The 121267-nt window shown below is 37.0% G+C and overlaps 1 protein-coding gene and 1 pseudogene across 1 annotated transcript; one reads left to right on the plus strand and one right to left on the minus strand.

Moving 5' to 3' along the window:
• Positions 1-53746: 53746 nt before the first annotated feature.
• On the minus strand, positions 53747-109036 carry Ido2 (indoleamine 2,3-dioxygenase 2). Its single transcript, XM_047551688.1, has 10 exons — positions 108851-109036; positions 94870-94965; positions 83164-83283; positions 79698-79816; positions 77868-77882; positions 76222-76321; positions 74542-74659; positions 64144-64195; positions 56500-56648; positions 53747-55290 (listed from the first exon to the last, which is right to left on the minus strand). The coding sequence occupies exons 1-10, from the start codon at positions 109004-109006 to the stop codon at positions 54935-54937; spliced, it is 1281 nt and encodes a 426-aa protein (XP_047407644.1). The 5' UTR covers positions 109007-109036; the 3' UTR covers positions 53747-54934.
• Positions 81000-81203, plus strand: LOC124982136 (60S ribosomal protein L39-like; annotated as a pseudogene).
• Positions 109037-121267: the final 12231 nt, after the last annotated feature.

Below are 121267 nucleotides of genomic sequence, written 5' to 3' on the forward strand. Positions count from 1 at the left end.
TCATGCTTCTTTTTCTAAGGTTATACCCTGGAAATCAATTTTGTACCAAATGAACACCTACAAAATGTTTTTTGAATTAATATGGTTTAATTTGGTTTATTATGGTTTAATACCCAATTGTAAATAGCTCAATCAACAAGTGTTTACTGAAGAACTTCTATGCAAAAAGCAATGGATGCTCCAGAGTTCTATATGAATGTCTGAGAATGGCTATCATAGGTCATTTTTATCATGTTTGGTGTTTATTTGAAAGGAGAAAAAAGTGGGAAAGAGAAACTTATAAGTTACAGTTTAGTTCTCAAGTGAAGTGGTGGAGTTTCATTAAAACATACTCAAACCTGAGTCTTAAAGTTTTCTGTACGCATATACTTTACTTCTTTTCCTCCAACTTATTCTTTAAGAAAATATACTTTGCATTCTTTTTTTTTCAAATGCAAATATTTAGGAAATGTTAATACACAGAAAAAGGAAAGAGACATGCAAATATCCATCCTTCAGATTTAACAAATTTTTATTCATATTTGTCACAGATCATTAAAAAAACAAAAACAAGATGCAAAGACTTAAAACCTCCATCCTGTGTTCCATCCCTCCTCCTTCCAATATATGACAATTGTTTTCAGGTTGTTAGATCACATACCACATCTTTATTGGTAAATTCACTAAGTATGCATGTAGACTTCCTTTCCTAACCTAGCATTGTATGTCCTAAAATCGCTTTTTGAAGTTTGAAGATTTGATTATTTTACTTGTAGGACTCCTGTACTTCATTTTCTTTTTTCTGGGAGGGGTTGGGAAGGGGGGTACCAGAGATTGAACTCAGGAGCACTCAACCACCGACCCATATCCCCAGTCCTATTTTGTATTTTATTTAGAGACAGGGTCTCAATTAGTTGCTTAGCACCTCACTCTAACTGAAGCTCTCTTTGAACACATGATCCCCCTCTCTCAGTCTCCCCAGCCTCTGGGTTATAGACGGGTGTCACGATGCTGGGCTTTGCACTTCATTTTCATTGCTAGGATGCATACTGTGTGGTTTTGCAAAGCCAGAGCTCAACAGCCACACTGTCACTGTACAAAGCAGAGCTCTTCCAGTTATTTGTTGTGTGACCCTGGGTTAAGTTCTGCAGCTTTCTGAACTTTGGTTTATTCATATTGCAAAATATTTCATTGACATAGAGAAAGGATTAACTGAGTCCACACAGGAAGCATTCATTGAACCAGCCCTGGCATGTAATGAGCACTCAATGAATGTTATTTATTTTATTTTTATTGATGTTATTGCTTATTTATTATCGCATGAAGTAGAAAAAAAAAGTCTATAGGTTATTTTTTGCTGTTTTCTTAATATGTCTGCACATGAGACTATCTTCATTTGAGAACTAATATTTATGCTACTTTTCTCTCCCCAGTTTGCTATAGCATAAGTGATTTCCATTTCTCAATGAACATTTTTTTTTCTACTTATTTTTCAGGAAAAAATAGGGTCTGCATCTTTGCTTGAAGTGAGTGAATGGATATACTTTGGTTTTCCTTTCACTCAGGAAGCTACCTTTCCAAGCTCTGTGACTGTCCAAGAGGTCAGCTGCCATGATTGGCTGAGGTTAGCTGTTTGGGTACAAGGATATGCTCTTGGGTTAGTTTTCAAACTGCTTACACATCCAACTAGGTTTCATTTCACCATAAAGAGACTGCTTTGGGTCAAATATCATCACACTTATTTGAAAACTAACTAAAGCTGAACTTACTAGTTTACCAAAGGTCATGCAAAAATATGTTATGGTGGATTTGTTTCAAGGGGTCATAGTTTGCTTACTCTTAAGCAAATGGAATTGCACACATGTACAGTTATTTATATTGTTATATAGAGGTCTACATTTATTCATCCTAATGTTAATGTACACATGAGTTTTATTTTTTTCATGTTTATTGCTAATACTAATATTCTGTTAGAATGAAGCTTACATATTTCCTGGTCTATGTATCAAAAAATAAAATTGCTTAATGTGCATATATTGACTTTTGAAAACATTCTCAAAAATATCTCATACTGCTTGTACAAATTTATACACGTCCTCATGCTATAGGTTTGCCAGCTTAGTAGTAACAGTATTAGATTTTATTCTCAGTGATACATAATATTTTCTCAAAGTGGTTTTTAACCAATATTTTCATGATTGTTAACAAGGTTGAACACATTCTCAAATGTTTACTGGATATTTTGATTGCTTTTTCTGAAGTGCCTGCTCACATTTTTAGACCATATTTTAAATTTGACTATCTACATTTTTCTTGCAACTTTTTATAAAAGTTCTTAATATATCTCAGATAGTGATTCCTAAGCAATTAACTATATATATGTCACCCATGTTTTTTATGTCTGTGACTGATTTTTCTGTAAATCCAATCTTCTAGTTAAAAGAACTTCTTAACTTATAAGAAGTTTAATTGTCAATAACTTATTTTCATTTAATAAATATACCTCTATTGATATGTAATTAATTATGCCCTTTTATAGTAAGAATATGCTTGTACTTTGAATTTTTTATTTAGGGTATTAACCAACCTGGAACTGAAGTTTTGAGTATGCCGTGTAGCAAGATTCAAATTTCTTTTGTACACATGGAAACCCAATTGTTCTAAAGCCACATATGAAAAAAGTTGTAATTCTATCATATAGTAAATAAGCACATATTCAAGACTCAGTACCATGAGTAGGGTACCATTTTTCTGTGCAGTTTCTTTGTACTATTTCTGTACAATTATAAAGCAGTTTTTATTATTGCGGTTTTATGATAAGATTAGAAGTCTGGTAGAGTAAGTTCTCATGGAAAGATTCCTCTGTAAAAGTGACTTTGCTTTACTTTTTTTTTTTTTTTTTTTACATATATCAGATTCTTTATTACAAAAGTATTAATACTATGTGTTACTTTTTTTTTTGTTTTATTTTAATTTTCCCCTCCCTCCCCACCCCTCCCACCCCTCTTTTCCCTCTACACCGTCCTTCTTTCCTTCATTCTTACCGGTCTCCTTAGCCTAACTCTAAACCTAACCCTAAACCTAATGCTAGCCCCTCCCACCCCCCATTATATGTCCTCATCCGCTTATCAGTGAGATCATTCGTCCTTTAGTTTTTTGAGATTGGCTTATCTCACTTAGCATGATATTCTCCAAGGCTTAGAGAAACAAACCAAAGGAATGAACAATCTATTCAATGAAATAATAACAGAAAATTTCCCAAATCTGAAGAATGAAATGGAAAACCAAGTACAAGAGGCTTATAGAACTCCAAACATACAAAATTACAACAGACCCACACCAAGGCACATTATTATGAAAATACCTAACATACAAAATAAAGACAGAATTTTAAAGGCCGCGAGAGAAAAGAATCAAATTACATTCAGAGGGAAACCAATAAGAATATCAGCAGATTTTTCAATCCAGACCCTAAAAGCTAGAAGGGCCTGGAACAACATATACCAAGCCCTGAAAGAAAACGGATGCCAACCAAGAATCTTATACCCAGCAAAACTTACCTTCAAATTTGATGATGAAATAAGATCCTTCCATGATAAACAAAGCTAAAGGAATTTACAAAAAGAAAGCCAGCATTACAGAACATTCTCAGCAAAATATTCCATGAGGAAGAGATGAAAAACAACGATGCAAATCAGCAACAGGAGGCACTAGCCTAAAGGAATAGCCAAATAAAGGAGAAACCAAATCATGTCAAAAACAATATGAGTCAATTGACTGGAATACAAATCATATCACAATAATAACCCTGAATGTAATAGCCTGAATTCATCAATCAAAGACACAGACTGGCAGATTGGATTAATAAGAAAAATCCAACAATATGCTGCCTGCAAGAGACTCATCTCATAGAAAGAGACACCCATAGACTAAAGGTGAAAGGATGGGGAAAAACATACCATGCACACGGACACAGCAAAAAAGCTGGAGTATCCATCCTCATCTCAGATAATGTGGACTTCAAACCAAAACCAGTCAGAAGGGATAAAGAAGGACATTACATGCTGCTTAAGGGAAGCATAAATCAGCAAGACATAACAATCATAAATATCTATGCCCCGAACATTGACTTTGCTTTACTTGATGATTCCATTTTCAGATTACTTTTGCAGTAAACTCAAAATATTCCAAAAGAAAACAACAACAATTGCTGGTTGTTGGTTGCTTTTGCAACTTATTCTTTTATTTGGGGCTTCTTTTGATGTCTTTCAGAAACATTAAATAGCTCATAATTTCTACATGGAAGACTTGCATGAGTTTTCCAGATTTCTCTTAGTTCTTCGTATTATTTCATGTGAAATGAGTAGTATTTAAATATATCATATTTTCTAAATTTTATAATGCCTAATTCCTAAGTATTCATTTGTTGCCATAATAAATGATTTGCTTTTTAAATCCCTTCAATGTTTGACTACCTGTTTAAACCCCTCTTATTAACTCTAATAATTTATCTATCAATGTTTTAGATATTCAATGAATGAAATAATTATTTCTGTGTAACTGCTCTCCACTTTCTTTCAGCATAATCCTTATATTTTCTTCTTTGTCCTGCTTTCTTTTCTCAATGTGATGCTGACTACAAATGGTGATGGCATACATATCTCTAGGTTTCAACTTTTTAAGGGAAGCCTCTGATTATTTCACCAGTGTGAAGCTGCTACTGGTTTTATACCAATTTCTATGAGACAAAGGAGTTTTTCTTCTACTCTAGTTTGAGAGTTCTATTATAAGTGAGGTTTGGATTTTATCAAATGTTTCTAAATGTCTTAAAAAAATCACATGAATTTTCTCTTTAAATATATTAAAATTATAAATAAGATCAAATTTGGAGCTAATAATTTAATAATTTAAGTTAGCAATCATTAGTATATAAACTATTTTTAAAACCAAAGACATTTATAAGCTCAAATGTAGAAGAATGCAGATACAAAGCCTGGACGAGAGTCAGAGTTTTATAAAGTAGAGGGAGCTGTCATATAATGTTGACAGGGAATGTTTGGTGAAGGAGAAGAAATTAGTAAAGAATTGAGCAGCCAAATAAAATATGTATCATTGAGAACATGAAGGTCTTGGGTAACTCTTATAACAAATATCTTACCTGAATTGGTAAGGAGTTGAAGGTTGGGTATAGAGACACCACATCTGAAGAATTCAAATTGGATCCCAATAAAAGGTCACTAAGATCAGTGATTCAAAAAAAAAAAAAGCTACAACTCTAATACAAAATATTTTTAAAATTCATTTTAAAACCATCAAACAGTGAAAACTTCGTGAAAAAAATAAATTCTGATAGAGAACTGGAATCTAGAAATTTAAGCAGAATTTGACTGTAATCAAGCCAGTTTGGCCAGCAGCATTTTGAGGGTAGTAATCAAGGGCAAAAATGCCATCTGAGAATTATTGATGGGTCCAGCTTTGCCTTCAGAGCTGGGATAGGTAGATTCCTACCTTTTGTACCACAAATCTAATCACAATAGCAGCAATAATAACCATGATATTCTTTATTTATTAACGTTTCCTGGCACCTGAGTCTTTTAGAATCCCATACTTTGTACTGAAACAACACTACTGTGATTACTAATACCTACTTTTTGACTACCTCAAGGAAGCACTTCCACATATCTTGTCCTACATACTTGGAAAAAAATCAAAGCAATTTTGTTTAGATTCTATAAAGATTTGAGAGTAGTTCCCTGCTGACATCAGTGAAGTCACAGTTTTGAACTTCAGGGTGAGTTTGAGTAGTAAAACTGATTAAGTAAGTAACTTCATTAACTTGTCAAATCCTACCTCTTAGCATGAATGCAGATTATTTTTATGTTTTCTGGAAATGCCAATATCTAGCTTTTTTTTCTTTTGTGTTCCAGTTGTGAATCTGGTGATGCTTATGCACAAACATGGAGTATGGTATCAGTAAGAACTACAAATAACGTCTGAAGAACATTTCAAATATTAATGTCCCATTACTTTTTATTTTATTTTTATTGGTTCTTTTTAGTTATGTATCACACTAGAATTCATTTTGATATAATTGTACAAGCATGGAATATATCTTATTCTCGTACATTCTTATGGATGTACATGATGGTGGGATTCACTATGGTGTGTTCATGTAAGTACACATGAAAATTATTTCAAAATTTATTCCACTGTCTTTCCTTTTCCTATCCCCTTGCCTTCCCTGTATTTCCCTTTGTCTAATTTACCCAATATCTAATCTTACCCTCCCCCCACTTATTGTGGGTTAGCTTCCAAATAGCAGCGAAAACATCCAACCTTTGGTTTTTTGGTACTGTCTAATTTCACTTAGCATGGTAGTCTCCAGGTCCATCCATTTATGTGTAAATGTCATAACGTCATTCTTCTTTATGACTGAGTAATACTCCACTGTGTATATATACTATGATTTATTTATCCATTTATCTATTGAAAGGTGTCTAGATTGGTTCCATAGATTAGCTATTGTGTATTGAGCTGCTATAAGTATTGATGTGGCTGCATCACTGTAGTATGTTGATTTTTACTCTTGATGAACATATATTGTTCAAAAGAAAATATATGAAGAGTGATACTTTTACTCTTGAAATGACATGGGTAATAAGTGTTAGAACTTGGAACAGTTTTATTTTACAAAGTTATTTAGTAAAATTTGCTAATAATTGAAAGAAAACATGTAAATTTTCACCAATATGTAAGTAATTTATATTTCTAAAATTTGATATCTAGGCATATGGTATGCAGTCTTCCTGTAATACTTTTGGCCTATTTTGAGCAAATGATAGCAGTAGAGAACTACTTGAGTTAGATTAATAGTGCCTTCCAAACATGGTAAGACAGTTTGGTTTTATACTTATGTGAGAGAAAACCATAAGAGGATTTTAAAAAGTAAAAGAATGATGTTAGCTGACTTGGAATTTAAAGGAATAATTTTAAGTATGATATGAATTTTTTTCTCAAAGTATTGAAATATCAAATAAAGATTGAACATAAACTGTACATGGCACTTTGATACATGTGTACAATATTCAATGATTATCATAATCAAATTAATTAACCTATCCATCACCACCCATGTTGCACATTAGACCCTCAGAACTTACTCAGCTTGAATTGGAAAAGTATACCCATTGACCAGCATCTCTCCATTTCCCTCAGCACCTACCCCCTGGCAACCATTGTTCTATCCTCTGCTTCTATAAGATCAACTTTTTAAGAACACCCTATAAGTAAGATCATTCTGCTTGGCATTAGCCTCTCACACCAGGATACCTTATTGCTTGAATACTCTCATTATCTATCTTGGAATATGTGCTGTTGGTTTTCCCACCTTCAATACCCCTGTTGCAGATACCACCTTTACCCTGCTTGGGCTCTGACTCATTGCTCTGAGCCCCCATAGGTCTTCCCACCTTGGCTCAGACACCACTTGCTTGAGCCACTTAAAATTTTGTGAAATGAATTGCTTTCAAAGGCAAGAAAGCAGAAGAGAAATGACATCCCAGGAGAAGAAGGTACCTAGATAAAAGAAGGAGTATTAAAAGGGACAGAGTTCAAGAGGGAAAAGGGATGGTGAAGGAAGGGGAGGGAGAGAGTATGAACGAGAGGGGGGAAACAAAAAGTGAGAGAAAAGAAGGAAAAGTGAAGAAGAAGGATGGGAAGGCTGTGTGGGGGGGAACAGGAGTAAAACAGAAAGAGCAAAAACTAACGTCTTGATTGATCTTCCCCTGTCTACTGATTTTCCCTTCCCAGCCAACACCCGGGGGGGCTCAACCTGGGCTATTCAGCTGGGGTAGGAATTTCAAAATCTAGACCAAATCATATCAGTGTTTTCTTATTCAAGCTCTGCAATATGACCCAAATGACCCTGAATTGTTATCTTCTGTTGGTTTCTCCATTTTGCTCTGCTCTACTCTCCCCTAACTAACTGTAACACTGCTATACCCAGTCACTCCGACCTTTCAGCTTTTAACACTGTCAAGATCTGTCCTTCCTCCAGGTCCTCTGCGTGTGAGTGCCTGTGTCTGGAAGGCTTTTTCGTAGAACATCTCTCCTCTTGCTTTTTCTCACTGCACCCTGGGTCCTGCCTTCACTGAACTTCATGCAATGATTACTTATGTACATGTCTGTTTCCTTTAAAAACTTCTAGTCTCATTCATTCAGGGTTTAACCTATTTTAGATATTTAATAAATATTTGTTACCAAATGAATGTCAAAATAAATTTGTATGTAAGGGTGACTGGCTTCAAAGCCAGGATGAGCCCTGATGCTGCTGACTATCTACCCCTTCTTTCTTAGGCATCGTGAGCTCCTCCTGATATAGTTACTTTTTTTTTTTTTTTTTCTATAGTTACTTTTGACTCTGGCAACTTGACCTTGATGGTCTGAGATGTGAACTATAAGTAATTCTCACTCTTGTTTTCCTGTCGTATTTTATCCTGGAGACAACCTGTAGAGAAGCCAATTGGGCAATTTCCTGATGCTGAGATTCTATAGTGGACAAGGTGTAAATCACATCAAAAAGCTTAAAACATCTCTTCTGGGCAGGATCACGCCGGATTGTGCTTTAGATGAGCAAGCCCATGTGGACCATGCTGCCATTACTTCAACTACTGATAATAAGAATGGCACTACTTTTTATTATTTCTATGTCTTGAGCCCTTAGTATATGCTAATCAATTTACATATGATTTTACTCATTCACTTTGTTTCATTTCATTCATTTATTTATTTCCACTAACTTAAGTTAAATGGTATGATGGATGTCATAGTTCTCAATGTCCATATCTTAAAAATGAGTGAAATCATCTCTCTCCTAGGAGCTACCTCCAGATGATACAAGTGAGCATTAGATCAGTAGATTCCAGGATGGAATTCGAACCCAGACTAATCCCACTTCAAAAATCTTAACTCTGATCTTAGAAATTCTCCTCTCTTCTACTCCAGCAGCCTACATACCCACACCATTCAGACACACACTTAGCTGTAAAAATGCAAAAGAAGAGATAATAATCCCTCTAGCATATGATCTTCTACATCTGCTGCTAGAAGAAGGTCCAGTTAGAATGATGGGGAGGAGAGTGATAAGTCAATTCCCTTTCCTCTCCTTCACCTTGCTGTTCTCTGAGTCTGAAGCTATCTAACCTCCCAGCTAAACTTCTTGAGGCAACACAGTTTTGTGCTCAAGAAAGGAAATCTTGACAGAATGGGCATTTGTCTATTTGAGATTATTGAGGAAGATACCTGACATTCATTTTCCAAGTGCCTGTACTGAAGTCTGGGAAATAAAATTAGAAGGTTTCTCTGAACTACTGCCATGGGATTGGCCCTTCCTAACCAGAAAGGCGGTGCAGGGTGAGGAGATGCCAGGTGAGTCACTGATGAGCACTTTCTAAAAGGAAGTGTTTGGTAGACAAGTGCCTTAGTCATTGTTATTTGTTTTGGAAACTGCTGGCGCCAGAAACTTTGAAGAAAATTACCTGGGACTAACCACTGCATAGTGAAATGTTACGGTTCCTATAGGCTGTTCTGCACTTGGGGCTGGGATTTTTTATTTCATTTTTATGTTGAACTTTGAGCAGTGAAGTGACCAAATGTTTCTGTTTTGTAAAGCACTTTTTTGAGTGGTACAATGCTCCTCTCAACTTGCTCTTTGCCTCAGAGACTAAGGGGTAATAACCTTTACAAGAAACTCCATCGTCAACAATTTGTAATACATTGACCTTGAAGGACACTCATCTCATATTAAGTAATGCATTTTGTATCTTTTCCAGCCAAGTTGGATGGTAAGCAATAGTGTTTGTGTCTCACTTCACAAAGACTTGAGGCAGCTTAAAAAATGCATTTCAATTGTAGTATATGATGGAGATCGTGGGAAGAGCTAGAAAATAGATTTGTGGGTTATGTGAGTAAGAAATAAGTCTCAGCTGGGAAAAACTTGAACTGGAAGAAGTTAGCACCATTCAGAAAAATCCCCTTCTGGTGGGTTGTGGTGGGACAGAGGAAAGGTTTTAAGAGTTCAGGGTGATATTTCTACACATGCATATAGTGTGCACTGATCAAATGCAACCTCTCTTTATCTACCCTCTCCACCTCAAACCCTTCCTAACCACTATTAATCACTATTCTACATTCAGGTCAATATTTTCTAGCTTCCATATATGGGAGAAAACATGTCATACTTGTCTTTCTCTGTCTGGCATATTTCATTTAACATGAAGTCCTCCAGTCTGTCCATTTTGCTGCACATGACAGGATTTCATTCTTCTTTATGGCTGAATAATAGTCCATTGTGATATATACCACATTTTCTTTATCCATTCATCTGTTGATGAGCCCTTAGACTAATTCTGTATCATAATTACTATGAACAGATAATGATTATTTTTTAAAAAATCACTTTTTACATGCTAAATTCTCCAAATCATTTTGTTATGCAACACATTATGTAATGATTAGTATGCATAAACATCTGTAAGATTAGGTCTGTGCTCTGCATTTCAAAGAAGAGTGAACTGAGATTTAAAAGAGACGAAATGACTTAATTAATTTTACCAACAGAGTAAGTGGAGGTATTAGAATTGAAACCCGAAGGTAATTCCAGGGCCTGTACTCTTTCCCTCACTCCTCTCTGCCCTCTGGGAAAATAATATTGACAGAGAATATCCCCAAAGGTAGAGAACTGTACCTAATGCAAGGTTCTCCATATTTGATAATAAAGATAATATTTGTTTATACAAAACGAGTTGAACCCAATGTATGATTATAGATAAAAACTATCGGATTTTAAATTGGGGACTCCAAAGAACATTTTTTTACCCATGTTCATAGTAGCATTATTCTCAATAGCCAAGAGGTAGAAGCAAACCAACTGTTCATGCATACATTTGATATGTGCCTATAATAAAATATTATTCAACCTTAAAAAGGAAGAAATTCTGACATATTACAACATGGATGAACCTTGAGGACATTTTGCTAAATGAAACAAATCAATTAATTATAGACTTATGAAAGAGTAAACACTATAATACTTCCCTTTGTATGAGGTTCCCTAGAATAGTCAAATGTCATCGACACAGAAAGAATGGGAGTTTCCAAGGGATGAAATAAGAGGAAATGGGAGTCAATGTTTAATGGATGCAGAGTTTTAATTTTATAAGGTGAGAAGAAATGTGCAGGTAAATGGTGGTGATGGTTGTAAAACAAAGTGAATGAACTTCATGCACCTAAACTGTACACATTAAAAATGGTTAAGAAGATGCATTTCACATTATGCTGAGATATTTCAGGACTCAACTTAACGTCACTGCCTCCAGGAAGGCTCTTTTCAGCCCCCGTGGCCTGGATAATATGCTCCTATGTGTGTTCCTCTATAACCCTGCATATTCTCCATCACAGAACTTGTTATGCTTTATTAAAATTGCTTGTATTTTATTGTCATTGTTGGTTTATGTCCCCCAAAAGGCTACAAGGTCAATGAGAACAAGACTTTTTGTTGTATTTACATAATGCTTAGCAGAGTACATGACATATATTATGCAGGTAGTCATTAGTATTGGTTCAATAAGTAAATGAGTATATAATGATATTTAGTTTTATGCAAGTAAATCATTTGTCCTTTTAAAATTTCCATGAGAAAGATTCAGCAGATCTGATGACTCCCATCTCTTAGATTTCAAAACTGAAGTCAAACAGTTAAAGCAACAATGTAGGGCTTCATAGAAATAAGTGGAACCATCTGTTGCTATAACTTCTCTTTATATCACAAGACCTCATATCTTGGCTTCCTTTTTCATACAAAGAAGACTTTTCCTCTCTACATGTCTTCTCATGTATTTCTCTCCACATGAAATAGTGTGTGTATGTGTGTGTGTGTGTGTGTGTGTGTGTGTTGTGTGTGCACTACAGCTTCCTTCTGCTGCCTGAGGCAGACACTGTTGGTTTCCCACCCCAACATCCACACAATTGACCTCGAAGTCTGCCTGCAGCTGTGGTAGTGTTTCCAGGTTGTTAAAGACATGTCAAACCAAGCACTTAACATTTCTTTTACCCTCTGCCTGAGTTTTTCAATATCATGGGAACTTGTTCTCTACTTAACTCAAAAGTAGGTGTGGAAAGGAGGTTAATGAGCTTGGGAGTAACCCAACCAATGGGGCTGGGAGTCAACAGGTAAGTAATATAGTCTCTGGTGGGAAAAGTCAGAGATGTGCTCCCTCTCCCTGGCTTCTTGGAAAGTTCCCACTGGGATTGAACCCCAGTTTCTGCAGAATTTAGTCAATGCAGGAACATGCCCATTCTTGGGATTTTTCCCGTCCTGAACCATTGTTATAACCCTTTTGTTTGTGCTTCCAAGGATTACTTCAGAAATCAATTACTCACATCCACGTCTTTTCCTCAAGTGTTTTTTGGAGAAAACAGTATCAGAGATTGACAAACTCAGTGTAAGTGAGAAGGACAGGAGCAAAAAGGGAATTTTCTCTTCCAAGTGTCCTTGGATAACACTCCTGGTCTTCTTGCTCACCTGCTTCCCCACCAGGTGATCTTTGGAGGTTTCTTTCATCTCTGAGAGGTCACTCGTTTTATTCTAGTACTCTTGTTCATCATATGCCAGATTTGGAGATAATCTTTCTTCTCCACCCTGCATTGACCTGTGTCAGGCTGGCAAGTGGCACCTAGTGAGCAATTTCCAACTTCTATGCCAGTTCTTTTTCCTTTGTTTATCAGAACTGGCTGAAATTACTGACTAGAATCCCTCAGGGGAGGACAGAAGTTGCAAACAACCATGGCTGCCTACACTCCATTAGCTGAGGCAGACAGAGACAGAAGCACAATAGAGCATTAACTTCCAGACATGCACATTTAGTTTTAGACAGTCCGTGAAGAAGGGTGGGGAGAACATGGAAGAAAACATACCCACGCAGCAAAATGCGAACACCAATCAGCATCAAATGCCCTTTGTCAATTATTGCATAAGAGCTTTCTGAAACCAGTTTTCCCAGACTTGCTGAAATGTTTGTTTGTTCAAGAGGCATTTCTCTAGAATCCAAAGGTCAATTTCTTTGATTCATGTCAGTGCCACCTCTACCACAAAAGGTGCACCTCTAACTCATTGTCCTCCTTTTACCTTTCTCTGGGGTTGAGGACAGCTACCTTATTGGTACCATCTGGTCCCCAACTTATTGTTTCCTTTCCCACAAACTACTTCAACATGATGCGTGCTCTATCACATGCTCTACATTTCCAGAAAGAGATCACAGGTGCAGAATGACAAATGTGTTTCATTAGCAATGGGTCACACTTGATCAAATTTGGGGCACCTTAGTGACTTTTGACTTATTTATCTACACAACCCATGTTTAAGTAGAGTGTCTGAAACTTAGCAGATGTTCATTGAATATTTGTTGAGTCCTGGGATGCACACATGAATGAATGTATGCATACTTCTTTCAGTTTGAAGTTTTCAGACCCATTCTATGAATTTATTTCCTGAGTAATTAGCTGTGTGCATAGTTGATGCTCAATAAAGGTGAACTAATAGATCAATAAAGGGCTTGAAAGGACTTTGCAGAGGATAAGTAACTGTGAAGTCCTATGGCTGTGCTCCTATTTTCCTGTTGGTAGAAGTACACATTGTCCCACTGAGTGGTTATAACCTCCTCTAGGTGCATCTTATGATAGTTAGCACTGCTGAGTCTAGTAAGATTTCATTTTACATGGGTTTTCCATTCTGACATATGCCCTTTGCCCATATCCTACTTTCTTTTTTTTTGTGGCATTTATTCAGGGATAGATACAGGGAAGAATCAGGGCTCCAATAGGGCTTTAGACAGATCTCTTAATTGAAGAAAAGTCTTATATGCAAGCAACTGGTTCCTGAGGGGAGTTAACTAGTATGTTATCTATAGTAATTCAATATATTTTATGAAGTCATAACAGAGTAATAGGTGCAACTATCCATTGTTATCTTTATCCTTTAATGTAGTTTCAGGGTGGTATATCAAATGTCGCTTTTGTTCATTTTATTACATTGTGATATTAAGATATGTTGTTTTTCTTCTCTCATATAGCATCAAATATTTTTGGAATGTTGGATAATATAATATGCCTTGAGTCAATATTTCTCATATATAATAATAATAATATTAATATCAGTGGTTATTTTGAGCATTCTCTATATGATAGACCTTACCAAAGGCTTTATATGAAGTTTCATGTATTACCTTAAATTAAATTGTTGAAGTCTGTATTATCTTCAGTTTTTAAATGATGAAACAAATGTTTATAAAGATAAGGAGTCTGATCAGTGTCATTTGATCTATTGTAAATAGAAAAACAGTTTCAAATTTTATTCTATTTGGTTCAAAATATTTTACTGTTATTATTTTAGTATGCGGGCAGGAACATTCTATAGAAGGGTAATATTAGGACCATCATTTTAAAAAGGAGACTTGGAACAGTGACGGCTATGATCAGATGCTATGCTAAGTATAGTACACAATCATTTTACTTAATGTTTTGGCTGTGGATTTACTTCCCTTTTACACAGATGTGAAAAATTTGAGTTTTTCAAGGTCATGTGACTTTTCATAGATAATCAGGGACCAGGCAGTAGAGCTAGGACTCAAAACCAAACTAAAGCTTTGTCAGTACACCCATGACATGCTAGTGTCTAATAAAGTAGAAATTTCTAAAGCATTTATGCTAGACATTCGTCACTTTTTTATATAACATCTACACCCCTTCTTACCAACAGCATAATTTTGCATTCTATTGTTTTTTGTGTGGGAGAGCAAAGGACAATTACCTTTTCTTATTGTTTACAGAGTTGTTGGAATAGAGATTCCATGCTTCCACCTTTTACTAAAGATAAAGAGCCCAGATTTTGCCTTCTATCAACTCATGTGAACCAGGTGTGGACAGATTACCTAAATTTGACATTTGGGATTACTTTTATCAGAAACTTGCAAGTAGTGAATAGAATATAGCAACCTCATTTCTTTTCCATCAAATGTTCCTGCTATGAGATCATTCTGTTGATTCCAACATCACTATTTTATCACTCAGTGATGAAACATATTGGATATAGCAAATCCTTCCATGGACAGATTCCAAAGATCATATCTCATTAATTTTGCTTAGAAGAGATGTAAGATAAAATCTTCCCTTATCATAGTCAGTAGCTCAAAGTTTGGTCAAATGATGAGGAACTTGGAAGGAACCTGATAAGGGATTTGGTGACAAGGTCAAGTTGAAGTATGTAGCTGGATCTTGAAAAATAGATCCCATGTTACTTAGGAATAGTTTCAGTTTACTACAACAGAAAATTCCCTAAAATAGTAACTAAACAAAATACAAGGTCATTCTGTTTTGTTTCCTGTTTTCACATAAAAGTTTTAGCTGGGCATTTGGACCTATTTTAGTGGACCCCTGGTCATCATGGCTGCTTCAGAATACTGATAAAATATTAGCCAATCACATTCTAAAGGAGAAAAAAAGAAAAGATAAAGGAGAATATTGAAAAAATTATTCCTCCCAGCTAAGTCTACTTCTTTTAAGCAATCTTTCCAGCAATTCCATATGATATTTCCATTGAATTCTCATTTGGCTACCCTTAGATGTTGGTTTTTAGTTAATAAAATCAGCATTCAATTCCATTTAAATTCTTACCAACATTCTGCTACTGCAAAGAGGGATTATAATAATTAAGTGGGCAAGCTTGATTTTGGATGTCAGCAAATTTCTTTATTGCTCACCCCAGAGTTTGCTTAATGCTTTCATGAACAAAGTAGACGAGCTGGCAGTGATGGTAACTGAACACTGACTCAGCCAAAAAGTCATCCCTTCACCAAGGTTGATATGTAACTGGTCATTGTGCTGAATACCCATTGCCGGGCAACCAGTATAAGTTCAATTTCTAGATTGTCAGCATCACAACAGTAAATTGCTCATATTAAGCATCTTCTATTACAAAAGGAGAGATATTTGATTGTACTGGCAAGGGCCCTTCATCTAGATTAGCATTTACTTCCCCTATCATGTCTTTGCCTTTGTTGTGAATTTTCATAGTTGAAGTTTATTCATTCTAATGCTAGCATCTTGACTGAGGTCAATACTGTATGTTTTGTTTTTTAATTCTCTGGGATGCTTTTCTTCTTGCCTTTTTCAAAGTGGGTTATAGCCACTTGGAATTCTGGGAAGTGAGAAAAGACATAATTTCCAATCCCTCCTATTAGGTGTAGTTTTAAAACCCTTGACATGGTATGTGAAAGAACATTAAAATGCCATGAAATGTGGAAATAATAAAGTTGACCAAGTTTGGACCTGAGGACCTGAGTAATGATATGCTGATATCTTCAATGGACTTCCATTTTGCTTTCTATATCCTTGATTGGGTATTGGTGAAAATGAGGACCCAGAAACATTCTTGGATATAAACACAAGAGTCACAACAAGCCTGTTGTCTCTACCCAAAGGATGAGTAAAGGAGCAACCTGTAAGAAAACAATCTTTTAGAAGTAATCTATTATATGGCAGCCAAACACCATACAAAAAACTGCTGCCCTAACCCTCTGCCCATCAGCAAAGACAGGTGGAAAACCTATGCTATAATGAGGCATCTTAATCCCTAAGTATGTTGTCAGAAATGAAAAAAAAAAAAAAAAAAGTAAAAACCCAGGACACTCATCAGTGCTGGGCAGTAATAACTCTCTCCATCCCACATGATATTGGCAGAGACCATGTGAAAGTCTGGATTTTGACAAGAACCTAAAGTGTCTTTTCACTTTTATGCTACAGTGATAACTAGTAGAGAACCACCACCCAGTAGTTGATGAAAACCACCCCCTCACCATGATCCCTGTGGGGAGCAGTACAAAGGACAGTGCCTCCTCCTCACCCAGCTACTATCATCAGAGGTCTAAGGGTAGATACAGAATTACCAACTGGAAATACTAAGCAATGCCCCTTGAACCTGAGAGTCAATGCAGACCCAGTAGGGAACTGGAATTTCAACCCCTATCAGGCAGAAATGAAAAGATAACTGCTTTTCTGATGAAATAATGTCAAAGGGGACCTGCTACACTAGAAATTTTAAATAGACTCCAGAGTTGTTCATATAATACCCAAGACATCCAAGCTTCGATCACAAGTTACTTGTCATACAAGGATTAGTAAAAGCTCAACTTGAATAAAAGCAATTAAAAGATACAACAAGGAAAATGACCAATATATCAAAATTATCTGACAAAGTTTTCAAAACAGTTATCATATGAAGTATGCTTCAACAACAATTGCAAACATACTTGAAACAAATGGGAGATACAAAGTGTCAGTAAAGAAACAGAAGAAAGAATCTCCTGAAATTTTTAGAATTTAGAAATAGATTAACACAATTAAAAATTTAAAAAACCCAACTTGATGAACGCGCCCATCAGCAGATTAGAGAGGAAAGAGGAAAACTAAGTGAATTTGAAGATAAAACAACAGAAATTAGCCAATCCAATAGTTATCCAAACATAAATAACACAGGAAATAAATTGAAAAAATAAACAGCCTTAGGCATAATAAAAAATGTATCATTAGAGTCCTGAAAGGGAAGAAGAAAGTTTGAGTCTGAAAAAGAAAGGGGAGAAGAAATAATGGTTAAAAATTATCCACATTTATCAAAAATATAAAATTATGAATTTAATAAACTGGGCCAAACCCGACCAGGTTAAAAAGGTCTACAATAAGATGCATCATAAGCAAATTTTTAAGGATTAAAGACAGAGAAAATTCTTAAAAGCAGTAAGAAGTGACACTTGCCTCTTGGAGTAAAACAAGCAGAAAACAGTGGATTTATCACAAGAAACCAAGGAAACCAGAAGTGGAGCACATTTGTTCAAGTGCTGAATAAAAGGAAATGATACATATTCCTCAGTAATAAAACGGAAATCACGACATTCTAAAATGAAAGGAAACTAAGAGAATTTATCAGCAGCTGACTTACACCAAATGAATGTCTGAAGGAACTTTAAATAAAGGCAAAAGGATAAAAGAAAAAAATCCTAGAAAATCAGGAAGGAAGATGGAACAAGGAAAGTTTAACCTAGGATATGTAACCAAAGAGCAGGCAAATACCATAGACTTTCCATCTACTCTTGAGTTTTTCAAATTATGTTTGAATTTACAACAAAGGTTTTAACACTTTCATGTGCCATCCTTGAAATATATGAAAGACATACCTAAAACATAAATGGGACAATATTAAGCTATATAAAATCAGGTAAGATGATTTCTATATTTCATTAGAACTTAACCATTAAGAATACTCTATGGAGAGATATGTTCAAAAACACTACACAAAAATTAAAAAATAATTAATGGTTTACATCATCTACTGGAAGACAGGAAAAGCAGAGAAAAAAAGAAAACACAAATTGAGAAAAAGGAAAAAATAAATAGCAGACATGAGCCATAATATGTCAATAATTATATAAAATGTAAATGCTATAAATATACCAATTTAAAAAGAAAAATTAAATAAGTTGATTTTAAAAAATGCACACCCTAACTATATCCTCTGTATAAGAAACTCACTTCAACTGAAACAAATAAAAAAGAATGGGAAAAAAAAATATGATGAACAACACTAATAAATGTAGAAGTAGCTATATAAAATCACACAGCAAGAAAATGATCAAAGGCAGAGGGACACTACATGATTAAAAGGTCACTCCATCAAAACATAACAAATGCTAATTGTGTATACACTAAAGATTTGCAAAATATGTGAAGAGAAAATTAATAGAATTGAAATGAGAACTATATCAAAATATATCAATTCACAATTATAGTTGGAAATTTCAGTATATCTTTCTCAGTAATGCACAGAACAACTGGAAAAAAATCAGCAAGTATATAGAAAATCTCAACAACATCTAATATGATCTAAGTGACACTGAACTCAACAGCATAGGCTCACATGATCTAATTTAAACCTCATCTAACACTAGAAAATATATACTTTTAAGCACTCTAAGAATATTTCCTAAATAGATTGTATCTTGGGCCAAAAACAAACCTCAAGAAATTTAAAATAGTTGAAATCATACATATTGTGTTCCATGAACATAATAAATCAAAGTAGGAATCAATAACTGAAAGAATAAAAGAAAAATCCCAAATACTTGGAAATAAAAAGCAAACACTTTTTAAAGAAGTTATGAGTCAAGGAAGAATTCTTGAGAAGTTAAATATACACATTGAATTTATTTAAAATGAGAATGCAACATACCAAAATGTGTGTAATCAACCTAAAACAATGATTTTTAGAGGACAGTTTATAGCACTTAAATGCATATATTAGAAAAGAGGAGGAGAGGTTTCAAGATGGCGGACTAGAGAGTGGCTGCATTTCATGTTGCTCCAGGATGCAGGATTCAAAAGAGAAGATAGTGAGAGACTTGGGACCAACTCAAAGCCTCTGGGTGAGTCTCTCCCATTGGGGAGGCGTCCTGGTTGGGGCGGTAGTCCCAGAACACAGGGAACTTTGTGAAGTAGAGTTGCCCGGTGAGACGCCCCTCCCCCCGCTGGAGCGGTAAACAAGGACAACTGGGAACATCGTAGAGGTGGCTGCTCAGCACAGCGCTTGGACTCAGAGCAACCACTGGGGCTCCAGGCAGCTGCCTGAGGAGGAGCTGTGTGGCGAACTGTTTGGACTCAGAGCAACCGCTTCTGAACACTGGGGGGCTGCCCGGAGGAAGAGGAGGAACGTGGCGGGTCACTTGGTCTGGGAGTGACTGCATCAGAGCTCTGGGTGGCTACTCAGAGGAGGAGGTGAGTGATGAGTTGTTTGGACACAAAGCAACCGCTCCTGAACACCGGTGGCCTGCCTGGAGGATGAGCGCAGTGGGTCGCTTGGTCTCAGAGCTATGGCTCCTGAACACCCAGGGGGCTACCCCGAGGAGGAGGAGGAGCAGGGAGGGTCACTTGGACTCGGAGTGACTTCCTAGGGCTACGGGCAGTTGGCGGGAGGAGGAGACGCGAAGTGAGTTACTTGGACTCCTAGTGACTGCATCGGAACACTGGGCAGCTGTCCGGAGGAAGAGGCGTGTGGCGGGTCACTGGGTCTCGGAGCGACTGTACGGGGCTCCAGGTGGTGGCTCAGAGGAGGGGCCGCATAGCCAGGTGATTAGGTGCAGAGCAGGGTCCCAGGACCTAGGTGGCTTCTTGGTGGAAGAGCCGCACAGAGACACACTTAGGGGTGGAGCGAAGTTTCCAGGACTGCGGGCAGATTCTCTGAGGAGAGGCAGCCTAAGAAAACTCATCTGTGAAGGGTGAGGCTCCCAGGCCCAGGAGGTAGGTCCGGGCCCCTGGGAACATTGCAGAGGAAGGCAGCCCAGCCCAGGCGGTAGTTGTACATTGAGGGGAACCTCTAGGAGGGGAACTGACAAGCGAGACCTCCCCACCAGGTGAGTCTTCCCCGCCGGGTGAGGTTTTCCCACAAGGATGGTAAAACCAGAGACACAGGCACAAATAGACCTTGCCTCAGCCCGCAGCCTAGTTCCCCTTTGGATGACAAGTGGTCAACAAGTGGAGGCACCTCTGCCCACTAGCAGGGAATATACCCCACCTGAGGGTCACCAACCCTAGAGAGGCAGCTTCCTTGTGGAGCACCGCATTATCAACTTCCTCCAAGACTTCAGGCTACTGAAGGATAAGAGGGGATATACTAGCAATCTTCAGGGACATTATAAGTCAATAGAGGAAATCTGCAATATCTTAATGATCCACTGATTCCTGAACAATATGAGAAAACAAGGGAAGAAAATGCCCCAAACAAATCTAGATGTTACATCAATAAATCCAATGACAGCATGGGAGAAGAAATGACACAAAGGGAGTTCAGAATGTACATAATTAAAATGATCAGGTAAGCAAACGATGAGATGAAAGATCAAATGCAGGCATTGAATGATGAGATGAAAGAGCAAATGCACGCATTGTATGATCACACCAATCGACAGTTAAAAGAGCAAATACAGGAAGCAAAAGATTATTTCAATAAAGAGTTAGAGATATTGAAAAAAAACCAAACAGAAATCCTTGAAATGAAGGAAACAATAAACCAAATTAAGAACTCCATAGAAAGCATATCCAATAGGATAGAACACCTGGAAGACAGATCCTCAGATATTGAAGACAAAATATTTAACCTTGAAAACAAAGTTGAACAAACAGAGAAGATGGTAAGAAATCATGAACAGAATCTCCAAGAACTATGGGATATCATGAAAAGGCCAAATTTGAGAATTATTGGGATTGAGGAAGGCTTAGAAAAACAAACCAAAGGAATGAACAATCTATTCAATGAAATAATATCAGAAAATTTCCCAAATCTGAAGAATGAAATGGAAAATCAAGTTCAAGAGGCTTATAGGACTCCAAATACACAAAATTACAACAGACCCACACCAAGGCACATTATAATGAAAATACCTAACATAAAAAATAAAGACAGAATTCTAAAGGCTGTGAGAGAAAAGAACCAAATTACATTCAGGGGGAAACCAATATGGATATCAGCAGATTTTTCAATCCAGACCCTAAAAGCTAGAAGAGCCTGGAATAACATTTTTCAAACTCTGAAAGAAAATGGATGCCAACCAAGAATCTTATACCCAGCAAAACTTACCTTCAAATTTGACAATGAAATAAAATCATTCCATGATAAACAAAAGCTAAAAGAATTTACAAAAAGAAAGCCAGCATTACAGAACATTCTCAGCAAAATATTCCATGAGGAAGAGATAAAAAACAAAGAAGCAAATCAGCAAAGGGAGGAATTATCCTAAAGGAACTGTCAAATAAAGGAGGAACCAAGTTGTGTCAAAAAAATAAATAAATAAATAAAATTTAAAAAATGAACCAAATGACCGTGAATACAAATCATATCTCAATAATAACCCTGAATGTTAATGGCCTGAATTCATCAATCAAAAGACATAGACTGGCAGATTGGATTAAAAAGAAAGATCCAACAATATGTTGCCTGCAAGAGACTCACCTCATAGAAGAGATACCCATAGACTAAAGGTGAAAGGATGGGGAAAAACATACCATGCGCATGGACCCAGCAAAAAAGTTGGAGTATACATCCTCATTTCAGATAAAGTAGACTTCAAGCCGAAGTTAGTCAGAAGGTATAAAGAAAGACATTTCATACTGCTTAAGGGAAGCATAAATCAGCAAGATATAACAATCATTAACATCTATGCCCCAAACAGTGGCTCATCCATGTATGTCAACCAAATCCTTCTCAATTTTAGAAACCAAATAGACCATAACACAATAATACTAGGTGATTTTAACACGCCTCTCTCACCACTGGACAGATCTTCCAAACAAAAATTGAACAAAGAAACCATAGATCTCAATAACACAATCAATAATTTAGACTTAACAGACATTTGTAGAATATACCATCCAACCAAGAGCGAATACACTTTCTTCTCAGCAGCACATGGACCCTTCTCTAAAATAGACCATATATTATGCCACAAAGCTAACGTTAGCAAATACAAGATGATAGAGACACTATCTTGTATTCTATCAGATCATAATGGATTGAAGTTAGAAATAAATGACGGAATAAAAAACAGAAACTACTCCAACACCTGGAGATTGAACAATATGCTATTATATGATGAATGGATAACAGAAGATATTAGGAAGGAAATTAAAAAATTCTTAGAGGTAAATGAGAACAAAGACACATCATATCAAAATCTCTGGGACACTATGAAAGCAGTACTTAGAGAAAATTTATTTCATGGAGCGCATTTAATAAAAGAAGTAAAACTCAACAAATAAACGACCTAACACTACAGTTCAAAGCCCTAGAAAAAGAAGAACAGACCAACACCAAAAGTAGTAGAAGACAGGAAATAGTTAAACTCAGAGCTGAAATCAACGAAATTGAAACAAAAGAAACAATACAAAAAATGGACAAAATAAATTGTTGGTTCTTCGAAAAAATGAACAAAATTGATAAACCTTTAGCCACACTAACAAAGAGAAGAAGAGAGAAAACCCAAATTACTAAAATTCAGAATGAACAAGGAGATATCACAACAGACACGACTGAAATACAAAACATAATTAGAAGCTATTTTGAAAATCTATACTCCAACAAAATAGAAAATTTCGAAGACATCAACAGGTTTCTAGAGACATATGAATTGCCTAAACTGAACGAGGAGGACATACACAATTTAAATAGACCAATTTCAAATAATGAAATAGAAAAAGTCATCAAAAGCCTACGAACAAAGAAAAGTCCAGGACCAGATGGTTTCTCAGCCGAGTTCTACAAAACCTTTAAGGAAGAGCTCATTCCAATACTTCTCAAAGTATTCCATAAAATAGAAGAGGAGGGAACTCTCCCAAACTCATTCTATGAAGCCAATATTACCCTGATACCTAAACCAGACAGAGACACATCGAGGAAAGAAAATTTCAGACCAATATCCTTAATGAACATCGACGCAAAAATTCTCAACAAAATTTTAGCAAATCGCATACAAAAACATATTAAAAAGATAGTGCACCATGATCAAGTGGGTTTCATCCCAGGGATGCAAGGTTGGTTCAACATCAGGAAATCAATAAATGTAATTCACCATATCAATAGACTTAAAGTCAAAAATCACATGATTATTTCAATAGTTGCAGAAAAAGCATTTGATAAAATACAGCACCCCTTCATGCTCAAAACACTAGAAAAAATAGGGATAGTGGGAACATTCCTTAACATTGTAAAGGCCATCTATGCTAAGCCCATGGCTAATATCATTCTAAATGGTGAAAAACTGAAAGCATTCCCCCTAAAAACTGGAACAAGGCAGGGATGCCCTCTTTCATCACTTCTATTCAATATCGTCCTTGAAACTCTAGCCAGAGAAATTAGACAGACCAAAGAAATTAAAGGGATACGAATAGGAAAAGAAGAATTCAAACTATTCCTATTTGCTGATGATATGATTATATACTTAGAGGAACCAGGAAATTCCACCAGAAAACTTTTAGAACTCATAAGTGAATTCAGTAAAGTAGCGGGATATAAGATCAATGCACCTAAATCTAATGCATTTTTGTACATAAGTGATGAATCTTCAGAAAGAGAAATTAGGAAAACTACCCCATTCACAATAGCATTGAAAAAATAAAATACTTGGGAATCAATCTCACAAAAGAGGTGAAAGACCTCTACAATGAGAACTACAGAACACTAAGGAAAGAAATTAAAGAAACCTTAGAAGATGGAAAGATCTCCCATGTTCTTGGATAGGAAGAATTAATATTGTCAAAATGGCTATACTACCAAAAGTGCTATACAGATTCAATGCAATTCCAATTAAAATCCCAATGATGTACCTTACAGAAATAGAGCAAGCAATTATGAAATTCACCTGGAAGAATAAAAAACCCAGAATAGCTAAAGCAATCCTTGGCAGAAAGAGTGAAGCAGGGGGTATCGCAATACCAGATCTTCAACTCTACTACAAAGCAATAGTAACAAAAACGGCATGGTTTTGGTACCAAAATAGAAAGGTGGATCAATGGTACAGAATAGAGGACACGGACACAAACCCAAATAAATACAATTTTCTCATACTAGACAAAGGGGCCAAAAATATGCAATGGAGAAAAGATAGCCTCTTCAACAAATGGTGCTGGGAGAATTAGAAATCCATATGCAACAGAATGAAACTAAACCCATATCTCTCACCATGCACGAAACTAAACTCAAAATGGATTAAGGACCTTGGAATCAGACCAGAGACCTTGCATCTTATAGAAGAAAAAGTAGGTCCAGATCTTCAACATGTCGGCTTAGGACCAGACTTCATCAACAGGACTCCCATAGCACAAGAAATAAAAACAAGAATCAATAACTGGGATAGATTCAAACTAAAAAGCTTTCTCTCAACAAAGGAAACTATTAGCAAAGCGAAGAAAGAGCCTACAGAGTGGGAGAAAATCTTTGCCAATCATACTTCAGATAGAGCACTAATCTCCAGAATCTATAAAGAACTCAAAAAACTCTACACCAAGAATGCAAATAATCCAATTGACAAATGGGCTAAGGAAATGAATAGACACTTCACAGAAGATCCACAAGCAATCAACAAACATTGAAAAATGTTCAACATCTCTAGTAATAAGAGAAATGCAAATCAAAACCACCCTAAGATTCCATCTCACCCCAATTAGAATGGCGATTATCAAGAATACAAGCAACAACAGGTGTTGGTGAGGATGTGGGGAGAAAGGTACACTCATACATTGCTGGTGGGGCTGCAAATTAGTGCAGCCACTCTGGAAAGCAGTATGGAGACTCCTTAGAAAACTTGGAATGGATCCAACATTTGACCCAGCTATCCCACTCCTTGGCCTATACCCAATGGACTTAAAATCAGCATACTACAGAGATGCAGCCACATCAATGCTCATAGCTGCTCAGTTCACAATAGCCAGATTGTGGAACCAACCTAGATGTCCTTCAATTGATGAATGGATAAAGAAACTGTGGTATATATATATATATATATATATATATATATATATATATACACAGTGGAATATTACTCAGCCATAAAGAATGATAAATTTATGGCATTTGCAGGCAAATGGATGAAATTGGAGAATATCATGCTAAGTGAGATAAGCCAATCTCAAAAAACCAAAGGACGAATGATATCGCTAATAAGTGGATGATGACACATAATGGGGGGGTGGGAGGGGTTAGAGTTAGGGTTAGAGTTAGGGTTAGGGAGGGGGGCAAGAAAGGAGGAAGGAAGGACTGTATATAGGGAAAACAGGGGTGGGAGGGGTGGGGGGGAAGGGGAAAAATAACAGAATGAATCAAACAACATTACCCTATGTAAATTTATGATTACACAAATGGTATGCATTTACACCATGTACAAACAGAGAAACAACATGTATCCCATTTGTTTACAATAAAAAATAAATAAATAAAAGAGGAAAAGTCTTGACTCAACTACCTAAACTCCTACTTTACTTCTATGAACTAAAAATAATAACCATATTTACCTACAACACACAGAAGGAAAGAAATAATAAAGAGCAGAAATCAATGAAATTGAAAGTAGAAAAAAATAGAAAAAACAAATGGAATAAAAAGTCAATTCTTTTTAAAAAATCAAGAAAATTAAAAAATAATATCTGGCAGGCTAAGGAGGAAAAAGAAGACATATAATTCTAATAACAGGGATAAAACAGGCTACCACTATTAGCCTCCATATCAAGAGAATAATATAAGAATACTATAAAAAGTCCACACACACATTAATTTTACAACAATTTCAATGAAATGAACCAATTTCTAGAAAAGCATAAAGTACTACAACTCACACAATATGAGAAAGAAAACTGGCACAATGGCACATGCCTGTAATCCCAGCACTGGGGTGGCTGAAGCAGGAGGATCATTAGGTTCAAGGCCTGCCTGAACAACTTATGAGACCCAGTCTCAAAATAAAAAAATAAAAGGGTCTAGGGATGCAGCTCAGTGATTAAGCACCCTTAGTTCAAGTCCCACTACCAAACAAAACAAAAGAAAAACAAATGCAAAAAAAAGGAAAAGATAATTGAACACTCACATTACTAAGGAAATCAAATTGCTAGCTCAACCAAATCAAAACCAACTTTCTCAAATAGAAATCACAAGACACAGATGGTTTTAACAGAAAATCTCCCAAGTATTTAAAGAATTAACCCAAATTCTTCATACTGTCTCTGAAAATTGAAAAAAGAATAGCCAATTATTTATATTATAAAGTCAGCATGAACCTGACACCAAAACCAGAGAAAGTACTGAAACTCAAAAATAAAACTGCCAAATTATAGACCAATATTCTTTATGAATATAGATGCAAATATCCCTAATAAAACATTAGCAAACAGAATGTAGTAATATATAGAAGAAAAGTATATATACTTTGGTCAAGCAGAGATGTAAGGCTGGTTCAGTTTCTGAAAAATCAATCAATATAATTCACTCTATTAATAGGTGGAAAAAGAAAAATTACATGATTATATAGATTTCTATACTGAGAAATTTGACAAAATTCACCTACTCATGATTAAAATTCTCAGGAAACTAGGACTAGTAGACGACTTCTACAACTTGATCAAGAATATCTACAAAAACCTATTGCAGACTTTATGATTAAAGCTGAAAGGGCATGATGATTAACTTATGTCAACTTGAATGGCCACAGGGTGCCCGGATTTAATGTAGTTTCTGGGCGTGTCTGTGAGGGCATTTCTGGATGAGATTAGTGTTTGAATTGGTGGACTCTGCAAATTAGATTGCTCTCCCAGTGTGAGTTGGCATCATCCAATCCATTGAGGTCTTAAATAGAATAAAAATTGAAAAAAGGGTGAATTCACACCCTTTACTCCCTATTTTTCTGCTTGAGTTCGGACATCTCATCTCATCTTCTCTGGCTCTCAGGAGATTTAGTCTCAGACCTTCATATTCTGCTTGAATTAAACCACTGGCTTTCCTAGGTCTCCAGCTTGCAGATGGCAGATCATGAAACTTCTCAGCCTCCATAATTGCATAAGTGCATTCTTCATAATATATCTCTGTTTATGAATTTATCTCCTACTGGTTTTGTCCTGGGAAGAACCCAGCCCAATACACAGACTGAATGCTTTCTCTCCAACAAGAGCAAGACAAGCATGTCCACAACATTCAATACCTTAAGTTCTAGCCAGAAAAATGAAGTAGAGAAAGAAAATAAAAGGCATTTCACATTTTTTCTTGTCAAGTTATATGCCTTTTATTTCCTGAGGACAGTCCCAATTTGTAGACACCATTGTTTGTGTAGAAACTCCAAGAAATCTACAAAAGAACTCCTAGAACCAATAAATGATTTCAGCATGTTCAAGACACAGGATCAATGTACAAAGATTAATTCCTTTTCACATACTGTCAATGGACTCTTAGAACTAAATTAAAAATAAAATCTCAATTGTAATTCTTCAATAGTATGAAATACTTAGATATTCATCTAAAAAGCATATTATACACTAAAAACTTCAAGACAGATGAAAGAAATCAAACAAAATATACCTAAATGGAGAGATAAACTGTACTCCTGGATCAGAACACCTAATCTGATAAAGATGTCAGTTCTCCCCAAACTAATACATAGGTTTATCACAATTCCTATCAAATTTTCTGCCAGATAATTTTGTACACACAAAGTTATTCTAAAATTTATAGGTAGTAAATGAAACTACAATAGCTTATTATTATTATTATTGTTGTTGTTGTTATTGGAAAAGCAGTATGAAGCGGGAGAAATAATTCCACTTCATTTCCCGAGTTATTCCATAGCTGTGGCAATTGAGATTGTATGGTATTTGAGGAGAGACAGACACATACATGAATGGAACAAAATAGAGAAACTAGGAGTAACCCCACATCGGTAACCAACTGTTTTTTGCTAATATATAAAGATGATTCAATGGAGGAGAAATAGTCCTTTTGATAAATGACTTTGCAATCACATTAGATATTGTTAAACAAAAAAAGAAGAAAAAAGAAGGAAGGAAGAAGAAAGAAACAGAAAATAGTTGAGTAGTTTCTTAAAGAAAAAGAAAGAGAGCTTGGACCTAAACTGCCTCTTGTAAAAAAAAAAAAAACGAATTCAAAATAGATCATAAATTTAAATGTAAAATGCAGAAATTATAATCTATTTGAAGAACACATAAGAGGAACAAAACATAGTTCTATAAAAGAAACATTTCAATAAATCGAGCTTTATCAAAATTAAAAATTTTTGCTGTATGAAAGATCATCGGGGGACTGGGGATATAACTTAGTTGGTAGAGTGCTTGCCTGTCAAGCACAAGGCCCTGGGTTCAATCCCCAGCACGGGAGGGGGGGGGGACGACGACACACAAAACAAACAAACAAACAAACAATAAAACAGGTTCTCTGGGCAGTTTGAGGCTGGGGTTGTGGCTCAGTGACAGAGTGCTTGCCTAGCATGCATGAGGCACTGTGTTCGATCCTCAGTACCACATAAAATAAATGAATTAATAAATAAATAAAGGTATTGTATCCATCTCCAACTAATATTTTAAAAAAAAAAAAAAGATCATGGGATACTTTTGAAGGAACAAACTACAAAAAGGAAGAAATATTTTCAAATCATGTATTGACAAAGTATTCATATGTAGATTATTTAAAAAACCCTTGACTTCTTGTCTCTCCTTTCAGCCCACATTCTCCCTTGAATGTGTATCTACGTTCCTAAATAAACCTCTGTCTATGCCTTAAAAAAGAAAAGAAAAGAACTCTTAAAACATAGTCATAAAAATTAGACAATTAAATTAGAAATGGAGAAGATATAAAGAGACATTTTATCCAAGAAGATTATGGATAGCAAATAAGCGCATGAAAAGATGTTCAACATCTCTGGCCACTGGGGAAATTAAGCCACAGTGTGATATCAGTACACACCTGTCAGAATGGCTAAAATGAAAAATGTTTGCAATACCAAATGCAAAGATGCAGAGAAACCCTCTCTCTCATACATTGACAGTGGGTATGTAATATGGTATAGTAACTTTGGAAAATAGTTGAGCAGCTTCTTATAAAACCACTCACACATTTGCTTTACAGAGCAATCACATCCTTGGGCATTTATCTCAGAGAATTAAAATGAGGCATACAAAATCTGTACAACAAATTTTCCAAGCAGCTCTATTTGTAATAGCCCCAAATTGGGAATAATTAACATGCTCCATAATGGGTGAATGATTAAACAGACTGTGCTATATCAATACCATGGAATACTACCTAGCAATCAAAAGGAATGAACTACTGATAAATCAACAGCATTGATGGATCTCAAGGGCATTTGGTTGAGTGAAAAAGGTCAGTCTCAAAAGGTCACACTCTGAGATTTAATTTGGTTGGTTGCCAGTGGCAGGGAACCACTTGACTGAGTCATGCACCAGGAGTGGAGCTGGGAAGTATCTTATTTCTTTCATGTTAGAGTGATTAAAAAAATAAGCTTTCCATGGATAGTCAAAACCAGCATCTTCAAACTATTCTTTTTTAATCAAAAGGTGATTATTCATGGATCTCTTAGTAGTCCTGCAGTGTTCTTCCTTCAGTATGAGTCAAATATTTAAAATGGAGGTTTTTGGTATATATATTTTTTTCTGCTTTCATCTGCTTGACCTTGTATCCCAAGAGGATTAGGTCATGGAGTGCAAAAGATAGCCCACTGGGCAGCCAGGACAATAGAGCGAATTTCCTTAGAAAAGAATTGAGCACAGCAGGAAATGATCAATACCATTACCACTGCTTTGCCTTAAGAGTACCAGGGAGGTTTCAAATCCCCCTAACCTGTCACACTGCATGAAATTTCATCTGCATTCTTTTTGAGTTAACACATCTTCAGTTTCAAAGTGCAGATGTAGAATTGCAGTACTAATAAGGATACACTCCTTTTGTGAAAGTCTGCTCTTTTCAAGAGCAACCTGATATGCTGAATGGATATTTAATCTCAGCTGTGTACCTAGGTAGAGTTGCCATGAGCTTCAGGCCAACTGGGAATAGCACCGAAAAACCCCAATGGACTGAGATAGAATGGGGATGGGTGGGTGGTCTTGAAGGGGATGGAATAGCTGGAGTATCAGGAGTGAGACTCATGAAATTATTTATTAAGCAAAAGGAGTCAGGGGTGTGACTAGCATGAGAAACCTACTTTGCCTCAGGGGGATTATAAAATCCTGGAAACTATAAGCATGAAAGACTTAATAGCTTTGAGGTCACATCTGGGAGAATAAAACAGAAAGACATGTACAGATACCAGGACAGGTACGTGGAGAGAACAAACATGGAGAACCGCTCATTGTGTTCAGGTTGTTTGTTTTAAATACATAATTTATTGGCTTAAGTAACTGGTAAATCCAAGGACAGAGCAGGCTTCAGTCAGCAATTTGAAAAACATCTTCTAAGCTCTCTTCTCTCCAACTCGCCTCTTCCATTGTCCTTTGTCATCCTCTTGACTCAACTTCTGTTTCTTGGCTTTGTTCTCAGACATGTTTTTTTTCTACAATCAGCTTCAAATCCACATTTTCACGAACATCCGTCAGTATTCAGATGTGCAAAATCAGAGAGGAATGTGAATGGCCCTGTGTGGGTCCCCTGCCCTGCTCGCCGTGGTATGGGTGACAGAGCACTTAGTTCCAACGTGACCAAGTCATGGGCTCATGTTCATTGGTTTAAAGTGGATTGGCTCCACTGGTAATATGTAAACTGGAAAAAGTGAGTTCCCCATGGATCCTGAAGTATTGAAGGGAGTGTGAGGGTGTCCTTGCAACGAAGACCGGACCAGGCATATGGGGAATTGAGAGTTGGGTATAAAGCATTGGAATGTTCAAGAAAGGGCTGCATATAAAGAAACATGGAAAGAGGGGGCACTACCGGAAAATTCATTTACTTCCGCATCTTGTCAGAATAGGCGTGTGGGAGGAGACCACACAAGGAACAACTTGACATACAGATACCAACTAAGATAGTTATACAAAAGGTCAAAAGAGGGAGAACAGGAGGTCTGAACTACTCTGTGTCTACACTGGGACGTCTCTGGGCTTAACAGTTACCCTTAGGGTTTACTTCCATGGAGTAAGAAATCCCATTTCTCAGGAAGAGAGGAAAAACAAATTGGGAGAGACCTTACATTCTGTTCAAGACTAAGAAACTGAAGAACATGGACCCTGGAATAGCTTGTAGCTATTCTTAAAATCATAAGTGAAATAGCAAATGAATAAATCATAAATGTAACTCATATAAAAAGTCCTACTAAACACTTAACACTTGTGAAGTGAATGATGTTTTGAGGGTTTTTCTTTTCTTTTTTTTTTTTTTTTTTTACTTGATAGGAAAAAAAAGTGCTAATGTTATTTTCATTTTATGCCTGAGGTTTATGGTCTCCTATAGATAGCAGATAAGGCATGGAATAGCTCTTGTATTTGGAAAGGTGTCCTCTCAACTGTTAGGGCATTAGTCTTACAATTTATTTGATTCTCCAGATGAAGTAACAGCTCCTGGATGACATGTCTTGAGACCATGTGTTATATATACACAAAACACACACACACACACACATATCTACACATATGTGTAAATATGGATGCATGTTGTTTATCTGGTGCATGGAATATAGAAAGCACTTCGAAAATTATCATTTAATGCTCTAGAGATGACTGCTGTAGGTTCAGGTAGATATGGGAAGGTAGGTATGGGAATCATAAAATCTAGCCTTCAGTACTTTACCATGGTACATATAAAGGCTTGTATATGCTGACATTGCTTCAGCCCCACAGATTTCAGGACCCACATCAGGCATCTCTTTCAGTGCTGCTGAGAGTTTCATACTAGGATCTCTTCCTCTGTGCCTTGGACAGCAAATCAAACCCTCTCTCCCTCTTTGTACAGAGGAATAATCCAGGTATATAGCCCAGTGATATCATTAGAGTCTCTGAGGTGGGCTCTAAAGAAGCAACAAACCAAATCATATTCTGCTTTCTCCATCCAGGGAGGTCCTGTTGAAAGCTAGAAAAGATCATTCACTTTCCACACCTGTGAAATTGCTCCATTATTGTTCAATAAAGGTTTATGGTAATCCTTATTGTTATACTAATAGAAGTGAGAAGAGGACAGATCACCAATGCCCTTTGTAAACTTCCTCTCTTACCTTTGAGGAGCCCTGGAGGTGAGGGTGATTAAAAAGATGATATGACATTCATAGGGATTTCTACTGGAAACGAAAAAGGACATCTGCTTTCGTTTTCCCCTCTTCTTTCTCTCTGTGAGGGAACTTCTTACAATGGCTGTTACCATGGCCTCTGGCTTTCAAATTAAAGACTTCTGAAGTAAATGGAACTGTTTATGAAATATGAATTAAAGAGTAGAGTTAAATGGCGTGACTCACTGGTCATCGGAGGGTGATTCACTGCAGGGGAAATCTCTGCCCTAAGTCATTAGTGCAGATTTACAGATTAGAACCGTCATTTTGGCTTCCTGTGTCTCTAGGTTTCTGCTCCTAGAGTGGCACGGAAGCTAAGATGAAACACAAGGACCAGGAGCAGAAGCTCCACCAGCTGAGGTTGGAGGCTGAGACCTCCATTAAACCGCTTAGGAAGGACCCCAACAGGCTGGCTTGCAATGTACTTCCTCTCTCTCCCTACCAGACAACAGCATCCAGTGTTGGAAATTCCTTCTCCCTTGACAATTGTGTCATGGAAGAGCAAAAGAGAGACCGTTGCATTGGGGACCAAGCACTCCATCCTGATTTCTAGTCCTCTCACATTCTTGTGCCTGAGAGCTTAGGCAGGCCATCCTACTCCTCTGGGCTGCATTTCTCCACCAGCTAAACCGAAATAAGCATAGTACTTGCCTTACCAGGTCTTGGTAAAATTAGGTGAAATAACCTATATGAAAGCATTTCATCAATCACACACATCTGCTTTGATCATTATTATATCCTAAGCTCTTTTACCTAAACCATTCATGATGCCTGTGCTTCAGGTCTCCATGTTCAAAGTTTCGCTTGCTGTCAATTTAAATATGATGTTATTGGTATAAAACTGTGTTGAGGAAAAGATTCACAAAGTTATTTGCCCCAGGCTGGAGATTCTCTCAAGATAGGAAGAGTCCTTTTATTTTTTCTTCTTTTTTTTTCTTTTCCCCTTAAGAGAAGTTTGAACTGTTTACACTGCTGACAGGACCTCAGATGGGCTCTCTCCGTGCACCCTCTCTGCTTACTCATGCTTTCCTTCATTCTCCAAATATTAAGTACCGCTCATGCAGAGTATCAGGAATATCAAGTGACTTGGTGGAATTCATAGCTAAGTGGAGTAAGCAGTTATATCACAGGTAGTTTTGAGATAAATGCAGCAACAGAGGCAAACACAAGATGCCAGGCAACACACAGGTGGGGGAGTGGAGGTAATGGTGGGAGGAAGAATTTCCCACAGCTGGTGTCTCAGTTGAGTCTCCAGGGATTTGTCAAAGCTCCTGGGAAAAGACAGGGCCAGCACTGAGGGCATTCAAGGCTCTCTCTACAGGGACTGGAATGACTTAGTCAATTATCTTTAGTTAGGAGGAATTACTAGAACCCAGCTACCACATGGTGATATTTTGGCAAGGGCAGAAGATCATGGTTCAGGGGAGCTGGTGGACACGCACTGGGGGTTTCAGGTAAGGGAGGTGATGGGATTCTTGGGTCATGGTGAATTTTTCTATGCTTTATCATTCTATTTGTCATGAACACTACTCATGTTAATGCAAACAGGCAGGGCCCAGCCCCAGCGGAATACTGACAAGGCCATAGCATATCTAGCTGATGTTACAAACAGAACCAAACCCCTGTGAACTCGGCACATGAATAGCCTTGGTGCACACGTTAGTTAGGAAAAGAGAGAGTGTCCAGTCCAGTACATTCCTTTAACAGATGAAGGAACTGAGGCTCACTGAGATGAGGTGGAGAGAGATGGGGAAGAAGAGAACAGTAATAAAACAACCTAGTCATACGATTTATATCTTTTTGCAGAAGATCCCAATTTGTATTAAAAATTTTCCAGCTCCGTCTCTTCTCACTAATTTTCCAAAGGATATTGTATCCATTAATTTTGACATTGCTTAATAACGCACCATCATAGCTTCAATATAAGTCCTAGTACTGTCTTCCTTCAATAAAACTACAGTTAGCAGTTGATTTGGGATATTTCCACTTTAAGAGAAACCATTTATTTCCTGAGTCTTTTGGCCCAAGCTGTCTCAAATTTTTACTACACCCTTCATTTAACAATAACATTGCTTTTTTTTTTCTAAAATGTACATTTGTTCTGTAAATTTGAGTCATAGTGTTGAAACTTAATGGTGTAAGAGAATGATCAAAGTGAAATGATTCTCTTTACAATATATGCAAACATTTTTCTGGGCATTTTTGGATAGAGAGAAGTGTGTGGGTCATCAAGACACACACAACTAAGCTTTCTCCTTTCAGAAAGCAGAACACTTTCACGAAATGTGAGATGAATTGTAGGTGATGGCTCACGGTGCCTTGCTAACAAGGAAAGGAAAGAAACACCATAAACCAGTAGTTCTCAAACTTTAGCTTTTAATGACATCACCTGGGGACTTGTTAGAAAAGCCAGTCTTCAGGTTGAACTCAAAACCCACTGAATCAGAACCTCAAGAGTGGTCACAGCAACCTCTATTCTAGCAAGTTCTCCACAAAAATTCTGACACAGGGTGAAACTGAGAACCACTGCTAGAAACTGGTGACAGCAACCCTTTCAGGGAGTTTACTCCTCACTCTCTGAGAGGAGGTACAATTTCTTCCATGCTCAGAGCAGTAATTTTACACAGGCTGGATGTGTATCTCCATCTGAAAATTGGAGATAATATCACAACTTGCAGTGTGAACCGACTGGCCAAAGGCGAAGTTATAAGTTGTACATGTACTGCGACTGCAGCCTCTGACCCTATCCCAACTGCTTTCCCCGCTTCTTTCCCTTGAAATTTTACTGGTGAAGTTTTTAAAATATACTAGGTTTTAGTTCTATTAAAATGCAAATCCACAACTTAGGGAGACCCTGTCTCAAAATAAAAACAAAGAGAGTTGGGAATGTGGTTCAATGGTTAAGTGCCCCTGGGTTCAATCACCTGTTCATTCATACACACATATATACATATACACATATATAATATATATACACATATATCCACACACATACCTGAGGTATCTTCTAGTATGATGATTTCTGTTCTTGAACTTCTCCCTCCCTCCTCACTTCCTTCTTCCTTTCTTCCTTTCTTTCTTCTTTCTTTTTTTTTTTTTTTTTCTTTAATGCTGGAAATGAAATCCAGGGTCTCATGCATGCTAGACAAGCCCTCTACCACTGAACCACTAAACTACATCCTCAAATCTCATAGCTCCATTTATTTCAATGAATATTACAGTGCCCACAACAGAACTAACATCATTTTAGTTTTACTTTAAACATAGATAATTTATACCACTTGGAATTTAGGAGCGAGATTTTAATGTTCACTTCTGCAGTGAACATTACAGTAACCAATAGTGTTAGAAAAAATTTTTTTCTTTCTGAAAGGATCAGAATGCAATACTATAGACATCTCTTATTTTTCCAAGACATTCCTCTGAAGTTCTTAGATAATAACTTTTCTTTAAGGGGAAGCGGAGAGGCTAAAAGTGCGTAGAACTCTTCAATGACTTTATGTCTTGGATTCAAGTAAGTGATCTTTCCTTCCATACTGTTCAACAGTGTATCTAACAACCCTTCACCACTAATAGCAGCAATGACAGCAGCTGCAAATGTTTGCATCATGTTTGCTCTGGGTAGACACTCGGCATAGAGACTGATCTAAATGACTGACCTGTGTTAACCCACATGATCACCATGCCCTATAATGTCCAGTACTGTTGTTACCCTAGAATAGACACTCAATGTTGAAAATGTGTCAATTGGAGGAACAGGGATTCATACCCAGGCACGTCACATAGAATGGAAGGTTGCTGTGAGGAGAAGACATCTGTGGGCTTCCTACTCTATATTCTGATTCCGAATCTCAAGTTGCATACTCTGCATTGCAATCCCTAATCTCAAATATATTTTATAGCCAGAGAGGATTGAGCAGTGTGTAGATTTGTTGTTTTCATTCATTTCATGTGAGAATTTTTAAATATTTGGTCAACACCCTCATTAGTCATTGGATATGAATGGAGAAGAGAAATGATAAAGAAGGACTCTTTAAGTTTGTTTTCTTCTGGCTTGTTTTGTATTTTAAGAGAAGGTTGGACTTGGTAACAATGAGCTGATCAGGTAACTGTCACCTTGCTTTAGTCTGCCCAGGATCTCTGTCCCATCCAGGACTGAATAGGATGTCAGGATTGCCATAATAAGACATCTTCAGGTGACAGTCTGTTTGCATGTGCTGACCCCATTGCTGACCTTTGAGGAGAGTACGTGTTCCATGGAGTCACACAAGGCTAGGTGAGGCACAGGGGTCTGTTGGGGACAAGTAGAAGAAAGAGATATAATTTCAATGATAATATTTGTTTCTACTTGAGACAAAATATCCAACTAATCTCGTCAAAGCCCAAGGCAATGATTTGACTTTTCTGTTTGACAATTTACTGATCTTTCTTTTCAGTGCTTAGTCCTCGTACTAATCCTTTCACAGTTTGTCTCCACTTAAGCTTCTCGGAAGGTAAAAATCCTGAGATAACACTGGCCGTGGAGGTAGGATGAAGAAATGCTCTCCGATTTAAAAAAACAAAAATAATATATTGACTAGTGTTTTTACATTTTAATGAAGAAACATATAAAAGAAGAATACAAATTACCTGTGGTTCTATTAACTTTCACAAATAAAATATCACTTACTTTTGGACCCAGAGAGATTCATTGGGGTTGATTTAAGTGGTTATGTCTGGAGGAAGTACCTGGGTATAATAATTTCTCCAGGTCTTCCCAGTCCTCCTATGAAGAAAGAGATATTTCTTTAAAAATAGGAAAAAACCCTTGGCCTGTGAGTTCAGTATCTCTAACTTTCTTGGAGCTCAGGGCTGAGTATTGCAGGTTACTATCTCCCTCTGGTGGTAACTGAAAAGAACTACAAGCAAAGACTGCGATCAAAAGAGAAAACCACCACTCCCCAATACCTGCTGGGCCGGAGTCTGAGTGCAAATGGACACCAACATGCCATTCATATACATATTTAAAGGTTATAAAACAATCTAACAGATATTCTATTATCTTCACTTCATCTGACCTGGAAATCTATATCAAATTAAAATTCTCTGACTACGGACTGGGGGCATAACTCAGGTAGAGTGCCTGCTTGGCACGCCCAAGACTGAGTTTCATCCCGAGCCTCACAAAGGAAAACACATATGGGAACCAAAAGGTGATACTGAATGGTAGGTGCTTGTCCAGCTTGTATGAGGCCCTGGGTCAGATCCTCAGTACTGTCCCGTCCCCTGCACCCAAATTAAATCCTCAGACTCTTTAGAATTCCATGTCAAATGTAGAGACAGTGGGTGTCTGACTGAGTTCCACACTTCCCAACTCTGCTCTGTTGCACACTCAAGGGACTGCTCCATCATACATGAACTCCACCTGGCTAAGCTTCATCGGCTCTCCTCACATACTAGAGAATCAATCAATCGGTCAATCACACAATGAAGAATGAACCTAGGGTAGAGGACTGTACTAACTCTAGAACTATACATGGGGCCAAAAAGAATTCTGATTCCCAAGTCTCCTGGAGCATAATCTAGAAGGCAGTGGAGGTGATAGGGGTTCTTCTAAGGCAACTAGGGCATCCAAAATTGTGTGCATAGATATGTCCTCCTTTAGCACTGAAAGTCCTGTGCCCTGGGAAGTCTATCAGCTGCTAAAGTCAAGTTCTCAGTCTTTTTTAAAAATCTTTTATTTGTTCTTTTTAGATATACAAGACAGTAGAGCGATCTTGACATATTATACATATATGGATTATACTACGTATGAACATAGGAAAGTCTGATTCATTCTACTGTCTTTCCTAGTCCCATGCCCCCTCCCTTCCCTTCCTGCCCCTTTGTCTAATCCAGTGAACTTCTATTCTACCTCTCATGGCTTATTGTGTGTTAGCATCCACACTTTGAAGAGAACATTCAGCCTTTGGTTTCGGGGATTGGTTTATTTCATGCACATAATAGTCTCCAGTTCCATCTATTTACCAGCAAAAGTCATAAGTTATTCTTTTGTATGGCTAAGTAATATTCCAGTTTGTACATATACCACATTTTCTTTAGCCATCTGTTGAAGGGCCTTTAGGTTGGTTCCATTGCTTACCTATTGCCGATTAAGCTACTATAAATATTGATGTAGCCATGTTGCCATAGTATGCTGATTTTAAGTCCTTTGGGTATATGCCAAGGAGTGGGATAACTGGGTCAAATGTTGGTTCCATTCCAAGTTTTCTGAAGAATCTCCATACTGCTTTCCAGAGGGGTTACATCAATTGGTAGTCCCACTAGCAATGTATGAGTGTACCTTTTCCCCACATCCTCACCAACATTATTGTTACTTGTATTCTTGCTAATTGTCATTCTAACTAGAGTGAGATGAATCTCAATGTAGTTTTAATTTGCATTTCTCTAATTGATAGAGATATTGAACATTTTTTTCATATATTTGTTGACTATTCATATTTCTTTTTCTGTGAAGTATCTGTTCAGTTCTTTGCCCATTTATTGACTGGGTTTTTTTTTTTTTTGGTGCTAAGTGTTTGGAGTTATTATTTTTATTGTAACTTATGGGATACATCTTGTTTCTCTGTTTGTACATGAAGTAGAGGCATACCATTTGTGTAATCAACATTTACCTAGGGTAACAGTTTTTGACTCATTCTGTTATTTTTTCCTTCCCTTTCACCCTTCCCACCCCTCTTTTCCCTCCATACAATCCCTCCTTCATCCATTCTTGCCCCCCTCCCACCCCCCATTATGTGTCATCATCCGCTTATTAGTGAGATCATTTGTCCTTTGGTTTTTTTGAGATTGGCTTATCTCACTTAGCATGATATTCTCCAATTTCATCCATTTGCCTGCAAATGCCATAATTTTATTCCTCTTTATGGCTGGATAATAATCCATTGTGTATATATATATAAACACAGTTTCTTTATCCATTCATCAATTGAAGGGCATCTAGGTTGGTTCCACAATCTGGCTATTGTGAATTGAGCAGCTATGAACATTGATGTGGCTGTATCTCTGTAGTATGCTGATTTTAAGTCCTTTGGGTATAGGCCAAGGAGTGGGATAGCTGGATCAAATGGTGGTTCCATTCCAAGCTTTCTGAGGAATCTCCATACTGCTTTCCAGAGTGTTGCACTAATTTGCAGCCCCACCAGCAATGTATGAGTTATTATATATCCTGGAAATTAATGCTCTATTGAGGTGCAGGTACACAATTATTTTCTCCCATTCTGTAGGCTCTCTCTTTCCATTCTTGAATGTTTTCTTTGCTGTGAAGAAGCTTTTTAGTTTGATACCATCCCATTATTGACTCTTGATTTTCAAGTTCTCAGTCTTGTACCAAAAGTAAAAGAAGTACATAACCCATAAGGTAGCCCACAAAGTAGGACTAAAAGTAAAACAGGTTTTTACTGTCAAATAGATACAGTGTAGACTGTCCATCTTCCATAGCCACGGTTACTGTTTTGTCTGTTTCTCCTCTGATTGCTGATGTTAAAAACTGTGATTTATAGTTCCCAATAAAGGATCATGCATCAATCACGCTGAGTGAGGTGACTAAAGCACACTGTTTTCATGCATAGTTATCATGGGCATGGCGGTCTGACGTTGACTTTGCCTGTGGATTGACTTGGGTGCTGTAATGAGATAGTATGAATTTAACTTTCTGCATTGTGACTATCATGATTTTGCTTTGGAGCTCTTTCTATAAGCTTAGACTAATTGAAATTAGAATAATTACCCAGTATTTAATTAGTCACACCATTAATTACTATTAATTGTCACTGTTAACTGGAAAATTTTTTTGGTTTAAAATAAAAACATTTATGTGGCAGAAAAGTAACACCAATAATAATATAATTTCAAATGGATGCTTATTTTGCATGTCTTAATGATAAAATAGTAATGTGTGCATAATTATTACTCTTTTAAAGATCGTGTCTGGTATAGTCACGTCTCCAGTTGTTCTGCAAAATGTTGGTTATCCTAGGAATGCGTCTCTTTGTCCCAGGTCTGCTTGCCTGGTGCCCTTGCCTGTAAGGTACATAGTGGAGTCTCAGAGCCTATGGAAATGGATTCCAACAGAGTGCAGGTGAAATCTCCAAAGGGTACCTCTAAGAAGCAACAAAACTGTTTATGGACAATTAACAGGTAAAGGCAAAATAGAGTTTCATTTTGACATTTTTAAAGCCTCCACGGAAGCATGTGTCCAATAGATTTTTGAGATTACCAAGGAAATGACTTTGCAAAAATATTCATTTATTTTTGATGACGCTTACGCTTAGAATTCAGTTTTTTAATGTTACTGGGAAGCAGATGCTAAACTGCAAAAATTAACAATCGCGTTTTAGAAAGCAATAATATCCGACTTCTTATTAAGTTTACTGTTAAGTGAGCGAAGAATCAGAAGAGTATTTCTTCCATTAGCAAAGCAAATAGAACATCTGTGGCACGAGAATATGCAAGACAAATGTGGTGCACCCACCATTCATTGTTGTGGAAGGAATAATTGACTGTAGGTACAGAAAGTTTTGTAGTACAGACCTTAAATTGAACAGGAGCTCACAGGGTGTGTGCTTTTTGTTGTTGTTTGTTCTTGTTTGTTCTTTCTTTTTTCAGTACTGAGGGTTGAACCAGGGGCAGTGTATCCACTACAGCTCACAGATTTTAAGAAATTCTTCCCTTCCTCCTTCTCTCCTTCCTTCCCTGTCTCTTTTGTCCTTTTCTCTTGCTTTGTTCTAGGGAAGAAGAAGTCAATTTTAGTTAGACTTTTACCTTGGTTTGGAGAATTTCAAACTGACAATGAAGGAACTGGAACTCCCTCCCTGAGCCTCCCCGTCTTTGACCACACACTCTGTAGGCTGACAGACCTTTGCGTCCAAGTTCAAGGGACCCATCACCCCATGGTTAACCCAGGAATCAGAGCAGCACAGGTCCTGTGAGCTCTGCAGTTCTGTTAGCCGTGTGTGTAGAGATTATTCCTTTAGTGATTTTGCTTTCATTGCTTTTAAAATCATCCGAAGAAAGTCTCATTAAATGACCAAACTAACCCTTATTGGACTTGGCACAACCTGGAGAGGAACCCATTTCTTCTTGTCACCAGCACTGGTAAGTAGTTGGTAGGGGACCAGGGCCACCCAGGCGGAAGTGAATCTGCATGCAAGGCTTAGGCCTCCAAGTCCTTACCATGCCTCCCAGGCGAAGGCTCCCTGTGTTGCCCACCTCAGTCCCTGAGTTTGTATTTTGAATAAGACAGTATTTTCAGAGCCTAGAGTGCAGCTCAGTGGTAGAGTGCTTGCCTAGCATGCCTGAGGTCCTGGACTCTATCTTTAGCACTGAAGAAATAATAAATTAAAGAGATAAAGAGTGGGGAGAATATTTTCATTCCTTCTGGGTCGCTCAGCATAGAGTCTTTAGTAAACAGATTGCTCAGGTGTTCCCCACTTTTCTCTGAGAATGTTCTATCCAATCCACTGTCACATCTTCCCAGATGTCTCCTAGGGGCCAGTTAAACTCTTCACCATTTGTGATCTTCTTGCCACTATAGGAAAAGGAGAACTCTTTTTCTCTAATGGAGAACGCAACTTGTCCTAATGCAGGTTCTTCTTAAGAAGACATGTAATGGTTAATTGGATGTCAATGTGACTGGGCCATGGCACCCAGGTATTTGGTCAAACATTATTCTGAATGTGTCTGTGCGTGTGGTGGTGGTTGTTGTTTTTGTTATTTATATTTGATGAGATTAATGTTTAAATGGATGGACTTAAGTAAAGCAGATTGCCCTCCATAATAAGGGAGGGTCTCTTCCAATCAGCTGAAGACCTTAACAGAATGAAGACTGACCTCTTTGAGCAAAAAGAAATTAAGAATTCTGCCAGCAGATGGCCTGTGGACTGCAACTGCAGTTCTTGCTCTTCCCTGGTCTCCAGCTTGCCAACCTACCCTGCACGCTTCGGACTTCCAGCCTCCTCTGTCTTCTCTCTGTCTCTCTGTCTCTGTCTCTCCCTCTCTTTCTCTAAATATATCTTGACAACTATATTCATAGATACACATGAATCTATGTGGGATTCATTGTTACATATTTGTACTTGCACATGATGTAACGATATAATTTGACAATTTATATATGTATATAGATAGAGAGACAGATATGTGTATATGTATAGATCTAAATATATACATATATATACATATACATGTGTGTATATATATACATATACAGTGGTATAGATGTATACATAATGGATCTATCTCTCTGTGCTATTGTTACCAATTTCTGGAACACCCTGACTAATACAAAACTCTAATTAAGGAATCTCACAAATTCATAAGACCATCAAAAGAGGTATGTGAGCATAATTTGGTGAACATTGCTCACATCAAAAGCATAAAGGATACTGTTTCATCCTATTGTTGACTGACCTTTTTATTATAATCACAGATGCAAGCTCCCTGTCCCTACAAATAAAACACTTGTTCACCTCATTTGAGGTCCAGGCAAAAAGGTTTAGTATCTTGAATGAAACCATTTTCTGAAGGAAAGAACTCGTACTCTACCCCTCTCTTTCTTTCAATCTGGGTGTTGATTGGTTCTACACTTACTGAGAAGCCATGATGTATTAGACACTACAATAGGTTCTGATTATATCTGAATGAATTTATAGGATAAGTCCATGGCAGCATCCTTCTTGTTTATCATGGAGACAAAACTTTCTAATCCTAGATTGGTGTGTCTGTTTGGAATTTGACCATGGGCTAATGCGGTATCTCTTTGTTCTCAGCTATAATCCCACTTCTTGACAACTATCTGCACAGACACACAGGATCTATACATGCTCCCCACAAATTTTCTTTTTTTTCCACATTTTTATTTTATGCATTATAATATGCATATTTGTGGGATTCATTGTTACATATTTGTACATGTACATGATGTAAAAAAATAATTGACCAATATTCCTCAGTATTTCCCCATTGCCTCCCCTGGTCTTTCCCCCAGTCCTTTTTCTGTATTCTACTGATATTCTTTAATTTTCATGACATCCTTCACCACACACATACTTGTCTTTCCTTTTTCCTCTCTAGCTCCCACATAAGAAAGAAAATATGAGACCCTTGGACTTTCTGAGTTTGGCTTATTTCACTTACACTAATATCTCAAGATCCATCCATTGTCCTGCAATGAAACAATTTCATTTTTTGTGGCTGAATAAAACTCCATTGTGTATATTTACTGAATTTATTTTATTCATTCATCTGTTGACGGACACCGAACCAGGTTCCATAGTTTGTGTATTGCAAATCATGCTGCTATAAACATGAGTATGCATTTATCACTATAATATGATGACTTTCTTTACTTTAAATATAAAGGAGTATGGTATATGGTCATATGGTAGGTCCATTCCTAGTCTTTTGAGGAATCATAGTGGTCATACTAATTTATAATCCCACCAACTGTGTAAAAGCATTCCTTCGCTGCTTCCTCTCCAGCATTATTATTTGTTCTTGATAACTGCCATTCTGACTGAAGGGAGATGAATCTCAATGAAGTTTGATTTGCATTTCCCTAATTGCTAACAATGATGAACATTTTTTCATATATTGTTGACCAGTTTTATTTTGTCTTTTGAGAAGTATCATTACTTCATTTGTCCATTTATAATTGTTTTTTTTTTTTTGTTCTAAGTTTTTTGAGTTCTTTGTATATTCTGGGTATAATTCTCTGCAGAAGAGTAACTAGCAAAAATTTTCTTCCATTCTGTAGGTTCTCTCTTCACATTCTTAATTGTTTCCTTGTTGTGCAGAAACTTTATAACTTTCATTTATTAATTCTTGACATTTCCTGAACTTTAGGGGTCCTATTGAGAAAATCATTGTCCGAGTCGTATGTTGGAGTGTTGACTCTACATTTTCTTAAAGAGGTCGTATAGTTTCTGGTCTAATTTTTGGTCTTTGGTCAATTTTGAATTGAGTTTTCTTCCGGATGAGAGATAAATATCTAGTCTTATTTTACTAAATATGAATAACATGTTTTCCCCAGCATCATTTGTTAAAAGACTGTCTTTTCTCCAATGTATGTTTTTAACACCTTTGCCAAATATCAGATGACTGTATCTGTGTGAATTTATGTGTTTTCTCTTCTTTTTTTAAAATTATTAATATTTTCATTTGTTCTAATTGGTTATAAATGACAGTAGAATGCATTTGACACATTGTACACAAATGGAGCACAACTTTTCATTCCTCTAACTATACACAGTGCAGAGTCACATCAGTAGTATAATCATACATGTATATAGGGTAATAATGTCTGTCTCATTCTACCATCCTTCCAATACCCTCCACCCCATCCCACCCTCACTCTCCTCTTCATATCCAAAGTTCCTTCATTCTTCCCTACCTTCCCCCACAGCTATGGATCAGCACCCACTTATTAGAGAAAATATTTGACCTTTGGTTTTTTGGGATTGGCTTATTTCCTTAGCATGATATTCTCTAGTTCCATCCATATACCTGCAAATGTCATAATTCCATTCTTCTTTAAGGCTGGAGTAATATTGCATTGTGTATATGTACCACATTTCTTTATCCATTCATCTTTTGAATGGCATCTAGGTTGCTTCCATAGTTTAGTTATTGTGAATTGAACTGCTGTAAACATTGATGTGGTAGTGTCACAGTAGTATGCTGATTTTAAGTCCCTGTGGTATAAACTAAGGTGTGGAAATAGCTGGGTCAAATGATGGTCCCATTCCAAGTTTTCTGAGGAATCTCCTTACTGCTTTCCAGAGTGGTTGCACCAATTCACAGTCCCACCGGCAATGTATGAGTGTACCTTTTCCCCACATCCTTGCCAACACTTATTTTTGCTTGTATTCTTGATCATTCCCATTTTGACTAGAGCAAGATGAAATCTTAGAGTAGTTTTAATTTGCATTTCTCTAATTGCTGGCGATGAACATTTTTCATATGTTTGTTGATCAAGTGTATTTCTTCTATGAAATATCTGTTCAGTTCCTTAGCCCATTTGTTGATTGGGTTATTTGTTTCTTTGGTGTTAAGTTTTCTGAGTTCTTTATATATCCTGGAGATTAGTGCTCTATCTCAGGTGCATGTGGTAAAGATTTGCTCCCATTCTGTAGTCTCTCTCTTCCTGTTATTGTTTCTTTTGCTGAGAAGCATTTTAGTTGTATCTTCTCTTTTGTTCCATTGGTTTATGTGTCTCTTTTTATGCCAGTATCATGCAAATTTTGTTACTATAGCTCTACCGTATTATGATGCCTCCAGCATTGCTTTTTTTGGCAGAATTGCTTTCACTATTTTGGGTCCTTTATTCTTCCAGAAGAACTTTAGGACTGTTTTTTTTTTTTTTTTTTCCTAGTTCTCTATAGGAATGTCATTAATATTTAATGGGATGGGATTTACATTTACTTGTATATTGCTTTGGCAATATTAGTTCTGTCTATGCATGAATATGAGAACTGTTTCCATTTTCCTGTGTCTTCTTCAATTCTTCCTTAAGTATTCTATGGTTTCATTATAGATTTCTTTTAATTCCTTGGTTAGATTTATTCCTACATATTTTATTTTTTAAAGATGTCATGAATAAGATTGTTTTCCTAATTTCCTTCTCAGTATATTCATTATTAGTGTACAGGCAAGCTACTTATTTTTATATGTTGATTTTTTAACTTGCAACATTGCTGAATTTCTTAGTTCTAGCTGTCTTCTTGTAGAGCTCTTAGGCTCTTCTAAATGTGGATCCTAATATCTACAAATAGTGAGAACTTGACTTCTTCCTTTCCTATTTTTATTCTTTTATTTCTTTTTCTGGCCTAATTACTCTGGTTAGAGTGTGAAGAACTATATTGAATAAGAAGGGTAAGGGTTAACATCCTTGTCCTATTTCAGATTTTAAGGACAGTTAAACCGAAATACTTTCGGTTTTCCCCCATTTGCTATGATGTTGACTTTGGGTTCGTCATGTATAGTCCTTATGATGATAAGGCAACTTATATCTAACTCAAATTTCTTCAAGGTTTTTGTCATGAACCGGTGCTGAACTTTGTTAAAGGCTTTCTCTGCATCTGTTGAGATGACTATGTGATTTTTTTTTTTCTTTAATTCTTTTAATGTGGTGTATATACCTATTGATTTGCATATGTTTAAAACATCCTTGCAATCCTGGGATAAAACCAACTTGGTCATGATGCGTAATCTTCTTAATCTATTGCAGAATATAATTTGAAGATATGTTATTAAGAATTTTTATATCTAAGTTCATTAGGGATATGGTCTATAGTTTTATTTCCTTGATGTCTTCTTATCTGATTTTGACTAGTGGCCTCAGAATGAATTTCAAAGTAGTCTATCACTTTCTATGTCAAGGAATAAGTTGAGCAGTATTGCCATTTATTCTTCTTTAAGAGCTGCTAGAATTCTGCTGAGAATCCATCTGATCCTGGGCTTTCCTTTATTTGAAGATGTTTTAAATATTTCTTTTATCTCATTGCTAATTATTGGTTGGTTTAGATTTTCTATGACCTCTTGATTTAATTTTGGCAGATCATGAGTCTTGATATGTATTTATTTATTCTAGGTTTTCTAAATTATTGGAGTATAAGTTTTCAAAATAGTCCCTAATGATCATCTCTATTTCTATACTATCTGTGGTAATTTCTCCTTTTTCATCTCAAATTTTATTAATTTGGACCTTTTCTCTTTCATTTGGTCACTTTGGCAAATGTCTATCAATCTTGTTTATCTTTTCAAAGAACCAACAGTTCATTTTATTGATCCTTTGTATTTTTAAAAATTATTCTCAATTTCATTGATTTTGACTCTGATATTATTTCCTTCCTTACACTGATGTTGTAATTGGTTTGTTATGATTTTTCAAGAACCTTGAGATGCATCATTAAGTTGTTTATAAGTATATTTCTCTTCTTAGAATCACTTTCCAAGTGTCCCAGAGATTTTGGAATGTTGTATCACTATTCTCATTTGATTCTAAGACTTTTTAAATTTCTCCCTTGATTTCTTCTATAACCCATTTATCATTCAAAAGCATAATCTTCCATCTTCATGTGTTTATGTAGTTTATATACTTCTTGTGATGTTGATTTCTAATTTCATTTCATTATGGTCATGAACATGCAAAGAATTATATCAATGTTTTTGTATTTGCTAAGAGTTGCTTTGTGGCCTAAAATATGGTCTACTTTAGAGAAGGTTGCATGGGCATGAGAAGAAATTAAATTTTGTTGTTGTTAGATGAAAATATTCTATAAATTTTGATTAAGTCCATTCAATTTATAACATTTTAGATGTGAAAATTCATTACTGAATTTATGTCTAAATAATCTATTGGTGGAAGAGATGAGTTAAATTGCTCAGTAGTATTATATTGGAACCTATCAGAGTCTTTAAGTATTTTCTGGTTTTTGTAGTTAGGTGCAACAATATTTGGAACATAATATTTCTTATCAATACATTTTCTGTTGAACTGTTCCTTTTTCCAACATGGAGTCACCTTCTTTGTCTCTTATGATTAATTTTTGCTCAAAGTATTCTTTTTTGAATATGAGAGTAGCTACTCCTGCTTGCTTTTATGTATTTATTTTTTACTTTGTTTATGTGAAATATCAGTTTCTGTCCTCTCACTTTTAATCCGTGGTTGTCTTTTCCTGTAAGGTGAGTGTCTTGAAAACAACATATAGGTAGGTCTTTTTTGTAATGCATTTACAAGCCTGTGTCTTTTAATTGGAGAGTTGAGTCCATTTATATCATGTTATTATGGAGAGATGTTTACTAATTCCTGCTATTTTGATTTATTTCTAGTTAATTTGGTCATTTTTCTCATTTGCTTAACTCCTCTTTAAATGATATTGCCCATTTGCAATCCCTGTGTTTTTTTTTTTTATTTCTTCTGTATGTAGTATTATTTCTTTAAGTATTTTCTGTAGTTCCAGCTTAGTAGTCATGAGTTCTTTTAGTTTCTGCTTATCTTGGAAGATCTTTATTACTTATTTGGGTCTGAAGGATATCTTTGCTGAATATAGCAATCTTGATTATTTTTTATTTCTGTGCCTTGAAACATTTCATTAAAAGACCTTTTGGATTTTAGAATTTTTGCAAACAAATCAAAAATAATTTTTGTTGGATTGCCTCTAAATGTGACCTAACATTTTTCTTTGAAGGCTTTAAAATTCTATCCTTGTTCTGAATGTTAGGTGTTTTAATTACAATGTGTTATGGAGAGGTTCTTTTTTAATCTTGTCTATTTGGGGTTCTGAATGCCTCCTGTATCTGGATGCCCATCTTATTTTTGAGGTTTGGAATTTTTTGTTGTTGTTCTTATTATTCCCCTAAAGAGGTTATCCATTCCACTAGCTTACATCTCACAACCTTCAATTCCAATGATTCTCACATTTTGTCTCCTAATGTTGTCTCAAAATTCTTGTATAATCTAGTCATGGTTGCTTATTTTCTTTTCTTTAATATTGCTTGAACATTTAAGATCAGTCAATTTGTCTTCCATCTTTCTGATCCTATGTTTACCATGATCTACTCTTTTAGAGAGAACTACAACTGAACATTTTATTTAATTTATTACATCTTTCATTTCCAAGATTTCCATTTGGTTGTTTTTCAGTATCTCTCTTTATGAATTCTCCTGATATCCTCTCCTGACTTCCTTAATTCATTCAGTTGTTTTCTATGTCTCTTGAAATTCATTGATCACTCTTCTAAGTTTTCTTGTGAATGCTTTATCTGGTATTTCACCCCTTCAGTATCTTTGGAGTTAGTTGTTGATGAATTGTGAACTTTAGGAAGGATCATGTTACCTTATTTTTTTCATATTTCTTGTACTCCTGTGTTATGTTTGTGCATCTGTTGGATAGATTTCTCTTCCACTTTTATGTGTGGGTCTTTTTAGGGAACAGACTTCTCTTGCCAGAGAATTCTGAAATATCAAGTTGTAAACTTTTTAATACATTTTAAAATTGGTTTTATCTTATTTTCCCTGCCAGTTCTTTGCTGATGATTAGCATGATTTGATACCAGTGTATATTGTGTCAGGGCTTAAGGATTCCACTTTCTCTGTAGGTTTGAAAAGAGTTGGGTCCTTCTTATAGATCTGAAAATTATGTTGTATATAGCAGGGCATATGGAGTATACCATCTGTGATTCCTCTTTTTTACTTAGCAACTCTGTACATTTTAAAGGGGTAAGAGAGTGATCTAGATTGAGACCCTTCATGGGTGTGATATCCAGACTTCATGTTAATTGTGATTTCATTCTGGGAGTGAATGTCCCTGAGTTTTCTTCTGAATGCTTTCTCTGGTATTTCATCCCTGTCAGGATACTGACATGCCCCCTCCACCCCAGCCATTCCTCTTTAGGGCCTGATCATTAGTTTGACGATTTTATCTCTCCTATTCTTTGTATTAAAGTATCACTGATGTTTGAGCATAGCTATTTGTGTGTAAAGGAGGGTGCTCACTGCACTGTCTCTTTGTTGGGTTTAGCTGAGCAACAGTATGTCTACCCTCTGAACTTGTGGTTTTCCAGCAGATTTCCAGCACTTCACAAAGGGGATAACAAATAATAGCAACCACACAAGCAAACAATATATAACATTAAAATAAACATTGAGTGCCTAGTATGACATCTATTATGTTCACTTCAAAAAAAAAAAACAGGAATAGTAGGTTCAGCAACTGACAATAGCAAAAATAACTAATAGCCATAAATGAGATCTGGCATTAAATTTAACAGCAGGTATCAATGATGCCATCCATAGTACTTATATACGCAACAACCTACATGGTGGGGGAAGGAGATATATAAGCCAAATAGTTCTGAAAATGGTAAAAATCAGTTTTCAAAAGAAAAAACCTTTATAGGAAGGTAAACAAAGGTTTAGAATACTCAAACTATAAACAGAGAAAGCAGAAGATATGTAGCAAGGGATGGCTATAGAGGAGGAGGGAGAAAAAATAAAAGAACATAAGTGAAGAGAAAGAGAGAATAAAAGCATCTGAAAAGAGAGAATACAGGAGAGAAAAAGAAATAAACAAAAACCAAAATAAACAACAAAAATCCCTAACTCTCCAAAGGCAAGACAAAGAAAAATAACAATAGTGAAAAATGAGAAAAAAGAAACAAATATGTACATATCCATGAATCAATAAGCACAGCAAGAACACCAAATAAAAAAGGAAAAAAGATTCTTAATGAATTCTTAATGAAAAATAAAATAATTTCCTCCACTGTGGACGTAAACCATTAACAAAGATGGATGTTTGTAGTCTATGCTTGACTGTCCTCTTTTTCTTCTTGGGCTATATACCTCTTAGAGCAAGAGTTGGGATTTTTTAAGCCCTTCCTGCTTTTGAGTTACTCACTAAGCTGCCAGCTGTAATAGCCTAAAACTGAAACTGGTTGGCACAGCTTTTAGCTTCCCTCCTCACCAGTTTAAGGTAGGACAGGATGGGAAGTACTGTCCATTGCTTTTGTCTGCACAGACCACATCAATGTACTCCCAGGATGGAGCTGCTGAAGACAGTTCTGGGACAGGAGGTGGGCTGTGGCTGTGGTTTAGCTTTAATCAGACCTCACAAATGTTGCTGGATGATATCTGCTCTGGAGAGAGATCAGCACACCCCTACAGCTGGGAGCCTGGATCTCAGGAGTTTCCTTAGAATTCTACACTCAGGTAGATCCTCCACAGGTAACCCAAACTTCACTACCCACAAATATTCCCAGGCTTAGTCCCCGAGTATAATTACACTTGCCTGTTCAGTTTTCCTGAACCCTCTTCGGCTGGGTATGTAAACTTCCAGACTCAAAGGGAAGGTAGTTGGACTCCTCTTCATTTTTTTGACTTAAATCTCCCTGGGTACAATCTTCTCTGTGCCTGTTTCACTGATGTTCTGCTAGGTACATCCTAGGCCACAGGGTAGGACTAGCTAGGACAGTGTGCAATATTGCTATAATCTCCTGAGCTCCTTCTGGGGCAGCCTAGCCTTCTCGAGATGGCTCTTATCTAAGCTCTCCACTTACCAGTTGAAAAACACAGAGCATTTTTTAAAATACCAGTTTGTGGTGTAGCTTCAAGATCAGTTAAGTACAGGCAGCTTTTCTGATCTACAGGTTTTTCCATGCCAAATTTGCCTATTGAGTTTCTTCATCTTATCCCTCCCTTCTGGTAAGCTAGAGCTGCTACTGCTGCTGTAATTGGCTAGGCTCCATTGTACCATTTCTTGCTCTTTGTTCAAGGAATCTGGATTTCTGAGGGTCTAAGAGAACTTGATTGTCCAATACTGAATTCCAATAGTGAATTCCTTCTTTGACCCATCTCACTGAAAGCAGTATTCCTGCTGCTTGAATTCTGAGCCACAGAGCAACTGGAAAAGTAACCTTCCATCTGAGAAAATGGTTTCTGCAGCACTTCATGATCGTATGTCTTCTAGGCCTGCTCTGCATTCTCCTTGGAACTTGCAGGAAGGAGAGCATGGGCCTCCTACTCCATTCAGTTTGTTTCCTAGACTCATTTTCTGTTTGGACCAATGAGGGACTCAGAGAGCATATAGCATCATCAAAGTATTATTATCATTTACTCAGGGTGGCTATCTCACAAATACATATTAGCTTTACTTTTCACAAAAACACTGCAAACACTTGTATGCATTTGTTCCATTTTTCTTCATTAGGCTTACACACAAACAAATAAAACCTATTCTGAATGTTTGAACACTCCTCTTTCCTCTGCATTGACTTTATACACTTTTCCACATAATCAACGTTCATTGAAAATTCTGTATCAAGCTCTGGGTTCTCTTTGCATTTAAGTGGACCAGTTAAAATGGTTCTTTGTTAACCCTGTCACTCTGAAGGATAAGACAGGGCCCTGTTTAGAAGAAACCCATATTAAAACCTGAGGAGACTGTGGTATTGCTTCTTAAGTCTCTGTCAGAGATCTTTATCAGTACTCACCAAATGTACCTTGGTATGGGGCGCAACTCAAGAACAGACTGATCACCACTGAGAAGTCCAAATTTGAGAGTCTTTATTGAGCCAGCTGGCTGACCATCTCACACAATGCTCCAAAAAACACTATTGGGAGAACAGCCCTGACCATAGGGTTGCAGGGGTTTTTTATACCATAAATCAGTACACCAATCCTTAGTGTTTGTTGCTATGATTCAAAATTACAAACTAACATTGTGAGATCTGAAATCATTAGCAGAGGGGGAAGTGGGTCAAAATAACCTTACTTAGGTGCAAATTAAAGAATGGTTACTGACATCTAGACAATCGCTGTTGACATCAATGTTGACATGGTACAGTGCTTAGAAAAATAGGAAGCAAAAAGAGAACAACTTTTCATTATATAAAAATTGTCATTTTCATCATTTTGTATTGTCAAACAAGTCATGCTAAGTAACTGATGACGGGTACAGAGGTGTGGTGTTCCCATGGGAGAAGCATTTCCTATGTAACATGGAGTCTCAGAGCAAACTGGAGTCTGTTTAGTCACTGGCCATATAGCCTGGCCTACAACTTTTCCATGGAGCCAAATCTGTCAGGCCATTACACACCTGAATAAGACCAAGAAAAGTCCTGAATCTGTTTCACCCTCTTGTTTGTTTAAGAGTCACATTATCCTTTTCTTCATCACTTACACCAAACCCTGGGGTACTAGACAGTAAGAATGCCACAATGTCCAGGTGGAAGGACATGGTTCATGTCTTCTTATCAAAAGCCCAGGAGTTGACAAGAGTCCCAGTATTCTCTTTCCCCAGGCACTGGAGATTGGAGACAGTAGCTGTGAGTGGTTGGCAGATATCCTAAGTAGCCTTATATCTCTAAATATTCCTAGGAAATGTGGGAAGGAGTTGAATTCTTCTCCAGTGGCATGATAGGACTTTCAGAAATCATCCCCAAAGTCCTTCTAGACAAGGTGAGACATGCTGCCAATTCCACTTTACCAGTGTCCACATGGGGAGGCAACTTCTTGGAAGGCACTAACTTAGACAGAGGCTGCTCAATGATTAGGAATTACCCTCTGACCCCAAAACAGCAGAGGCCCCTGGAATTTAGATACCATCCCAGGTGTGTTTGTGGGTACAAATTGGGGGCAGGAACAAACTTAATGTAATTTACTTTAAATTGGCAAGATTAAAGTTTTCTGACTACCTGCTCTCAGGCAGAAGGGAACTTTGAGATAGAAACTAAGATAGTAAAAAGTTACACTTATTTGCCCACTGAATATATTGATTTACTATTTATTTCTATTTGGCTCATTTGTTTTCAAAGGACAATTATTTCAATTTATAAGTACAGACTTCTAGTGTAAGAAGAAAAAGAAGGCTTCTAAAAAGAAAAAAGGAAATTAAAATAGAATTTTCAAATCTATGTACCATGTGGAAAAAGTTTCATGGGTACCATGTCATTAACTATTATTTTTCTCATTGGGGGCCACCAAGTCTTTATTATCAACATCCTCTTCCTATATATCTCCACTTGAGCATTCCTAAACTCCTGCTACCAAATTCATTACATGCAGGGAGAAGGGTGCTTCTCTGGGGTCACAGAAATCCCTGTTCTATTCCTTGATTCAGAGCTTAGCAGCTAGTTAATAAATTAAGTGAAATTTTTCTTTAAAGAAATCAACAAGGAGATGTATCCATGAGCAATTTTATTTGGTTTTTGAAATTTATATTGTTTTTCTATTACTTGGCAAACAGAATTGGGTGCATTTTCTCCTCTGTGGAGATCTAAGGGCAAGTGTCCACAGCTGTTTGCTATTAGACAGTGATCAGTTAGGCAGGAATCTTACTGGCCATATAAATTCTCTGAGGAGAACAGCTCTCAGCAAAGGTGAATGCGGCATTCTGTAGAGTAGAAATGTAAATAGGGCTCCATAATTTCAGGCAAAGCCCTGACCTTCATTGTCCAGGTCCACCTACCCACCCCCAGTGGAGGCTCTGTACTGGGGAGAAGGTGGACTCTTAACCACGTGGGTGGAGGGTTGCCTCTAGGGTCTTATCCCTGACATTCTTCAGGAAGCTCAGGGCTGCAGTTCCACCTGTGCCCCTGTCTTCTAAAGCCTGAGGTGGCCCTGGGAGATGGTTTAGCCTCCTGCTCCTTGCTCTGGCTGCAGCTGTGATGAGGTATCTGGTCACCATGGTGATATGATAACTGCGCAGCTCTGCCAGGGCCTCCAGACACTGGTTATAGGCTGTCAGACAGTGACCATGGCCAGAGGACAGGATGAAGTCCCTCAGTGAAGGAGCTGAGTGGATTTCTTCTATAAAGGCCTTATGGGAAGGAGGCATGTAGTCCCTCATTCTGTACAGAAAATCAGCTGAAAGAAACCCAGAACGATCTGAGTACCATGTGGAAATTTAGGAAAGCTTGACTGCTTTTTCCAGATAAGAAGGCACCAAAAACCATTGATGGTATCCTAACCCAATCTACTTGCTCACTCTTTTGCTTGTAGATGTCATATATTCAAATGAGAATGTCTGACTATTGACAGGAGATAGAAGAAAAGAAGCAAGTGCATTGCAGATAACTGAAGTGGAACTAGATCTATCAATCAACATATAAATATTTATCATATACCAAATATAATCCAAGTATGTAGTTGCTAACTTCTATGAGGGATAACCATAAATGTAGGACACAAACCTTAAACTAACTTGCTAATTACTATCACAAATTTTATTTCCTAAGTGTTTTTTTTTTTTTTTTCCTTTTGGATGGAGTCCTAGGAAAGATAAAAGTTATAATGTTTATAAGGGCAGAAACACAAAGAATGAACAACTGTGTTAGTAATAGCCTCTCGAAGCCAAGTTGTTTAAAAATCAAATCAATAGATTTTATAGCAAGTTCATTGTGTGCTTAATATTATGTGTAATATATCAATGCAAAAATCCATAAAAATTTATTCATAGTTCCACAGAATTGACTTTTGTCATAGAGATGACTCTATGACCCTGAGTTTTGTTCATGTTTTTCTAATCCAGCTTGAAAACTTTATAGTACAAAGTGCCTTTTTGCAGCTGTTAAGCACATAGCTCGATACTGGAAGGAAAGGAAATGAGCAATTTCAAGCTTCCAAAATAGCAGACCCCCCCTCTTCTGGTCCAAATGGATTTGGCTGGAAGTTGTGCCATTCCATGGGGAAGGACTGTAGTGGAGAACCCAGACCCATTTCCAACTGGCTCCAGACTCAACCACATGTCATACCTGCAAATCCCACATTTCCCCGTTTTAGAAAAGGGAAGCTACAGTTGAAGGATCCAAATAAAAATTACAGAGAACAGCTGGAATTATGGCAATGTTTTAAGATTTGGAAATAAAAGCCAAGATCCTGCTAAGATCTGGAGTCAATTGACTTGACACAGTAACATGTGGCAGGCACACAGTTTCCTGATTGATTTAAGGAAGTACAGACTGCATGACATTTTAATTTAAACTTGGTTTTATCAGTTGGGAAAAACACCTCTCTGTTCACCCTCCCCTTGGGGGAAAAAAGAAAGAAACAAACAAAAGAAAATGCCTGACTTACCACTTTCCTTGCTGTGACGAATGCCCAGGAACTCATCAAAAGCATGAAGTACTGAGCTCTGAGCTGCACTCCCTCCAGAGTATTTCAGAGGCTCTTTGGAGATTCCTTCATATATTAGCCCCCTGGGCATTGCTGGGTTATCTTTCCATCTAAGTAGAAGCAAAAGCCAGGGAGAAGTGGGTAATAGGAGTGAAGTATGTATTTTCTGATATGGAGAGTTTTTGAGAAGGTGAACATAGAAGTGGTGGTTTAAGAGCAAGGGATTGGGAGTCTTTGCAGGGTAAGTGCTAACACATCATCTTGACCTGTTTCATAACTCACCGTGGAATTACAAAGAAGCAAAGGTTGCTGAGAGAGAAATCTTTGGTACTGGTTGCATGACACTTATTCAAAAAGTTCAATCATCATGTTGACTCCAGTACTGATCACCAGAACAATTTAGGGGCTCTGGAAATTCTCACTTCTTCTCTTAGTCTGAACCTCAATGACCTGATACTTGTAATTATAAAAGAACATCTTCACAAATGTACACAAATACACACACATATGCTTACAGCACACAGATACAGACACACACACACTCAAAGGCATAAACATTAGGTTTTCTCTCCCCTGAAACAATAACAACTGTAACAGTTGTCTCATTAAACCATCAGTCCCAGATATAACCTGCTTTTGTGAGAATGCTTTTACCAACTGCTCTGTTGACAGCAGGCCCTGGCAATATGGGCAACAACAAAGAGAACATAACACAACACTGGGGCTTCCCAGAGGCTAACGGTATGGCATGGAGAAGGACTGGAGCTTGGGCTTGCAGTCACCCTCAGGTTAAGTGGGCTCTCCTCCCCTCCCCTGCTTCTTGGGTTGCCTTTCTTCATTGTCTTCTCTAAGTCCCTCTTTATACTGCCATCTCCTTCACTCACTTTTCTGTGTCTGACTGTTTATAGTCTTGACCAGTGACCAGTGCACCTGGTGACTCCACTGTGAGACGAGACTATAGCGACAGGAGCTCATCTAGTACATCTGCACCTACAGTGCTCTATGGTTTATCAAGCACCTTCATATGCATGTTCTCACTTTGCCTCTTGCAGGTAGATCAGGGAAGATGTTTTTTTAACCTCAGAAACAAAGTCTGCATGACCCATGTGACCCTACGATATGTACAATTAGAAAAACGAGAAATTACACTCCATTTATCAAAATGTATAAATGCATTCTACTGTCATGTACAACTAATTGAGCAAATAAAAATAATTAAAAGAAAAAAAAAAAAAAGAAGACTCAAGAAAGTTCCCAGGGTCACATTGTTAGAAATAAGGGAACCAGAACTTGAATGCTAAATGTGTAGTTATCTGTTTTATAGTTCCTCAGAACACCATTTTGTAGATGGTTCTTCTAAGAAGGAAAAGAATCTTTACCTCCTGTGGCTGCAATCAAGTCACCTTCCCTGTTATAACAGGTTAAGTAACAGACTCACATCCATGTCCCTGATTCTTTCTGTACTTCTAAGTCAACAGAGAAGGGATGCAAAGCAATACAAAAACCACAGACTGTTCTGCTTGCTGTGTGCAAGCTTCCTCAAATACTGCCCTGAGGTTAGAAAGGCTATAAGAGGCTGGGTTGTTTTCATTGGACTTGGCTGTCCTGTGGCTATCACTGGATGAACAGGATAGTGGCCCTTGCAGTTAGGATGCTATCACTCTGCAAGGAGATGAGATACAGAAAGCAGAGCAGGACACATGGGAAGAGTGAAGGAAAGAGTCCTACTGTAGGATGATGACAGGCTGTAGCTATTAGGAGCAAGGGTTTTAATCTGGGCAGACAAAGATTTTTTTATTATTTTTTTATTTTTATTGTAAACAAATGGGATACCTGTTGTTTCTCTGTTTGTGCATGGAGTAAAGGCATACCATTTGTGTGATCATAAATTTACATAGGGTAATGTTGTTTGATTCATTCTGTTATTTTTCCCTTCCCCCCCACCCCTCCCACCCCTCTTTTCCCTCTATACAGTCCTTCCTTCCTCCATTCTTGCCCATCTCCCTAACCCTAACCCTAACACTAACCCCTCCCACTCCCCATTATGTGTCATCATCCGCTTATCAGTGAGATCATTCGTCCTTTGGTTTTTTGAGATTGGCTTATCTCACTTAGCATGATATTCTCCAATTTCATCCATTTGCTTGCAAATGCCATAATTTTACATTCTTTATGGCTGAGTAATATTCCATTGTGTGTATATATATATATATATATATATATATATATATATATACCACAGTTTCTTTATCCATTCATCAATCAAAGGACATCTAGGTTGGTTTCACAATCTGGCTATTGTGAATTGAGCAACTATGAACATTGATGTGGCTGCATCTCTGTAGTATGCTGATTTTAAGTCCTTTGGGTGTAGGCCAAGGAGTGGGATAGCTGGGTCAAATGGTGGTTCCATTCCAAGCTTTCTGAGGAATCTCCACACTGCTTTCCAGAGTGGCTGCACTAATTTGCAACCCCACCAGCAATGTATGAGTGTACCTTTTCCCCCACATCCTCACCAACACCTGTTGTTGCTTGTGTTCTTGATAATTGCCTTCTAATTGGGGTGAGATGGAATCGTAGGGTAGTTTTGATTTGCATTTCTCTTATTACTAGAGATGTTGAACATTTTTTCATATATCTGTTGATTGCTTGTACATCTTCTTCTGTGAAGTGTCTGTTCATTTCCTTAGCCCATTTGTTGATTGGATTATTTGTATTCTTGGTGTAAAGTTTTTTTGAGTTCTTTATATATTCTGGAAATTAGTGCTTTATCTGAAGTATGATTGGCAAAGATTTTCTCCCACTCTGTAGGCTCTCTCTTCTCCTTAGACAAAGATTTTAATCTGAACTTTTCTATTTAGTAACTGTGAGTTTTGGCTTAGTTAACCTTTCTCAGTCTCTGTTTCCTCATGTGAGTAATATTAGTTATCTACCTTATTGGATCATTGTGAGAACTAATTAAAATAATACTTGCCTAGTTCATTAGATAAATATTAGTCATTTTATCATATTATTAAGAAGGAGGTGGAATCCCTAGTTCTTTTTTCATTATTTGGTAACTGTTCAAATCCTTCTAAATCTCAGTTCCCCCCATTTGTATTTACTTTCAATAACAGAAGAACTAAATGGGAGGTTTTCTGATGTCAAATGTCAGGATCTTGATCTAATAAAATGGCTGAACAATAGGTATTCAGTAGAGAAGAATGTTGAACATATAACTGCTTCTGGATGATAATCAGAACCAGTAACACACATGCACACTTGATCAGATTTTCATGTAATTTGGATGATGACCTATAATCATTTCAATCTCTTTTACTATTTCCTCACCATCTGAGACAACTTCTAAATGTTGGACAGGTCATCCCTTGGACTTCTCAATACTCTTATTTCACAAGTGATCTTAATTAGTTTCATAACAAAACCAACTGTAACTATTTAAAAATTTAAACTTATAGCTGGACTCCACCCCATACTTCAGAATCCTATGTTCCCCCACTTGAGATCTCCACAGAATGGACATGCCCTTGAAGTGATCTCCTAAGACCCCTTTCCCTTCCCAAGCCTGGTCCTCCTTCAGTCTTCCCAGCAGAGGAGATAAAAGAATGAATTCCTTCAGTGGGTTAGGCCAAGAAACCTTACAATCACTGTAGACTGGTGTACTTCTCTTCAATTCCTTATGTAAACCAAATAGCAAATTCTGTCAACGTCAGCTTCAATACAACATTCAGATTCTGGCCATTTCTCAACACCTTCACTACTGGCACCCTAGTCTAAGCTACAACACTGAATAATAGTAATGGTTTCTCAAATACTTTCCTTGTTTCCATCCTTGTGTTTAAATAGTCTACTTTCCACTCAGCAGATAGAGTGATGATCGGAAGTCAAAGATAGATCATACCATTACTCTCAAAACTGCCTACCTCACTCAGAGAGGAAGGGCCAACATGCCCTCATGTGACCTGAACTCTCCTGCCACTTGAATCTTTTTCCTTCTCCCCCATACATTCCAGCTCTGCAGTTCTTCCCTTATGGCATAAAAGGCCCCACCACAGTGTCATGGTGATTGTTGTTCCTTTTGCTTAGAACAGGAATCTGGGTGGATTCTCTTACTTCCTGCAAGTGTCTGCTCAGATGCTCAAAAGCCACCTGTAATGTGGCATTTCTGGATCACAACTAACAAATAAGACATTTCAGCCATCACACCTAACACTCCTTTCTAAATATCTTATATTCTAGCTATCATTTCCCCACCTTGCCTATTGTTGCAACATATATTTTGGGATCCTTGTTTTTATTAGGTTCACTTGTTTTCCTTATATTTATTCATTATCTTGTTCTCCCTCCTTAAAACCAGAACCAAGGTGGTATTTTGCTTCACTGCTCTATTCTCAGCATGTACAACTGTGTCTGGTATGTGGTAAGCACTCACTGCTAAATAGTCAATGAATGATTGAATGAAAAAATAGCATTCTATGTATCTGTATCAAATATCCAGAATATGCAAACCCAAATGTATTTCTTGAAAAGATCCAGTCAGCTTAAAAGAATTACCAGATATTTCAAATTAACAAGACACATTAATCAATCTCCCTTTAGTGCCCCAAGGTGGATACAATATGCTGAAGTCATCATATTAAAGGACAGAAGAAATCCCAGCATGGAGGTCCAAAAAGAGAAATGATAAAATTGATGTTTTGTAGGTAGGGTAAGTTTCGTTTGAGGAAGAGAAATTGGATTTCTCTGAGCAGCCTGAGAATCACTCACAAGCACTCTTGGGCCCAAACTACTTTTGGTGAAGGAAAGGAACTATTTTCCTTCTTAACCTCTGTAGTCAAAGTTATTTTTAGCCTTTTTTTTTTTTTTGTAGCATATTTCTAATAACTCCAAGAAAACGGGAAGTTTATACAACAAAATTTGTTATGACATCTTTTTCACAGGGCATCTAACTTCCCTGAGAAATTTAATGTGAGTGGGAACTAAAGGGAATCTGCTCATTTACAGATGAAATCCCTCAACTCTCCTAAATAAAAATGTTTTAAAAGAAATAAACAAAAATAGTAAAGCAAACATAGGACAAATCAAGAACAAAAGAATAAACTTACATTTTCCAAGACAACCCTATTGGGAATTCTCAACAGTCCAGATATTTTGACCATCTATAATATTCTATACTTTTACAATTTAGTATTGGCCACTTAGTTAGATGGGAAATATTTTGAGGATTAGAAACTGAAGGGAAAGCATTTATGTAGATCACAGATCAAATGTGCCACTAACCCAGAACTTACTTTAATGAAAACATAGTCACTCTCTGGTGCCCATCTAATCATGAGGACGTAGTTCTTTTTTATCTAATATCTCTGACATAAAGAAGTAGAACTTCTATATTCACTTGAAAGATGCTGTGATGCATAAAATTCTAAAAAGAGTTCCCCCAATTTCCACTCTAGTTCCTAGGACTGTTAATATTAAGAGATAGCTTGTCAATGTTGTGTATTAAATGGCAAGGCAGAAGAGACTTTGCAGATGTAATTAAGGTTTCTGATCAATTGGTTTCAATGCAGTGAGTTAACCTGCATTATCTAGGTGAGCTGAATCTAATCACACACTTTTAAACGCACAGTTTTCTTTATCTACTGGCAGAAAAAGGAGTCAGAGAAATTTGCAGAAGAGAAGGATTAGAGGTGGTTTTGCCAAGGTGGAGAGAGCCACTTCAGGGATCCAGAAGGCCCTAGAAACTGAGAGCAACTCCTGTCCCACAGTCTGCAAGGAAACAGTTCTCAGTTCTTGGACACAAAAGCACCTGCATTCTTGCGGCAACCTCAGTGAGTTTGGAAACAAATCTTCACTCAGATCCTCAGTTAAAAGACCAGTCCAGAAGATACTCTGATTTCAGCTTCTTGAGATCTTAAGCAGAAAACCCAAATGAGCTTGTCTGAACTTCAGATCTACAGAACTGTAAGATGATAAAAGTACATTGTTTAAAGCTGCTAAATCTGTGGTAATTTGTTATGTGACAAATAGAAAATGAATACAGATTTAGAAAGCAAAGTGAAGCACAAAGAGATTTTCCTGGAATAAGTGTTTCCTAAATCCCAGTCTATTTCTGTATGTAGTGTAAGCTTTCTCTATGGTTGCATAAACTTTTGTTTAAAAAAGGATCTTGTTTCTCATATGTAATCTTATCAAAGGGATACAAAGAAAGCCTACTTTCTGAGACATTCTTAACTCATTTTGCACACGCTTCCTTCCTGTGTTAGCTCGTTTTCTATCAGGGACAAAATACCCGAAATGATCAACATATAAGAAAGAAAATTTCATTTGTAGCTCATAATTTGAGAAGTTCCAGCCCATGGTCACTTGACCTTATCACTTAAGGCCTATGGAGAGGCAGGGAATGTGTGGTGGAGCAAAGTTGCTCAACTCACAGCAAGCAGGAGCTTCCTGGGTCCCAGTATCTCCTTCAAAGGCATGATCCCTACTTCCTTCCACAAAGCCCCACTGTGAAAAGATTCTACTACCTCCCAATAGCACCACAGGATGGCTATCAAGCCTTCAACACACAATCTGTGGGTGACATTTAATATTGCCAAACCATAACAATCTACCTATTTGTTTCTTCCCCCGCCCTTAAGTTGCATACCCATTACTCTCAAGTTACTCTGGAAACCATGCTTTCCATCATTTAAACATTAAACATACACACACACAATTTTTGTCCATGTGAATAGGAAGGCAATCTGATTAAAAGAAGTAACGTCTTAGACTATTTCTGTTCCTATAACAAAATATCTATCACTGGATAAATTGTAAATAAATAGAAATCTGTTTATTTCTCATAGTTCTAGAGCCTATGAAGTCATAGATCAAGGCACTCACAGGATCAGGCTGGTGAAGACCTAGTCTCTGCTTCCAGATGACTCCTTGAATGCTGTGTTCTCACAGAGTGGAAAAGGCAGAAGGACAAAAAGGACTAGCTTATTTATTTACTTATTTTTTAATTTTTTTGCAGTGCTGGGGATTGAACCCAGAGTCTCAAGGACACTAAGAAAGTACTGGGCTATATCCAGCCCTCTCCAGACTTTTTATAAGTGTCTTAGTGCTTTTCACAGCCCTGATATCCTAATCACCTTCTAGAGACTCTACCTTCTAACACCATCATCTTGTTGATTAGGTTGCAACATAGAAATTTCAAAGGGATGAAGACATTCAAACCATACCAAGTAGCTCTTCCTGGAACTTTGGAACATTTCTATGCTGTTATCTACCTCCACTTGCTTCAACAAGGGAAGAGAATGGGTATAAGTAGGGTTATGTGGGTGACTTACTAGAACCTTCTAATCAAAGTGGGATTCTAAGAAAAGTGAATACAAATGGATGTAACAGGAAGACAAAGACTCTAACTTAAATAGCCAGCCTTTTATATCATTTGCAGATGGTGCCTCACTTCCTTGATCCAAGAGTGGATCCAGGTGATTACTTTGCTAGCAAGGGTCACTTGGTATGTTTCTTACTTTAGGAAGGTTCTGTTTGTTTCTCCTTTCATAAATTTGGAAAATGCTACAGAGACCTCATGCAGAGAAACAACTGAACTTTGCTTACCCAGAGAGAAAGATCCGGATGACTGCATAAAATATGTCTGGATCTACATAATCTGGAAAAGCAATCAGAATATGAACTTTACTACAGGCAAAAGAAAACAATTGGTTACATGTGCATGGGCCCTGCTGCTCTCCTGAGGCTACATCCTCTATCTGATCTGCACAGAGACCAGAATGGAAGTAGCAGCAAGAGGGAGATGGAATGTTCTCTTCTCTGGTCCCCCTCATTGGCCCTTACAGAACTTTTAAATGATTCCATATGCTGGCCTTTTCTACTTATGGAACTTCCCTTACTTAACCACAACAAGGCCATCTTCAAAATTAATATTTTAAACAGGCATGATATGTGAGAAAATGTGGGAAGGGAAGACAAGCAGAGTCACCCCCCTCAAGGCTTCACAAGAGAGGGAAGCCAAATCCATCCATGCTCAAGTGAGGGTCTGTGTAGTCAACAAAGGACACAAGAATGGAGTATCCATTGCTCAGGATTGCCACAACAGGTCAGATACAAATTCATTTAGATCTAAACTGCATTTGTTAATATGTGCATCCATTGCTGAATCTATGCCAATGCTTGGGGATAACTGATTCCACTGGTTTGTTAACTGGTATGTAAGGAAGCATGTCATCTTGTTTTTACTAAATTTCTTTCATCAGCTTTGAAGAGTCTTCTCTCCCTTCTTCCCATAATAGGGCCCCTCTGAATTCTGTGACCTTGTACATGTTTATCTTATCCAAATTTCTAAGTTATTTTGTTTCTTGAGAGCAAAAGAAGTATCTATTAACAAGGCCCAATAAGATCTCCCTATCATCAGTTTCCCTTTTCTACCATCATACATAGTCTCTGGTCCTCCATCTCTTTTGCATCTCTATTTCCTATGAAGCCCCATGGGTTCAGGTAAGTGATACTTTAGTCTCTTAGTTTGGTATCAAAGGGTTCAAATGTTCCTTGATGATATCACATTCTTGTTCTCATACATAACAATACCCATGTGCTGGGTTTTTATCTTAGTCCCACTTCTTGATTTTCCCTGTTTGGTGCTCTGTCCCCATGCAAATTGCTAAGTACTATATATGACTTTTCTGCTGAAGCACTAATGATTGGCAGTAATTTAATATTTTGCCTAAATTAACATATGAAAGGAGTCACATGATTATTTTAATAGATGTAACATATTTTTGAGGTAAAGTAATTGTAATAGTTTTTTTTTTAATTCACACATGATTAAAGCAATCAAATAATTCAGCTAATTTGGAATTGAAGGGAACATCCTTAAACTGATATTGGAAATCTACAAAAAGCATACATGTTATACTTAACAGCAAAATATTAAAAATAACTCTTAAAGAGTAGAACTAAATAAGGATCAATGCTTTCATTCAGTACTATCCCTTATTTGAAAGAAATTTTTAAAAATTAGAAATAAAATGATAATCTTTATATACCATAATGATAGACAAGAAAATCCAATGTCTAAGAGAAGAAATGCATGAAAAAGAAGAAATTTCTTCGTGGATATATGTCAAATCATGTGATATATTACTCTGTAAGAAAATTTTCTTATAAAGTCACAATATATATAACTAAAAAAAATAGCCATCAGAATGTACAAAAAATCAATAAAAGTGAAATTCAATACAAAAGTGAAGAAAGACACACATCCTACAAAAAATAGACGTGACTGTGAAGTCCCTCCCTGTGTGAATGTGCAGGTGCACACACACACATGCACACACGCACACGCATACAGATATGGGACAGAGACAGAAACAGAGTTGTGAACTTACCAGAAATGAGGGAAAATCCAAATAAACACATGAAGAAACACTATGTCATATCTATCAGATAGGCAATAACCAAATAGATAAATAACCGAAGAAATAAGTGAAATGAATTAGTAAAAGAATAGAACTGACAATATTAAATGTTGATGAGGTAGGATTTCAATTATTACAAGCACTTTGAGGGTAATTTGGTGCTAGTTAGCAAAATTGAAAATGTACGTACCTTCTCATTGGGCAATTCAACTCCTTGGCATCTATCTACCTTAGAGAAACTCTTATGTACAGACACCTGGAGTTACGGACGTGAATACTTGTAGTGGCGTTGCTTTTAACAGCAAAACAAACACACAAATAAACCCAAACAAACAAAATAACCCAGAGAAATAAGTAAATTATAGTCTAGTTGTACAAAAAGTTGCTACATAACAGTGACAATGCACTACATCTATATGACCAACAAGGCTAACACTTGGTGAAACAGGCAGGATGCAGGAAGCAAACATACATCTTCATTCTTCTTATATAAGGTTCAGAAACATACAAAACAAAATCATGTACAGTAATGGAATATTTTCTTAGAAAAAAATTTTCAGAAATGAAAGAAAATGACTTACATATTAGTCCACACGTTGACAACAAGAAAAATGTTTTGGGGAAATGAATTTGAAAGGAAACATTCATGAAGTTTCACAGTTTTAGGTAACAGTCCACTTTTTTAAGTTGGAAGTGGGGCATGAGGGTTTTATTTTACTCTTCTTCTATATATTCATTTTTATGTTGTTTCCTCCTTGAATAAAGAAGATCAGCAAAACATCATGTCCCTGAAATGCCACTTTTCATTCCCAAGAACCTAGCCAAGTCAAGGTAAAATGAATGCAGGCCCAGACTGGAATGTCCAGATAAGCACTATCTTGAAGAACACTGACTCGTTCCCTCATGCACTGGAAACTAGGGCAAATCTGCAGGAACTGCTTTCTTGCATGTACATTAAGCTCCTTGGGATGCTGGTCATACAAATGGGACAGAGCAAACAAGGATCTCACTGTAACCTAACATATAAAACCCCTGTCCCTATAGGAATTGGTGCAGAACAGGCCGCTATGGAAAGATGAACACTCATCCAGTCAACGACCCCTAAAAAAAGTGCCTTGACCAACGGAGACACTACTTTTTGGCAAAACATCATGAGGGATAGAGGTGCTATCTATCCACTCTGATGTCACTGTAAGTGTAAGCAGTTTGCAATAAACCTTGTGTATCACATACCATTTCCGGGTAATTTGCTGTATTCTATCCATTAGTTTTAGCACAACTGGGCTACGGACCATACATATATTCTACATTGTTTAAACATTAACTATTTTTTCCTTTTTTTTTTTTTTTAAAGAAAACAACCTAGGACCCATCACAGTATAGTTATAAGGTTCATTAGTAGGTTTAGAGTTGATTCTAAATCTGGTATTTGTTGTTGTTGCTGTTAACACCCAGTTGATTTATCTGGGGACTATTCCAAACAAAATCCAAAGAATGCCAAGTACATAATTTCTTCCTCTACCAACATAGTGTTTTCAGATTCAATGTGTATGTTTTGGCTGAGAAGGGTACTTCCTAAAACCCCTTCCAAGTGATTTCCTAACAGAGTGAGAAAGTGGTATTGCGGACTAACACTTCTGCTCAGATAGCATTTCTGGGTCCATTCAGTGCCTGACTAAATATCTTCCAGTGTTTCTGTTGTTCAGCAATGCACAGAAGGTCAGGGATGTTGCTCAGTGATAGAGTGCTTGCCTAGCACCCACTAAGCTCCAGGTCTCATCCCCAACATTGAAAATAAATAAACAAACAGCATATTGGTTAAGTATCTTTCTCTTTGAAGCCTAGGTGAAATTCAAGAAAAAAATATTATAACTGGTTGTGATCAATTTACAGGCATCTCAACAAAATTTTTATAAGCATGATGATGATGATGATGATGATGATGATTGGGAAAACCAAGAAAACATCCTTTTTAAGCTTTTTAGGAATAGAGATAATGGTTGTTCCACTGGGAAGAAGCTTTTAAAAAACAGAATTCAGAAAAATCCTTGTTTGGGGTCAAGGCCACAAAATCCACAGACCCAGAATGACTGCAGTGCTGTCATGCTGTACGAGAGTACACCAAGATCCCACTGAGAAATGTGATGCAGGCAATGCTCTATTGCCAAATCAGAAGGTGAGGCTTGGAGGATGGGCAATCCACTCTAGGAGGCTAAACTCTGCTTTCCAGGGTCTTGACCACCAAGCTACATCTTGTAAAATCATGTAACTCCACTGAATGTCTCACCATCATCTTTAGGTTTAACCAATATTTTTAAAAATATATTTTCCCTTTTTAATTTTAAAGAAAGTATTTAATTTATTGAGACTAGATCATGCATGCATCTGGTACAAAATTTAAGAACTACAACAAGGATTAGAAGAAACAGTATGCTTTTCTGACAATCTTGTTCCCAATGCCAGTTCCCCTTGTTAATTTTATTGACTTCCATAGAACATATGTGGAATATTCTCTTTGGTTATTGAGCAAAAGTTCCAAAGCTTATTTTTGACTGTTCTTCTCAATCTCTTGAAGATGGATATATGTGTATTTTTTTATTTTTAAGCTATCAATACAGTTTGAGTCATAATTTTCTCACAAATTGACTCTAACATCTAGCAGAGTCTTGGTTTAGTTGTTCCTTTTGCTTCACTGTTTCACTAAATCCCAAACCACTTGAATCTCTAATGACCACTAACCATTGTCCGAAATCTGAGAAAATTATTGCAAAATGTAAGAAATCATCAAGTAAATCTAGCATCCTTCCTGTGTAATCCCCATCTACTTTGAAAACCAATCAACCAAGCAGAACTTGATTCCATCCACCAAATGAGGGATCTTTACCAAAGGCATCATGATTTTTTTTATTATCCAGATTTGAAATTATACATACATATTTGATACCCAAACTTTGACAATATTCAGTCTTTTCTTTTAAAGTCTCATTCTTTTATCTTGTTTCCATCATCGCTTCAGAAAAGGATCTTAGAGAAAAGGTTAAGGATTTGGGTTTTATCCCTGGGATAAACAAGTACTATTCAATAGAAATGTGATATGATTCGCATGCCAAATTTTAAGTTTTATGGTAACCTTTCATAAAATTAAGTAAGATTAAAATCAATAGTATATTTTACTTAACCCCAAATATCCATAATATTATCATCTCAATATGTAATCAGTATAAAAATTACTAATGAGATTTTTTGGTAATAATTCTGAACACATACTTTCACATTTCTATTTTGCACTTACAGTGAATTTAATTTAGATGCTTAATTTTATATTTTTTTATTAACTAGTTGATGTTCAGTTAGCATGAATTAATTATACATATTAATGGAGTCTGATGTGATATTTACATACACATACCCAGCACCACCCATCAGGCCAAGCCTCTCCACCCACACCCTCTCCAACTTCTAGTAATCATTCTTCCACATTCAGATCAACTTGGTTTGGGTTGCCACATTTTCAATAACCAGGTGAAATATGGCCTTTGTCATAATAAAAGGGCATCTAACTGAACATTATTTTATGCTGATTCAGTTTTTAAATTTTAGTAAATTCAAATTAAACCCCCAAATTTAGTTTCCCAAATATAATGATCAAATTCAAGTGTTCAAATGCCACATGTGGTTAGCGGTCACTGTTCGGGACAGGGACCTCATGGACACTAAGAATCTTAAGATCAAAAGTGATGCAGCCTGATTTACACTTTAAAAGTTCACTCAGGGTGTTGTGACCAGGTGAAAGTTGATGAGGGAAAGGATTTGAAAGAATACTGCAGAAGTCCAAGCAAGAGTTGGTGGTGAAAACAAATGAAGAAAGAGATCTGAATGATAGTTAAGAAAGAGACTTCCAGTTATACAATGGAGTGCTATCATAACTTGGACTTATCTTGTATACTGTAAACAACCAAAAACTGTGAATAAAATATAAAAAGATCTGAAAGTCATCCAAGAGCTGTGGCAGCAGCAAGGAATTTCCAGGCAGAACTCTAAGGGGAAACAGGGACTCAGTGACAAAGTCACTTTGTCTAATCCTGACACAATGGGGCTTGGTTTTAGTGGCTTCTCTGTATAATGGGGCCAGAAGCAAGGACTTGTTTCCAACCATGGTGACAAATTTGACATGATATGCTTTTCATACTAAACAGAGAGCTCCAAATGTCAATATCCTCAAGTTCAGTGAGAAATACAACCCCCCTCCCCACTCCTGCTTGCTACAAGAGACAAAGTGAGAGTTACCTTGGTACTGAACCAAACGAGATTAAAAAAGAAAAAAAAAAAAATCTGTGCCTGCAAAATTGGAACCACAGTTTGCTTGGTTTTAGCCCAAGTGCAACTTCCTGATTGGTAGATGGGCCCTTGTTTGCCAGATTTGAATCAAGCTGGTTCAGGATTTTAGTGTTCCCCCAGACCAGGAAGAACCAAATGCAAATGCTTCTATATCCTCGTCCCAAAACACTGCTTACACATATTGTTTCATGGATAATCAGCATTACATAGTTAAAAAAAATTCAAACACACAAGAAAAAATGACAACCAACTGACAGAGCCAATTGAAAAAAAGAAAAGAAACAAGAGCAAACAACCATCACCAACGAAGTTAGATGGACACAGAGAAGCTATGAGAAGCAATCGGGGGAAAGATGAACAGAGAGTTCTGTCTCAAGAGTGATAAGGGAAACCTGAAGAAATTGTACTGACATTTTTAACATCTAAAAGAATATAACTGCTAACAAAACTATTTTTCAGATAAAGAAAAATCAGGTGAATTTTAGATGAAAGAGTTTATCTAGCTGGGTGCAGTGGCTCATACCTGCAATCGCGGCAGCTGAGACAGGAGGATTGCAAGTTGGAAGCCAGTCTCAGCAACTAAGCAAGGTCCTCAGCACTTAGTGAGACCCTGTCTCTAAATAAAAATACAAAAAAGGGCTGGGGATGTGGCTCACTGATGGAGAGCCCCTGGATTCAATCCCTACTACCAAATAAATAATAAATAATAGTTTAGCAACAGCAGATGCTCACTAGAGGAAACCCTGAAAAATATTCTTCAGATGAGAGAAATATGTGCAAGAGAGTGAAAAGCAAGCTGGGGAAGTACACATTCCTGTAACCTGCTACTTAGGAGACTGAGACAGGAGGATAGCAAAGTTTGAGACCAGCCTGGGCAATTTAGCAACATTGGACCTCAAAATAAAATTTAAAAAGTTTGGAGACGTAGCTTAGTGGTTAAGCACTTGTCCCCTGTAACACACACACACACACACACACACACACACACACACACAAAGGAATGAAGATTTTAAAAGTTTGTAAATAAAGTAAACTATAATTGTGTAAAACTATAATAAACATGGTAGATTTTTAGGTAGTTTTGATATAAGATATGTAATTTAAATTATTATATCTCTAAGAAGTCTTCTGTAAAGATTGACAAAAATCTTCAATGTTTTGTGAGCTGCTTTGTGTGTGTATACAGATGTCTGTTTTTAGACTTAATCCATAAACATGATAACATTGGACTTAAAAGATAAATAAAAATTGGATTTAAGTTGGTGGTTCAATGGCTTTGATATATTCTGATTACTGTGTGTAACTAACCCATGAGTGAAGACAAACTTTAGAAATGTTAACATGATTTTATCAATATATGGAATTTAACGTAGAAGAATGCCAGTGTTATTTTCCAATGAGGTTTAGACAAAATGAGTTCACAAATTAAAACAGAAAATTCCTTTGACAAAATTAAGTGAACAAATCAGAAAAGAATAGAAGCTTACACTACAGTTTAGCTCCAATTTACTTAGAAAATGTAATTTCAAAGCACATACTAAATTGTTAGAAGGAAACATCTTGCCTCCACATGAGTATTTAGAGAAAAATTATTAAAGCTGCCAAGGGGTCAAGCAGGAGTCAGAAATTTTGTTGACTCAGAAGAAAATAAAGGCAAAAATTTGCTATGGCTTCTTGGAGAGAAATTTATCATTTCGCTTCTCTAAGGAGAAAATTAACTCTTAGAGAACAGGGGCCATCAATAAACATGGCAAATATTATGTCTGTAAATGATCCAAGTGCTTGAAAATCTGAAAACACTTTATTTTTCTGATGAATTGCAAAGCTCACACCTGGTCGAACACTGTGTAATCCACCAATTCAAAAGAAGGGCTAGATGTGGATCCTGCATAGTCACAATGTTGACATGAGCACATGAACACAAGTTGAGATGAATATGATAATTTTAGTACTGTTATGGACTCCTATGGGGAGGCATAGCATGAAAATAGAGTAACCTGGTTTTATAATAAGCACTGTGTTGAACTCTGTAAAGATAGACAGAGGCCCAGTGACTCGGGATGCATATCATGTTAGCTCTCTGAAGTGCCAACTAAAGTCTTACAAAGGGCATTTTCTACTCTGCCTTGAACATGAATAGACCTACATGCCTTGAAAGGAAGTATTTATGGAGGAAAGGAGTAGTGTACCTGACACTTGCTACAGTTGGGCTCTAAAAGAAGTAGTTGGTAAGTTTCACTTTGAGGACTGAAAGTCACAAGAAATCCTGTCCAGTTTTATTATGCAGAAGAAAGTTAACAATGATAAACCAGAGATGCTGTTTAGAAATTTGTGTTATTCCTCAAATCTTGCAGCTTTAATTTTGAAACAATTTTCATGGTTCCTATTGCAGCATAATAAACTACTCTCTACCTAGTGGCATTAATATTCTGCTGGTCAGATTTCTGCACAGGATAAGGTGGAGATGGCTTTTCTCTGCTTCAAAGTGTCTGGGGACTTCATTGGGAAGACCTGAGGACTGAGAACTTGATGTTGGGACCTAGAATCATTGGAAGGATCATTCTCTCCTGCGCCAGGTGCCATCTGAAACAGCTTTCTGTGTGTTTTGTTTTGTTTTTCCTCACTCAGCATGGTGGCCTCAAGGGCATTGAACTTTTTACATGGTGTCTCCACATACAAAACAGAAGCTGCCTTGCCTTTTCTAGCCTTGCCTCAGAAGTCATCAGGAGCTGTTCCCTCGACTGTGTTGGTCAGCAGAAGACACACACTCTCCCCCTCTGGAGGACAGAAGTGTCAGATCACATTGAGGAGGAGCTCATGGAATGGCATGGGAGAATGTTGTGGCCATCTTTGGAAAATACAGATATATTCACTATTTCTTCATAGAGATAAACATGAGTGGTAGTAAAATCTTTAAAACCAATAATGACTGTGTGGGAAAAGTCATCTTTAGGGAAAATAAGGCTATTCCTGGGAACATCCCAGACCACCAGACCTCCTGCAGAGGATGATTATGACAGCAAAGAAAGAGGGTTGCTCTGGACTTAGGAAGTGGCTAGAAAAACCTCTGTCCCACATTAGGAGAGTCAACTTCCTGCACCATACACTGTGATGTGTGCAGACCCTCAAGCCATTCAAAGCTACTCTCTGTGCTCATCCATAAGATTCAAAGGCACCTGCACTGTGTCTGTTACAGTCCTGTCCTGAGTAATGAACTCGAGGTGTCTTGGTGACACTAAACTATATCTCACTAGCTAGGGGAGCTGGTTTGGCAAGAGAACTACTGATGTGACCATGAGGACTTTAAAATTAAGATGCAAGGAAATGGGGAAAAAATGAAAATAGAAAATGTATAATAGGGAAGTCAATTAGAAATACTACATAATCCTGTAACTTGGGGTAGATTTCTACTAGTGCAGAGCATCTAAATGACCAACATATTTATTTGGTTAATGCAAGGCGCAAAGCTCAGCATCACCTTCTCCCTTCTCCTGTCACATTTCCTGTGAACACTCTCCTTTCCCAGAATCGCTCAGTGAAACAAGATTCAGGGAAACGGATACGGAGCCTCTAATTTTCTCTTGCTAATGGATTACACCCTTCTCCCACACCTTCCTTAAACACTCACCAGGTATGATTGTCAGATTTCTCTGGCAGAGGAAGTTGAAGAGTTTGCCAGATATTGGACATTGAATGTAGTAAACAGAATAAGATGTAACTCAGGAGGGTCAGGCCACTTAACTGGCCACAATGATTTATTACAACTCATGCCTGCACCAGACACAGAGACCTTAAAGCAGGGTCAGTCACCTCAGAAGCTAACAGAGGAAAGAATCCAAAGGTAGAGTGTAAAGAAATACTTTGTCATCACAATCCTGCCCTGCAGTAATCTAACATGGCCGGAGGCAGCATACAAGACCAATATGACACGGTTGGCCCATCCCCTCATTCCAAACTTCAGACAAGACCAAAAACGTATCTGGTCCCTGAAGACAGGAAACTAATCCCAGGAATATATAAAGCAGGACAAAACTGTGAAAATGCCATTGCATACTAAGAAATCATTTTCTATTAGTGTGAACAGCAAAATTATTTTTACCTTAACAGAAAGATAGTGCACCAGCTCCATCTTGTGGAAAGATCAGTCCTCACCTATTTAGGATGTGCCCAAAGAAAGGCCTTCTTTCCCACAAGCAGAGCCCTCAACTTCTGGGGTTCCTTCAAAAGCAAGGGGGTATTATACCATGCATTTGTCCTAAGGTTCTGGTGATGTCCTGGATGCAGAGCTTCAGTTGCTGCAGAGCCTTAAGCAGGGCATCCTGGCTGGGCTGCAGGACAGCATGCATTGCCTGAACAAGTGCCTGGGGATGAGATGTTCTGTTCATTAATATTCCCTTAAATAAGCCCACTGAGGTTTCATGACTGGAGAACCCAGGGGCAGGCACTTCCCCACCCCAAACTGCTGGACTGTCTGTCACAACTTCCTGGAAACACATTTTATTTTTTCGGTACTGGGGACTAAACCCAGAGTTGCTAAACCACTGAGCCCCATCCTAAACCCTTTTTAAAATATTTTATTTAGAGGCAGGGTCTTGCTGAGTTACTTAGGGCCTTGCTAAGTTGCTGAGGCTGGATTTGAACTTGCAATCCTCCTGTCTCAGCCTCCCAAGTCACTGGGATTACAGGCGTGCGCCACCATACCCAGCTGGGAGTATTCTTCCATGAAGTCTGTTGAAAGCCAGAATCTTTCTGGCCCCTTCCAGACAGAACCCTGGCTAGGTTTTTCTGAATCTTTCCAGTGGCTGCTATTTCTTATACCTCTTGCAGGACTGAGCTCTATTATTTTTTTCCCTTTTCTTCTGGATTTATCACACATTATATTCATTTCTACTGTATCTCCAACGAGGGCATCCTAACTCCAAAGCTCTGTCTTAGATAAAATCAGACAGATTCTAAAGCTCCCCCAGCTCCAGAGCTCCATCTGCTACAAAGTTTTCCTTCTCCTATAGCAGTCTCTGCTTTATCTGAACTGTTTGGAAGCTGAGATTTTATTCTGTACCTTCCAATGAACCAGACACATGCAAGAGAACTAAGGTGACCACATTGCTTCAGTTTTGAGTGAAAGAAGGTGTCATAAAAGTTATACCAGGATTGATCACCCTACTAAGGACACAGTAGGCACTCAATAGATACTTATCAGGGGAGGCAGTGAAGAAAGGCGTAAACCAACAAATATCTTTAGGAAAGGTATAAAGCTCTGGCTAACCACATACTACTCTACTGTCTTTTGTCTGATATCTGGCCTTTTGATATGCGTAGGACACCAGAAAAAAAATTCATATTTGCAATCACCAGGGTAAGTCATCTTCATGCTACCTTCCAGCACTAAATACATTTTATTTCATTTTTCTCTGAATCTTTGCAAAGTAATTTTCTTTGTCAGGAATATATTTGTGTGTGCTTCTTGTTTCTCTCTCGCTTTCTCACCATTCATGTTTTAACTTAGCTGTCATATCTCTGGGGAAGCTTTTCCTGATCCTTTAACTCTAGATTAGATTTATCTTTTCATGAAACATGGCATTTTTCTCCTTTTCACCCTCTATTAATCCGTCTCCCTCCACTGGATCACAAGCTTCCTTCAAGGCTGGAACAATTTCCGTTTTGTTTGCCTTGACTTCCCATTCCCAGAGTGATGCATAGAGAAATTTTCTACTCCAAGTTTTATAGCAGTTGAGCAAATAAAGCTAACACTATGGACTTGAGTTTAGATCTCTTCTCTCAGATTTGAACTAAGTAGGACAAGGTCAATGTTCATCTGCATTAGAATTCTACTTCAGAGAAAGGAACTGGGGTGGGGGAGAATAAAGCTCAGACTGATTTCTCAATTTAAAAGAAAAAAAAGTGCTATAAAGTGAGAAGATACCTTAATTCCAGGCACGGCTGCTTTCTCCACCAAAACAGTCACCAGGATGAAACCTCGCAGACTCTCTCCCCCAGGAAAGAGGATGATGGTGTCCAAGTTACTTGGGAAGAAAATTGTCACGTGGTTAGAGGGGAGGACACTGTGCTGCAAGTACTCATTGTCACACTGCAGATGCAGTCAGGGAAACATTTTATCCACTCCTTAAGACAAACTTGAGGATGAACATCCACCTTCAACAACATCAGGGAGGAAAGAGGATAATAGGTTGGAGTCCAAGTTCACCTTACCTGAGCACTCTCAAAGTTTAGCATGGCCCTGATGATCCTAGACCACCAACCCAGGGGAATGGCCAGTCAAAACATGGATGGGCAGTTCTTAGCAAAAAGCATAGTTGTTTCTTTAGGATCACATCATTACTGTCCAAAACCAAGAAGTCTTAGAGCTGGGTTGGATGAAAATACGACCCAGAGACGCAAAAGAGCTTATTCAGGGTCAATGTATAGCTCATATGGTCATAACTAGACCAGTGTTCCTTTAATCTGGAATTAAATACTGTCTAATAAACAGGAGATATAAGACCATTACGGAGGAAGACATTTAAAAAAAAATGACCTGTTGTCCTTTAAATTGATTTAAATATCTCAGATGTAGATCCAATCTACAAACCTATAAAGTTAACTCCAAAGATTATTGTAGCATAGATGTTACTCACAGTTTAAGCATGAGAACAGAGCAAAACAAAGGAAAACAGAATGAAACAAAACAGTCAGGAATTGCATTATTCAGCAGAGTTACATTAGCTTGGGGAGTGATGTTTTCACCTTCCACACCACTACCTCCTGAACTACAGCTTTTATTCTGGACTCTTTTTTAATAGAATCTGAAATCTGAGGATAGGAGAGGCAACAGTGGCTTCAGGGATAGCTTTGCTTTCTAGGAAAAGTGGACCCTAGACCAGACAGCACCTTCACCAGCCAGGTGCAGTGGCTCATTCCTGTAACCCCAGCAGCGGGGGAGGCTGAGGCAGGAGGATTGTGGGTTCAAAGCCAGTCTCAGCAAACTGAGGCCCTAAGCAACTCATTGAGACCCTGTCTCTAAATAAAATACAAAATAAGGCTTGCGGATGTGGCTCTGTGGTTGAGTGCCCCTGAGTTAAATCCCTGGTACCAAAAAAAAAAAAAAAAAAAAAAAGTCTTAACCAGACCTGCCCCATGAACTCCAGTCCATATAATAATGAGATATCTCAAAGGTATTTTTCTCTAGGTGTAATCTGCCAACAATTTGGATTTTCATAGAAGTTATTGTGAGACAGAAACATTTTTCAGAGCATTGGACTTCAGAGTCACATACTTGGTGAAGTTCTTTTTAAAATCTGTTTGTTTCCTTATATTGCACTTTACTTGCTTTATTATGCACAGATCAGAAAATAATGAAATAAAGAAAAATAAGTCTCTGATTCTTACAAGATAAAGTCAACCATCTCAACATTTTGGATGGTTAATTTTTGGCATATTTCCTTCTTATCTTTTTTATGCATTTCTATATAGTCAATATTGTGCTATCAGGATGCTTCCCTTTATGTTCTATTGTAAACTTTAAAAGTTAGTGTAGATTCTAGAGTGAATAAAAGATTTCTGACAACTTACCTAATTTCCAGGGGTCTAGCCAAAGTTCAGTTATTGGCAACCACCAAGAGAAGGAAAAAAAAAAAAAAAAAAAAACAGAACAAGTGAGTTTGTAAACCAGATATAGCTTCTAGGGTCACATGTACCCAGGCACACATACTCATGTATGATGCACACTCACACACACATACATTCACACACATCTTGCATGTCGCAGATTGTGACTGGACTATGAATCACTGTGTGATAAGGAATGAGCCAAATCTCAGCTCACACATCAGCCCCAAAATATTTGGCCTGGTATTTTATTCCTCCCACACTTCTGTAATTAACACCAAACCACCTTTTTATTATAGTTATTCTCCTCCTACCAATTTTTTTTTTTCCTGAGACTTGCCTTAGATCAAGTTCGTCCCCCTCAGCATGCTTTTTCCTGATCGTTAAGGTCAACACGGATGTCATTTTCCAAAATTCCAATGAACAACAACCTTGTCTGCTTTGTCTCATTATTTAGCCCCTTTGGGAGTCCTTTGCTTCTACGTCTTTCATTTATTCAAAGCATTTAGCTCTGTGCTAGACATATTAAAAGACTTCAAGAAATATCAAGAAGGTTATGTGAGGAAGCCCAGGACTGTGTCTGCTTATCTGGGATTAAATAAGTCCTACACTCTCACTCCGAAGGACACCAGCCTTCTCTTGTGTTTTTGACTTTCCAATCCAGTACTGCCATTTTCCCTTCAACCTTCTTTTCTCCGCTTCTTTTTTGAATCATAAATCTAGCTTATTCAATATTCAATGCATTGACAAGAATAATTCATAAGCATATATTCATTATTTCTTCCCACCCAAATTCTAACCTGGATTTAGCTATTTTCAATGGTCACAACTTCTGTTGTTAAAGTATGGTTGGTCAAAAATAAAAATTATCAGAGGAAACAAAATTTCAGGTCTCAGAGGTCCTTAAAGACATGAGATGATCCATTCTTTCTTCTTCCAAGGGGATATAAATTAACCTTAAAAACTAGGTTATGTATTAAGTGTTCAATCCTTTATAGTAGAGTCCCATCATCTCCTTCAGGAATCCTTGGCTACATACAACCATAGGGCTAAAGAAGCTCTTTCTTACATCCAACCTGCATGTCTCTTCAGCTATTTTAATCCATCACAAAAGTAAGTGTTATATCTTGCATTTATAGCCAGAAATAAATTTGGCTGTGAAAATAAAGTTCAAAAAGAAATTTAACACTTCTCTCCCACCCATTTCTGACTACTGGATTTCTTATTTGTTGTAAAACTATGCTATTCATTCCATAGACAAAAGCTTTTGTTCCCAGCATAATTGTCAAAAAGTGATGTGCTGGTGGAATTGATGACATTATTAATCAAATTCTCAGTCCAAGATACCTAGAACACCAACTCCCAAGTCGCATATAATCATTATTTTATGATCACTATATAATGATTATTTATTGAAGGTCCTAACTTGACTTCTATGGAGGGCATATCAGGAAATAAACAATTTGTTGAGAAGGAATGAGTCAATTAAGGTGAGAAGAAATGAGTAAAGTAGCATTATACAGAACTTTGAAGGTTGGATTGGAAAATTTAGATATGATATGAAATCAGCAAGAAAAAGTGGTTTGGGCCATGTATTCATAGTGGACTGGGGGGAATCATATTCAAGTTCAACTTTTCTTTGAAACCACAAAACAGACAATAAATGTGAACATCCCTAATGATAAAGTAATTGAAAAAATCCTGGACCTTCATTGTGGGGGGAGGTGAAATTTTAAGACCACCTCTTACTGAGTTTCAGTCTGTCAAAATCGAAGCATTCTCTCCCTTCCTTACCCTTCTGGATTCTTTTTTGTCCAGTTTGCCAGCACAAAGTCTGAGTGGGTCAGGATAGGAGGGACCCCCAAGTTCCTGGAAACTTCGACAAAGGGAATGGCAAGATTTCTTGGCAGCACCTTTCGGATATAAATTCAGACAAATATCATATTCTAGAAAGAATGTGGCAGAGGAAATAACTATGTTTTTTTTTTCCCAGCAATCCTGTGGTTAAGAAATGATTTGGGGATCAAATTTGAATTAGTAGAGTGATCCTTATTCACATATTTCACACAGACGTCCATGAATAGTAACAAACTGGCAATACTGTTTATGAGTATACACTGCAATATATGGGAAAATTACTAACCTCAGAAACTGACTATGCAAGGAACATTACTAAAACAGGAGCTAAGGAAATCAGCCGTGGTAAAATCTTTCTCTAGATAGATAGTTAGACGTCTAGATACAGATACACATAGATGAAAATACATGTGTGTGCCTGTGTGTTTATGTGTCAATTAGAGAGATCGGAGCACACTACAGAAGAATGAGAACATTTCAGTCTATTTAGAAACCAAGTCTGTGGGTCACTTCATAAGTCAAACCCAATGATGACTTTCAAGTAAACCACTTCTGGACAGACCCTATTTATCCTCTTCTGGCTCTTCTGACTCTTTGCATAACTTTTTGTAGTTTCAACCCTTACTTTGGGATATGAAGTCCCTGGTTCCACTACTCATGGTATAGCATCTTTAAAATACACCCCGTATCCTTACATCCAAAGATCCTTCCAGTCACAGAACCCCTGTCCCCTTCTCCACCTTTTTGGTTGCTAATCTTTGGAGTTTTCTTGAACAGATGCCACAGAGCCTAAAGTGCTTACAGTTCAGAAAAGCTACTCAGATCCATTGGGATTCTCTATTTAAATTAAGGGTAAATGAGTTCAGATTTTTAAAAAAACACATTTGTAGGCTCCACATCTCCTTACCTCATATCCTTTTAAGATAGGAATTATTAAAGAAGCTCTACTTCACATTTTTTTTTAACCTTGGAGTTTTAGATAGACTTGGGACAAGCTTTTTTTAAGTAGAAAATTATAAAGAAATTTGAGGAATTTTGAAACTCGAAACAGAGGAAAACTTTTCCTAGAAGGCAAGGGTAGGGGTACAGTGGGGAAGAGAGGTACTAAGAAGTCAAGAAGGAGTTACGGACTGTCTGAGCTCCACCTCTGAGTGCGCCTTCTAAGCGCCTTCTTCTGCCCTCTTCCCCCTCTTCTTTTTGCTGCCATTGTGGTGCATGAGCTATATTCAGTTCCTCACCATGTCTTCTCACAAGACTTTCAGGATCAAGAGATTTTTGGCCAAGAAACAAAAGCAAAACCATCCCATTCCCCAGTGAATTTGAATGAAAACTGGTAATAAAATCAGGTACAATTCCAAGAGGAGACATTGGAGGAGAACCAAGCTGGGTCTAATAGGAAATGAAATGGCACATATATTTATGCTGCATCAAGGCTGTGATTGATCATCTTGTCATGTCTGCACTATCAGGACAGTTGGGAAGAATTAATTGGGAATGTAAGCTTTCTTTAGTTACAAAGGTGCTGTAGTACTGATTTTGGTTGGTTCAGTAATAAATACGAGAAACGTGAAAAAAAAAAAAAGGAGTTACAACAAGAGTCAGACACATGGTCAACACAAATATGAAAAAATGCTCAATATCATTAGCCATGAAGGAAATGCAATCAAAACCAAAATCAGATGTCGTCTCACCTCATTCACAATAGTAATTATCAAAAATGGATAAATAAATAAACAAACAAAAATAGCATGCTGGTGAGCATGTGGGGGAAAAAAAGAACCTTTATACACTGTTTTTGGGAATACAAATTAGCATAACCACTCTGGGAAACAGTATGGAGATTTCTCAAAAAACTAAAAGTGCTCTGGCTACATATTCCAAGGAAATGAAATCCGCATACAAAAAAGAGTCATCTGCAAATTGCAGTAGTATTTACAACAGCCACCATATGGAATCAGCCTGGGTGCCTATCAACAGATGAATGGATAAAGAAAATGTGATATGTATACAAAATAGTGTATTAGTTATAAAAAAGAATGAATTCCTCTCATTTCCAACAAAATGGGTGTAACCAGAGGATATTATATTAAGTGAAATTAGACAGACACAGAAAAACGAGTGCCACATATTCTTATATATAGAAACTTTTAAAAAATTGAAATGAAAAGAGAATAGTGATTAATATGAATTGAAAGGGGTATGTTTGGAGAGGGTAGAAAAAGGAAGATTGAATTTAATAAGTGCACGAAAATATAAATGAACTCCATTAATACATGCAATCAATATGTGTTAATAAGAACATTTAAAAACAAAGTTGAGAGATGACCCGAGGCCAGGTCTGAGGGCTAGAAATGAGGAGCCCTGTGGGTGGCTTAGAACTATGTGGATACAGCTCTAGGCTGGAGCCTACCTCCCCTGCCCTTGCTCTACTTTTCCTTCTATTTTAGGACAATGGTCTAGGGAGCTGATGTCGTAAGGAGACTCATTGGGATGTCCCTGTGCCTAGATTTCAAACTTCTCAAGATCAGACATGTAACTATTTTAAGATGAGATGTACCAAAAAAAACCCTGAAGCAGCTCTGCACTCTTTGTCCCTCAGTCTTCTCTGCTTTGGGAGGAATAAGAGGTAGAATCAACCAAGCAGACAAACTGGGCACAGGCTCTATTATTTAAAATAAGGGTAACTTTCTGATTTCTGGAATAGGTACATTTGTAAAAAATGAAAAAGAATATTGATTTATAAGATGGGTAGTAGAGCCAGGGAATTTGTTTCCCAAAGTGTAGGTTGTAACTAAAAATGTTTATGCAAATGATCAGAAGAGAATAGATAAAGTATCAAAAGATAGGCTAATAATTATCCTAGAGTGCAATATTAAACAAATAAAGTTTAGTGTCATAAGTGTCAATGTGTCCCGCTGGGGAAAGAAGGCTCCACTAAGGAAATCAGAAGAGCTGGGTTCTGGCCCTGGCTTTTTTACTAATTTGCTCTCTGACTTTGGACAAGGAACTTAACTTCTGTGCTCCTCAGTTTGTAAAACGGGCATAGTGTAACCCTGTTTGTGAGATCGTAAAAAAGCATCCAAAATCACTGATACGTAAGTCTTCAATGTTTTTTGCAGGATGTCTTCAAATGCAGCTCTTTGCACATTTATGGAAGAAGGTGCCAGGTCTCAAACGCTAATAAAAGGCAAACTGACTTAGTCTAAAAGAAAATTAGCTTCCTAGCAGGGAAAAAAAAAAAAAAAAGCAATCCTTTATTTAAATTGTCTCTTTACCTCTCCTTCAATTGATATCCCACAAAACAAATAAGAAGGTATACCTTAAAAAGTGTAGTACCACGCAGAGATCTAATCCCAGGTGCAGAGGACCAGCCACATGATAGGACGATCTCTTTGCCTCTTACCTCTATAGGCTGTGTCTCTCCTTCCTGCCAGACATATCCCATGGTAATAGAGCTCAGGACTAAGTGAGCCAGGCGCTGTTCCCGGTACCCTTTAAGGAACTGGCAATTCAGGAGGGGCATCTGTTCAAGAGACATTCCAAAGATTAGCAGCCATGAGGGTTGGGATAGGTATTAGGTCCTGTTACTTTAAAGGTCCTTCGGGTGTAAGGAAGTTTGTTACATTTCAGTGAAGAAGCTAACAGCCTTTGTGCCCACTTATTCATCCCCAGATTCTAGGACGCTGCAGTCTGGGAGGGAGGTAACCCACGTGATATTGTTGAGTAAGTAACCAATTACCCCAACCGAATCCCCAAATTGTCCCCACGGTTGTGCCAGACCCTGGTCTCCATTGCCGAAGCTACTGCTTGGTTTGAGTATTGTAGAATAAATAACTCCTAGGATTGAGATGATTTATTTCACAGGAGTCTCTTTTGAAAAGCCTTCTGCTTACTTGACATCCTTTAATCCTGTAATAGTCCTTTGTGGTGGTCACTGTACAGGGCTCAATAAAGGTAAATAAGCCGAGTCAAATGGAGATTGAGCTCTTGTTTGCAAACCATAGGCAAAAAAGGTGGCCAGGTCTTTTCACACCTGCCCCCTTCTCGTGTCCATTTCCTCCTTCTTAAAATGAGGATAATAAGGCCTCAATGAGACATATAAAAGTAGTATCATTATTAAAAGAAACATCTTGTACAGAAGTTAGTTATCTGTGACAGACCTGGCATAACAAATATTACTGCTTTCTCGATTTTGCCTGGGGCCTCCCGGCCGGTCGTGGCTGATCTCAGCAAACTCTGGGCGCTTATTTTCTGAGCACATCCTCCCGTACTCTCTTCCCCGCTTTGTGCACCTCTTATTCTAGACCAGCCAAGCTAGATCTTGCTGGTCACCGTCTTCCGACCGAAAGTTAAAGAAGGGACGGCGGGGAATGTTTTTTGGCATTCTTTAGAGCTCCGGGCACAGGCGCAGAGGTTGGTGCCTCTGGCGCTGGAGCACCGGTCTCATCCTTGGAATCCCTCCTCAGTCCACTAGGGGGCAGTCTCTCATTGCCGGACTATTATTCTCGACCGGATCGTAGATCGAAAACATCAGGTGCTCCAGACTCTGGTTGGATAGCAGATTGTGCACTTGCTCTTGAGATGCTCTATTTTTAGCAGGCACTAGCTGAGAATTGTAACAGCCGTTACTTAAAGGTACTTCTTATGAAACTTATACCAGAGGGTCCAAGCTCATTCTAAACTGCCCATGCAGGATAGTATGCTGTCTTCCCCCAAATCCAGAGGATAAAACTGAGATTCAATGACGTTAAAATATTTGCCCAAAATTACAAGGTCAGGAAAGACTTGAGATGGTTCTTCTGACCACAGTCCTGTTCTCTCTTTATGTCAGCCCTGCCCAATAGAAATGTCAATCACAAGTTTTATTTGAAAATTTCCAACCACATTTTTTAGAACAAGTAAAAGACAAGTAAAATGAGTTTTCAATGTTATCAAGGTATTGTATCAAAGGTTTATCAACATGTAATCAATACAAAAATAACAAGATATTTTACAGTTACTTTCAAAACCTTCAAAATTTGTTCGCATCTCCTTAATTTTCACTAGTCACATTTCAGTTGGGGAACAGTCACAGCTAACCTACAGGGCAGCCTTTAGGTAATGGAATCAGGTTCAGATGAGAAATGTTCTTCATGGTTAGAGACACTCTTCAGGAAACTTCATGCTCATTCCAGAAACCCTGGCCTCACCCTCCAAGTGTACAATTTAAATCAACTAAAAGCCAGACACGATGGTACAGTTCTGTAGTCTCAGCTTCTGGAGCGACTGAGGCAGGAGGATAGCAAGTTTGGGGCCTGCCTGGCCAACTTAATAAGACCCTATCTCAGAATAAAACTTAGGAAAAAAAAGCCTGGAGGGTATATTTCAGTGATAAATCACTTGCCTAAAAACAACTAAAGGGCTTAAAACAAACAAAAGAAAGAAAGAAAGAAAGAAAGAAAGAAAGAAAGAAAGAAAGAAAGAAAGAAGAAAGAAGAAAAACGTTGAAACATTTTATATACTTGAGTGTGGGAGTCTGTGTATATGTGATACACATACAAAGGTGAAATAGAGAAAGAGTGAGTCATACACCTAATGTTTCCCTCAACTTAAGGTAATCAACTTTATTCCATACTTTTGGTTCTTTATACGATGGACAGTGTATACTCGGCTGAAATAGCTTAGCTCGATTTAAATCTTAAAACATTTTTCCTTTTATACCTCACAACAGTGAACTGGCTTATTTCCTGGTTTTCTTAGTATTTATTGTAATCTCCTTTGATAGAAAGGAGATGGGATTGACTTCAACCACAACATAAGACTCAATATTTCCATAATTTGGTTTCAATACCTTTTATTTCACCAGCATTTTGCTTAGCTGAATGACTGCCTCTTAATCACATGTTATTTTGCTGGAGACATTGTAGTATTAAAAAGGGCTAGCATTAACCTTTTTTATTGGCAGGTCTGACTCCCCAGCTAGACTGAGATGTGGAGAAGAAAAATGTCTTTTAAAAATAGCATTCTTTTTTTTAAGTTACAAAAGTAATAGAACATTGCTATAAACAATACCAAATACAGTATAGATCTACATATCTCAAAAACATACATAATTTATAAGCAGAAAAATTTTTCTGTTAGTATAAATATTACTTCTTGGATGTAATCATTAAAAGTTTAGTATATCTACTATCTATGCATTTGTCTTTTAAATAATAATGCAATCACATTAAATGTATACATCATATAGTTTATATTATATACCGTTATATATTTTTATTTTCAGTAAATTATAGGACAAAAATATGTGTATACAGACATACATGTATACACATATACATGGTATACACATATACATTGTCATTTAATAGCTGTGGTTTTCATTTATTTAACAGATGTATTTATTAATGGAGATTTAACAGATTTTTATCTTTTTTTTTTTGCTATTATAATTGTTACAATAAACAGATTTGTGTATTCATCTTTACCCTTTTGAGTATATATCTTGCAAGATGAATTCATAAAAATAGAATTGCTGGATCAAATCAATTTAAGACTTTAATGGGTACTTTAAAATTGCTTGCCAGAAAGAGTTCTCCTGAACATGTGTTTGTTCCTCTAGAACATGACTAATACTATGCTAATGTTTTTGTTTGTTTGAATTCATTGCAATGGGATAACTAAAGAGATGTATTCCATTGTTTTCACTTGCATATTTAGTTTGTTGATGAGGTCATTTTGCATATTTATTATCAATTCAAATATATCTTTCCGTAACTTAATTATCTATATCCTTTGCCTCTTTTCCCGTTTGTTATTTATCTTATTGATGTGGTACAACACATTTTCCTTATGGATCTTAATATTTGATATGTTATAAATTTTCTCCAAGTTTATTGTTTACTTTTAATTATACTTCAAATACTGTCAACATTATTTATATTATAGTTGGACACATTGAAAAGATCACGAGACAGTTATTATTAGTACCTCTTTCACAAATGAATAAAAAATATCTATTACATTTTATTCCTCAGCCAATTTGTTCTGAATTTTTAATGATTGTGGTACCATGAACACATAATTGTTTTTCTGTTATAACAGGATATTAAAAGTTCATTAATTAGTGTAAATGAGTTTGGACTAAAAACAGAAATTGTGGTTTCCATCACAACAGAAAAAAAAGGCACTCTACCAATTGAGCCCTTATCTTCCTTGATGAAAATCAAGTAACATTTTGACAGTTTCTGGACTCAGGTTGGTAGAGAGAAGTCTGAGGTTTTCCCTTTGTTTTATTCTGTTTTTGCCAGGCTGAGGCTTGAACTCAGGGCATCCTGCAGCTTTATCACTTAGCTATATCCCTGGGCCTCATATCGTGTGTTATGCTCTACAAACCGGGCTGGTGGTGTAGCTCAGTGACAAAGTGCTAGCCTAGCATGCATGAGGTCCTGGGTTGGATTTCCAGCACCACAGAAAACAAACAAAAACAGTTGAGATGCTTCTCAGAAGTAGTGTGAACATTCCTTCAGAATCTACAACTCGATTCAGGCCCACATGTTTGAACAGTGTGTTTCCACTGAACTTTCTTGAAGTTCATCTCATAGCTGTTTACTTATTAGAAGTATTTTGTGAATTGATATCACATGCTTATAAATCGACTGCATGTGATATCTGTTTACAACTTAAAGAATGCATACAGGCACTTACTTACTCTTCACTCAGCTTAAGAAATAGTCTTTGACCAAAATCTGCAGAGATCTCTGTGTGCTTCTAATTGTATTACCTAGTACCCTGCCTGTCCCTCAAGAGCACCTATTTGATGAATTTTTTCTTTCCTTGCTATTTATAGATCATGTAAAAATGCGTATGACCACTCTACCTTGTGTTGTTGAGTTAGGATGACTTTGAACTTAACATAATAGAATCAAACTGAATATGTGCTGCAATTTACTTTTCTTATTCAACATTGTGGTTTTGTTTTTCATCACCTCTTTCACTTTTGGAGCTATTGCATATATTTTGCTATGATTCATTATACTTTTTCACCTCTCAGGGCACACTCCTGCCCAGAAAGTGCTAAGAAAAGATATTGTTTGTGGCTTATTTTTTCTTTCATTTTATTTTGATGAACAAAGGTCCTATGTTAATGATGCTGGGTTTATCAAAAAAAAAGTCCCAATTATTTGTCTTGTTAGGGAATTCTTGGTTAGTTCCCGTACATAAAAAAATCCCCTACATTTCCTTCTTAAAAGTTAACTACCTTTGTCTTTTATATTTAAGTTTTTCAAACATCTTGAAAGAATTTGTTTTCTGTTTGTGGTGAAAGAAACAATGAAATTTATTTTGCTCTATGCATGCTATGTATATTGATTGTAAACCATGCTACTACAAGAGAGTTCCCTGCTGTCATTCCTCCTCTGCCACATATCAAGTTTCAATGTATACATGGGTTTGTTTGTATGTTTTCTATTAAATTTTTAGATCTCTCTATTTATTGCTACCCCATACCATCTGATCTCAAGTAGTTTAGTATGTCATAACAACTGGCAAGGCAAATCTTTTTACCTTCCTTTTAAATATACATTATTTATGGTTGATTTGTTTCATTAGCAAGTTGATATAAACATGGTATAAATTTATACAACACTCACATGATGATGGCTTGGGTTTTGTTAAAAAGAATTTTGAAATTTTAGCTTCGTCATATTAACAGAACCTGGTTACGAGAATGCATGCATATACACACATGCCTGCACACATTGTGTTAGCAATTCCTTTATGTTATGTATCAATGATTGTTTAGAATCAACCATAAAATTTTAAATTTTATTTTTTAGCAATGTTTCTGAAATATTCATGTTTCCCTCTCTAATTCCTTTATACTGGTTTGTATTTGCTTGGTTGGAATAATGCCTGATTGGTATACTTTCTTACTTTTTGATTTGAGTGATTACTTGTTATCTTTTGTCCTCACAGATGATCAATACACCTCATTCCAAACACTCTTTTTCCTCAAACTTTATAAATATTCCTACATTAGCTTTTTAAGATGTATCAATATGGACAAATGTGTGTGTGTGTGTGTTTGTGTGTGTGTGTGTGTGTGTGTGTGTATTTAATTTTGAGTTACAAATGAAGTAAATACTAGTAAATCCTAGTTTATTTATTTACATGCTCAAATTGTTCCAGTCTAGCCATTGGCAGCTCTTTCAGGTTGGCTCCTATTGCATTTGACATATCCATAACAATTCCTTTTGAGCACTTCCTTACTCTCTGACAAGATGTTCTAGGGTCCTTTTGCATTATATCTGCCCCAAGTGCATAATCAGGGAGCCCTGGTTCTTGTTGTCAAAGAGAGTACTTATCTGGGTGCTTGGTATGTTCATTGTTTCTGGGATGTCCCTACATTTTTACATCCTTACAGTGGACAGAGCTCGGAAACCTGTACATGTGTGTGTGTATGCGTGTGTGCACACATACATACTTATAATATTATAAACTTAGTATCTATTTATTGATGTACATTTATCCATCTACCCATGTATGTTCACACACACACACACACCTTTACATACATATAAAGCTGAACATGACTTTATACTGATGTCTCTGACTCTATTCCAGTACCACAAATTAATTCTAGCTTCCCTCTCTTCTTGTTAATCTATAATTTTCCTCTCTCACAGGAAACATCATCCACAATCCATTTACTTATTTTATTCAACACAAGTATACATGTAAAGCGAATTTAGACTGTACCTAATAAAAAACAAATGTATCGACTAGAATATGTTGATTACGTATAGTTCATTTTTTCTTTAGCCTTGCAGTCAGATATTAGTTTCCACAGTAACTTAAGTCAGCTCTCATTTCTCCCTCTCTCTTCATTGAGATTATGCCCTACATCTGTAGTTCACTTAGATTCATTTGTCACAGTATGTATTGCATCCTGAGACCCCCCAACATTCTGGTTTACTTTTAAAAATTTATGCATATGAACGTCCATCTTTTATGATGTATAATTCCATCAGTTTTTCACTGTGAATGTCATGTGCCCACCACCTGAGTACCATGCAGAACAAAATCCATTGTCCTAAAAGTCCCTGTGTGCATCCCTGTTGTAGTCTACTACTCTGTCCTCACCAAAACCTGCTAACCATTGATCTGTTTTCTGTGCATATAGTTTTGGCTTTTCTAGAATTTAATGAATGGAATCATCAATATGTACTTTCAGGGTCTGACATCTTTCATTTAGTTGAATATTTTTAATGTTCATTCATGCCGTTGCACAAATCAATAGCTCATTTATTTTTATCACTAAATAGTATTTGACCATATATTTCCCTACATAGACAGGCTTTAACTCAGTTTATCCACTCTTCTATTAAGGGATATCTTGGTTGCTTCAAAGTCTTTTTAGGTAATTATGAATGAAGTTTCACAAACAGATTTTCTGTGAATATAAGATTTCAATTTCAATGGATAAATACTTAGGAACACTATTGCTGAATTGTATGCTAAATCTGTTGAACTTTACAAGAATTTGTGAAGCTATCTTTCAAAGTGGCTGTACTATTTGCATTCTCATCAGCAATGAATGAAAGTTCTTATTGTTATATATGATCTCCAGCATTTTTCTGTACATTTAAAAATCATTTTTATGTACAAAAAACTCAACAGTATATATTTAATCCAGTTTAGTGATGAGTTCTTCAGACTTTGCCTTTTCCAGCTTGGTAATGCAAGCCACACAGTTTGGACCCAATGTGTCGATGTTCCAGTGACAATGATGTCATCATATGTCGTTATGATTGGTACCTTCTACCAGTTCAGATAGAGCACTTTTGCCCTTTCAGTGACAGCATTGCACACATTCCTGTGGCAGTGTTGTATATGTTCCTGATATTCCTGTGGGCTAGATGCTCCAGTCTGGCCCTCCCCTTGGTTGATGCAGTAGTTAACTCCCATCTTATAATACTGGGCAGAGAGGAAGAAAACCAGCCTGATAGGACCCACTTCATGTGCAGTCACCAACAGCTGAGACTTCTTGTTCTCCATCGAGGTGGTGAGAGCATTAACCCCTACTCAATGGACAGGTGGTTTCTTAGTGAAGACATCTTCTTTGCCAATAGCTTTCTTTATAGCCAGGGTCAACAGTTCTGACTTCTTTTCTTGCCTGGTCTCTTACCTGGTCTATACTTGAAAGGTCAACTTGATAGTTGGGTAGCTTTTGGCAACTCAATCCTGGGTGAGTGAAGTGGTTAATTGCAGAAGGCACTATCAGCCTGCAGGTAAGGTCCCTTTGGGACTGAATGTCCCAACCAATGCCAAAAATTTGAGAACTTTTCTCAAAGAGGATTTACCACCTTCTTGGTCTCTTGCTCCATCACAATATTAGGGCCCTGGGTCACCTTTCCTTTGGCATATTGGGTGTCTGTAGCCCTCTCCAGCATTTGATATGATTGAATATGTGTATATATATATATATTTTTAATTTTAGCAAAATAGGTATTCAATTATATTTTAATATGTAGTGTTATAGATAAATAGTCCTGTGTGGTTGCTCTAAAATTAAATTAGTTTTCATTTTTATTGTTCCCTAAGAATTTGCAAAATTTTCTTATTGTGCTAGAAAATTTGAAAGTTCACCCGTGTGTTTTATATGTATCCCTCACACCACCTCTCACATTGTTTTTCTGATATAAAAACTCAAATATTTCATAAGATCTGAAAGTTTTTATTATGAAATGTTTGAAGTTTTGCTTTTCTCCTGCCCATAATAATCCCCTTTGGAACTTCTATTACATGACAATTCAGAACATCTACATTTCTTTTTTTTTTCCACATATATATATGTTCATTTTTCTGATGGTTTCCATTTTTTTCTTTGATTTTTTTCTGTATGCTTTATGAGATTTCTCAGAGGAGTTCCTAAATCTCATTTTTTCCAGTTTATAAGTCTTTAATATCCCTTAATAAATATCAGTGTTGTAATCCTGGCCTTTCTATATTTTTAGTCACTCAGCAGACTGGTTAAGCATAGATGGATCTGACTTTTTTGTTGTTGTTGTTCTTTATTAATCTTCATTCTTTAATTTTTTTTGATTCGTTTTACACAAATGGGGTACAAATTTTCAGTTCTCTCGTTGTACACTATGTAGAGTCACACCATTTGTATAATCACATGTGTACATAGGGTAATGGTGTTTGTCTCATTCTATTATCTTTCCTTTCATTTTTTAGAATCAACGTTTCACTGAATTTATCAGGTTTAAGTATTCCGTATATTTGTTTCTTTACTTTCTGATAGTTCCTTTTACATATCAACCTTCGTCTAATTGTGAAAACAATGTATTGCACACTAATTAGAATTTTTTAAATATCAATCTCATGTTTAGTTATTTTTTGAAGCCATTGACCGAATGTCCTGTAGATCACCCTAGCTTTCTGAATTACTCATGATTTCTACATTGTTTGGTAACTTTTGGATTATCTATTCATGTTCACAAGTGGAGGTCAGTTTTATCAAGTTTAAAAACTAGTAAGGTTTTCCTTATTGTATTTGCAGATACTGCTAAGTTTCTTGCATGACTCCATGTGAACATACCATCTTGGGAAATGTGGGTGTATAAGACTCAGCCAATGAACACATTTTGTTTCAGAATACAAATAGGCCTATTGGGCCTTTCTAAGTTGACTTGGTGTACTGTAAGATCAGAATCTTATACTCAGTTATTATATTATAATATGTACCAAGTAAAATATTTCAGAGGACAGATATTTTCATTTGTATCTCCATGTGCAGTTTTAGAAATGATTATATTAGCTCTCCATAAATTATTCCAGCTGATTAAATATCAGCCTTTGGCAGTGAAGTCTTCTGAGTGCTTTTGTCTTGTTGGAAGTTTTATGAGTAATAAGTAGTAGGGAGAGAGGTTAAGAGGGTTGTATTTGTTTCCTACAGCTGCCCTAACAAATTATACCAAAATGAGTTACTTAAAACAATAAAGAGTTAACTCTCTCATAGTTATGGGAGATAGAATTTCAAAATTAAGATAGCAGGGTTAATTTCTTCTGGAGTCTTAGAAGGAAACTGTCCCATGTGTTTCTCCTATCTTCTGGTGGCTGCCCATAATCCTCAGCATATTTTAGATTACTGAGGCATCTATCCAGTATTTGAATTCATCCTCTCTCTCTTCCTCCCTCCCTGTCTCCTCCCCCACCCCCTCTCTCTGTTTGAGACAAGGTCTTGCTAAGTTGCTTATGGCCTCACTAAGTTGCTGAGGCTGGCTTAGAACTTGTGATCCTCCTGCCTCAGCCTCCCAAGCTGCTGGGATGTCAGGAGTGCACCATTGCACCATCTTCTCTTGATGCATTTCCCTGCATATCTTTGTCTCTGTGTTCAAGTTTCTCTCTTCTTATATTGGCACCATTAATATTGGATTTAGAGAGTATGGAATTCCAATATGAAATCCTGACTTGATTCCTTCTGCAAAGATGCCATTTCCAAGTAAGATCATTTCCAAAGTTCTACATGGACATAAATTCTAGGAAGATACTATTGGACCAAGTACAGCTGTCAAGTGATTGATTTCAGTGTTTTGCTATGAAAAATACCAACTGAACAAGTCCTTTCCTTTATTAATATCAGGTCACTCAAATAAAACCTTAAGGAAGTCTGGTACCATGGACCACATATTTCACAAATTGAATTCCTTTCTTCCCTCCTGCCAACTGTCCTATCCCATGCTTGTTTCTCTACTTTTCTGAGATGGAAAGAAGTGATCATAATAATCTCCTTTTGCTTTAGTTGAGTGCTTGGTATGAACACTATAAACTTATTTGTGTATCTGACATATGAGTTGCTTAATGTGACTCAAAAGTCCTTAAGGTTTTAATCCATCATCTATACTCTCCTCTGTTTTCCTGCCCTTAGAGCTATTTTATTTTTTTCTTTCTTCTTTCTGTTTTTCCTTGGTCAAGCCAATGAAACTTTTTACGCAAATGGCAAGGAAATTTCAAGGTTTAGTTTAACATCTTCACAGACGTTGAAAATAATCTCTTATTACAGGATTCTAATCTTGTGCTTTTCACAGAGCAGACATTTGAGGAGTATTTTGTCCACATTTTTATTAGTGCATTATGGTTGTATATCAAGGAGTATTTTTAAATGAATGTGTCATCATAGATACTAAATATGAGTACATCAGCAAAGTAGAATTCTGAAGAGTGGAAAACCTTTCTTGTGCCTCTGAAATCATGTGGCATGATTTTGACAGATGGAGAAGAGAAGGAAATACCAAACATGTACTGAATACTGGAAGGCCCCTTCAGAAACATTTGGTTATCACAGGAATACTAGAAGATTAGAATTCTTCCAATTTTTTAAGAAGGAAGTGAAATTGAAAAATTAATAAATTTTCTCCAGGTCCACATAGCTTCCTAAGTGATAAAACCAAGATTAAATCCAGGTATTTCTAGTTCAAAGTCTATGTCTTTCCTATTATACCTTCTTCTTATTCCTTGTGTGGTAATTTCAGTTTTCCTTGGATAAAGAATTTTCTTGGTTCCTTTTCTTGAGAAAAAGTTCATTTTGTCACATATTACTCATCATATACATAACTCTATGAAAATGCTTATGTGATATTTGCAGATAATTATTTCTCTAGTGTCCATGGCCAACCCTGACTTTATAATTCAGAAATTCTTTTTATTCGACTAGTCTGTGAGACCCAAGACAAAATCAGGACAGATCCATTCAGAGGCAGCAGAGCACTGATCATGTGACTTGGAATGATGCCTCTGAGGATGTCCATACTTAATCTTTCCAGGCCACACATTTTTCATCAACTTATATTGAAATCCCAGCCAGATTCTTCTTTAAACAAACATTTGGTTGGTATTTAATACATTGTGGGTATTTGTGCAGGATCTAGAAGCATCGGGAAAGTCATGATCATGAAGGAGTCACTCTGTTTTTGAGGAAGGATGAAATAAATATATTTGTTGACAATGGCAGTGACCATTCTCTGGATCAGCTGTCTCACTTTCACAAGATGGAGATATAAGATGGTATGAATGAGCAAGATGGTGAGAAGGGGAGAAGAAGAAGAAAAAGAAAAAGATATACCTTGTTGACATGAGCTCGGAGCTGGTGACTTTCAATCAAGTGAGGAAGTTTTTTGGCAATTTCCATCCAAGGCCTATAATGATCTGGAAGTTCTTTCTGCATTTAAAATAAAAACATCTTAATATTTTAGTGCTCCCTGGGAAACAGCTTAGGAGAGTAATTGCTTTCAGATTTCAATCATCAGGGAAATTCAAGTCAATTCAATTCAACAATCTGAGAATTTTCTAATCTTTTAGGCCCTGTGCTAGACACTGCAGATACCTAGATAACTAAAATATAATTCTTGTCCATATATGGTCTAGAAAGGGAGAGAGAAAAATATAATCAGATGGATCCAATGAAGTATAATGTGTTTAATTACTAATGTGTGTGTAAGCTTAAGAATTTGCAAAAAAAAGTGGAACTGGTTAATTCTATCAGCTGTTGTGGTGAATTAACATATAAATATGAAATTTTCCAGGTGAAATTTGAAGGAAGGAAAGGCAGATGGGATAGCAGGTAAAGAAACATATGTGTTTCTTGGGACTCCAAATTAATCCGAGTTGCTAGATTAGAAAGCTCAAGAGAAGGGTTAGTAGAAGGTGAGTCTAGAAATTTAGATAAAATGTGCTTTGCATAGATTGATTTTACCTTTAGGTAAGTGTGTAAGTGTGTGTAAGTTTTGTCATGAGAGATGAGATATCTCCAGAGAAAGGTCCAAGGAGTTCCCAGAGAGAAGGGGAAACTTGACTCTGGCTTATGTGATGGAAAAGAATTTTAGCATGTAGAAGTCAGAGCTTTAGACAAAGGCTTATTTAGGAAAGTAGGTACACATTCAAGGGAGAATGGAGACAATCTCCAGAGAGGCACCTTTTGGGGTAAAGCAAGGAATACAGATTCAAGGGAGAATGCTGGTCAGCTCAAGAGTGAAAAATGCATTTTTGGGGACCCCATTTTTTCTTTTTAAGTAACCTTTGGTCAGGGTGGTATGGAAATGTATGTGGAAATGATCTGATGAGTCTTAGGATGCTTAGGATAATGTGTTCTCCATTATCCCACCAAATAATACTGCTATAAATGCTTTGAATTCCAGAATAGCCAAAGCAATCCTTAGGAAGAAAAGTGAAGCAGGAAGCATGACAATCCCAGATTTAAATTATACTCAGAGCAAGAACAACAAAAACAGCATGGTATTGGCACCAAAACAGACATGAAGATCAATGGAACAGAATAGAAGATACAGAGACAAACCCACATAAATACAGTTATCTCATACTAGACAAAGGTGTCATAAACATACATTGGAGAAAAGTTAGACTCTTCAACAAATGGTTCTGGGAAACATTGAAATCCATATGTTGCATAATGAAATCAAACCCCTATCTCTCACCCTGCACAAAACTCAATTCAAAGTGGATCAAGGACCTAGGCATTAGATCAGAGAAACTGTACCTACTAGAAGAGGATATGTCCAATTCTCCATCATGTTACCTTAGGAACCAACTTCCTGAACAAGACTCCTAAACGCTCAAGAAGTAAAATCAAGAATCAATAAATGGAACCAGTATCAAAATAAAAATGTTCTTCACAGCAAAGGAGACAATAAAGAGTGTGAAGAGAGAGCCATCAAAATGGGAGAAACTCTTTGCCCCCTGCACCTCAGACAGAGCATTAATCTCCAGGATTATGCAAAGAACTCAGAAAACCACAAAAACAATAACCCAATCAATAAATGGCACTGGAACTGGACAGGCACTTCACAGAAGAAGATATATGAATGGTCAACAAATATATGAAAAAATGTTCAACATCTCTAGCCATTAGAGAATTGCAACTTAAAATTGCACTGAGAGTCCATCTTACTCCAATTAGATTGGCAATTTTCAAAAATACAAATAACAATAAATGTTGGTGAGTATGTTGGGGGAAAATGTTCATTCATACATTGCTGGTGGAATGTAAATTGGTGCAACAACTCTGGAAAGCAGTATGGGGATTCCTCAGAAAATTTGCAGTGGAACCACAGTTTACCCAGTTATCCCACATGGATTAGATATCAAATCAACATACTACAGTGACACAGGCACATCAATGTTTATAGCAGCTCAATTCACAATAGCTAAGCTGTGAAACCAACCTAGGTGCCCTTCAAGAGATGAATGGATAAAGAAAATGTGGTGTATACACACACACACACACCCAAACACACACACAAGGGAGTATTATTCAGCTTTAAAGAAGAATGAAATTATGGCATTTGCTGGTACATGGATGGATCTGGAGACTATCATGGTAACTGAAATAAGCCAATCTCCAAAATTCAAAGGTCGAATGTTCTCTCTGATATGCAGATGCTAGTATACAACCAGGGTGTGGGGAGGAGAAAAATAGAAGTTCATTGGATTAAACAAAGGGGAATGATGGGAAGGGAGAGGGATAGGAAAATGAAAGACAGTAGAATGAATTGGACATAACTTGCCTATATTCATATGAGAATACATGACCAGTGAAACTCCACATCATATACAACCAAAAGAATAGGATCCTAATTAGAATAAGTTATACTCCATGTATGTATAAGATGTTAAAACACAGTCTGTCATGTATATCTAAAAAGAATGAAAAAAATTTTTAAAAGTCCCCTGAATTATGGGTTTCTCAAAATATCATCTCTTTCTACTTTATCTATGGAGTGATTAATGAGATGTACACAGGTAGACTTACAGATTTCCCAGGAATTTTGGAGTCAGTGGCTTGCCAGAGAGACTGACTTAGGTAGTGACAGGTCTCAAACTGTATGTAAAACTTCTGAGTTACAATTTTCTTTTCTTTATGTCTCCTTTTCACCATTTTTTTCTATTTCTTCTATCCTACCTCAGTGTGATTTAAATTTTAGGAAGGTGATTTTATTTGTAGGATTTTACCATAAAAGATCAGATTAAGAAGTCTTTGAAATATTTTTCCACAGTTACACCTAGGCAAGGACAATGGATTTGGAAAGGAAAGAGCATGTGCTCAAAATATATTTGGAAAATAATATTAAAATGATGTCATGATTACATTTGGGGGTGGAGACTTCGGGCAAAAGGATCACTCACCCAAATAGTACCATTCCTGGGCCCACTCTCTATCCATGGTTTACCCAGTAGAACCTAGTCTGGATTTTAACCCAAAGGGATGACAAATTCACCTCCTTTATTGGGGATTCTACTTCTAGACTCGCTCACTTGTGTACATTTCATCTCTGGTTGCTTTTGCATTGCAGCACCAGAGTGTGATAACTACATATAAAAATCATATGGTATTCACAGCTTCAGAGTTTATGTGGCTGTTCAAAAAAAGTTTGCCAACCCATGACCTAGCCCAGTCACTTGGCATATTTTTTCAGCATATAGCCTAAACAAACGAATGTTGTATCTGTGGATTAAAAAGAAAAAGAATGAAGATGACTTCCATTTTTATGAATTAGAAGGTCATGTGAATGGGTGGGAACACAACTTGAAATAGAAATGCAAGTGGAAATCAAAGAATGGGCATAAGATAGGAATTTATTTTTAAATTTATTGAGCTTAAAATATCTGTGGATTCTAGAAGTATAACTGTACTGAGAAGTTCAGAATTCTGTAGAAAATTTGTAGCAGAATATAACTGCAGGAAAAACTCTACATTGTGGTTAAAACCACAAAAGTGTAAAATCTTCCTCAAGATTTTGCAAATTAAAAGGAGAAGCAAGTCTGTTATCACACTGGGCAGTATTCACATAGCAGGTAGAGAAGTTGAATCTAATGGATTCAGATAAAAAAGAAAGTTCTAGAGGTTCAATGAGCCAGAAGAGAATGACCATAAAGAAGTCATACATTAGAGGATTTCACAAAAGTAGACAATCATAAGAAGCGTCATTAGAAAATTAAAGATTGCACCCTTTAAAGAACAAAACAAGGAAGTCACTAAAATATATTAGTTTCTCTCTATATGTGGTGTAGAAATTAAGGTCAGGGTCATAGAAGCAGGATTCAAATGCTGATGTGTGGAGAAGTAAGAAAATGAAGAAAAAGTAAATGAACTTTTCCAGGGGAGATGGTAGTAAAGGGGGGATTTGTGCTTGAGAGTCCTCTCCCTTTAAAAATAACAGGGAGTAGTTCAGAGTCTGCTACTGACAAGAGAGGGGAGTAATTAAACACACAAGATCATAGAGGAAGAGAAGAAGGAGAGACCAGCTGGGAGAGACATGTGGCCTTGAGATGGTAAGAGGACAAGGTCTGGAGCCTGAAAGAGTTCACTTGTTATGCATTCAATTTCTCAGCACATTGGAGTGAAGACCAGTGTGTGTAACTGGCAGATAGGGGTAGCTATTAAACAAATAATAGAGAAGAAGGAAATAGGGACCTGTATATAAACAAATTTAAATAACATTGAAGTTATACAGAGAATTCAGGGCACTTAAAAACTATAGACTTGGAGAGGCAGAGATCTACAGGTTATCCATTTATCTCTTGTTAGAAGTCCACTGTCCCTCAGAACTTACAGTAATCCTGGGTTCAAGCTTCTAGTCAATTTGTAGCCTGGACATGTCTAATATCGCAGCCTCACTCTGAGAATTATGTACTTTATTTAATCTTTTCCTTTCAATCTTTATCCCTGAATTGATTTAGGACAAGCTGGACACATTTTGCTTTCCCAACAAATCAATTACACTACAGACAATTGTTGCGTTTTCACTCTAGATATGCGTGTGCACAAGGAGGAAATTACACCTTGTTCGTGCGTTCTCACAGCATCTCAGCTTCTGGGAGGTAGAATCTACTCTGTTCCCCCTCCTCTGGCCATAGGGAGAAAGAAAATGGATGGTGTCTTTTTCTCTAGCCAAATTCAACTGTAGGTTCAGAACTGAAGGAAGCTGGTAACTAAACTGATAAAAGTTTAGCATTTACAGAGTAACTGCAGAGTGATCGTGCTGCAAAACTAAAGACAGACTGAGGGTGCAGCTCAGCTGCAGGGTACCTACCTAGCATGTGTGAGGCCTTGGGTTTGATTCCCAGACCTTCAAAAAAGAGGTGGCTGTTGGAGGGAGAGAAAGAGAAGCACAGAACAGACTGAAGGCAGAGAAATCCACAGTAAACTAAATGTCAATGACAATCTATTTTTCATCTATTCTATGCCCATATTTTATTCATATTTTTGTATGAATAAAAGTCGAATGCCATGACGGAAATGATGGAATAGCAGAGTTGACATGACTTCTGTTAAAGAAAATCAAGAATGCATTGTTACAATTTCAGAGGGCCTCTTTAAAGTGAGTCTTAGAGAAGCTTATAGCAGGGTGAAGTGGTGCACACCTGTAGTCCCAGCCAGTCAGGAAACTGAGGCAGGAGGATTATAAGTCTGAGACCAGGCTGAGCAACTTAGTGAGACTCTGTTTCCAAATTAAAAAATAACTGAATAAATATATGAAGGCTAAGGATGTAACCCAGTGGTAAAGCCCCCCTGATTTCAATAGTCAGTACCACACATACACACCCATAAAGAAGCTGTAAGTAAATTATCATCTTTGTCTTTCCTTATTTGATGCATAATGAGTCATATTCTTTTTTTATTTGTTCTTTTTCATTATACATGACAGTAGAATGTATTTTGATATAACATACATACCTGGAGTATAATTTCCCATTTTTGTGTTTGCACTAAATGTGGAGTTACACTGGTCATGTATTCATATATGAATATAGAAAAGTTAGGTCTGATTCATTTTACTGGGTAATTAGTCACATTCTAAAAGTTAAATACTCCTGGTTTTAACTTCCTGGCTTGCGAGTATATTCTTAACTGCTTCAATGGGTAGACTGAGAATCTTGGCTATATTTTATTCTCTAATATCTAGCTTTTCTCTTCCATTAGATTCCTAGAGGAAATTTCCCTTTTTCCTTATTTCATTCTCTCCCTTTCCAAAGTCCCATGTTTGGACTTCTGTATGAACCAATAAACACAAAGGCTGTCCAAGTGTGGACCTCAGACTAGAAGTATCAGCATCACTTTGGAACTCTTTAGACGTACCAATTCTTGGGCCCTGCCCTGGACCTTCTGAATCAAACATTCTGGGGCAGAACCCAGCAGCACATTTTTAATAATCTTTCCAGTGAATTCCAACACACCTTACAGTGGAAAATCAGTGACATGGAGACATAATCCAGAAGGGGAGAAAGAATTTGAAGGTTACTTTACAATTCATTTAAAATGTATTCTGCTTTTTAGTTTTTTCTCAAGAGACTGAAGAGTATTAAGTTGTGTTAATTACTTTCTGTTGCCAGACTTTTTTTTCAAAGATAAGTTTTACATTTTCAGTTGCTCCTGCAATATAAGGGACAGGACCCACAGATGGATTTTTCACTAAACAATATCCCTTTTGGAGTTAGTTCATACATCTCTATGACATATTTTAAAACTTGAATAGCAATGTTGGGTATGTAACTCTGGTAGAGTGCTTGGATAGTATGTGAAGGACCCTGGGGTCAGTTTTTAGTACTGCAACAAGCTAACTTGCATAGTATTCCAATAATCTATTGATGAATATTACTAATTGTTTTATGATTTTTCACTATTATTAACAAATCTGAAATTGTCATCAATCTACATGTATTTCAGATGTTTAACATTATTTCTAAAGGTAGACTTTTTGGGTTAAAGATTATATACATTTAAAAGGTTGAAAACCATTCCTTGGATTCCTTACAGAAAAATTGTATCAATTGATAATCATATTTATGGCATAGATATATAACAGGAGTGACAATTCATCTAAGCTTTTGGCAACACTAAAGACATTATGAATTTTTTTGTTTTGTTATGTTTTGGGGTTCTTTTATTTTTGTTTTTTCATTACTATAGGTTGAACCCAGGGGTGGGGGATGTACTCTACCACTGAGGGGGGGAAAGGGTTTCAGTAAATTGCCCAAGCTCAAACTTGCCATCCTTCTGCTCAAGTCTCCTAAGTAGGCAGGTATTTTGTTATGTTTTTTGGTTTTGTTTTGTTTTACTTTTTTCTTTTTTTTTTTTTTTTCTTTTTTTTTTTTTTGTTACTAAAGATTGAAACGAGGGGCACTTAGTCACTGAGCCACATCCCCAGCCCTTTTTAAATATTTTTATTTAGAGACAAGATCTCCTAAGTTTCTTAGTGATTTGCTAAGTTACTGAGTAAGTTGCTGAAGCTGGCTCTGAACACACGCTCTTCCTGCATCAGCCTTCAGAGCTATCGGTATTACAGGCACACACAGCTGCTCCCAGCTGTTATATTTTTAAGATATGACTGGCATGGAATTGTTTGCATTAAAACCCTATAGTTATTTTAATATTTACTAAACTTATCAAGATAATTCTTCAAGAAATACACTTCTCTCAGGCATGATGATAAAAAAATGTAATCAATGCCTGTGGCAGGATATTCAGAAAGCATGAAGCCTATGAAGTAGAAAATAAAAGTTTCCTAATTCCCATCTTCCCATCTAGAAGTGATGACCTGAAAGTTCCTTGCATGGTTTTCCAGACATGCTGCAAATACCACATGGACCATTGTCAATTTGCTAACATTCTATTTTAAGTTGAACTGTAAGTTTTCAGTTGTACCTAGAGCTTAGGAGACAAGACCAACAGGTGAGTTTTTCACTAAATATCCCTTTTGGTGTCAATTTATGCATCTCTAGCACATGGTTTAAAATTTCATAGCAGGGCTGGAGATGTAGCTCAGTGGTAGAATGTTTGGTTATTACACTTTTATGATTTTATGTGTGTGCTTGAAGTAACCATTCCTAACAAAGTAGTAAGATGAATGAATATTTTATTCATTCTTGGAAGTTTTAAATCATGTTGAGAAAGTTCATCTCATCCCAACCTCATTTCTTTTTAAATCTTTCTAGTTTTATTGTTGATACTTGTCTTTAATCCATCTGCATTTATGTTGTATGTCTTTGTTTTTCATTATTTACATTTTGAAATAGATATGGTTAAAGCCCAGAAAGATTAGATGACTGTCCCCAGGATTCACATCTGGTTAGTGTCCAGACCAAACCTCTTATGACTCAAAGTTCAGTGTACTCTCCAACACCTCTTCAGAACAAACAGGGAGAGGGCATAAATGGGGGGATGGAGCACTGGTTCAAGATGAGAGGAAATATTAAAAGGTTTAAATGCTTTTCTTCCCTCATTCCCCAAATCAGAAAACCCAGAAATGGTATGGGCAGGAATAATAAAATCTTAAACTCTTCTTTCTTTACAAAATTGAATTTCCTGTTTTATATTTGTTTTTGTAGACTTTTGTCCAAAGTATACTTTTCGAAAAGTTTAAAAAGTAGCTCACACAAATACAGAACATGTTTAAAAAATAAAGTTAACTTATTAATGCTGATATCAGCAGGATGATAAAGTTGGTTCAAACAGCACTTGAAAAACAGGTTTATGGAGTTCTGAGAAAATAATGTTGAAATGAATTTGCAGATTAAACACATAAACATGGGGGCCCTTGTGGGGTTTGGTTCTAAGGAACAATTGGAGGGTTTTAAATAGCAAAGTCTCATGGTTGATCTTCATTTTAAAGAGCCATTTTGTTACACCCAGAATGCTGGGCAAGACTAGAAAGGGGATGGCAGGTTGGATTAGGGTGGAACCAGGGAAAAGATGGTCAGTTAGGAGACAGATCTCAGAGAGAGAGTTGAATCCATTATTAAATGGATCATTTCTGAATGGTGAAGATTACTGTGAAGAGAAGAGGAAAGCAATAGAGAGGCAAAGTTTACTCCCCTACACAGGGCCAAGTATAGAGTAAGAACTTTCTTCAAAATTTTATCTATTACAAAGGAGCTCTGGCAGGAAATTTTTAAAAAGTGTGGCATGAATAAATTTTGCAATACCTTCAAAAATTTCAGTTGGGTTCCCCATTTGGGAAATTATGAAAGATGAAATTTTTGTTTAGAAATAGGAATCTTCAATGAACAATAAGCATGGAGGAAATAACAAATGTAATTTAGAATTGACCACCTAAAGTGTCTCTAATCCAAATTTCTTGGGAATATATTCTGATATGTGAAAATATATCAGAACACAGGTAAAGATATAAAGGCATTTAATTTATTTTATGGAGAAAGCATAAACTCAAACTTAATTCTTGAATTAATATCATGAACCATGGCAACTATACATGATTTAGCCCCATGTTTCCTCAATAATTTGATTTATTTTTATTTAATTTTTATTATTATTATTATTATTATTATTATTATTATTATTATACTAGGGACCAAACCCAAGGCCTCATAGGTGCTAGACAACATTCTAATACTGGGAGCTACATCCTCAACCTCTCATTGACCATTTTAAATTTTTCATTCTCACTTTTCATTCTCTTTCCCTCTCTAATACCTATAAATTCAGGTTTGGGAATCTATGAACAAGACAATATTCTTAGTGATCATTGCTCAGGTTGCTCTACCCCTCTTACCTTTTATCTTTTCTCTCCACTTCCTGTAGTGAGTGAAATGGTGCCTGCCTCTACTCCTCACTTTAAAAAAAAAAAAAAAAAAAAAAAAAAGATATGTCCAGTTGGAAACTGTGAATTATAGGCTTATTTGGAAAAGGGTCTTTGAAGATGAGATCATCTGGATTAGGATGGGTCTTAAATCCAGTGACTAATTGTCTTTACAAGAGAAGACACAGGAAAGGAAAGACAGACACAGAGAAGGACCTATGAAGGTGAGGGCAAACACTGGAGTTCTGCAATCCCAAGCCAGGAAGTACCTGGAGCCCTCAGAACCTGGAAGAGGCAAAGAAAGATTCTCCCCTGGAGCCTTTGGAGGAAGTGTGTGCCTGCCTACATCTTCATTTCAGACTTCTGTTCTCCAGAAATTCTGAGAGAATGAATTTCTGCTGCTTTAGGCCACCCAGATTGTGGTACTTTGTTTGGGTCGCCCTTTAAAAAAAAATACACTCCCTGAGCCTCATGTTGGTTGAAAGTATTGAACACATATTTTCCCATGTTTGATTTCTTCATTCATTCTTAGGATCTCTCAGCCTATCCAGCCCTCCTCATGTTGTCTCAGGTTTCTTTACAGCTTAGTTATCTACCTAGATGAGAAAGTTCAAACTTGCTTCAGTCTTCAAACTTTCAGTTTGCAGAGGATTGTCTGTCCCTGCTCCCACTTCCTCATGCCTATCTATTTCCCCTTTGTCTTTACCCACTTTTCTTGGTTCCTTAATACTGGTGCAAAAATCCGTATTTCATCTGTTACCTTCTCTACCATCCCCCAAACATTTTTTTAAACTTGTGACATATTAATTAGTATTAAATATGATCTTATCTCTTTATCTATTAGCATCGTCTCCATTGTACCATTATTGTCTCCAATCCCCATTCAGCATGATCAGACATATCCTATCCCAGAGGCCACCAAAGATGCCATCATTTTTAAAGGGAAATGTCTGAGCTCTTGCTATGTATTCTTCCTCTGGAAGCCATAGCCTATTGTAGAAAATAATTTTCTGCACTTTGTTCTAGTTAATTAAAACAAAGTGGAGTCCACAGCTTCCATCAAGTGTTTTGGGTTTCTATAAGAGAATATGTATGCATTTATTTTTCCTGAATGGTTGATCAATCATAATAAAGTACCCAACATCCTTATGGCTACCTATACAAGTCCTTTTCTTCTGCCCCAGTTGTTCATATAAAATGTTTCCTTCCCCTTATTTTTAAACTACTTTCAAGCCCTTCCCATAGTTTCTCCTAGCCAAGACACCTTTATTTCCACAACTGATCTCATAGGTGTAGCCCTCCGTCTTTCACCTGGACCACTGTGGTAGCTTCCTGTTGTCCTCCGCTCAAGCTAATATTTGAGTACTAAGGCCAGGTAGGTGAAAGATTCTGAATTAAATGGGTGGGAATCTGGCTTTGAGATTATTTAAACATGCTAAGTAATTTTGGAGTGCAGCCCTGGAATTATTGATGTTAACCACTCCACCCTTAATATTGTTTGAGGAACTATTGAAATGTCAGCTACCAAAAAAAAAAAAAAGAAAGAAAAAACTTCCAGTTACATCATGTTATTCACCAAATGTATTAAATCCAAATTCCAGAGTCCAATATTTAAGGTCTCTCAGTTCTGCTCCAATCTAGTCTCCTGCTGTCATCTTCCATGGTCCCTCCATTCCTGGCAAGCTAAATTTCCTATGCTCTTTGTCTAAGGGTAAATATACCCCCTAACACAAACATACACACACACACACACACACACACACACACACGCACTCACTCATACACAAGACACATGATCTGACACAGGATTTTTGTGGTTGATTTATAGCTATCAGTCAGTAGGCATCAGTTGTCTACCCTGAAAATTTGGAACTTGGAAATGTCTGAGTATTTAGAGAAAATAGTGAGACAAAATATTTGAAAACAAGTCAGTCTCCTCCCACAAAGCCAGAATATTTTCCGATTCATTAACTACTTCAGAGAGAGTTTCAAGTAAGATTTATAGTACAAAACCCAAAGTCCACCTGGAAGAAATGCTGGATGAACCCCTTTGAGGCCAAAGGACATGGAGGAACACCCCTCCTAACCCTTGTTCTAAAGCTAAAAGAAAGCAAGGGACAGCTGTGCTCTTGGCTAGAGGTGCTGACTGCTGTTTCCCAGTTTGTGATCACTTGCAACAGTGTTGCCTGGTGATGCTGGGGACTAAATCTCCTGATCTGTGGGGAAACCTGGGGTATATGCTCATGAAAAGTTTCTTCCTCAACCTCTTCCAAGAAAAGGAGATGCTTAAAGTCCCAACATGAATGAAATGAAATTAAAACTGAAACAAAGAATTACACTTTGAGAGATCTGGTAAGTATGACTCTGACAGAATTAAGACCATGGAATTTTTTACATGAGTTCAGGAGAAGAACTCTCTAAGGGTAATCCATCAACCAAACCACAACACAGATTCTGTCTGACTCAGAATGTCACGAAAAGTTGATGCTGTTGTTTCTCATCTGGCTCCAATCTTATTTAAAAAAAAAAAAAAAAAAGGAAACAACAAAGAGAGGAACTCTGCAATTGTGGCCCTACCCAGTGTTTACCAACTTCATGATATTTTTCCTCAGCTCATTGTTCATATTTAAGATCGTGTTGGCTGATTATCCTTCCTTCCTGGCAAACTAGGGAAGATGGGAGTATCCTTGAATGTATTCATGCATACAAATGGAGTTCTCTTTTTTCAGTAATACAAATTTTAATTAAAGGAATATCATTCATTTATAACACATCAGACTGGCAAAATAAGCATATTCTTTTTTTTTTTTTTCATCCATTTGGTAAATTTTTCTTCAGGTCCCACTATAGGCCAAGCTCTGTTCTAGATGCCTCAGTGCAACAAATAGACAAAACTAATATTCCTGCTTTGTGGAGTTCACATTCTATTAGGGGGTGGGAATTCACAGTAAACAAGACACATTGATTCCTGTGGAAACAAATTTAATTATATCCCCAATAAGATTTTGAGATTTTAGAAAGGCAGAGTTGACATGCGCAGGTCTTGCAGCCCTGTAGTAGTATTCAAGTAGCACAACGAAGGGAGTGTTTAACAATCACTGGTCTAAGGGTCAGGAGACCTTGCTTCTAGTCCTTACACTAAATCTGTCACAGTGTGTTTATATTCATGCAGCAGATCTTCATTAAATACATGTGAAAACAGAGGATCAGGTGATATTTGTAAGTCACCCAAAGTCATAAGAACTGGTAAGAAAGAACAAGATATAGCAACTGACTCATTCAGATTTTCCCAGGACTTTCCTGGCTTAGCACTGAAAGTCCTGCATCACAGGAATCCGGCCAGTTAGCACAAAGCAAGTTGGTGATCCTAGTGCCAGCATCAGAGAACACAATCCAGTACCCAGGACTGCAAGCTTATTCCACCTAATACCCTGTAGTCATTATTGCCATTGCTAATTTACTTATAGGTCTGTGACTTGATGCTCTACAGAGCATTTAGTTCTTATCTTCATTTAAATGCCTCCAGTAACACTCATAAGTAAACAAGCATCAGAGTAGGTGTTTGATAAAAGGTCTTTGTATTCCAGACCACTTCTTAATCCTAGGGAAGGAACAAGTTAGGCTGGGGCAGGTTGTTTCTTCAATAAGTGATTATAGTGACTGCAACATATGATCCCTGTATTTTTTTAACTGAGTGGCCCTACCCTTTATCTATGATGCAATAGAACAGATATATCAAGTGCCCTGAATATCAGTTCCACTTTTTCCTGAAAAATGACTTTGGCTGTGTCTCCCTCTGAACTTCAACTAGCCCAAATGTAAAAAGAGGTGTTTTGTATCAGATAGTTTCTAAGGACCAATATCATGCCTCCAGCCTCATTTAAGGAGAAAACCAGTATTGATAGGCTTGTTGATAAGACAGAATTACACTATGGGTTGGACTATTAAGCAGAACTAAGGAAAAGGTACTTTTTTTTTTTTCACAAAGTTCCTTCTCAGAAATGCCTGATACCATCTAATCACTTTTATCAGTTCCGAAAGCACCAAATGTTTCCCATGTTTTTTTCCTTCCACCAGCAAGTAAGATTGCCTAATTCACATAACATGTGTTCTCAGTGGTGACCCAGAGCTACTGAGGAATAAAATGTACCTTGCTATTATTCTCAGGGCTCTGTATTTGCCCATATAATCCATCCTCTACTTAAATTCGGTGTTTTCCTTGCTAACTACAGTTATTCTTATAATTTTCCTGGCATTGATGACAATTTATTAAAAGAAACTAGCACCAAAATATTCCATTTGTACTATCCTCAGCTATAGCTGTTACTTCTCTTGTCTGTAATTACACGCTATGATATTTATAGTATCTTCTTCAGGTTAGTGACTTCGTAATGATATTGTTTCTTTCTTAAGGACTACATAAATTTAAAACACAAATAAACCAGAATCTCACTATCCCTCCTGCAACCCGGTCCAAGACTCCATCCTTACCAGAGGATTTAGAAGTAAAAAGCCATACTCCTCAGAAATGTGATAGCTTCCTAAAGACAACTGCCATGCTGTCTCCAAGGTTTCTCTTTGAGGCTCCATATTTTTATTTGAAGTGTCTTCAATGAAGCTGCCACTGAAGAAACAATTGGTCCACATATATCGCAGACTAAGGTTAAATGAGCCTCAAAGCTATATTTGGTTGTGTGGTGTTTCAGCAACAGAAGAGAACCTTGCCCTGAGGTTCAGATTGCTCTGAACTTGCTTTCAGACAAGGCTAAGTAAACAATTAAAAACTGCTGATTAAAATAAAGAGGCAAATAGCCTACTAAAAGAAAATCCTTTCTTCCCATTCACACACATGCAATATGAAAAGATTGGTTTTAAATGCAAATATGAGACAAAAATGTTACACTTTGGAAAAGGGGAAGTGAATTAGACTTTTGGTTACACTTTGGAAAATGTTACACTTTGGAAAAGGGGAAGTGAATTAGACTTTTGGTTACAGCTGATCAAACGGGTATACTGATGGGAATCCGGTCTATGATGACAACTGGGTCATAATTATTCTCCAAAAGCAGTAACTATTAAAAGTAGAAGTTAGATTCAGTGTTATTTTAGAGACTGGTGGTGAACCGTGAGCAGAATGGGGAGGATTCCAAGAGCGTGGTAGAAACTTAGAAGAGTTTGGTTATTTATTTATTTATTTATTTATTTATTTATTTATTTATTTATTTATTTTAAAGTAACACAATATTCTTTATTCACTCATTCAGTGTTTGGGTGTCATCTCCCATGATAATCCAGAAAAATTAACAAAAATTGTAAATCAAATTTCCATGTATGTTGGTTATTTATTTTAAACAGCATAATCTAACATGATTGTTTCAACTTATTTTAAGAAATTATACTTGGGCTGGGGAGATAGCTCAGTCGGTAAAGTGCTTGCCTCATAAGCACAAGGCCCTGGGTTCAATCCCCAGTACTGAAAAAAAAAAATTATACTTGGATAATGAATGAGTATAACAAATAAGGCAATGGATACCAACAGACTTGAAAATAGCCTGAACCACTATTGATTCAACAATCTAATATTTTTAAAAATATTTTCATTTTTAATAGACACACAGTAATTGTACTCAGTCCTCTCCTTTTGTCAAATAATATTTGAGAACCTATCATTGAGATAAGTGGTTTTAACTTAAAAATAGGTACTGAGATTGATTTTACAGGTTAGTAAACTGAGGCACATACATGTGAATTGCCCAGTCCAGTATTGCACTGGTAATTATTACTAGAACAAAATAATACCAGAACATTATTCTTTTCACTAAATCGGGCTGCCAGCCTAACTGTCATCTGTGCCTTCACAGAATCATTTTTAACATGTAGCCCAGCATGATGACTTCCAGGACCTAAATTTGCACTAGGGAGATTCTGAAGTTCTGCTCTTTACTCAGTCCTGAACTTTTATCTTGTAATTTATTTGGAAGATAATTCACCTAAAAATATCTCTCCATTCCTTTTCCTAAAATAAATTTAAAAGGACAGAAAGTGCTGTGATAGTTTATGTAACAGATCCAAGGCAAGTTTCAGTTCTAAAGCTTGTGTACCAAAAGCATAATCATATTGGACTATGCTGTTTAAAAGTTGTGTACCTAACATATTAGTGGTGAATTAGGAGACAACTAAAGGCCATTCTCAATTATTCACTAATCTTCAGTCCAAGATCCAACCAAACTTGAAGTTCAATTTCTTATGGCTCCTAAATAGAATTTCTCCATCTTTGTATGTTATCTTCACGATCGTCCCTTCAATCTCAGATGAAAAGATGTCCCAATCTATTTTTATATCAGTCATGGTATTTTCTAGTCATTTCCTCTGCATCCTCCCAGGAATTTATCATATCATTAAAAAATTATAAAATCATAAAATACTAGAATTTAAAGGGAAATTGTATCCCAGAGTCTGGGGAGGCCGAGGCAGGAGAATCTCAAGTTCAAAGCCAGCCTTAGCAAAAGCAAGGTACTAAGCAATTCAGTGAGACCCTGTCTCTAAATAAAATACAAAATAGGGCTGGGGATGTGCCTCAGGGGTCATGTCCCTGAGTTCAACCCCCAATACCCACCTCCAAGAAAGGGTCATTGTAGAATAAATGACATGGTTCAACACCCTCATTCATTATATGAATAACCCAAGATTTATGAAAATGTCATCCTGGGAATTGCCAGCAGAATTGAACTATAATTCCTGAGTTGCTGTCTCTCAGTGTAGGACCCTCCCACTGCTAACTTCCTCAAGGAAGATGATCTGACAATAAAAGCTCTATTTTATCACTTTTATCTGTGTGACCTTTTGACAGGCAGCTTAAAATTCCAAATAACTGTTTTTACTTCTGAAGTAAATAGTAATATTTATTCCGAGACTTTGCGTGATGAACAAATGAGAAACCGCAAGAAAAGCCTAAAATAATAATAAATTCATTTTTCTCATATTCTTTCCCCCTCATTCTAAAAATCCTTTTGTATTATTGTGTATTTTTGGTTGTTTTTCCTCTTGGGACAACTATATCTTTTCTGTTTGATCAATGACTGTTTTTTTCTTTTCTTCCTTTCTTTTTTTGTACTAGGGAATGAATCCAGATGCACTTTATCACTCAGGCACGTTCCCAGCCCTTTTTATCTTTTTATTGTGAGACAGGGTCTAGCTAAGTTTCTTAGGGCCTCGTTAAGTTGCTGAGTCTGACCTGGAAGTTGCTATACTCCTGCCTCAGCCTCCTGAGTTGCTCAGATTACACATGTGCACACCATACCTGCTCATGTTTTTATTTCAGCTCTTAACATCCAGATATTTCTTTACAAAGTTGTTCTTACATATTTCCACCTGATCTTTTTTCTTATTTTTTTAATTCTTTTTTTTTATTATTGTAAACAAATGGGATACATGTTGTTTCTCTATTTGTACATGGAGTCAAGGCATACCATTTGTGTAATCATAAAATTACATAGGGCAATGTTGTTTGATTCATTCTGTTATTTTTTTCCCTTCCCCCCAACCCCTCCCACCCCTTTTCCCTCTATACAGTCCTTCCTTCCTCCATTCTTACCACCATCCTTATCCCTAACCCTAAACTTAACCCTAACCCTAACACTAACCCCTCCCACCCACCATTGTATGTCCTCATCCGCTTATCATCGAGATCATTCGTCCTTTCGTTTTTTGAAATTGGCTTATCTCACTTAGCATGATATTCTCCAATTTCACCTATTTGCCTACAAATGCCATAATTTTATCACTCTTCATGGCCGAGTAATATTCCAGTGTATATATATACCACTGTTTCTTTATCCATTCATCAATTGAAGGGCATCTAGGTTGGTTCCACAATCTGGCTATTGTGAATTGAGCAGCAATGAACATTGATGTGGCTGTATCTCTGTAGTATGCTGATTTTAAGTCCTTTGGGTATAGGCCAAGGAGTGGGGTAGCTGGGTCAAATGGTGGTTCCATTCCAAGCTTTCTGAGGAATCTCCATACTGCTTTCCAGAGTGGCTGAACTAATTTGCAACCCCACCAGCAATGTATGAGTGTACCTTTTTCCCCATCCTCGCCAACACCTTTTGTTGCTTGTGTTCTTGATAATCGCCATTCTAATTGGGGTGAGATGAAATCTTAGGGTAGTTTTGATTTGCATTTCTCTTATTACTAGAGATGTTGAACATTTTTTCATATATCTGTTGATGGCTTGTAGATCTTCTTCTGTGAAGTGTCTGTTCATTTCCTTAGCCCATTTGTTGATTGGATTATTTGTATTCTTGGTGTAGAGTTTTTTGAGTTCTTTATAGATTCTGGAAATTAGCCCTCTATCTGAAGTATGATTGACAAAGATATTCTCCCACTCTGTAGGCTCTCTCTTCACATTACTGATAGTTTCCTTTGCTGAGAGAAAGCTTTTTAGTTTGAATCTTGTTCAGTAGTTGATTCTTGCTTTTATTTCTTCTGCTATGGGAGTCCTGTTAAGGAAGTCTGATCCTAAGCCAACAAGTTGAAGGTTTGGACCTACTTTTTCTTCTATAATATGCAGGGTCTCTGGTCTGATTCCTAGATCCTTAATCCTTTACAAAGTTGTTCTTACATATTTCCACCTGATCTTTTTTTCTTATTTTTTTTAATTCTTTTTTTTATTATTGTTCTTACATAAAATGGATCCTTAATCCATTTTGAGTTGAGTTTTATGTAGGGTGAGAGATAGGGGTTTAATTTCATTCTGTTGCATATGGTTTTCCAGTTTTCCCAGCACCATTTGTTGAAGAGGCTATCTTTTCTCCATTGCATATTTTTGGCATCTTTGTCTAGTATGAGAAAATTGTATTTATTTGGGTTTGTGTCCCTGTCCTCTATTCTGTACTATTGATCTACCTGTCTATTTTGGTACCAATACCATGCCATTTTTGTTACTATTGCTTTGTAGTAGAGTTGAAGATCTGGTATTGCAATACCACCTGCTTCACTCTTTCTGCCAAGGATTGCTTTAACTATTCTGGGTTTTTTATTCTTCCAGATGAATTTCATAATTTATTGCTCTATTTCTGCAAGGTACATCATTGGGATTTTAATTGGAATTGCATTGAATCTGTATAGCACTTTAGGTAGTATGGCCATTTTGACAATATTAATTCTGCCTATCCAAGAACATGGGAGATCTTTCCATCTTCTAAGGTTTTCTTGAATTTCTTTCTTTAGTGTTCTGTAGTTCTCATTGTAGAGGTCTTTCACCTCTTTTGTGAGATTGATTCCCAAGTATTTTATTTTTTTCGATGCTATTGTGAATGGGGTAGTTTTCCTAACTTCTCTTTCTGAAGATTCATCACTTATGTATAAAAATGCATTGGATTTATGAGCATTGATCTTGTAACCTGCTACTTTACTGAATTCACTTATGAGTTCTAAAAGTTTTCTGGTGGAATTTCCAGGTTCCTCTAAATATATAATCATGTCATCAGCGAACAGGGATAGTTTGAGTTCTTCTTTTCCAATTCGTATCCCTTTAATTTTTTGGTTTGTCTAATTGCTCTGGCTAGAGTCTCAAGGATGATGTTGAATAGAAGTGGTGAAAGAGGGCATCCCTGCCTTGTTCCAGTTTTTAGGGGGAATGCTTTCAGTTTTTCACCATTTAGAATGATATTGGCCATGGGCTTAGCATAGATGGCCTTTACAATGTTAAGGAATGTTCCCACTACCCCAATTTTTTCTAGTGTTTTGAGCATGAGGGATGCTATATTTTATCGAATGATTTTTCTACATCTATTGAAATAATCATGTGATTCTTAACTTTAAGTCTGTTGATATGGTAAATGACATTTACTGATTTCCAGATGTTGAACCAACCTTGCATCCCTGGGATAAAACCCACTTGATCGTGGTGCACTATCTTTTTAATATATTTTTGAATGCAATTTGCTAAAATTTTGTTTAGAATTTTTGCGTTGATGTTCATTAAGGATATTGGTCTGATATTTTCTTTCCTCAATGTGTCTCTGTCTGGTTTAAGTTTCAGGGTGATATTGGCTTCATAGAACAAGTTTGGGAGGGTTCCCTCCTCTACTATTTCATGGAACAGTTTGAGGAGTATTGGAATGAGCTCTTCTTTAAAGGTTTTGTAGAACTTGGCTGAGAATCCATCTAGTTCTGGACTTTTCTTTGTTGGTAAGCTTTGATGACCTCTTCTATTTCATTGCTTGAAATTGATTTATTTAAGTTCTGTATGTCCTCCTCGTTCAGTTTAGGTAATTCATATGTCTCTAGAAAATAGCTGATGTCTTCGAGGTTTTCTGTTTTGTTGGAGTATAGGTTTTCAAAATAGCTTCTAATTATGTTTTGTATTTCACTTGTGTCTGTTGGGATTTTTCCTTGTTCATTCTGAATTTTAGTAATTTGAGTTTTCTCCCTCTTTCTCTTTGTTAGTGTGGCTAAGGGTTTATCAATTTTATTTATTTTTTCAAAGAACCAACTATTTATTTTGTTAATTTTTCCAATTGTTTCTTTTGTTTCAATTTCGTTGATTTCGGCTCTGATTTTAACTATTTCCTGTCTTCTACTACTTTTGGTATTGGTCTGCTCTTCTTTTTCTAGTGCTTTGAGCTGTAGTGTTAAGTCGTTTATTTGTTGATTTCTACTTCCTTTGTTGAATGCGCACCATGAAATAAATCTTCCTCTAAGTACTGCTTTCATAGTGTCTCAGAGATTTTGATATGATGTGTCTTTGTTCTCATTTACTTCTAAGAATTTTTTTATTTCCCTCCTGATGTCTTCTGTTATCCATTCATCATATGATAGTGTATTATTTAATCTCCAGTTATTGGAGAAGTTTCTGTTTTTTATTCTGTCATTTATTTCTAACTTCAATCCATTATGATCTGATAGAGTACAAGGTAGTATCTCTATCTTCTTGTATTTGCTAACAGTAGCTTTGTGGCATAAAATATGGTCTATTTTAGAGAAGGATCCATGTGTTGCTGAGAAGAAAGTGTATTTGTTCTTTGTTGGATGGTATATTCTATATATGTCAGTTAAGTCTAAATTGTTGATTGTGTTATTGAGATCTATGGTTTCTTTATTTAATTTTTGTTTGGAAGATCTGTCCAGTGGTGAGAGAGTTGTGTTAAAATCGCCTATTATTATTGTTTGTGGTCTATTTGATTTCTGGAATTGAGAAAGATTTGTTTGATGTACATGAATGAGCCAATGTTTGGGGCATAGATATTTATGATTGTTATGTCTTGCTGATTTATGCTTCCCTTAAGCAGCATGTAATGTCCTTCTTTATCCCTTCTGATTAGTTTTGGCTTGAAGTCCACATTATCTGAGATGAGGATGGATACTCCAGCTTTTTTGCTGTGTCTGTGTGCATGGTATGTTTTTCCTCATCCTTTCACCTTTAGTCTATGGGTATCTCTTTCTATGAGATGAGTCTCTTGCAGGCAGCATATTGTTGGATTTTTCTTTTTAATCCAATCTGCCAGTCTATGTCTTTTGATTGATGAGTTCAGGCCATTAACATTCAGGGTTATTATTGTGATATGATTTGTATTCCCAGTCATTTGACTAATTTTTGTTTTTTTGACATGATTTGGTTTCTCCTTTATTTGGCTATTCCTTTAGGCTAGCGCCTCCTGTTGCTGATTTGCATCGTTGTTTTTCATCTCTTCCTCATGGAATATTTTGCTGAGAATGTTCTGTAATGCCAGCTTTCTTTTTGTAAATTCCTTTAGCTTTTGTTTATCATGGATGGATTTTATTTCGTTGTCCAATCTTAAAGTAAGTTTTGCTGGGTATAAGATTCTTGGTTGGCATCCCTTTTCTTTCAGGGCTTGGTAAATGTTGTTCCAGGCCCTTTAACTTTTAGGGTCTGGATTGAAAAATCTGCTGATATTCTTATTGGTTTCCCCCTGAATGTAATTTGGTTCTTTTCTCTCACAGCCTTTAAAATTTTGTCTTTATTTTGTATGTGAGGTATTTTCATAATAATGTGCCTTGGTGTGGGTCTGTTGTAATTTTGTATATTTGGAGTCTTTGGTTTTCCATTTCATTCTTCTGATTTGGGAAATTTTCTGATATTATTTCATTGAATAGATTGTTCATTCCTTTGGTTTGTTCCCTCTAAGCCTTCCTCAATCTCAATAATTCTTAAATTTGGCCTTTTCATGATATCTCATAATTCTTGTAGATTCTGTTCATGATTTCTTACCATCTTCTCTGTTTGGTCAACTTTGTTCTCAAGATTAATTATTTTGTCTTCAATGTCTGAGGTTCTGTCTTCCAGGTGTTCTATTCTATTGGTTATGCTTTGTATGGAGTTTTTACCTTGGTTTATTGTTTCCTTCATTTCAAGGATTTCTGTTTGTTTTTTTTTCAGTATCTCTAACTCTTTATTGAAATGATCTCTTGCTTCCCGTATTTGCTCTTTTAACTGTTGATTGGTGCAATCATTTAATGCCTGCATTTGCTCTTTCATCTCCTCCTTCAATGGCTGCATTTGCTCTTTCATCTCCTCGTTTGCTTCCCTGATTGTTTTAATTATGTACATTCTGACCTCCCTTTCTGACATTTCTTCTGTGCTGTCATTGGGTTTTATTGATATAGTATCTAGGTTTGTTTGGGACATTTTCTTCCCTTGTTTTCTCATATTGGTCAGCTGTCAGTGGGACTCGGAGATATTGCGGATTTCCTCTATTGGCTTATAGTGTCCCTGTAGATTTCCAGTGTATTACCTTCCAGCCTTCAGTAGCCTGAAGTCTTGGAGTAACTTGATAATGCAGTGCTTCTGAAGAAAGCTGCCCCTAGCCTGCTACTGGTTCCAGGGCTTGGAGCTGGCACTGTGTGGAAAGGCTCTCACTGGGGAGACTGCTCCGAGTAGCTGGCTGTGTGGGAGGAGCCCACCGCCGGAGTGTGCAGGGCTACCTGGGGAAGACTCTAGCTGCCCTGCCCTGCTCTGATAAGTCGCTCCTTTCCATGCCTGCCGCCCAGGCCGAGCTTCACCCAGTGGGGGCGACTCACCCCGTGACTCTATTTTAGTCTGAGTCTCTCAATGCCTTCCCTTCTTGAATCCTGGGTTCTGGAGTGACTGGAGATGCAGTCACCCTCTAGTCTGCCATCTTGGATCGTCCGGTGGAAAGAGCCTGTGGCCTGAGGGAGCAGGGTCACCTGGAGAAATCTCTGACTGTCCTGCCCTTATCCCAGAGGCTGCCTGTGGGTTGGAGCTCTCCATTCGCTCGGGGACTTGTGGCTGCCTCTGTGTAGAAAGGCTGTCACTGGGCGGTCTGCTCCGAGAAGCTAGCCTTGAAAGGTGCCTCCCGCTGGAGGGGGCCGGGCTGCTTGGGGAAGTCCCTGGCTGCCCTGTCCTAGTCCCTGAAGCTGCTTGCAGGCTGGAGCTCACTGCACTGGCTCCGGGACTTGGAGCTGGTTCTGTTCAGAAAGACTCTTACTGGCGGGCATGTTCTGAGAAGCTGGAGAAGCTGGCCGTGTGGGAGTAGCCCACCGCCGGAGTGCGCAGGGCTGCCTGGGGAAGACTCTATCTGCCCTGCCCTACTCTGATAAGCCACTTCTATCTGGGTCTGCCACCCCGGCCAAGCTTCACCTGGTGGGGGAGACTCAGCTTCACCTGGTGGGGGAGACTCACCCGTGGCTCTATTTTAGTCCAAGTCTCTCAATGCCTCCCCTTCTTGAATCCTGGGTTCTGGAGCGACTGGAGATGCAGTCACCCTCTAGTCCGCCATCTTGGATCGTCCCGTTCCACCTGATCTTAACCTTGAGTCTATTCCCAGGCTCTCGAATGTACACATTCAGTCTTAACATTTCTTACTCCCAGGCCCCAGACCAATGTTAACCTTTGGTCTTTGACTCTCTAAGTTCCTGCAACAAAAACTTTCAAGAACTCCTCACTGTTGATGGAATGAAGTTCACATTTCAATGAGCTGGCATTCACATTTTCCCAAGATCTGCCTCCTAAGCATCTTTCCAGTTATGCCCAAGACTTATGCTCAAACCTTCAAAAAATTATTTGCTGCTCCTGAACCACCAGCACTTGGATGCCTATTTTGTCTTTTCATTCATAGTATCTCTGATTTCCATGATACTTTGTGTCCATAACTGAACTCATCTTTTAAGACGTATCTCAACTGCTAACACTTCCAGGAACTCTTTCAGAATTGTTCTCTCACTGAAAAATTCTATAATCTGCTCACTTCCCATTTCAAGTTCTACTTGGTTTGATTATTACTAATGTATTCTCCTTGTTTTTCCTATTGAATTGTAAGTTCCTTCAAAACAGAACCCATTATCTAACCCGATGTTGTGTTGTCCTGTAGTGGCAAGCCTAGTGTCTGCCACTTGACAAATTTTTGTAGAAGGAATGGTTTCCAAGAGTCTCATTATGAACCTCATATTTCAGAATTTGAGTCTTGGTGTCAGATAGAACTTTGCTCTGGTACAAATTGCATGATTTTAGACCCAGACCTAGAAACTTACTCTGCAGTAAGGAACACAGGGCCACACCTGCATAAAGCATAGCATCTTTCTTATTTACCAAGAGGAAATGTGGCTGTGCTCAGAGACTTCCCCTCTTAACAGTAGGGCTAGGAGTTTCAGAGTCCTGGGTTTCATAATCAACTTTCCCATGAATCACAGTAATATCGATATACAATAAGGGCTTCATCTCTTTGAGACTGGGTATTTGGGTCTTTTGGAAATGGACCAAGGACTATTTAGAAAATGAAAAAAACATGTTCCCAATTAAATTTGTAATGCATCATTCATATGTTTACTGATAACAACATCAGATATGCTAGTTTCAGTTTCTAAATTGATAAAGTACAAAATCTAAATGGCCAAAAGCAAACAGCCCAAATAGTACTGGTACACTTAAGTGTTCTTCAACAGATGATTAATTATTTCTTTGTTCCTAAATTCAATGGGGACTTCCTAGCCCTTCCCTTGATTAACTTTTTCATCTGGCATTGCTGCCTACTTTTTTTTTTTAAACCTCTCTCCTTGACATTTTTCACTACATGTACTCCTTATTTTATTGCACTTAAAATAATAATAATGATAAATAGTAGTCAATAATCCCCAATTTTTCCCTGTGCTCAGTTCAATGGTAAGTGCTTTCCACAGAGTATTTCATTTAATTCTCACAACAGCCCTGCGAGTTAGGTACTATTATTATTTGTATTATTCTGTTGAGGACACTGTGGTTCAGAAAAGTTACATTAAAGCTGAAGGTCATGGTTTTGTAAGTGGTAAACCAGAACTGGAGCACTGATAATCTGATTTAAGATCATGATCCCAGGCACCATGGCTTGCCTTGTTTAGTTTTTCTCTCCTTTTCTTCTGGTTATAGTTGAATATCAGTTACCAACACTGTCTTAATGTCTCTAATATTTCTCTTTTCCAATCCAAGATCATGCTTTAAGTATCCTTCCATTTACTATTGGGATATTATAATAACCACCTAGTAATCATATAACTGATCTCACTGCTTCAAATCTAATCTGTGATATTTTCTCATCACTTCATACTTACTGATACCCTCTCAGCTCATGAATATGCCTTTATTATTATTCTCCTTGTATTCACCCCCTGTGATTTTTCTTTCTAACTACTCCCAGAGTCATGTAAATATTTGTTATTTATTTACCTAATATTTATGACCATTCATTTATCAGTCAAATATTCAGCATGATAAAGTCATGTTTCTGCTTAAAATCTTTACCTTTGTTTTACGAATAAGTTAAAATCACTTAATTGCATGACCCTTGAAGAAAATCATGGTTAACTTCACAAACTAGCCAACCTTGTCTATCACCACTCCAATAATTCTCTTTATTCTTTCATACTTCAGTCATAGTGAACTACACATACTTTCACAAACAGATCATGCTTATACTGCTCATCTTTCTTTCTCTTCTCATAAGTTTATAATCATTATTTTTCACTTGCATATATATAAATCACCCTTTAAATCTCATCCATTACCTCATCTAGGAAGGCCTGTTCTTGCACACATGCTTTTTAGTGCTATCCCTCGTTCCCTCCCTCCTACATGGAAAGTTTCATTTTTCCCTCTTCTGTCCTTTTGTTGGGTTAGGGGCTATAGCTTTATGCTCCTATCCCCACTCTTATATCCCTGTAGTTCTTATTCCATTGTGTTAGTATCTGTTTCCAATTCACCACCATTAATATTCAGGATTGGTAGCTCTAAACCTAATATCTACTCAGAAACTAACACTCTATGCTTGCCTGTCAAATGGCTTTGGAACAAATAAGGGTCAAGATTCTGATGCATACAGGATCAGTGATAAATCTTTCATGAAGCAGTCTTCTGAATTAACAAGGCATTCACATATTTTTTAGTGCTTATGTTTAACAACAATGTTTTAAACATGTTAAGTTCTATAATATAAAAATGAAAACTTCATCAACCTACCCACAGACCAGTAGCAAGCAAAATAACACACACAGATGTATATATGTACAGCAATAAACTATGTGAAGACAAAGGTAACATATATTGAAAGAGAATTTAAAATCCATGGGAAGAGAATTGAGAATTTCCTAAAAGTCAATTCTCCAGGTAAAACTGGATAATGGCCCAATGCAGTGATTCTGAAACAGGATGGGTAGATGAAAGGGGCTTATATCAGCACAATTGAGCTCCCAACATGCTTGGAGAATTAAAAGTTCTAGAATAGATACTCTTCAAAAGGTGCTTTCTCTAGAAGAAGAGTGATTCCACTCTTTCCCTTTCCTCATTTTCCCTGCTGACGACACTTTTGAAAGTCAACACAAAATAAGAAAAATGGTTCCTCTTCTGACTTAACTGACAGTGTAGTGACTGGATGGCATGGGAAGACACTGCTAACC

The sequence above is a fragment of the Sciurus carolinensis genome, chromosome 4, assembly GCF_902686445.1.
Source record: "Sciurus carolinensis chromosome 4, mSciCar1.2, whole genome shotgun sequence".
Taxonomy (NCBI): domain Eukaryota; kingdom Metazoa; phylum Chordata; class Mammalia; order Rodentia; family Sciuridae; genus Sciurus; species Sciurus carolinensis.

Coding starts and splice junctions, on each gene's coding strand:
- Ido2 (XM_047551688.1), bottom strand. CDS start 109,006: ATGTGGACCAATTGTTTCTTCAGTGGCAGCTTCATTGAAGACACTTCA. Junction 74,660..76,221: donor CAGCCGTGCCTGGAATTAAG/GTATCTTCTCAC, acceptor TCTCATCCCCAG/GCACTTGTTCAGGCAATGCA. Junction 55,291..56,499: donor TCGTCACAGCAAGGAAAGTG/GTAAGTCAGGCA, acceptor GGTTTCTTTCAG/CTGATTTTCTGTACAGAATG.